Source organism: Nesoenas mayeri (genome assembly GCF_963082525.1).
Source record: "Nesoenas mayeri genome assembly, chromosome: 5".
Classification (NCBI taxonomy): Eukaryota; Metazoa; Chordata; class Aves; order Columbiformes; family Columbidae; genus Nesoenas; species Nesoenas mayeri.
Window position 1 is genome coordinate 64,480,087 of NC_137548.1, and position 144,179 is coordinate 64,624,265.

Genomic DNA, 144,179 nt, shown 5'->3' on the forward strand with positions numbered 1-144,179 from the left:
AAGTCAGACTTAACATTATATATTGTCTTTATAGTAGTTGCTAAATGCAGGGAAGAACATGACAACGCCTATAATTTCATAGGATTCTGTAAAGAATAGAAATAAGAATTTGTGCCCAAACATTCAGTATAAAACTCCTAAATAATTCCTTTATTCATCACAGAGCAGCCTGCAGCATGTAATCACGATAAACATACAATATGCCGTATTTGTTCTTGAGGCTTGACACAGTCACCATTAAAGGGACTGGATCAATCCTTTGCAAAAGCCTGAGACTCGACCTTTCTTCTTTAAGAAAGCTCATGTCTTAGACTAAACACACAATTCCTACATCGCACTGAGTAAACGTGTGTATTTAACACAATCTCTTTCAATACAGTGTAACAAATATATAAGTGCATTTTTAATGATCAAGTAATTTTGGCTTTCTAAAAAGAGCATTAGATGTGCCAACTTGATTGCTTAGTTGTGCTTTAATCCTTAGTTATGAGTTTTAGCTCTTGTATACTGTAAGTATCTAATTGCCTCTATAGTTTTGACCAGTAAACCCTTAAAACTCTAATGTTTATAGAACAAATATAACCTAATGAAAGTGATGACATGTCACAACTCATACAGATTGCACTTTGATGTATTTTTTTTTACAGTAAGACCTTCCTGTTTGATATGTGTTTACGTTTATACCACATCTTATTTCTGTGTGCAAACAATCACAATGAATTTAATCACAAACACTACAAAATATACCCAATATTTAGGTTTGTTATGAATAATCTCCTTCCTTGTAGTTGTATGAGTCTTGTACTTCCTCTTGTACAAATTCCTCTTTTTTCTCCCAACCAGTAGGCCAGCCACCGTTGACCTGGGTTGTAGCACCATAAGACTTGGTGGTACCATAATTTACATAATTCTGAGTAATGTCCCCTGTCTCTTCAGCAAGTTCATCTTCGTGAATAAAGCCACATTTCTCTTCGCTTGTCTGTTCAGGGTCTGCCCAGGGTTGTTTCTCTCCTGAAGCAAATATGCCATAGAAGATAACACCTCCATAGTGAACTAAAGCCGCAATGAGGAAGACGTACTGCCACTCTTCACGTGTCTGTAAAGAAGAGATTTGCTAAATCAGACTAGTGCAGAGACTCATCTAGCTCTTCTAAGCTGAAATATTTAAATTAGGGATTGAGGTTGTGACAGCATGGCTGAAACATTTAAGTGTACAGTTTGCAATTATTTATATTCATCTTTATTTGAAATATCACGCTTTGTTAGCCTACAAAAGCATTGATCTTATGAGCATATAGTGAACCACGTTTCAAATTTGCGAGTTCCTGGATGCTATTCCCTGCAGGTCCCAGTCTCTAATAGGAACATCCTGGCAAATTGTACTATGGAAAGGTCTTTTTCTTGAAACCAATAGTATTAAACTGGAAGATTTTTAAACTCTATTGCTATTTACCTTGTTCTTTGTCATGGCTCCGACAATTATAGGGCAAACCATTCCAGACAAGGTCCCGACTCCATTAGAAATGCCCATTAAGATGCTGGCGTACCTTGGGGCAATGTCTAAATGGTTGACATTGAATCCTGTAATACAAAGGTCAGCAAACATTTATACCAAAAGCAGAGCATTACTTCAGTTCTGAAAAGTAATGCTGTCACCCGACAATTTTACTATGACATTTTGGGGCTGTTTAATTGCATTTCTTTTTCTCTAAAAGGCTTATAATTCCTAGAGAGACTCTGGGATTTCATTTGCTTTTAAAAATATCTTATAAAAGGATATCAAATGTATTATCTTCACAAAATTGCAGTTAAAAGAAGAAAATCCCAGCAGTCACTGTGTGGACTAGAGAACCCAGAAGATATTTAGGCAGGGAGAAAGTTCATATTTCACAGTCTCATTCATGGCCACTTTATGCTGTAAATAACATTTTGTTTCTTCTTCCAACTTGTACCATTTTCCTTCCCTATTGCCTACATTTTTCTTTTTGTCACACAGACCAGCAGAAGGGAGTTTCCTTCTGTTCTTGAGTGGCAAAATAAAAGGAGTAAAAAGATAGTATCTATAAAAGAGCTATGAATTATTTGTATATATATATATTTGTTTGTTCTCTTGCTTTTCCTGCAGCTTAATTCTGTTGAAATCCATGCAGTAACTATTAAATAATCTTAGAAAAAAAACCACATGCTTCACTGAAGTGACAGAACTCGTGCCCAAAATAAGCATTTAAGTGAAAACAGAAACCAAATCTTTGGATACAGAAAGATAATAAAAGGCAAAGATGGACAGTATGATATGGAAAACTGTTAGGGTACAAAATAGGCATGATACCTTGTAGAACATGTGAGATTAAGGACAGATTTGATTAAGGAGAGTTGAGATGTTTGGCACAAAAGACAAGAGAGCCTGTTTTAGACATAAGGAACCAGCATGGGAGAGGATGCGAAAATCACAGCGGGAAACAGGAGAAAGGCACGTGATTTGTGTTTGGGAAAGGCAAAGGGGTGATGTGTCAGCAGGAAAGTGAAGAGCTGAACGTTAATTCAGAAAGAAATTGCTAGTAATTAGGTCCCAAAATAATAATAATAAAAACATACAACACTAACAAAGCATTAATTAGTGTACACTGCGGAATAAAATAGTAAAAAGCTTATGTTTAAACAAAGGTGTGCAAATTTAGGTATCATCGTATAACATCAGGCCACTTGTGTTATATGTTTCATTTCAAGAAAAATCTATGGTGTACCTTAGCACCTCACTGAAAAGAAAGTCTAGTTTGATGCAATGAGTATGGAAAAGATTTAAGTATTTGAACAAAAATAATCTGATATAGAAGTTGTGGTACCAATTGTACTTTGTAATGATCATAAATAATGTAATTTGGAACTCTGGGGTTTGTTTAGATTACTATTAATAAATAAAAACTAGATGAGGTGTCCTATCCTTAAAATAAAATAATTCACTAATAACAATAACATAAACTTACCAGATATGGCAAATCCACTAAAGCCTACAGCAAGCACTAAGAAGGAAATAGCCACTCCTTTACTGTGAGAATACCCCACCACCAGAAGAAGAGTTGCTTCCATCCCAAAACCTGGCGAAATCATAAAGAAAACCAGGCATCAGATTTAATTCCCTCTCAAATACAGCAGGCCTTAGGATATGGCAATATTTCATAGGGAGACAGAGGCAAAACATTATCTCGGAATGGAATATAATCAAGTATTTATTTCATTCCTAAACAACACACGTTCTCACTATTTCAAATAATCCTTATTTTATTATTTGTATGCTAATTTATTGGTACTTCCTGCCAGTTTTAAGAGGAAAATAAATACTTGTGATTGGGTTAGGTCATTTCAACCCTAATGGGAATATACACTGAAACCGCTTATGAATTTTGCAGCCCTTATCACAACCAGGACTCAGCTCGTGTGACTTTAACCTCTCCAAGTCAGATACGTCACCTCAGGTGCTTGTCTGGGCTCTCTCGGTGCAGATGGTGTTTAAATGAGGAGCTGAGATTCAGTAAATAGCTAAGAGAAGGCAAATTTAACATTTCAAGTGCTTTTTCAAATGCCAAACATCTGTATTGAAACTGGGAATAGGAACGACTTTGATTTAGTAACCACATCACTAATATATAAAAAACGCACAAAGGATTGATACATACATGCATAAACCAACACAGTTTGTCTGGTTACTGTGCACAATATATATCAAGTATAAATATATACAGTGTATATATTTGTCCATATAGACTATTTGGATGTTGAATCTGTATAAGAAGCTTTTAAATAAAATTGGAAGACTTACCTCCACAGTTCATGATCTTTCTCACAGTAGTGGTTGAAAGAATCTGCTTGCTTCTTAAAAAGTCTGCAATTTGTCCCCCAATAGGAACAATAATTGTCATCACTAAATGCGGCACAGCAGACAAGATACCCACCTAAAATAATCATTCAAATTAGCAGAGTATAAACCATAAGAAAATATTGATAATTCATTTTCTGACGCATTCAGCAACTAATTAATTGTTTCTCTTCAATTTCAAGCTATGTGCTGAACCTGAAAGTCTTGTCTTGGTTTATTAAAAACTGGTGATCTTAAGTTGACATTGTATTTTACAAAGCACAGCCAGAGTTTTTAAGAATCTCTGATGCCATGACACTTCTTATTTATAGATGGTTTTTACACATCATATTTAAGCTAATGGATATTTTTCCCCTGACTTATAGCCCCTCTACCATTTCTTTTCAGAAAACCTATGATCAAATGTGTTGAGCTGAATTGCTACATGTCTGTTGGTGATGTGTCCGGCATAGCATTGCTCAGCAAACCCAACGTGTCCAGACAGACTCCCTGTTGATCATCCTCATGTACACAATGGCCACTTGCCTTTGATTTCTGACTGTCCCTCAAGCTTCAAATTTCACATGGGCAAAAGAAATGTCTGAGAAACTCTTGTACATAGTGAAAGGTGACACACTATATATCCACTGACAATATTCCAAATGCTATACATACAAGTAAAGACGTAGTAATCTTGTGATGACTGTCCCAATTATAATAATAGATTTGAAAACCATTTCTTCAAAGTGGGAGAGGGTATCTTTGAGCGTGGCATAAACTGCCACCTGCATGCTCCTGTCAACAGAACTGCCTTGCAGATAGCTTGCTTCAGTACATGAAAGACATTCTGTTCTAACAGGGAATTTTGATTATTGTCTATATCTGAAAAAGTGCTGAAGCACAGGGTTTTTTGCATAATTCCTGTCTGAGTAGTGGATCTGATGTCTGACTCGAGTTACATCAGCGTGCGGAGCACAGTCCATGAGAACAAAAAGAAAACAAGTTTTCCCTACTCTTCAATTAATGTCATGAAATTGTTCTTTTTGCTGCAGTTTATACATGTGGCAAGTATGCTGTGACAAATAGTTTTGTGTTAATAGATGTTTCTCCCTATAAGCCAGAAGTTAACTACGAGGAAACCATGGTATTGCAGTTACCACTTTGAGGTGTTCCTGACTAAATAGTAACAATTCATTTATGAGCATCCACATCCATAGCAGGTGAAAACTTTGCTGTCTTTGTTTATGAAGCTCCTCATTTCTTTGAATACACTCTAAGAAAAATCTTCTGGAGCAAAATGACCAGATTAATTCTACAGGATATGACCATTCTTATCGTGTGCATAACAATGATGTTTCAAGCATAGCAAAGCTTCTTGAAATAACTCCAGCTAAAGATGGAAGCCCATCTTTAAATGCAGGATGGCATTACAGAATTTTGACCACACTCCATAATGCAGCAACATTTTGGAAGCCACTCATCTAATTGTCACTTACACCGCAATTTAGGGTGACAATACCTCATAGAACAATCTCAAAAGAACAAAGGTCTCTCAAAAGCACAAGCCCCCATCACATTCACAAGAAGGAAATCTGTATTAGCAGAAAGCTTGCTACACACCATGAAGGTGTATTTGTGTGTATTCATATTTACATTACAGGTCTGATCCAAAATTCCTATGCATTATGTGGAAGTTTAGATCATACTTATGTCTCATATTTTGCTTCTTAAGTGCAGCGGCAGTAGTTCTCACCACATTATAAGAGGAATATATTAATAGAAAGATGATGAAAATGTACTATCCTTCCTAAAACCAGGTGGTCCTGCTTGGCAAAGTGCACCTGGAAAAACAGAACTGTCTGTCGATGATTTCTTCACAACTTTGTTGGGATCCTGTATCCCCTGGGGTGTCAGGGACAGAGGTGTAATGAATTTCTTGATACCTTTAAGATTTAAGACTTGTAAACCCATGATAAACACACAGAACCCTTTTCTTTCCTTCTCTTAATAAATACCACAAATGTAGCTCTGATATGTACTTAGCTAAGAGAAAAGTTTTCCGTTATTTTTACATACCTTGCTTATTTCAAATCCAAACACTTCCTCAAAATAAGCAGGCTGGCTGATAAGCAGCAAGTAAAAAGTCCAGCTTCTGCAGAAGTTTGCAACAATTATTGCATAGACTGGCATAGATGTAAAAAATTTTCTCCATGGAGTTTTGTATTTCTGAAACACAAGTTATCTCCAATTATCATAAAGTACATTAACTTCAATTATAAATTACATGCAGCCACATTTGGATGGACAAGCTAAATTACTGCAAAATTCACAAGTGGAGAAACTCAGTGATACTCAGCTGTATCACAACACTCACGTACAAGTGCCATTATCTCATCATGTAAGCATGAACATACTAAGTCCAAAATAATAGTGTGTCTGTAAAAGACAATGCTGCTGTATCTAAGGCAAGAGTCAGATTTTACACCATAAGTGCACTGTTTCATCCAGATTTGTTTTAAATGTATATTTTAGCATTTCAACCTTAATCCAGGCATTCTGAATATATATATATATATATATATATATATTTTTATCAAGCCTCAGCTGAAACTGCTTGGTCAATATATTTTTTGTTTGGTCTCTTGTATTTTTAAAATCAATTGCATAATGAAAGAAAAAAGAACCCATAACAGATGGAGAGAACTCCAGCCCTGCTGAGTCGCAGCACCTCTCCATGAACCCAGTGCTCTGCCCGTCTGTGTTGATCCAAATGCAGGATCCAGACCCAGATGAGTGTTTAAAAATCAATTCAGCAAGGTTCCAAGATGAATTTGGTCTATTGTGACTTGAATATTGTCTCTTCTTTCAAGAAAACAAGCCAATAGATAGATATATGTAATAACTTGTATACTTATTAAATTACACGTAAGTGACAGCTAAGGATTAAGAGGGTCTTAATTACTGAGAAGCCAGCCAGAAAAGATAACTTGATACTATGGGAAGAAACTAATCACTTCCAAAAAATATTTAGTTAAAAAGCAAGAACAAAAACTACACAGAAAATGTCCAGCCCCAGTTAGAATTATATGGACATTCTTTGAAATATGTCATTTCACATAAGGCTTTCAAAGGTGGTTACAGGTATAAGAAAGCATGAACACTGTTATCGCTATTGAATATCAACACAAACACTACCTCAAGAACACCTAAAAATGTCAGTTGTTGAAGGAATCATTCTGCAGTATTTCCAGTTCCCTATTTAATCTGAATCAAAGTTTTTTACTAAGTGAAAAATAGGGTTTTTTATTGAGCTCAGTCAAGAACCTGAATTAGAAAACACAATGAAGAGTGGTAGTGAGGGTCAATGGAGAAAAGATATTCGTGTTCTTGAGTTAGTAAACATGGTGATAGTCCCTTTAAATTATTTCAGTAGTTAGAGAAATAAAATTATGATTTAGTATGATAAGATTATTAAGTGCCTAGAAAATTCTCTGAAATCAGCTGGTTTTTTTAGTCCTTGAGAACTAACCCAGTACAGAACTAAGTCAGGTTGTGAGAGGTTCATAGCATGTTTCTAGGAAAATTACCACGATAATGAGGAACGTTCTTATGGCTCTCCTAGTATGCTCTATTGCAACCTCCGGTCTTTCTTGCAAATGAAACATAGAATGGAATTTACTTTTCTTAAGACCTCAAGAGACACTGAGTAGTGTTTTAATTCCAGTTTACTTTTAGGAAGAGGAAAACCTTCCGGAAGGGATTATATAGGAAAAAAATAAACCACTTGAACTCAAGGTGGTGTGAAAGTCTCGATCAAATGTGGCTGCAGGTTGGGATTTTGTTATACTTTGGAGTACAAAAAGGAAAAGAAAAAGAGGCATAAATTCCATGAGTGATCTACTAGAACTGGGACCTGTATTCTCCTCTTGTACAAGTGATATTCACCCAGAAACCCATCAGCAGATTTCAGATCTCCCCACCCCAAAAAGATGCAAATGTTTGAAACACACTTTTCTATCTTAAAGAAGGGTGTTTGATTTGTTGTTGTTGTTGCTGCCATTGGTTCTATTTGGGGTTTTTGTTTTTTACTTCTATCTCATAGGAAACAAGGTGTGAGCAATATTCTTACTTCCATTGCACCTAGGAGGTTGGCACTCTCTCCAATGCTTTCTTCTATGTATCTCCTTTCTTCATCTGTGATCGTAGGATGCTTTGCAGGACTCTCATATGAAACCAAAAGCCAAAACATGTACCAGACTATACCAAAGCTCCCTTTAGAATGGAAAGAAAGACTTTAAAAAGATGTACAGTAAAGCAGCAAACAAGGAGAAAGGTCTGTGAATAATGATAACAAATGTAAATGGCAATTGTTGTTACTGATTCCCTATTGAGTCATTCTAACAGGGAGCTGGATCCCGCAAACAGTATCTGTGCAAAATGCACAGAGAGCTGGACCACAGTGAAGTCATCTTTGCTTCATTTACAGAATGATTTCACTGTAAGTGAATATTCACTGGTATTTCAATATCAGTTTGTACAATGCAATGCAACAAAACAGCTTCCATTTCATTCCACCCGACTGTAAATTAAATTCTATTCTGCCTTAAGCCACTGTTGTTTGATTGCTGAACTAACTTTTTTACCAGCAAAATACAAGATTGAGACATTGTTTTAAACATAGCAACGCACTTCCTGAGTAGTTTATTAAATTTCTAGAAGATATTCCCGTGACTGACATCAAGTTTACACCTCAGAATGAACTCCTTTGGGCCCTTCTTTTCCATCAGCGTAAGCTAAGGTAGCAAAACAAGTGTGAATAAAGTCATATAGGTCTTCAGATAAAAGTCAGGACATCTTAGGTACTCTAAATTTATAGTTGTATAAATAAAATGGCAATGTTACATGATCTGAGATTTTGTAGATTTGCATGGCAGTTTGCACTACTTGTATTAGAAGTGATGAAGGTTTCACCATGAACTGGTTTCTCTTCTTTTTTATTAATGTTGCTTTCCTACGCTCTCTCCTTTAAATTCTGTTCTTTCATTGTCCTTTTCTCTGGACTGTATTTTTAGCTTTATAGACCCATGTGTCTCTTTTTTTTGGCCTCTTAGTAGTAGCTTTTACATTTTTAGAAAGGATAGAGCAGGGTCGTACAACATCGGATTGAGACGAGCAGAAACGCGTACCGTACACGTAGAACACAGAAGACCACCCAGTATATTGCACTAGAATCCCAGCTAAAGGCATCGCAATCACAGCTCCTGCATAGGAACCTACAAAACAAGACAAAAGGTGAAAAAAATCAGTCTCGAAATACTTTCACGGTACAAATAAAAGAAAGGCAAAAATAGAAAGTGACTTACCACAAAAGGACGTGGTTGCTAACCTACTTCTTTCTAATGGGGGGGCCCACTTGCTCCAAATACCGTGACAGGCAGGGTAGGTGACCCCCTGGGGAAGGGGTGCCACAAGTTAGCTAATGCCGATCAAGCACTCAGTTCATTGTCTTTGCATGAATTTTTGGTTTGTTTTAATTGCTACAAACAAGAAGTTGAGAATGCTTTGCATTTCTAAAGTCTGAGCACAGCCATAGAAAAACTTCAGTCTCTGTTAAAGTCAAAATAGGTTTTGTATATCACTCCAGATCATTAAAGGCGCCTGATGAAACAGATATAAAACATAATTATTTCCTTTGGTACCCCTTCCCCCTTCCAGGAAAGAATTGTGAAGAATTAAAAAGAAAGAATCTTAATGCACAAGTACCAGAATCAAAGGAAAGTTGAAACCACAGACCTTCTGGAGTCTTTCTAATGCTGGGCTCATTTTTCCAACCCTCAGTTTTGGCGACCATCCACCATTTTTTGATCTAACATTTAAAGCATAATTCAGGAAATAGAGATTACTGTTCCACTGTTCTAAAACTAGAAAACAAGATCAATAAGAGCTTAAAAATACAATAGTAAGAGAGAAGTTTTTCACTATCTTTGTCTTCCATGAACCTTCTTGAGCACTTAAAGTAAATAATTGAAAGATGTTAGTTGGTTTGATTTTAAACCACTTACTTTTTAGGTCTATTTTCAAATCCATCTTCTATCTTTGGTAATAAATAAACTAATAAAAAAATAAAATCCTGCTTAAGAATGATTACGATGTATGTATAGTTATATAGTCACTTTTCTCTCAATCTGATGGTTTGTTTCCTATGCAAAAAGTAGAAAATAATACTAACATTTTGGATTAATCTCAATATGAAAAAAGGTTGTAGAATACTTTCTTCTGTTTTGAAAGAAGATCCTGTAACCAATTTCATCTTCACTTCAGTTTCTCTGACAATTTTTTTAAGCAACATAAAGATGGAACCTTAAGGTTGTCATAATTTACTGTAAAAATTCTTCAACAGTCCCGTTTGAGATGTTTTGCATTCACAATTCCCTTGGACAGCATCACAGAAATGAGCGGGTCTAAAATAACTGCTTTATTTTGTAATTACCCAGTTGCTTCTGTTCGGTTTGCAGCTGAGCACACCTCTGTACACCCAGATCACTCTTCAGGAATGGATCCCTTTTTCTACACATATACTTTAGGAATTGGATTGTCAGTTCCCTAACTTGCAGACACATTCTGCATCCTCTTTTAGAGTCTTTTTACACAATAAAGTACATGAGTTAAAATCAGCTCATGCAACAGAAGCGTGTAGAACCGGTGATCACAGTCCCCAAAATCTGTCTGTCAGTAAAGAAACAAATTTAGAAGGCAGGCTCAAGTTTTTTCTCTTTTAAGTTATGGTAAATCTCCCATTCATTCCAACAAGAGCATGCTCAGGGCCTATGACAGAAGCTTAATTCTTCATTGTAGGTTTAATCTGAGGCTGGAAAGCAAATAACTGTTGAGAATATCAACAGTGTAAACTCTACGCAGTGAAACTCTGTGTTAAATACTTATCTCACTGGCTTCTTAGCAAGAGAAAACTTCACTGTGTAATTGTATAGAGGAAGGAAAAGCAAATATCTGTAATTCATACATTGAAACCCATCACGCTGAAAACCACTAATAACCTAAAAGCAATTTTTCTTTTCCCTCAAAAGTTGCAATTGCTAGCTAAAAGCTTACAAACAGCTATCACATTTACTGCTGAGTTGATGTTTTTTCCGTACCTCTACAAGGCCCTGCAAGATCCTCACGAAGATGACGCACCCGTAGTGCACCCTGGCTGCAGACGGGATTAACATGTTGAGGGAGGATGTCAGCAGGATGGCAGCACCAAATACTCTGCAAAGGGAGAAAATAAATTAAATTTAAAAGAAAAAAAAAAAAGTAAAGGAAGTACCTTCAGTATTGTTCCAATTTACCCCACATATGTTCACATATCAGTATAGATGTATTTAAACATATGTTCTTTATGTAGGGAATATAGTACCTGCTGGACTGCATTAGAATCTACTTCCATCTAGTGTAATAACTTGTCTAATGAGACACAGACCAAACAACTCTTTAGCATAATTTCCTAAGGAAATACGTCTTGTGCACTCACGGGTAGAGATCTTATTCTGCCTATACGTCCCCACTCTTTCCTGTGGTTTATTTCCACATCTATTGCAACTGAATCTGATCGAATTCTCTGCCCTCTACAGAAATCAGAAATTAGGTCTCCAAATGGTTTACTAAATCAGGTGGCCCAGTAAAAGAGAGATTCTTGTTAGTGCTTTAAATGTAAGAAAGTGGCACTGTGGTTTCACTACTTATAAAGCAGAAGAGACTCCACTTTTGTAAATGCCAAAGCAGCAGGAAGGATTTCAAACAGAGCTGGGATTTTCTTCGATGCAAGAATTAACCAATCTGGAAACACATATCCATAGAAACCAGATCATTCTTTCTGCTGTTTTTTCAGAGGCTACTCATTGAATGTTGCTGATTTTGATTCCAACAGCATCCCAGGAATTGCTTCAAATAAAGCACATTACAAGGTCTGAATAAATGTGTGAAGTGATGACTCGTTTTCAAAATTCCATTACTTAGACTGAATTTTTATTTGATTCAGTTAATATCTGACCCTTGTAGGGTTAAGCTTTTTCTCCAGTATTATTATATCATTTTTTTAGTGTTCATTCATTCCTTAATTGTGGAAATAATCCTTTTCCCCTGCATCTTCCTTTCAGTGAAACTATGCAAAGGGATGAAGCCAGTAGCAATGACTGGCCACTTTCTTTATACAAAACTATGTAATACTAAGATAAATCCAGGCGATGTCTTAACATATGACATCACAATATCTGATATGGAACTGATGTGACAGAAACCTTTAATCTCAGCATGTGTTCTTCAGAAACTGGTTCAGTGCCATAAGTTAGTGAGAAACAGACCTTGGGCTGAAGAATCAGCATTAAGTTTCAAGATGAAAATTCTCCTCATAGACATCTACATTTCACAATCTCTATTTAGAATTACAGCCTGATATGAATCTTTAAATAGCAAACTGAGTATACTCCACTTTTATTTGACAAATATTAAAGGGCAGCAGAAGAAAGGTTCTTGGCATGGTAAGGAAGCTTTATTAAATAGCTCTCAATCTGGTCTCCTCATTGTGTTCCCTGTGATCCTCACCTCGTGTTAAACAAGATCTAGCTGGCTGTGCAGCACATTTCTGGCTTTGTTTGGCAGCATATTCAATACATTTACTGGGACTGATGGGTGCATGTGTTTGTGTTGTACCGTGTGAACTATTTTGGCCTGAATTCTGTCTTTACTATTAATTTCTTTATGTGGAAGTTTCTACTCCAAACATACATGTGGTTCATTTCCTTATGATTTAATACCCCCATATGTTCACATAAACTACAATGGTGTCTAGCTTTTCATTTGCCTTTTCTCTTTATTTATTAATGAGAAGAGTTTGGGACTAATAGGAGATTTGCTTGTGGTTTTTACAAAGGCTTTTAAAAAGTTCAGTGTTCCTGTTAACAATTTTTGAAGAGCAATAGACTGTAACTGTTCTAAAGGTTTCTCAGGAAAAATCCTTATTTGCTTGTAAGCAGGAAAAAAGGACTATTTGGTTTGTGGCCTTTCTTGTTTCTTTTCTGAATAGTCATTTAACTAGATGCCTAACGCAGCAATATGGTTTAAATTTGTGATTGTGTACAGATTTGCTGGTGCAGATTTTTAACTAATGTGAATCAGTGCAACTCCTTCTAAATCACGATTCACAGAATCACAGAATCGACTGGGTTGGAAAAGACCTCAGGGATCATCAAGTCCAACCCTTGGTCCAACTCCAGTCCATTGACTAGATCATGGCACTAAGTGCCATGTCCAATCTCAGTTTAAAAACCTCCAGGGCCGGTGAGTCCAGCACCTCCCTGGGCAGCCATTCCAATGCCTGACCACTCTCTCTGCAAATAATTTCTTCCTAATATCCAGCCTAAATCTCCCCTGGCAGAGTTGAAGCCCATGCCCCCTTGTCCTATTGCTGACTGCCTGGGAGAAGAGACCAATCCCCACCTGGCTAGAACTGCCCTTCAGGTAGTTGTAGGGAGTGTTGAAGTCACCTCTAAGCCTCTTCTTCTCCAGACTAAACAAGCCCAACTCCCTCAGCCTCTCCCCATAGGTCTTGTGTTCAAGTCCCTTCACCAGTCTTGTTGCTCTGTTAAAATCATTCCTGTTAAAATCATGCTAAGATAGAACATTAAAAAATGCTGTCCCTTTCTAAGGATGATATTTGCAAAGTTGTTAGAGTATTCAACTATTTTTTCAAGGAAATTTACTCTAGTTTCTCAGTTCTGTGTCTGAAATCAGCTTCTGTTGACCACAACTAAAAGTTGTGTTTCCCAGAATTGCCTTTGTTCTCATGTTCACTGAAGAGAAGTTGTTTCTTTCAATCTGTTCCTTCTAGAAGAGAAAGGCAAATGTAATTTAAGGAATAATCACAGACATGCATCTTCTAAATTAAAATCTTGCCTGCATTTAGCCACAAAACTAACAACGAATATTTAGTTACAGTGAGGAGCAGATAATGAAATAATTGCACAATGTCACTTGTAAGTCAATTGTCTCAGAACTGTGCTCTGTTGGAACAGCCTTCTCAAAAACAAATCAATTTTTCCCCAAAAAAAATCTATGAAATTAAGGGTAGAATACATTAAATTATGAGTCTTGTCAGAAATGGCTTTTTCATCCGTTTCCTTGAATGCATATTAAAAGCAGTACTGTGAATTTAGTACATAACTATTTTAGTGAATTAGTTTCCTCTTTGACTTAGTCAAGAGTAAATTCATCTTCCTACATTTGCTTTGCATGTCTCAGACACATCCATAAATATATTCAGTATTTATCCTTTGCACTCTTTTGTCTTGCTACATTTATTTCACCTCCATAAATACTAAATTCTTCCTAAAAGAGTATTATGATATAGTTCTGATTTTTGTACATACTGTTTTATTGTTTTAAATATCTCAACTAACTATATTTATTATGATTTAGATCAAATAAGAATTATTTTCAGCTACAATAAATTTTAATATATTTTAATGCTTCTCACATTCTAATATATTTAATTGAGAAATGGAGCATTCCAATTGTTCCTAAGGCATTTACATCAAACCTCAAATTTGTGTTCTTTTTTTTTGCTTATCTTTTTGTTATGTTTATCAAGCTAGTGATTTTATGGCCTGTTATAGTCTTTAGTTTCATTTCTGCTTCTCAGACAGTTCTCATTTGCTTGATTTTGCTGCAATGGCTACTCCAAATATGGGTTAGAAACCATGTTTGTCTTCGGGATCCTCATGTTTCCATGACAAATTGAGAGTATGTGCATTTCCATAGTTGTATTTATTGCAGTTGAAATGGATTATATTCGTTCTTAAACAGACATGGCTCTTTGTTTAAAATGAGACTTTTGGCCTATTTAGGAGTGTTCATTCCTATCCCACAGACCACTGCATTTTTTAGACATGTATCTGTTTGTCCTCTTGATATCCTGATATCATTTTGAAGGATACCTTATGGGATATGGAGACTTAAAGCTGAGTGCCCTGTGGGGCATGTCTTCAGCCATCCCTCCCCTGGTGGCATGGGCTGGTGGAGAAGACTTTCTACCTTCCACTCCAACACCACTGGAATTCACGTCTCTCATGGACTGAGCCAGGCCTTGCTGCCCCTTGGGTTGAGCTCAGCCTAAGAATTTCATGTAGCTATGCTGTTGAATTTTGATTCAGATTTGTACCTGAAAATCCATTTCATGCTTTTCATATTTTAATGGAATGGCAGAAATGAAGAGCTTTATGAGATTGAAGGTAAACTCTGGGGAAACTACAATATGCCACAGCAACAGCACAGGAGAGACCAATGGCATTGCCTTCACTCTTGAACCTGACTTTAGGAGGGAATTAAAACACCCTGACATGCCTTCAGCTTGGGGGAAAATTCCTTTCTGACCCTGAATCAGCAACTGTGTAACTATATCTAAGAGAAAATAACTGCATGCAGAAGAAGATAAATGAATAAATACAGTAGTAATATCAAGGAGAGGAGAAAAAAAAGGTACATCCTGGTCCTCATAAGTGGCCAGAAGAAGCCCTGAAACAAACAATTATGCTTTAGTTATCTATTTCTATTTCTAGACTTGGTAGACTCAGTCCCAAAAGTCAGAATCTAACATTGATCTCCAGTGTTTTACTGACATTGGCATTATATGAAGGTCACAAGCTGTGACTTACTCCTCCTGTAATACAAGTAGTAATAATAGCAAAATCGTATTTGACTAAGAGACATTTGGGATGGGAGCAGAGGAAGGAAATGACTCTGACAATTCAGGAAAAATGCTTAGAATGGAACGAGGTTGCGGGGGAATTAATCTTGTTGGATTTCAAGTCAATCGGCTCATTTTTTCTCTTTAGGGACAAACTAAAGAGAAAGCAGTGTATTTCTTTTCATCCCTGGATTTCCAATCTCTGCATTTGTGCAGCCCCACTATTCTCATCTACCTTTTCCAAGCAATTCACATGACATGAGCATTCTGCATGGAAGGGCGTTAGAGGTATCGTCACTGGGCTGGAAGAAGTACCAGCTCAAAAAGTGAGCTGAGCACAGTGGTTGCACAGATGCATCCCAACTGCTGAATGTCTGGGTGACATATAGGGTTATATATATTATACCTGAAAGGAAGGGGTCCCAGTTGGAAGCATCCCTTTACCCCAAGGACTGGGAGTGAAAATTGCAACGATGACTTCAAAAAACTAAAATCCCTTTCATATGTGTGCGGGGAGGAGTCGATTCCTCAGTTATCTGAATCCCGTGTATTTCTATTGATGTCATTTTTAATATAATTTTTAAATTCCACAATTATCTATGTTTCTTTATTTTCTGAATAAAAGATCCAACTTTTTGAAAATTAAACTGTTACAGAAATAAAATAATATATCTGTCCTAAAGCATATGAACTACCTTAACTAAAGTTTCTCCTTTAGAAAGAGACGAAACCGAAGAGTAACTACATATGTTCAAAATAACATTTTTTAAAATACTTCTTTAAAATATAAAATACTGTAGGTTTAAGATGCTCAGATATATGCTGTACTAATCAATTATGAATGTCATTTCATTACACTCCAAAATAATTAAAGAATAATATGTGTTGGTCACTGACAACTACAAAACAAGATTGCAGATATTTTAATGGATTTCTTTCTATGAAGACACAGAAGGTTTCACATCAATCTTCATGACAACCTAAAGAAGTTTTCAGTGGTTTCAATAGAAAATTAATTCAGGACTATAACTGAATAGTTTTCACCTCCAAAAAGCCATCATTTCATGGAAGACATACATGGAATAGGAAAGTTTAATTTTTTTTGTTAGTTTTTGAGGGAATTATGGAGGGGAATGTGGGATGTGAAAGCATGTCACACTGCTACAATAAATGAAAACATTATAAGGTGGTTTATTCTGACTGTAAAAAAAACCTATGGAAAATGTAGCCCATATTCTTTCCTGGGACATACAACCACTGCACTTGACAATTTTACAGTAATACCGATCATATTATAGAGGACATTTTTTTAACTTGGTAAAGTAAATGTATTGAACAAATACTTTATTTGTAAACAAAGATAAAACACTTTTCCTAGTCTTAGATGAGATTCTTCTGTTAGGTAAGGATGGAAACTAAAGAAGAGTGAGAACATGACTTGTCCTTGCAAAGTTTTCCCACCCTAGTCTAAAGATGAGATGAAAATTCCCTCATCAAAAATAAACAAAATTGATTTGTATTCAGGTCAATGAGCTGATTACTGCCATTCTGTTTCCTTTCAGAAAACATATAAAATATGTTGAACCAAGACTTATTTTATCAAACAGATATAAAAGATAAACTGGGTCATGACTATCCTTTGATGTTCTTTCTTGAACAGTGCTTGTTTGGGAGAATCCTAGAGCAGCAGCAGCTCTGGGCAGCTGAACATGTCTCATGCAAAGTGACTTTTTAGACTATTCTGACAGATCAAGATTTCTGAAATGTATTGTTTTTCACTCCAATTTTGCCTTCTATCATTCATCTTTGCCACACCTCCTTCTATAAAAGCTCAACAGTACAACATAGAACCGATTATGTTATTTTTTTACACAATGCAAAGAATTTTTTGTCTAAGAGGAGCTGCAAGGCTGAATGCTGGATTAAATACTTAATTTTTTCAGTAAAACATGATGTGTAGGGAGAAACAGGACAGAAGCTAGCTGGAATGCCTGTAGGCATGCAGCGGTTTTTCAGAATCTTTCCTTCTGCAAACATCGCTAGCACCGACAATTTGTGGTTATCCTTTTTAATTTCTTTTTCTTTGAGCCGTGCAGTGACTGAATAGATGGAAATTTCAGGTGTTTAGCTGCCAGTTAACTCTTACAAAATGCATCTCTGTTCATGTCAGCTGTGATGAGGGCCTGCAAAGACTTTGACACAGAACATGAATGTTTTGAGGACCTGAATATGCTATGGTTTGATCTGTGAGGTTTGAAGATAAATAAATCCCAAAATATTCACAATTCTTTTAGCAAAACAGACCATACAAGGGCTGGATCAAGTGCCAGAGTGAAATACCAGGCAGAGACAAAGTCAATGTCTATCAGCAACCCAAAGTCCCTTTTGCCTTCTGCCATCTCCAAGCCCCACTGACGCCACTGATTCATACAGGTCAAACCAAGACCCTAAATAATTTTCATGCTGCACTTTTCATTACCTGTTCATAGTCTTATTTTTGATGTATTGGTGTTTATTTTATGAAGAACTTGGGCACTGTTGGATGACAGCATCATTGCAATGGATGCTGACTGTAAAAGACTCCTGGGTCATTAAATTCTGATCGTTGCTCTTACCAGCAAGTGCATTGCATCATCCTTTCATAAGCAGATCGAGTTCGGTCTCAGAAGTAATTAGCATTTGCCCTAGTTATTTTGGAGGCCTCTCCAGCTTGTAGGTTACTCCCTACATTCAGTAGATTTCTTGCATCCATGCTCATTTATTTTAGTGGGTTTAATCTCTGCAGTTCACCCCAATAGCAATCCTACCTTCTTTCTTTTTTCATCTCATCTTCTTTGTCCTTCACTCATTTGATCACCCTACCAACCCCCACTCTCTCCCATCAGAATTCAGCTGGGGAATCTCTCAAACCTGCGGTTTCGTTTTACAGCTCATTATATCCATGTACGTCTAGATAAGGCTCTGACTCATCCCTTCTAGCTCATTAGCTTTGGGATCACTTGCTGTTTAAATATGTAACCTGCTAGATCATGTTTCAAACCAAGACCATCTCATTTGAATTACCGTACTGAGTTCCAGGGCTTAGGCTGTGATTCAACTGTCTCTGTTGATTTAGAGATACATAATGCAGTTATAAAAGAAATCATCTGTGTTTTTAACTTTACAATATTTTATGGAGCTGATTGGGAGGATAATTGCTATCTGTTGGACTTCAAAGCTCTCTCTATTCTGCTTTGTTGGGTGTTTTCTGGCATACAGGCCACATGTTACAACTGATTGTATCTAAACTGCTGAGAGTAAAAGTGTGTTCCTTCACAGCAAAGTGATTGGGACATCAGTGGTTTTATGCAACCAACCTAAACATCATTTTGTTTCATGAAATCCAGTGTACATATTTTATTAGGGTGAAGTGTCAAAGCAGGTAGAGAGGATTAAGGAGACCTGTTGGAAAGAGCGCCTGGAAGTAACTGTGCCAGAAGCTACATGGGTTTTATTTCAGAGGATCAGCTTTTTCCACTCTGAAAGAGACCCTGGTCATGAGGTATCACACATGCAGAAGGGATTCATAGAGGCTGATGAACTGGGAGCAAAGTTATTTGATAGTATTGACATATCTACATGATATAATCCCAGTAAATAATATGGAGGGTTTTTTATAAGCCTGGTCTGAAAATGTCTTGTGTAATTTTATGTAAACTCTGTGGTAATTTTTCTACAGATACCAGTTTCAGAGGATTTAGATCAATGGAGGGTGGAATGCAAAAATAAGTCCAAATTTCAGACATTGTCTTACTTTTGTTAGTTATATATGAATAATCAGGATCAAGCTCTGAATTTTTTACATTTAGCCCTGAACAAACTCATCAAGAGTAAATGTAGTTCCCTACTTTCGGTATCTTAAGGCTCACTGCCATTTTAGATCTGAGTAGTTCCAAAAGTCCACATGAACTAGTCAACTGAGAGTAATACAGGTGCTTCTCAGTAATGCAGAAAACAATATTGTAACCAGTACTGTACTTGCTGGAGTTTTGCTTGGAAGCTATAATTTAATACCATTAATAATTCTTTAGTTGCTTTCAATTTATGCAAATGTAGACCCTTACTGACTTCTGAAAATATTCTTTTTCCTTGGCAATATATCGTGACAATTATTTGCATCTTTTTCAGCTGTTCCTCTGTGCATCAGCGGTTACCTCCTTGACCACAAACTGTGAGTAGCCATTCATTTGGAATATTTACATCACCTATTATGTTACCCATTCATCACCTTTGTAACCTAAATAATCCTGATAATACTTCTCTTATCTAGTTATCTGTTTGTATCATGCTGATTACCCTTCTTGGGGCAATTTATATTACTGTTTATATATTTAAAATGGACTAAGTGAAAACAAATCCAGTGTGGAGAGATACTGTTTAGCGATTCTGGGACATATATCATCATTCTGACTTGTTTCTAGTACAGGCTGATTTCCTGATGACTCTGTTGACCCTTTCACTGTAGACACGTGCCTGTGAATTGCCCACTCTGACAGTTTATGGCTTCATAAATGATAGACAGAATGTGGGGCTGTTTTCTGAATCAGGCCTTTAATTTGCATAGAATGGCATAGAGCTACCAAAGTGGGGATTATGCCATGAATATTAGAGTGGTTGACAAACTCAGCTGCCCAGCAAAACTGATGCAATAAGCTACCTTCAATATTAGAGAGGAACACTTATTCCCACCTGCCAGTCCTAGGTTGAGATTCTTCATGAGAGAATCGCTTAAAAATGATCCTCTTTAATAGCAGTCTGTAGCCAGAAGCTGTGGTGTAGCAGCTTTATTTGGCTTTTTGAAAATGTGTTAAAACAGGTTATTTTCATTCATATGTGTACAAGGGAGGAGGGGGATGTGTCTGTGTGCCCTTCATACTAAATCCTATTATAAGCCCTTCATGAAGCATTAATATGTATAAACCGACCTCCCGCCATCTAATCTCGTATAATAAGGGCTCGGATACATTATTAATTTTTGTCACACATCTGAGGCCCCCTTTTATCAACCAAAGCCCCCATCCAAATCCCTTGTTGCATCATTAAATTGTGAAAACAGCTTCATCACTCGTGACAGAAAGATGGAAGGACCCTGAGCCATATGGCAGAGGGAGCAGTGGTACCAGCCACCCGGAGATGTTTCCCCGGTTGCCTTCTTGCGGTGACTGGTGCTTAAGAGACCCTGCAATGCAGTAGGGTGACAAAACCACCTCGGGTTTTTTGTGCAATATTGGCTTCTTTGCCTGGAAACAGATGAACCCAGCACCAGTGCCTGGGATCTGAGCCCAGTTTGATCTGCGGGATTTTGAACTGAAAGGTGGGGTTGCAAATGCAACTTTGGGGGTACTCTCTTGCAGTGCAAGGTCAGTTTATGTCTTCAGAAGTTGGCTCTTGTCTAAGCATCCACAAATCCCCTGGTCATGCTGTGAATTATACATGGTTTGCAAATCAGGAAAACACACAGTATGTCCACCTGCTCAAAGAGAGTGAATAATTTCTCTCTATAAATCATGAAAATGTAAAGATGAAAAATTCTAGAAAACCTTTGGGAATTGTATTTCTAAACCAATACTTTCCCTTACAGTTTTTATGCTTGTTGTCATTAAGGCTGAGTTAGGGAGAAATATTCTGATTTCACTGACATAGCAATGACACGGTTTTGGTGAAAATCTTTGGGGCTCTGAGATGAGATGCACCGACATACTGTTGTCTGAAATTCAGTTTATTCATGCAAATAATCCTATCGGATTACTTGCTGGGAAGAAGGATTTAGCCCTTAATAACAAGATGAATGGCACTTTAAAAATAAAGAAGAATTTGAAGTGAAAGGTTGATTTATATATTTTCATTCGGGTTAGAATGTGACAATGATGATTTAACATAAATGAGAGATAATTGCATTGTAGAGAAATTCAGTATAGTTATGCAATGATGATTCTTCATATGAATAGTGTCCAATTTGCTCTCTAACAGGTAATGAAAAATATGTTGTTATTATAGAATTATAAGGTGACTTTAATTTTTAAACAATTGCCATTTGATTCTGCCCTTTATATTCCTTTGTGTAAGAGATTTCAAAAGTTTGAGTATACACAAATGAAATGGTCACTCAGCTTTGTTTTACCAAAAAAAGTCTGTGATTATTGAAGATCTATTTTTGAAACAGTACTTGGCATGTACAGTCAAAACCTGCATTTCTATTTTATATATATACACCTGTGAATTTGGGAATTAATTCCCTATTCTGTGTAATCTAATAATGATCCATTAATTTCAGAGAATCTTTCCTGATTTACAGTAAGTGCTTAAACTGTTCACTTAGGAAATCAGTGAGAAAATACTGCCACAGCATTTTGGTGATGCTCTTGATAGGGCAAGGGATTTACTATAGAATTCTAGCATGTTTTTTAAAGAATTTTTAAAGAGTATCAGAAATAAAAATATAATGATAATGATATTGAAATGATCCTGTGATGAGGTGGTAAAAACCAGTGCAGTTTCACACCTTTCCAGACACTTGTGACAGCACAGCAGGGCATCTATTCACAGACAGCTGCAGCTTTGCAATAGCATGAATGTGAAATAGGAAATATTCATTTAAATGAAATTATTTTATTTCTAGGTTAAAGACAAACCAAGCGCTTAGTTTTAAGGCCATCTAGTCTGATATTCACTGTGGCATTAACCTTATGTCGCTCTTTATTATCCCTTATATTTTACTTAATTATCCCTGTACAGAAAACATTTGTAGTAGCTAAAACAGAACATCCAACATAGGAATTTAATCCCCAAAGAAGAAGAATCTAGCATATAATTTCTCTGGTTGGACCAGTGGTGACTACTTCTTATTGTTAGTATTTATGGTTTTTAATTTATCTGGCTTTCATTTACTGGCTCATGTTATATCTTCCTTTGGGACTAAACCACACATTTACACCCAGTAATTTTTCCCAGTGGAGTTACATGCATACTTGGCAATCAAATTATGTCCTAGTAATTTTTTTCATATACTGATACACTGAATAGATAGCTCCTGCCACTTCTTCCATTATGTGACATTATATACTATCACCTTTTAAATAAATAAAGATCTCTAAAAAAAACCTTGAATTTTTCAACGCTCATATTAATATGCAAGTTCAGAAATTACCACAACAATTCCAAGTGCCATTGACCTAAATACACTCACTGCACTAAAACCAGAAAAACAAATATCCCAGGCTTACATTGTGTTGGAAGCTCCTGATGGGTTTCTAGCTCAGCATGGTGAGGTTCCACTCAGCACAATTGCTTTCCAGGGTGGTTCCCCACTCCCTGGTCTTACTTTGCACTTGAGTGTTGTATAAATTGAACAGAACCTAGTTTACCAAATGATATTTAATATATCACCTGCTTGCCCTGTCCTTTTTGTACCCACAAGTTTATCAGCATTTATAGATACTCCCAAAATGGCTGATAGAATGTGAAGATTTTATTTAAGGACTATTCAGCTGTATCATATATTTGAAAGGCTCAGAAAGACTAGAAGGTAAATAAATCATCAGTCTCCCAGTGTGATAAACATCACTAGGCCAGTTACAGGCACTCACTTGTGCAAAACAAAAATAAAGGGTTTCACCGCAGCTCGTGATGACCCACAAAAATACCCCAAGTAACCAGTGGTCCTTACACAGCAGGCAGGCAGGAATATGCATGTTCTGGGCTGGACACAACACATCTGAGCTCTGAAGCGTTTGTTAAATCACTCAATTAAACAGTCTAAATCTTCCTGGAGGAGCCCAGAGTCAAGCAAAACTGCACCTGTTTCCAGTTTGCTGTTTTTAAAGCATCAAAACACCAAAATCTGTTTATAGGATAGTTGTTAATATACTACAAAGAATGTAATTATTAAATAACATTTCTGAATTTTGCATCAGAACATTGCATTCCTTGCTTTGGTTTAGAACATTCAAACACCTTGCCCATTGCATTCCATTTAAACCCAATTTTAATTCAGAGTTGGAGAACCACCAAACCACAAATCTCTTTTTCTTTCTTTTAATAAGATTTCAGTCCCTGAGAATAATGACAGTATTTTAATGTTTATCAAGATGAGATGAACTCTGATTAACCCCAGCCAAAATTCTTTTCATGGACTGAGTAGAAATTAAGACTCGGTGGGGTTGGAGCACTGTCAGCTCTTCATACCCTTTCTGCTCACATCTCATCGTAATCATATAATGACAACCCCTCTGGTGGGAGCCTCTGTAATGTTGACATTGAAACCTGCAGTTTAAAAGCATTCAAATGAGATTTATGTCCTTTTAAATAGCATTAACTACCATTATGACTAACAGCTCAGCTGATTAAATAGTGTGGATACATGGCATTAGAGCATCACTCTTGAATTTTCTTGTTTTCTTTTGTTTTTCAAGAAAAAATACTTCTAAATAATGCAAAAACAACTCAGTTCCTTCCTCCTGAAAACCCTGCTCACACTAGTTGAAATCCACTAAGATTTAGTGAAAAACATAGCACTGAATCCCCAACAATCTCAAAAAAAAAGAAGTCTCACTATTCACATTCTGGGGAGAAAGCTTTGTTATTACTAGTCAGAAAGAGTTGTAACCAATAAACATTTGTATTATATTAGATTTCTGTCAAATCTGCTCACCTATTCTTGCCCCTACAGTCTCAAAAGCTCTGAATAATAGCTGCTTTTCTCTCAATAAAGATAGTTAAGGAAACATCTCTGCAGAGACCATGAATTCTGCTCTCAGGGTGTTGCAGCCTGGGGAGAAGGGCACTTTTTTAGGGTAAGGCTGTAAATATACTCAAATAGGAGAAGTAACCCAGGTTAGCTGCAAACCAGGATGTCCATGTGACAAGATTCCTTCTCTAAACTACTAGAGGAGCCTGTTAAATACTCTCTGCTATCACCGTGTTGTGCTCAATCGATGGCAAGGTTAATTGTTCTTTGCTCATTGAGAACTTAACCCTGAGAAATGCTATATCAGTGATAAAGCATACCCATGGGACTCTGCATTGCACTTCCTTTGTGCCTCCAGTCTCCAGTGGCCGGTTGCACAGTGGTTTCATACCAGCATCTCCCAGAGGCAGATCCTCCTCTGGGAGAAGAAGTCTCCAGCTCTGCAGCAAAAGGGAATCCTCTTCTATTTTCACACACTGCTCAAGGGATGCAAGTTTAAAGCTTCACTGATTGCAAATGAGGTGGCACCTGCGGCCCAATCACAGAATCACAAAATGGTTCGGGTTGGAAAGGACCTTTGGAAATAATCTAGTCCAACCTGCTAAGGCAGGTTCACCTACAGCAGATGGCACAGGAATGTGTCCAGGTGGGTTTGAATGTCTCCAGAGAAGGAAACTCCACAACCTCTCTGGGTAGCCTGTTCCAACGCTCTGTCTTATGAAAAACTGTCTTCCAATGTACCAAAGGTTCCCAGTTCCTACAGAAGTCAACAGGGGGTGATAGTATTCAGGATCACTGACCTTTGTTATGTACTAGCCCAACCTCTATTGGCCACCTGAGAGGAAAGCGCTCAGGAGATGTGTTGTTTCTGAATGTTCTCCAGAATTTTCAAACACAGTTTTGTTTGACCTCATTGGTACTACAGCAGCATAAAAGCACCTCTTTTAAATAAAGTCTTTTTCTTAGTATTGGATTGAAAATACTCTATAACAGAAACTTCTCAGTGATGCAATATGAGATAAATTGACACCTAAGCTATCATGGGTAATTTCCTGAGAAACTCCATCTCCTACTTGTAAATCTGTAAATCACTAAATCTGATCTGTCAGAAGTAATGGGCAGCTATGCATAATAAGAGCAGGGGGTCAAGGCAGAACAGAATAACTATGCAGCAGCAGCCTTGAGTTCTACAGTTAACAAAAGATCCCAGTAAAATGTTATCCATTGACAGACTCAGTTGAAGAAAATATATCAGCAAGTTCACAGCTCAGAGTTTCTAATTGTTGACTGGCAGCAAACATTTTAAAACAGGGTCAGAATCAAAATAAAGGGTTTCAGCCCAGCTTGAAATTATTGCATTGCGTGTAGAAAGGTTTTCTTGATACCACAGGAGGGTCATTTCTTTGATGTGTCATACCTTAGAGAAACTTTCTAATTATGTCAACCCAATCTCGATAATTGGTTCCTAGACTGAATCTTAATGTCAAGCAAACTCAGGGCCGTACACTCAGCAACTCCCTGTCAATAACAAATTAAGCTCGCAAAGCACACCTTAACCCTTCTCCCTGCTTCCTTCCTGAACACTCTTAACAATTGGGAGTCAGCTTTTCATTCACATAACTTTTCCATGTAATCATGATCTCATTCCCTTCCAGGGAATGAATCTTTGGAAAATCTCCCTTTTTTCTTCAGCTCAGGACTGAGTTTCTTAAAGATCATCTTCAATCTGGTGATGATATTCTAGAGTTTCTTATTTTTTATATAGAGCACATTTGAACTTCATTTCTCTGTATAAATTCAGACTTGCTCTGAATGCGAAGGAAACCATTGGCACCACAAAGACATTCAGTGAGCTTACTTGGCTGTCATCCACCACAGTGTGACTGGAGCACAAGACGTAAATCAGCAGAGACTTTTATAGTAACTCGTATTCTACTGGTGCTGTAGACCTCTAGGCCTGTGTACTCGTCTGACTTTTTCTCATGCAGTTTCTTGGAAAGGGTATGGACAGCAAAGCTTGCACCTGAATTTGGGTGTCACTTAATCCTACAGTTGTCCTGTTATTTCAAGTTGAAAGCGTAGGTGTCAAAATCTCTCTGAGGCATTCAGGAACCAACTTGTATTTTCACCTCCTCAATACCCTGTTATTCCAACTACTACACTAACCACTTGGCATCCTATTCTCTGTCATTTTTATCTACAAAATATAAATCACAGCCACTATCCATATTTTAACTATTTGTAATTACTGGCATGTATGTCATAGCTAGTTCCTTAATTAAATCTGTGATTTCCATAGTCATTTGCCTTATGTTGGAGTTGTCTCAGAGGCTTTCACAATAGTAACAACTAACCACTAATCTGTGAAAATTGCTGAGTTAAAATACACCCAGGTTAATAACAGGAACTGGTCTTCATTTGCTATTGTAAATGAAAATGTTTGTGAAGGAGAGGAAAATTTGATTCAGATACACCAGGTTGTGTGTTTCTACTCCCGAGTTTTCCTGGGAATGTCCCTGCCGTTGTCTTGCAAATCTTTGTAGTCGCACCACTTTAAATCTGGATGGATTTAAATGACTTTACTGATGTTGCTGGGGTGAATCAAGAGAGATTTTTGGTTCTCTGAGTCAGGTTCTGCAGTCTTTACTCAAGCAAAACTCCAGTTAATCCTGGGGAGTAACAGACTGTGCCAGGATGCAAAACTGCTCAAAGGAGAAGGAGAAAGAAAAGGCAAGGAATCCTTTAATTGACTGTTAATTGTTATTCGAAATAGCCTTCTACATTTCTAAACCATTAACAGAAAGCTGGCACTTGTAAACAGTCAATGGATACCTCAGTTTAATAAATGTTGTATTTTATTTGTTTTAAAACGAGGTATATTAGCGTTATCTCAGTAACAGAGTATCTATCCATTAGTAAATACGCATAATTTTTAATACCGGTCTCTGGCTTAAAGGTATCTGCCTTGGAGAGAGCATTTTTCCCTAATTCCCCCCTCTCCCCGCCCTGTTTCTCAAATAAACTCAAATAAGCTTGCTCGTCTGACAAAGCCTCTCTGCCTATCCAGGCCTACCTTTGATGTTGCACACTCCTGAGAAGAATTAAAGGTATATATTGCTGATTTTAGTATCCATTTGCACTTCGTTTGTTATTGTTTTGAAGCGTGGCACTAGGACCTTGGCTGCTTCTGCAAACGATGAGCCTGTGGCATTAAGCATGGACGTGAAAGCCTCATGTGTCTTGAATACTCAGTGGATCTAATTAACAGGTAGAATCGCACTCTGGGTGCTTGAAAAATTGCCAGACACCATAGAAACGACTCCTTAAGTCCCTGCACCATCTGCACTTTCTTTTCATTGCGGAGGTCTCATTGAAACGTGGGTTTCGACCATTCTAAATTCATTTGTGCCTTAATGGAAAATTCCTGCTGATGGTTTTCCTTTTCATTAAAACAAAAATCATAAAATTCTTTCATTCAATCACGAGGAAAAAAAAAATCTTTCAAGCTTTGATGAAATAATGAATCTTTGAATTTGCCTCTGAATGCAGGTTGTTGGAATATCATCGCCACAACCTCCCTAAATGACTTATTAAAGAAAAAAGAAACCAAAACGAGATAATCCACCTCAAAAGCAGAAGGTAGTTCGAAGGTGGGTGATCAATGCATCACCACAGCCGCGTTTCCAGTTTCTATGCAAGTGTTTTTCCCTTCTATTTCTTAAGACAGCCCTTGGAGCAGGGCCGGGTTGCTGCAGGGCTCCCCCCGCCGCTCCCCCCTTGGCCTGGGATCGGGCCCTGGGACGTTTATGTGTCGTTACCTGTTCGCTGCCAACCGGGACGAGATGTACCCGCCGGGGATTTGGGTGATTATGTACCCCCAGAAAAACGAGCCGTGGATCATGCCGACTGTTTCTGGATCCCAATTAAACTTCGCTTTCTTCCAATGCAAGGCACCGGGAGAGAAGGAGAGAAAGAGAAGAGGAAGGCTGTAATCGTGCCAGATTTGAGCTTTCACCCGCAGTAACTTCACACTGGGCGGGCGAACGGGGGGAATTCCAGCGCCGGCGGAGCACAGGGACAAGGGACAAAACTGCTCCCTTCGCTCCAGACCATCGCAGCAAAGACCCCAGCTGCCCGCCAGATAAATAAACGGCAAAATGCATCAAATAACAGCGATAAAACCAGCATCGTGGGATGCGAGAGGGGCAGGGGCGCTGATGAGTGACCAGAGCCCCGGGTACCCCGAACCGCCGACCGCGGGGCCGGGCAGCTCAGAGCCGGGGAAAAGCGGTGAAACGCGGGGACCTGCGGCTGCGACATCTTGGGACGGTGTCTGCCGGGCTTGCACAGACACCCCTGAGCGGCTGGGGGAGCGGAGGCGTCCCCTGCCCTCCCTGCTTGCACGGCCGTGGCTGTAAGCACCTACTTCTTGCTTGTGCAAAGAGTAAACTATCGAGGTTTGTCTGCAGACTTGTATATTTAACACTCATCTGTATTAAGCATTCACCTCTTTCTCGCAAGGAAAACACCCGCTTTAAAACGGGTCTTCTCATTTAGCGCCTTTTATCAACGCAAATTCTTTCACCCTGGTGTTTACAGACATTCCTGCACAACCTCCCAGTCTTCGTTACAGCGCGGCGAATCCGCCGGCAGTCGCTTATTCGACGCCTTCTTCCCCCATCCCCTACATTTATTTTACAAAGTATCTGCATTTTTCAAGGTTGTGTGCAAAAAAACCAAACAAACAAAAAGTGAAAATGTGCCCCAAATTAATATGGCGAAATAAGGCTGGGAAATGAAAAGGAAAAAATAGGAATAATCGATAGAAATGGTTTCTCCTTCAAGCACGGGATTTCCGTCCTCCGAAGGGCGGCGGCACCGGGGCCGGGGAGCATCGCGGGCTGAATCGGGGGGAAATGCCCAAAAACCTCCGAGCCCGTCTCGCCTGCGTTAAGGTGCTTGACCTGGGAGTTGTACTGGGAGGACACGGTTTACGAGGGAAAAGTTCCCACCTCTTTAATAATCTTTCCTCCTCGGTGGATGGTGCTGTTATTGACCATATCCACGATGGCCACTCCCAAGTTACATCGGATCCCGAAGGAAATGCAGAATCCCAGTCCACTCATGATGGCAATGATGTACCTCCGGGGCAGCCCGAAGCAGGTACAGTCGCACAGCGGCGCTTTCTTCTCGGGCATTTCCACGGGCTTTCCATCTTCTGTCAGCTCGATGGTGTCCCCGGGCTTCTGCCTCTTCTCTAGGACCCTGCCCAGCACAAGAAGGGAAAAATCAAGCCCTGAACACACCTCGAGGAGCTGAAGGTTTAAGTTTACCTCTCCCCCCGCCCCTTTGGCTCGGTTTGGATTGATTTGAGGATATACTCCTTGTTTTCCATTCACCTTCAGCTGTTCTTTAGCAGTGACCTGTGGGAGCCAGGATTAGTCATCCCCAGCTGCCCCCGCCGCAGGAGCCCAGGGAGGAGCTCTAGCTGAGAATTGCTCATCTATCATTAAAGACTTCTGCTTAAATATGTAGGACGCATTAAGAAGACATCAGCTGTAACCACTGCAGAGGCGCCATGTTGGGTAGCCCAAGAGGCAAAGTATGGAAACGGAAACAATCTTTTGGAGAAGGTTTTATTCCCTCCTTGCTCTATTAGAAACACCAAGGGGGATGATCTTGGTGTGCATCTCGCTTCAGTTCTGGGAACAAAAGAAATATCAACAGAAAGCGGGGGAGGGGTGCGATATTGCTACTTATTTTAGATTTGCAAAATGGCTGTCACATGCAGTGGAAGAAAATATGACCGTCTTTAGAGAACTGGTATCTCCGGAGAAGACTTTCCTAAAGATCTCATCTGCTCAGCTACATATCGAGAGAGTGTGATGGCTCAGCAGGTTTAACCTTCCCAGATCAGCTTTAAGCTCGATCTCATTGCCCCCACTCCCTTGTTTTGACATGGGGATCCTATCTCCTAGAAAACAATGTGCAGGAATCTGAAGGGAAATGGTTATTTGCAGCTATTTCGAATCAACAGAAAAATACTGAAAGAAAAAAAACCAACAAAACCAGCCCACACCAACCCTGCCATCCACGAAAGGTGACTTAGAACATTTCGTTTTATTTCTTCTTTGGCGAAAAAGCTTTAAAAAAGCCGTGTCGGTGGTAAGAAAGATCGGTTTTACCGAGAGAGCGTCCCATGCGGAATCTCTTAATCTTCTTTAAGATTCTCTTTTCTTAATCACTGAGATATTTAAAAGACAAACCGCATCCATCGTGGCTCCGTAGTCTTGAGGAGCGAATATGTGACCATTTCCCGACACTGCCAACCCTGCTTTAGGAGTGTTTTCTCATGTCAGAAATTCTCCGCGGAGGAGAATCCCTTTGAGGTTAATTCATCCGGCTAATGGGGCACTAACAATTAGCAGAATCAGGCTCAAAAGGTTCTCCGTGTTTTGGAAAAAATACAGGGATTTTCTCCAATAGTTACTCTGTTGAAATTCTTCCGATTTTTCTTTTCTGGGAGAATTCTTTCCATATTTAAATACCGCAACATTAAGAAATGTCATATAGTTGTGAATAAAATAAACCACCGTGGGTTTATGTTCAGAATTCGTTCTTTCGAATAAATGATGATGTAGAAGTGTTTTCTCCCTGAATGGGTTTCTTGTCTTCGGAAAGACACTAGAAATCAATGTGCAAGGCACGGGAAAACTGTTTTAATTTTAAGAATCGAAAACAAAATACCTCAGTCCCGTGAGTTGAAAAAGATTTGTAAATCGGACTTTAGTTAATCAAGAGGGGTGTTCAAACGGAATTTTGCTGTAAAACACCAACACCGTTTCTTCATTATTCCCTGTATGACTATATAAAAGCAGTAGACATGATCGGTATATTTATATGTTGTAGACTCTTAGGGTGAAAGAGAGTTTAATTTCTTCAATTACATTTTAAGAAGTTATTTTGGATTATCAATATTTATTTTTCTGATCATTGAAAATTACTTAAATATGACTCAAACCAGTAGGATATTCACTGCGTTGTTGATGGTTTTGGTTTTGCTTTTGGCTTTTCAAAATTGTACCCTTCCTACTAAAATGGAAGCGTTAATTTTGTCTTTCTCACTTCACTGATATGTTCCCTTCCCTGAAAATGGCAGCAGAAGTTGTGACTCACGCTGTGGAACAGCCCTGTGCCCAACACTGCCGCATAGGTATGGAAAAAGTCTCCTACGTGCCCTACCCATGGCAGATAAATCCGCAGTTCCCTTTAATCCGTAATTTGGGGGAAAAAGAAAATCTTCAGGGTAATTTCTAGCAAAAGGGACAATGGAAAAATACGTTGGAATTTCACAGACTGTTCTCACGCATCCTAGAGGTCACTAAAGTCGCCAGATTCAATGGAACACGATGTGTCAACTTTGGGGCATCCACTTTTTAGGTATGCGAGAATTTGGGCTTGTTTATCTGTGTGTACAGGTCTGGAAGGCGGTAGAAATGTTCTGTACACACAGAAACACACTGCTGAGCGATGCTTTTGAGTTTAGCAATTGCAGTTGTGTATTACTTATAAGGCCAGTGGATGCTTCTCAAGGCAGACGGATAAATAATTAAACACATCCCTCTATATGTTTCAGCTTCAGGGAAAAAAAAATCGTTCGGATATCAATTATTTATACATCTCCATGTTTATCTTCCTCTGACGACGAATTACACAAGGGAGAAGACTAATCGAAACCAGGAAAGATTATTATTATTATTATTATTATTATTATTATTATTATTATTATTATTATTATTATTATTATTATTATTATTATTATTATTATTATTATTATTATTATTATTTTTCAATGATTGGTAAAGGCAGCGAGAAAGATCCTGTGACTGCATTGCAAAATTAACAGAGAACAAAAATTCAGGGGGCTGCTCTCTCCTCATCGTGATTTCAAGATAGGATCCTGGTTTTGTGCGAAAAAGATGGGGTAATCTTTTGCTACATATTCACTGACACCATCTACGAATCAGATAGAGAAGTTACGAGGGTGCCATATTGAGAAGCTTCAGCACTAGTTTCCAGGCTCCAGATTATATCAGCAGTATCTCAGCAGCTCCCAGCCCCTCCACCACTAACCTCCCCAAAGCATTCGACCTCCTTCAGCAGCTGGTAGTAAAGGAAAGCTTCCATTTTTTTCTAGGAGGTAGAGTCCTAAGAGAGATCTCAGTCTTACCTGTAGAGTTGACCAAGCGATTTTCCAGCAAAATTCTTCAATCCCTCCTTACCAGGGGTCAAAATCCTTTGTTTTACCGACTCCATTCCTGCAGGGATGCTCGCCAGATTCTGCTCTGCTCTGGATAGGGCACTGCTACGAGCAACGATGGTTCATATTGGTTTAATCTCTTAACTTTTCCCCCCTCATTAAATGGCCATCAGTGCACCTCCGGGTAAAGGAAGAGCGAGAGGAAGCGTGCGCGCTGTGTGTGTGTGTGAGAGAGAGAGGGAGAGGGAGAGACGGCGTGCGGAGCTGGGGGGGGAGAGGGCGAGGGCGAGGGAGCGCGCCTGTGTGCGGCAGCGAGCGGGGAGTCTGCGAGCGCTGCAGGCAGCCGCCGGGGTTCCCGGCAGCGCGGAGTTGCCAAGCACGGTCAGAAAGTCTTCTCGGCCTCGCAGGGTGCAGTGGCGGCGGGTGGAGGCAGTGCCATGCTCGGCTGGGAGGGGACGGAGATCCCTTTGCGGGAGCGTTTCAGAGCAATCTCGGTTTGGCGCTGGCTGTAGAGCTGGAGGGGGAGGGGGGCGATTCGCCGCCGTAGGCAGACAGCCACGAAGTCCCCCGCGCCCCGGTGTCGCAGGCTGAATCCCTCGGAGGGCGAGGAGCCCTGGCGTGTCCGCGCTGCCCCTGCGCCGCTCCCACCCGCCCAGCGCGGCCGCGCAGGTCGCGCCCCAAGGCGGCGGCAGAAGCGAGAGGCACCCTGAGGCGCCTCGCCCCGTTCAGCACCGCGGACAGCGCCGCGGCCCCTTCAGCACCGCGGACAGCGCCGCGCCCACTCCGCGCCCCGCGGAGCCGCGTCCCCGCCTCCCGCTCCCGTCCGCGCAAGTGGGGCCTCGTGAGGGGGAACCCATGGCCACCCCCCTCTTTGAGTCCAGCTCGGTGCCACGGGGTTTGCCACACGTCGGGGTGAGCGTCGCTCACACCGTTGGTGTGGAGAAAGGACGTGGCCTTGGTGCAGTCGGTGGCGCTTCTGGGGAAACAGGGAATTAACTGCAAATAATGCTGCTCTTGCTATAAATAGATAAGATCTGTTCTAAAGGTATATTTATCTCTATACTCGTATTTACCCAAACAGATTACTTTGTATCATATGAGGCATCCATTAGTGACTGCTTTCTCATAAGCATTTCATATTTTTGATCTCTTTTGTGTCCTCTTGTTTCACACCTCCAAGTAGGCCAGTGTAACATTTAGACTTCATTTATGGCATTTACAGCACTGAAATGAGCTGGGCACATTCTGAACAGAATTATTTTTCTTTCTAGAATCTAGTAGTAATTTTCTGACTTAAAATACTTCAAAGTAGATTGAAGATGCAAAATGTAGTATTTATTTAGAAGTCATATCCATTGTATTTCTCTTAGGCTTCGTGTTAATCTTAAAATTTCTGTAGATTTATTAATTAAAAAAACCAAAACATAACAAAACAAAACAGGAAAACAACAAAAAAGTATAACTTGTGGTCTAAACAAATCCTTCTAAAATAAAGCAACTTCCTAGTTGGCGATAGGATGTAAACAGCATACTTTAAAAGTAAGATTCCCTGATGAAAATGTGTGTCGTATCTGCAATATCCTAAAAACAACTGCTCTTTGGATTTATATCAATATTTTTTTCTGACGTTGCCCTCTGGTGGAGGGTTAATGAAGTTTTATAGCAGCAAAGCACGTTTATACAAGACCAATTATTTTAATATTGACATTTCCCTAATGACTAATCCGTGTAGAATTTCGATATTTCCTTTCAAATTTGTAAAAGCACTACAAAGTACTACAGTAGAAAATAAACTAAAACTATATTGAAATGTTGCTAATTAGCATCATAACACAGAGCTGATTTCTAAGTCAAGGTAGGTACTGAATGTGTTTTTCAGCACAGGTTTCAGTACAGCATCTTCACTACCCTTATGCTGCCAAAATGATTTTTCCCAGTACACACCAAGCTGCACAGTTATATAAGCAACTCTTCCCAGTGTTCCATGGCTCCCGTGTGTCATTGCAGATGCTCAGAGAAAACCCATGTTGATAGATTTTTCTGAGGGACAGCAGGAACAGGAAATTGTTTTGCAGGGATGAAATGGGGCCAGATTCCATAACCTTTCAGAAAAGTACTGAGCACTTTTCTGAGCTGGAATCTAAGGGTGTAAAGTCTGCAGGGCAAGGGTGCTTTGTTTATTTGCACACTATATACAAGGAGCTCTGGCCCTTCTTTATACAAAGCTCAGCAGTGGCATGTTTTTGATACTATGGCTACTAAGTAGCAGCAATAATTATTAGTAAAATAATAGCATTTAATAAGTAAATGCTGACTGGTTTGGGAAAGATGAATATTTTATCATATGACACAAAAATGAATTTAAGGCCAGATGAGACATTTCTGGGTGTAGACTCTTACTAGAGGAGAATGAGTTAGTCCTTATTTGGATAAAATACACAAAATAGCAAACAACCCTGTTATAGTAAAATGCTGTAGTGAGTGACTAGGCTGCCTCTGCAGCCATCTGAAGTAGAAATTTTATGTCTATCACATGTTATATCCTGATATTCCTGAGTCACATTCTGATCAAGCTCAGCTGTTGTGGTTTCATATAAGGCACTAATAAGAGCAGCAGAATGCTGATGTCATCAATATTATAAAATATATACAGACTTGTCAGCTTTTAAACATTATATATTAGTGATTTAACCTCATTAGTATAAGCAATTTCTAGAAGAAACAAAACATAGCATTAATATATGTTATTAAAATTGTTATCAATAATCATTTCTATAATGAATACCTGTCACAGACAGACTTGTCTCACAAAAGACCTAATTCAAACTCCAGTGGAATCACTGTGAGCTCTTTCCACTGGTGTCAGTGACAGGAGAAACAGGACACTAAGCAGAAAATTCTAGTCCAGATAACACTGCTGAATGTTCACGTCTTGACTAGAAGGAAAGAGATTCAGTCAAAAGTCACCCAGTAAAAAAAAATGCAGCTCTGCAAAAGCTCTAAGAATATCTGTGGGATGATATGGTATGATGCAGGATGCTGCAGATGCCTGCAGTTTTTCACATAGAGCAGGAAGCTTATTGTTTTATCCTGAAATCTTGTAATTAAACACAATTCTCTTTGCCTAATAAGATTTTCTTCTGGTTGTGTGAAGGCTAAAGGATTGAGTCCTTGCCTGCCCTTTTGTTTCTATAAATAGTTCCATTTTACAAGTTTCTGGCTGAGCTATTTCAACAAGTTAGTTGACAAAGATGAATTACAGATGTGGTTCTTAACTTGTTTTTTCTTGTCGCTATATATCTAATATCAAAATTTTCCACTATAACCCTCAGAATAGTGTCTAAATGTAGTATAACCCTTTTAGAGGACTACAAAGTCAACGCAGCATTATACATTTCTCTAAGTTTTTCATTTTGCTGAAGCAAACTATACATTAAGCTAAAATTTTCATCTGTGCTACGTCAGTGATTTAAACCCACAAATTATTTAAATTTCATTTTTTACCTTATCTTTGCTGCTAATACACTGCAATATGGGTTTGCTCTTTCCCAAGTGTCACTAATGCAGAGCTTATAGATGAATATGTATTTTATGATCCATTTTGAAAATGAATCACGTGTTACTTTATATTCATGTGATCATACAGATAAAATCTAAGATATTTTTTTCTCCATCTATTCAAAGGTGACAAAAGATTTCTTTTGATGATACAGTATCATCTTCAGAAACATATTATGTGCTTAAAATCTTAGTTATGTCGCTAAATACATGTCTGTAATACAGAGTTACTTGGGACTGAGGATAGCGTAAACATGCCTCAAAAATTCTGATCTAATTCTCACTCCTCTTTATGGCGCCTTCTTTGGGACTATGAAACTACAAAATCCCAAAGCAATGCCGAAATAATGTTCTTGCTTGTCAGGCCACCAGGAAGAAGCAACAGTTTTGTAAACACTTTTTCAATAAGCTGTTTACTGAAAAGAAATATCCAACATTTCAAACAATCATTGAAATAAAATCTCCACCTTTGACTGCAAAAGCAGAAAAGATGGACAAAGAGATTGTTTTATACCAGGAGCCTCCTCGTTTTCCCCAAATTTTGTGAAGGTCACACCTTAGAACAACATAGGTGGGCTTTTGCTTTATATTCCTGTGTCATGATGATTCACAGCAACAATGGGAAAAAATCACACAATTGAACAATGTGAGGATTTAGATGTAGTGTTCATGTGTTGACACATTAAAGAGGTATCTATGCTGAATCCTGCACTCCAACCTATAAAGATTCCCAAATCCCAGCTAAAACTACATGTAGTTGGCTTGGCAATACTTTATAGATGATTCTGACTTTTGGAGATATGCCCAGCTGTGGCTAAAGATGTATTTTATGAAATTACCTTGGGTTTTTGTACATGTAACTCCAGACCTAGGTTGTGTTATATCCTGTTGAGAAGTGTATTACACAAGGGTGTTGAAAGGAGTCGCTGTCATGTATCATAATGCTGGAAGTTCACACAATTTCTGTTTCCTCCTGATCTGTGTCACATCTTGAGTGATATTTTAAGTTCTTCAGCTGTGGGCTAGATTGGTAATATATTTGCTATAAAACAAATACAGCAGAAGTTGAAGTATTGCATCAGACTTTGGCTTCTTGGAAATAGAAATCTGGGACTTTGGGCCAAAGTCACAGGGACAAATACAAACATCTAGTGGAGGCAAAATAAACTATGTCTGTGGATTTTGTCAAGTGAAGTTGTGTAGCTTTTCCACTACTTCACCTAAGTGTGATATATGACAGCTTAGAGCTTGTAAATTGGGCTACTCTCTTTCAGATGCCCCCATTCAGTTGCTAGAACATTACCATATTGCCTTGCCAAGAGCCTAATAAGCACAAGAAATGATACCTAATAGAGGATAGGAGTTGCCCACTAAATTTTCAGGGCAATTTTTAGTTTTAAGCCAAACTGGAGGTAATTTTTCTAGAAATCTTGGCACTAACATAGATGATTAAATACTCTAATGACTTGCTACAAACCCCAGTATTTGGAAAGTTGCTATTGCTTTCCTAGAAGGTAACAATGGTCATTAAAAAAACAAAACAAAACCAAAAACTGAAACCTGTACTTTTTTTTTTTTAAATTAAATTAAATAATATCTTGGTTTTAAGCTTATAAATTCATAGTGTCAACTCTAATGGCAATGCCTAATTTTCAGATAGTCCAGCACGTTTGGCTTGTGTAGCCGGGCAGGTTCGTTGTCGTGTTGAAGCTGTTGATTCAGCCCTCTAGTGGTAAAAGCCATTAGGGCACTAGAAGTGCAGTCCATTTTTATGTTCTATTAGTATCGCGAATTTCACTGTGAAAAGGAAAAGGCAACAAAAGAAAAGAAAACAAACCCCACTAACTGATTTCCAGTTACCATATATGACTACTCCATGGCTGGAATTTTTCCCATTACGTTACATAAACATGTATTTATTTCCTCTGTCCTCCCTTTCCTGTCTAAAATCTAGTTTGTTTTTAATATTAGTGACCAGATTTAAAAATAATAAATCCACCCAATGGCAAAAGACCTCCAAATCATGAAAGTAATGATATTTTTATTAAAAATCTAAATTTTTTAGTATACCTGAGGAGGCTATATCAAATGTATTTCTCTTAAAAGTAAGGGGGAGTGCTTATCTTCTTCCTGGATATTACAGGAACATCTGTTACTTTGAATTCCTGTACTGCTCCAAGAGGTAAATGCAAAGGATCCCGGAGGACTCCAAACCATCTGTCATGTCACACAGACAGAAACGCACCCACCTCTGGGGCGAGCAGAGTAACAACTCTCTCCGTACTCAAGAAAGCTCTGCAACACTTGGCGAGTGGGATGCAATTACTCACGATGATTTTTAGCCAAGGATTGCAGCATATTATCCTATCTTTTATTAATAGGATGGTTAATGATCTTTTATGTCATTCATATATTGTTATTTTATTGTTCTGCCATGTCCATCACTGGACTGTTTAACAGCTTAGGCAAGGCTTTTACCCAGGAGTCAGTTTGGTCTTAGTGATGGCCAAGTCTCTTTCCATTGCATGAAAAACCTTGAGGGAAATGTAGAAGTTGAAGACTGTATTCTGGTGCCTTTTTATTGCTAGAATTAGAAAATCAGAACCGGCTTTTCTAAGGCTGCAGTAGTCTGTCCTTTCCTGTTGACTTATCTCTTAACATTATTTTAAAATGTATTAAGAGAAGTTTGGGAAGGAATTTCTGTTGATTCAGATCACAGGTCACACTGATTTGAACAGGGATTAAATCTAAATTCATTTGCTAGCAGAACTGTTAAAGAGATACCAAGTCTAACTTGAGATATGTCATTTGATCTAGAAACTATTCCTGGTGGGGAAAAACACACATAGTAGATATTTGGAAAATAGTTGTGCTAAGGACAATGGGGAGCTGACATCTGAGTTTGCAGGCAGAGTCTGGGACTCCAGTGCTGGGTCTGGGATTGGTATCAGAGCCTGAATTTGTCACTCATTCTCTCCATGCCTCAGTCTGTTTTGTTTTGGTTTTTTTTTCTGTTATGAAAGAGAGAGAATAATTTACAAATATTGAACTGTCAATAGACTAAACTAAACCAAAATTCATAAAATGCTGTGTAGGAAGAATGTATGGAGATTCCCTTACACATAAAGCTGTTTCTCTAAGGAGGCACACATAAAGCTGTAATTTTTAATCTGTATCCACAAAGTATAATTTGCTAGTGATACAGACAACCAACACTTTTCACATTCACCACCAGACTCTGCCAGAGCAGGTTGCAGTGACCTAAGAACACTGGTGTACTTTCAATCACTACACCATAGCTTTTCTATGCAGAAGGATATTGAGTCAATGTGTATAACTGTAGCAAAAAATAATGTCTTTAGTTGATGTTTGGGTTTAATGGGGTCTGTAGAAATTGTTTCCCATGCCTTCCCGAGAAAGAACCATGTTCTTCAGTGAGGGAGGCTTCCAGTCATCCATTATTTCCTTCTTTAGTTTTATTTCTTGACAAGTTGACAACCATACCATGAATTCAAGACAGAACATAATAACATTTCATATTTACATTTCCTTTAAAATACCCTAATAGAATTGTCTCCAATTTGGATCCAAAATAGGAATAAAAGGAAATTTTGGGGATGGTTCTTATGTCATACGTTTGCATCTGCATCAGATAACACCAGTCAAAGCTAGCAATGCCAGCAGACCTTCAATGACTAGTGTTTCAATCAAAAGGTTCTCATAATTTTCTTTATAACATAATATCAGTTATTACTTGTTCTCTGAGCATCAGACTGGAGGCGTTTGGCTCCCTGAGGCTTCCTGTCTTCAGTAACCCTGGTTTTCTACTGTCCTCTCCTCATACCAGCCCCTGGTTCGGACCTATGAGAACTCCCTGATGTTCCCTAATGCTTTCCTGTCAACATGCATGTTTTCCATCACCATGCCTTCATCAGCATGCCTTTTCCCTCTCCCTCATCATGTTTCTTTTCTTTTTCTTTACGTGTCTGCTTTTGGTAAATTGTTTTTCTGAAAATTGTAGGGAACAATTAACTATTGGCACTTTCCTGTTTCTGGCAAATTTGACTAAAATAGGTTCAAAAGTGATTATGAAGAGGAATACACACACACACACAAACTGTAAGTCTCATTTCATTAGAACACTGGACTGAAATAATCAGCGTTAGATGCTGTTTCTGTTGATCTCATGTTTCATTAACAGCGGAAGTTATCTTTGATATTACTTTATCTTTTGAGAAACAATTCCTCTGCTTTCTATAAACCACAAAGATCTCACTTCTTTTATCCAATAAATATTGAAGAAGTGCTAGAGAACATGTCCATGGGTTTAAAGGCAGAAAAGTCCAAATGTTCTTTTTCTTACCACAAGATATAAAGGAAAATCAAAGACTGTAAAAGGTTTTGAGGGAATCTGAGCACAGAACTGCTGTTCCTGTTGGTTTGTTGAATACATAAGATGTTCCTTCAACCCCAGAAACATTAGAGCAGTACGTAATTCAAGACAACAGGAAAATATCTGCTTTGTTTTAGGGCACTGCTGATGAGCTCAAAGGTGATTACCTTGTGTTTCACAGGCAGGGGGCTGACTGGGGTATCACACAGTTAGATTTAGGCCAAAGCACTCGACCCATCCATTTCAAAATATCTGTGATCTCCAAATGTAACTAAAAACACCAGGTTCTCTGTTCCCTTTTCTAAAAGTCACAGGGAGCACCCTCAAGCTTGGGCTTCACAGGCATTTCATTTTATAATCTAATGTTTAAGTGTAAATATTTTATATCTATTTTTTCTTATTGTTTGCTATAAATAAATCATCACAGATCTGGTGAATTAACTACTTGATTCTACTAGAGGAAGCTGTGGCTCCAAATGTGTTGTGTCGGGCCACGGGGTGATATTAGCTTGGCCAACAGCATTATGATGGCACCGCTGGGGCATGATTAGGCTCCACAGGCACAAACTAAAATGTGTGGAGTGCTTCTGGACCCTTAATTACCACCTTAATTTTATATGTAGATATACCAGATTAAGGACAGGCACATCCACATATTTAAGAGCATGATGCTGACTCACTTTCCAGTCTGTCCTTCCCCTTCCCTCCCAGGTTCCTCTGGATGTAGTGAGCCATAACTTCAAGTGTTCCAAGGAATGCCTCTGGCTCGTTCTGTTCCATCTGAGTCAAACTGAGCCCACTGATTCTTGTGTGACTCAGTCTCTGTGTGACTAGTTCTGATGTCTTCAGCTATTCCGGGGTTTCTCCTACAGAGGAGGTGAATTTTAATTGCATATTTAGTGGTCTGCTTCCAAGACTTGGAAGTTTAAACAGTTCAAAAGACTTATGCTGAACCTTCAGCCCTTACCAAGCTCAGGGTTCTTGTTTGTCTCTGAAGTTGGCATTTTATCGTGAAAGCAAGGACAAGCTTTTCTGTCTTTTGGCTTTCAGCCCAACAGCCCTCAGCTTAACAGCTCATGTCTACCAGGCCTACACCATGGACTTTTACTGTGTTATCACAGAATCACAGAATGTTAGGGATTGGAAGTGACCTTGAAAGATCATCCAGTCCAATCCTCTGCCGGAGCAGGAACACGTTATGTCTGATTATTACAATTCATTCTGTAGTTGAGGCACTTTCTCGCTTCCCTTTTGGCAAAGATTTTTGGGCTGTTTCACTTTTGTACCCAAAGGATTTTATGAGTAGTTCTTAACTGGCTTTTTTTCACAGCTGGAGAAGTGATCAGTGTTACCATTAGTGCCATTTCTGTTTGCTGCGGTGTATGATCTATGAATCCCACTCTGTTTGCCAAAGCCAAATACTGAAGTGTAGATAGAAAGCTCTTATAAGGCGATGCTACTTATTCTCTGTCTTACTGCTACAGAAACTTCTCAATGCATTACAAAAATAACAACTTACAGCAGGAATAAGACAAATGTCAGAGTCTCCGCTTGGACTGTATTCCTACCTAACTCAGCAGGAGGCAGGTCTCTGCAGAATATCAACAAAGGAATTCAGGATTTGGCCTTCTGTATGGATCTAACTTTAATGTGCGCTCTGCATTTTGCCAGCGCTCTATCTTTAGCCGAGAACCCTTCCATACACCATTTCACATCCTTTGCGCCCTTCTTTCAGAAGTGATGCCAGCTCCTCAAAAAATCGTCTTACCATTTGCTTGCTCTAAAGCCCTGTTGAGGAACAAGTATTTCTTAGATACTAAGCCTGTTTTATCCATGAAAAATTTGCATTACACTACAGTCAAGCAAAGATCAAGACTGAGATGTGTATAAATATGTAAGGAAAGGCAGGCAATGAGCACAGTTCTGTTGCTGTTTGCCAGATGTCCTGAGATCACACCCTGGGGGCTGCAGCAAGGTAATTAATTTCTGCAACACATAACTTGTTAAATTTAGCTGTTTGTTTTCTTGTTCTCTCTCACTTAATATTCTCCTACAGTTCCAAACTGTAGGTTTTACTTCGTATGTAATTCCAATAAAATCACTGGGGCTATTTCCAGAACAAAGGATCTAAATTTTCTTACAGTGATCATGCCATGTTTTTTTTTGTGCAGATCATTTTTTCCCCTTATCATGATAGACTGACTTTTAACTCAATGAGAAAGGTACCAGTTGTACCTTTTGTGTGTGTGTGTGTTTTTAATTTTGTTTTGGATTGATGCATGTGTCCAGTAATTGGTCTGAGACTGCCAATTCATTCGCATCTAGCATGCTGTTATATATTTCCTTTTTTCTGGATGTTCTCTGCTTTCTGAAGGGCTGAACACATCAGAAGCATCACAAAGGCTGGCTTTTGTGGCCTTTGGAACAACAGGGTTCATGCTTTTTTGACTTTCTGTTAGGAATAATCGCATAATACTCAAAACTCTGAAATAACTACATATCCCCAAGCTGAATGGCTGGAAAGCAGGTAGTCCCTAAAAATCTGTTCTGTCAGTCACGTCTTCTTCACTTCCAAATTCTCCTTTACTGTGAGGTCTCCATGGCTTATGGAAACACCTTTCCTTGGAGGTAGCTTATCTTTAATAAAAATCTCCACTGAATCCATGAGTTCAATCAGTCTCAAGTTACTGAGTGGCTCTTGGTGAACTGAGTTGGTCTTCTGCTTTCCCAGACAGATTTCCTTGGCAGGCTGCCCATTTCTTTCTGTTTATGACAAGAATATTAATCACTCTCTGAATGGTGCGTGCTCCGTCATCAGTGCACATCATAAATCATGGAGAGGTACTTTCGCATCTGGTTAACATTACATCTAAGGGCTTCATGCAGCCTACACTTTCTTGGTCTACATGGGCATCTTTCCTTCGTTCCTGTCTTGTACCTTGACCAGTCTTCTCCAAAAGGCTTCATAAATCGATTGCTTGTCTTTCAAAAGCTGCCCTGTACCCTCCAGCACTTTTAATAGACTTCAAAATGATCCTCATTAATCCTTCTTCTCTACAAGGATGGGTGACCAACCATACAGCCTGAAGGAGATGGGAAAATACGACCAGTGAGGGAAACAGAGAACAGGATCCTCTTGTAAGACCATGTGGGGCACAGGGGAGGTCAGATAGCATGAAAAACAGTCCAAGTTTCTCTACTTGAACTCAATCTCAAGGAATATGACCTTAAATACAATTGGACATTTTCACAAGTTCTAGCATTTTTGCAGGAAATCTCACCACAGTTCACTTTCTGGAATTGCTTTCCCATACTACAGCCTGAAAGCAGACCAGAACTAGGCTTTTTGTGGGGAGTGAAGGCGGTTTCTATTCCACATATATATTCCAAAATACTCTATGCCTCATCATCCCATGCCTCATCTACCTCACTTCCCTGTAACAAGCCAACAAGCAGTTTACAGATCCAGTGGTTCCCAGCGTTTGAATGAATGTCCCTTCAGCAGCAGAAGTGAGATGGCAAATGTACAGGAGAACTGAATCACCATCCTCTCCAAGCTTCTTAATTTAATCCTTGTTATTTCACAAAAAGCTAGAAGGACATCAATAGGAAAAGATCATCACCAAAATGAAAATAAATCTAAGCAGTTGATCATGTTGCTAAACATTTGGGCCCAAATCTGATACCCTTAACAAATACTTGACCGAAGTGTAACTTAAATGTTTTTTCTGCTAGTAGCTACTCCAAGAGCAATCAGGCTCAGAAGTTCTTTGTGTATCAGGAGGGGAGACTGATTAAAATGAACATGTGCAAGAACTTTTTTCTTCTTGTTTACATTCAAATAACTGATACTTCTTAGAATTTTTATTTATGAATTGACCTGAGATTAGTTCTCCAGCTGATATGAATAGGCTACTAATTGTACATAATCTGTCTGATCTCATGGCCACATGACAACCTGCACATATAAGTAGCTGAAATGCAACCTGAATATGGCAATTGGTAACTCAGTCTTGCAGAACAAGACAGAAGATCAAGAATCACAAGAAGTAGAAAACTTTTTGCCTTTGATGCTAACAAAAAAATAATGAAAATGTCTGTTCTTAATTTTTTAAAATATTCCTGAAAACATATTTAACAACTATTTAGAAAATTTTATATGATTTAAAGCTTTTTCGGTTCAAAAACTGTCCACATAAAGTATGTTTTCATGAAAAAAATTTAGTTTAGATAAAATGGTTTAAAACTCAGGAAATAAAACTAAGGGAACATGTGGGAAACTGCAGTGAGTCTGTGGAATCCTTGACAGAAAATATGAGAGTAGAGATCAGCCTTGAGATATTAAGATTTACCCTTGTGAAGGATGGGAGTAAAGGAGTATCCGGAGAGAGGAGAGATATATCCATGAGAGAGAAGGGGATAGAAGAATAACATGGATGATAGCAAGTTCAACCAATGAGATGTTAGTGCTGTAACTTGTAACCAATAGTGAAAAGACACATAAACTGGCAGAATTGTATAAAAATGCACTTGTAGCAATAAATGGTATCTATTACTTTCATCTTGAAAGAATTTGGTCCATGTCGCTTGTCCGTCTCAACCGCGACAGGAACAATTTCATTTACCAAAAATGGTGGGTCAAAATCTGCTAACTCCTTTCACTGGCATTTTCAGTAGTACATGGGATGTATTAAAACAATATAAGAAGCAAATGAACAAATCTTGTTTAAGAGATCAGTTGTGAGTCTTCAAAAGGAAAATTTGAAAGTGTAATTTTTGTCAGAGTATTTGGGGTTTCAGGTTGACAATTGAGGTGCCTGATGTCGTTCTGCATGATCCCTGAAGCTGTCCAAAATCTCAGAATATAAGAGCAAGAATATAATATAAAAATATACAAATGTCAGTATGTTTCCTACGTATATAATGTAATCCCACCTTGGGAAGATGATGGTTTCATTATTCATATTGTTTTCAATGGCAGAAATATTTTAATTTCTTCAGCTAATACTGTGGGTGACTTGAGTTATACTGGTGATACAGATGCTCTCTGCTGCTGACTTTTCCGAGTTGTGCTGTTACAAAGCGAGGAGGTTAGGCTGATAGCAACCTGTTCCCAAAAATCCACCCCAGCTAAGAAGCAGAAGAAAGGAATGATGCGAGTATTTAGGCTGCATGTTGCAGCCTTCAGAAAATATCTACCAACCCAATGGATTTCCCAACATTTGGCCGCCACGCTCTTGAAAAGACACGAGTTTCTCTTCGCAAGGGTTTAGGAAAACAAAGGAAGGCAAAAATTATCAAGGTAGAATACCTAACTTTGGTGAGTTTATTCCTGTTAAGAAAAGGAAAGGAGGGTTCCATTTGTCAGCATCCTCATGCTGCTGCAGTTCACAGCAGTGAATCCCAATGGAGGGCAAGAAGCAACCAGAAACTGCACAGCTCAGAAAACGGGGGAGAACTGGAGAGGTGAAGCTGGAAACCACATAGATGCAATAAATAGTGTTGGTGTTTGGACATGTCTGAGCACTGACAATAAAAAATGAATGGCACACTGGTCAGGGAATTCATTCCCATACAGGGAGGCAGTTCAGAACCCACCACTGTTTTACACCCTCAGTGATTTCAGTGGGTACATCAGGGCCAACTAGTGATACACGCTCCAACTCCTGACAAAATAGATATTCCCATGGTAGCAAATATGGTGAACTGTCCCGGTTATCTTGCAAAAAACCTCTCAAAAGATCCAGAGCAGGCGGCTCAAATGGCGATCAGAGGGGAGGGTTAGGAGCCACCTGGTTTCAGCTAAGACCAGACTGCAAGAGAAATCCATGCTGAGTCCAGCATTTCCCCTGGAAGACGAAGAAGCAGATAACAGAGATGTTCAATCAGCCCCACAGATGGGAAGGAGAGTCCTATGAACAGTGTCCAGGATGGTAGCTGCATTTCCACAAAAATCTGCCTCAGTTTTCTATCAAAAGCAGAGACATAAAGTGCGATGTTTCCACTTTACGTGACAGACGTCTCCTCTCTGCGTTACAGTTAACATGAACATCTTGCAATTGCCTGTGTCATTATTGCCAATTCTGAGAAGAGATTTACAGTGGGACTGTCTTCATTTTTTAGGTGTTTGACATATTACTGGCAAATCACTCTGGACTGATCAAAGGCATTAAAATCAACAGAGAAATTCCTATCTACTGCTTTGGACTGGTGCTATCAGAACACCTCCAGGCCAGTTCCAGCACACTTTAAGAAGCGACAAGGACCATGTTCTTTGAAGACAACAAACTCATATCGCTTCCTTTTCTTACGCTAAATAATATCAACCCTTTTGTGGGATAGAGGTTTAATTATAAAGTTTCAGAATGGCTGAGAATTTTGTGCATCTGTGTTCCAAATACAGGCCAAATAATTGGCATTTATTGCAGAATGAAGCAACTCGCCAAGGTAGCCTGATAGGAAGTCATAGCTGTTCTCTCCACAAACTGAAATTTGTCACGTCCTCATCAGACCCCTTGAGTTCTTTGGAGAAACACTTGCTATGTCACTGTCTCTGTGGCCACAATGAGTAGGGTCCCCACAAGGACAGATGGGTGAAGAAATCCCTGATGAGCGATGTGGGCTCAGGAGAAGGGGAGACTGCTCCGTGCACAGGGAAGCATCTGGAAATGCTGGAATCAGAGTTTATTCTCACACTGAAAATGAAGCAAGTGCTCCAAATGATTGGGGGTTTTTTTGCATTTAATTTCTTCCAGGTGCAAAAGCAAAGGAAAACCTGCTTTTCCCTTCCCCTCAGAATCAACCTCTTGGATGCCCCATTTCAATTTCTGCATTAACTGCTAATAAAATTGGCTCCTCTCTCCTCGGCAGGGGAGGTTGCTGACAGACTAACATTTACATTTAAAGGCTTCCTCTACACATCTGAATATTAACAAATCTCCATAGCAGTTTCTTTACAGGCTTTGCCTTCAAGCCTGTCTGGTGCCTCAGTTTTTCTATCTTCTCCAGTTCAAGAGCCCTTTTACACTTCCATTTATCCACCCTCCCCCTTTTGAAGATAAAGTCACTGGTAAGGTCTTCACAGCTCCTTGCTCAAGTCGGTTCCCTCAACATGTTCAGCAGGTAGCTCCAGCACTTACAGTAGAAATAGAAAGTATTTCTGAATGTAAATAAAGTAAAAATAGAGTAAATTAAAGTAAATTAAAAAATTACAAAGTAAATAAAGAAAATAAAGTAAAAATAAAGTAAATAAATTAATAAATAGATAATAAAGTAAATAAAAATAAAGCAAATAAAGTAAATAAAGTAAGTTAAAATGCTTTTTGCATTGATTTCCTCTACTTGTGTCACCTCCTTCAGGTCTAATCACAGTAGTGACCCCATTAACTAGATCATCATCTTTTTACCAATCCCTGAGAGAGTACTTGCATTCAGTGTAAAAGTGGAATGTTGTTCATTGGTACGTGGTGACTCGGCATATTGTGGCATTTCTAATTAAAACACGAGTCATCATGACGGGCTGGTTGTAGCCACAGAATCATTTGCTATTTTCACATGAGTGCACAGCAGCAAAAATATAGTGAAAAAATATGCCACTTATTGCTTACCATAAAACACACAGGGTCTTGTTTCCTCACTCAAAGCATGAGACTTCTACTTAGAAACCTTTGAGAGAAAAGAAATCCCCTTACAGTGATACATCAGGATGTCCCATTTGTTTTTTTAAAAGAAAGAAGTAGAGGGGTGGGATATTTGTCTTTTCCCAAGGAAACAGCCCTGACACACTCCACAGGATCATCTCTCAGCATTTCTCTGGACTGAACCTACTTGCTCGAGCTTCAGTAGCATTGAAGTGCCAGGAACCATCACTGACACAGAGTGCCTGGAGTTCTTGGCTGAGATACAAGGAGTTTTTCTGGAAACGTTCATGCGATGTGGCACCAGCACGAATATCCTTCTCCCCAGCACAATCCTCGACTGCCTGATGAGCCCATTCGCACTCCACAGCATCTTGGGAGGATGCTCTGGAGGAACCCAGACAAGGAAGCCTCTGTTAGCAGACGCGTGGAAGTGTGACCTGGCACCTTGGATCCCATGTTGGGTGCTGCTCCCACCTCATCTCCTGTACTGCTTCTGGAGAAGCCAAAAAAGCTGTCGTGACACAGGCGATCCTATATGAAAGGGAAAGCAGCACATCCTTCCTGATTGCAATGCCCTGGCAGCTTGCTTAGAGCAGCACCAAGTCCAGACATCTCAAAATGAATGGATTGCCATTATATGGTGAGCTGTATGGAAATCTCTCGGCCCACCTATCTCGGGTGTTTTCTTTTTTTTTGCCTGGGTCTTTGTTAGAAAAATGTTGAAATCTTGGCTATATCTGAAAATAATAGTACAATTTTCATGGGTAGAGAAGGAGCCAGGATTTTATCTGAAGAATTATGTAGATCCCACAACCAGAAAACAGGATTAACTGTGGTGTTACTGTTTGCTGACACTCTACTAATGGGATAATGTCAACAGGAATATTTATTCAAGAGAATCCAATAGCAAAACTGTTGTGATCAGGTTGTAACACAGAAGAGAATCCAGCCTTTCTACCAGATTTCCCTGCAAAAATCTTCAGTTTGGAGCATTTTTATTCCTTTTTGAAAACTTATTAAGAGCCAGCGAGCACACAGCATGTGCTTCTTGAACATCAGCTTGCAGTATCATTGCACTAAGCACTGGCTGAGAAGAGTTAGTAAAAGCCATCAGCTTGGGAGATGTGTGGAAACAGGAGACATTGGAGACAGAACATTCCCACCACGGCTTTCCATTGCTGGTTCAGTTCAGATACACCAGCAATGCCAAGCATTGCAAACCCACTGTGGTATGGAACGGCCATAACAAAAAGGCTTATTTATTTCATGCCACTTGACTACAGGAGTAGTTATGATGTCTCCTACATCTTTCAGTACCAAAACTGAAATGCTAAATAGTGTTGGATGTGTGGAACACCCAAGGGCAAAGCTGGGTCAGTCAGTAATTTAAAGCCAGACGTGTTTTTGACTAGCTAACAGCACTGGTTTGTTGGTGAGCTGAATAAAACAAGAATGAGAAAGAATCATACCCTTACTAAATGTTTCAGACTGACTCATTTCTGACTGAGAAAGCATAGTCACTCATTATTGCAGTGGAATGTGCATATGCACCTTCCAAAAATTGATATGGCTGCTGAATTTCACATCCTACTCATCTCCCAGCAGATTTCTCGGTACACATGCTTACATAAAAAAACCAGCTTCCTGAGCTGCATCTGAATGATGTAAGTGTTGGGTAGAGACAACTGATTATTTAAAACCAGAACAAGATTGAATTTAGTTATTCCTTTTTAAGGAAGCCAAGACTATGCCACAGAGTTGTTGTGACCACACTGAGCATGCAGAAAGCCAGACAAGAAATAGTAGCTGTGGCTTAATGAGGTTACCAAGTAATTCAAATATTCTGGAAATTATTTTGTTATAATCCATCTGGTGAGGATCAGTGGGTTTTTTTCCCTTTACCACTTTCCATCTGTTTAGTGAAGGAAGGATTTTTCATGTCTAAGTGAGTCCTTTGGGAGGGCTGCCTTGGTACAAACTCTGCCACACCAGACGTGAGGAACCTCAAACTAAATCTCCTTCCAGTTACCTTCTGGGCTCTCAGATCGCAGGAGCTGTGCTGATCTTGATGTATTTCCAGTGCCATGTTTAAGGCGCTAGTTTCAGAAAAACTGTTTTTCTCTTAATTTTGAGCATTTTGAGGAACATTATGCAAGATTTTATTTGTTGCAGAGCCCACACATCTGAAAGAGACATGAAACATGCAGACTTCAGCTGTCAGGATAACGTTTCTTTCACATCTTGCTGTTCTTTTTTGCTGATCTACAGGTGGATGGGTTACATGTTTTTCTACTCCTGTAAGACAATGTATTTTACACCAGTTTGATTGAGATGCACATTCCTTCTACTTCAGTGCTCCCTATCATTTTTTCAATAGAATAAACATGGATTTATTTTTAAAAAGACCCTTTAATCTGGGTAGGTGAAGACACTGAGCAAACTAGAGGCCTTACATATTTTTCTGAGGCAAAAAGTACAACTGCCAAAATCTTGGTGCATTTCTTCAGTTACTGCAGATAAATGAAGGAATTAAAATTTTTGAAGGATAGCTACAATTTCTGATCGTAGGGAGAGACAGGTATTTGTGAATGTCTCACAACTTTCCATGCTACTCTTATAAAATATAATTGACTCTGGATGAAATCGGACCCCAATTAAACTTCATTACCCATTTACCTCAGGCCTCAATGGAGACGAGGCTTAAACTCCAAGAGCAAAGCCTGAATGCATCTGGAAACTTTCAACACTTCCATAATACCTTAATATCCCCTATATCCTGCATAGCAACAGGGGCTTCATGGAACGGTGGTGTTTGTTTGGTTGGTTTTGCCCTCCTTTCTCACTTTCCTTTTCCTACCACTTTCTTCTCCATCTTTCTTAATGCTTTATTTTTCCTTTTAATACCTAAGTACCCATCCTGTATTAGTAACCAGCACAGTGGTAGGAACAAAACACATAATTACACCTTGCTTGCTTCGGTTTTGTTGTTACTATTGTTGTTTTAATACAGACAAGATTGTTTTATTCATCTCATACATTTCTTTCATTTGATTACTGCTATTGCGTCTCTCTCAATTCATAATTTCAAAGTGACAAAGGAAATGTTATCCCAAGTCTGGCAGGCAACCCTGTTCCCAGAGCAGTTTGATAACGCGGTGTAACAGGAGAGATAATGTGCTGATGCTGCCGCTGTGAGCAAGTCCTAAACTTGAATCCAGATTCTCTGTGATTTAATCCAAAGCCACACACTGGTGCCAGGAGCGAGTTTTAAGATAAAAATATGTAGAGATATCCATGAACAGTAAGACTTTACCAGGCCCTCAGAACAGCTTTAGCTCTGCCATACTTTCCAATATATGTGCTCCAAGCTATTTAAGTGCACGTATGCGAAGCACTCGCGCTGTGTGTGAAACTGGGTGTGTGACTGACGGAGAACTTGCCAAGTCACCTCAGGTCCTGGCATCACAAGAATAAAAACCGTATTGAAGGAATGAAGGGAAAAGCAGCCTGGCTGAAAATCAATGTGTGTTAAGATATTGTTTGTACCGTACCTAAAAGATTAAAGTGCTAATGCAAGGAATTTGCAAAGCTGAATTCCCTCCTGGGCTATCACACACTCATGGCACCTTGGCCCATGTGCTTTGCCTACAATATATGCAGAACTTAGTATGTGTTTTAATTGGTAATTAATTCTTAAGAAAACACAGAAAGAAGAGGCAGTTAATATGATTATCAAGTGGAAGATGGCAGTCAGATGGAGGCTTCCTTCAATAATCTGAGTAAGAAACTTGTGAAGCTACAATTGCAGGAAATCTCTATACAGCACCCAAATACCCTGCAATGAGTTGCAGAAATCTGCATGAACGCTTTTCTCCATGAGGCTCTCTGGGCATTTAACTTCTGAGATTTCAGGTTCTCTCTAAATTCTTGGAATCCTCAAAAATAAGTTGACAACATAATAAAAATAAACACTGCTTTATTTGCCAGATTTAGACCTTATTAAATGTACATATATAAGTTAGCTGAATGCAATGTTTAAAAAAAATTATTTCAACATTAGCGTATCATATGCATACCAGCAACATACTTAGCAAACAAAATTGCCACTCGGGTTACATGACAGTACAAGTTAAAACAAGCAGGACACATAGAACAGTAGGAAAGTCCATCTATTTTCACTCCATTCTGTTGTCTCGAACTGATAGTATCACATAAAAAAAGTAAAAGCATAATAACAAAGTCTTCTAGAAAAAACAGTATAGTGTCTTATAGTAGCAATCTTGTTTTGCAGTCACTTGCTTAGAACATACCACCCTAAATCCTTCCAAGGTAGAAATACTACATTTTAATTGAAAAAAAATATAAATCCCTGATTGTATTACACTTGAAAGGCCAATTTTCTCTTTCTAGCTGATTTTAATGAAGCAATCTACTGTTGCTTAAATCACAATAGTTCCAACACAGAACTATCTTCACTTTGATTAAAGGACACTTTTAGATTAAACACATCAAAATCAAATACTCCAACAGAAAAATAAGCGCATTCCCAAACTAACCAGGCCATTTTCCTTATTTTTGCCGCTTTTCAAGAACACTTCAGGAAATGTATATGTATGTGGACCATTATAATCCTAATCATATTAATAATGCTTTGTTTGTCAAAATACTGCTTAATGACAAGTAAAGGCAAACTAGTATGTGAAGAGGTATTAGACTTATTTCATCATGTGAAATTAGCTCTTAATATGACAACACATTCTCTTTTTAACAGTGTCTACATACAAAGAAGTAGTGCTATGAAGTGTAATGATAGATTTTTAAGACATATATATTTCTTTTAAAATAAGATGATCCCAGATTTTTCCCACTTTTTACTGTACGATACAACATATGCAAAACATCTGTTTGTACAGCATTAAATAGGAAGAGGTCTCAAAAAATAAGTTTGAAAGAAGCAAGAAGTAGGGGTCAAAACATCAATTCAAATTCAGGGTCTGCATGTGCGTCTTCTGCACATCAATGCTCTATCCCATACTAAGGTATTTCCTTGCTTTCCTGCATCTTGCCTTTAAATAGCATTATTCATTCACAATACATCTATTTTGCTTTCATCTTTTCAAGTGTAGCATATTAGGACACTTTATTACAGGACACTAATGTTTCGTGAGCATAGTGCATCTAATGCTGAATTTCCAAACCTGTTTTCAGCTTCGATCAGATTGTACATTTTGCATAGACATATCGTTTTGCATCTCATCACCTTACCGTTTGATGCAATTGTTTGCATTGCTGACACTAACAAAACCGTGAAATCTAAATAAAGCAGTTTAGTTAACAGTATATGTGCAAGAGGCAGCAAAGTGCTTGCGCTGTGTAAATTCTGGTGTCACATACATAATAGTGGTGACTGATACTTTTCTTTGGCTTATACATTAAACAGCAGAGCTCATTTATTTATACGTGCATTCTTCCAACAAACCCATTACTTCAAATATATCTGAATATTCAAGAATATGGTCAGTTCATCATGAACACGAATTGCCAATATGCTTGATTTATCAAGCAAACCCACCGAACAAAGCTGAATAATTTACAGTAATGAGAAATGTACATCTGCTTCAACTCCTTGCCTGGCAGCCAAACCATGGGATGTTTGCTCGAGGTAGGCACTTCAATGTTAAAACTTTTGCTAACAATGACTGTTCTGCCCAAGACACTGATTTAAAACTCTGTTACAACATTAAGGTTACCAGCCAAGTATTACAAGACACAGGTCTGCTAAAACAAAACACAGAAACCTTACGCTGTGGATCTAGTAAACAGTACATCATTTGGCTGATATGGAATACAAATCTCATTTTTTTGTGTGTATACTTGCAAGGAAGTATAACTTTCAAAGTGCAAATATAGTAAATATTTCTAATCTCTCTAGCTAGTGTTCTTCAGCATGAGAGAGCTCAACAGTCTGGTGCTATTGAAGCAGTTTGGGTAGGAACTGCTCTGGGAACAGTCTGCACAGCACTAACACACACGGGTGGTTTGGCCAACGCTGCAGCTCCCTGCGCAGGGTCACAGTATCACGATGCCTGCGAGCACACCCGGGAAACACGCGTTTCCCCCTAGTGCTCATTTTCACATCTTTTGCCAAACGCAAATAAACAAGGCACTAAGCATGGAAGTGTTGATATGTTTTAAATATACAGCTAAATCAGAAAAATGCCTCACTGCTTCAAATTATAAAATGAGGGCACATTCCTAACAGCTGGGAGCTACTTTGCACAAGTAGATACTAGATATTTATAAACTCAATAACTTTGTAGAAAAGCCCCGTGACAACACAGAAAGAAAAACCCACAACAACAAACCAAAGCAAAAAAAGACCCATGGAGGCTCCTATATATAAGGATGATAGCAACGTAAACATAGATTAATTGGCATGCTTAAAATCTCTTGAATGCAAAATCCATGTACAAACTACCCAGCTAGATCAATTAGCAGCCAGATCAATTAGCGCGGCGGTCGTGCTCCCAGCCCGCTGCACCAATACATGTCGTGTACAGACATGCAGCTTTAGCCCTTTGTCGGCATTCGCTGAGAAGCCAAGCAAAGAGCAGCTTTGGCCAAAACTCACATCGAGTGTGATTTTCCAACGGCGGTTTTTGAGATGGAGAAATCAACCAGCTGTACTTCTCCAACACCTTTTCAACAAACACTATCAATAGGTGATTCCACAAGATTGGCTTTTCAAGAGCAAACTCTTTGGCAGACGATATCTTTCTGAAAATAAATCATGTGGGTTTTTTTTTCCTTCATTAGTATGTATTAACTCAATTCTGCATCTCTAAATAATTCCAAGTGGAATTAAGCCAATATATCTTTAAAAAAACATTCCTTCTAAAAAGTGTATAGAAGTTCAAAGCTGCAACAAAGGTTTCATGAGACATAGTGGACACAAATAAAAGCCCCTAACCCTAACCCTTGTATCAGGAGTGTTCTCCTATTTAAATGCTCATGTCACAAAAAGAATAGTTCTCAGCATTATCCCCAGCAGGAGTCCTCTCTGGGATCCTTTTCATCCCACTGGGATACAGCCTGGAACTTTGCGTTTAGTAACAGGGGGAGGGTTGGGTGGTAATGACCTTGTCATGGCCCTTTGAGGGTCATGTTCTCTGTACTGGGAATCCCAATTGGAGGATTACGAGATTACACTTATGATTCAAAGTGATGGGTAAATAGAAAACAGTGCTGCAGTCATACAGTTAAATAGATTTACTAAACCGAGAATGCTCAGTAAGACTTTTAAAGAAAAGTCTAAAATCTTCGGACTGAAAGCGAAGGGTTGAAACTGTCCTACAGCTTTCAGGATGATGCAATACTGAGCAAATCACAGATAAAAAAACCTAAAATGAGCTAAATCCCAAACAGTTGTTTTTCCAGCTACATTGCTCTGGATAACTCATTTCTCCCTTCTGTGGCGATGAACTCCTTTTCCGTGGCTCGTTTATCGCCTTGACACAGTCTCTCCTTCAGTTTTTCAAGTTCATACTCATGTAGGATTTTCTGTGTTAAATATTTTTCACGTTTTATTTTGGCTTTCACGTCTGCAGGGACATCAGGAATCATCCACGCTACAAAGAATTTGACGATGAATACAACATGCTGCCAAAAAAAAAAAAAGCCAGGAGAAATGTTACAACTCATTGCCAAATAAGACACCCATTGTTTTATCTAACATCCAATAGATCACTTTTTGTTCACAAACAGAATACATTTCTTTTGTCTGTTCTGGAACAATACGTAACAAACTGATGTGTATCTGAGATATGCACGAAGATTAAACTACTTCCTTTTATGCAGAAACTTTAACTCCAAATCATTTATGAATTAGCAAACTCAAGAGTAAAGCATCAGGCTCTGCCTCCCCAATATCGCTTTTATCAATATCTTTGTGTGGTTTCTTAGAACATTCATTTGGCCGTGCTGGCAACAGATATCGAGAACCGATAAGATACAGTAGGAAAAGTGATGAGAAGAGCACTTCAACAACTCCCTCTTCCCTTCAGAAACTGCAAGACAGTGGCTTAATATTGAAGTGCCAGTTATCCAAAGTATGGATTTAGCTATTTTAAGCCTATATACATCACTGCATTTTTGCTTTCTGGATTCTGAATACAGTCATCTCACACACAGCTCTTTAATGAACCCAGTAGGAAAGCGCTAGTCCTGGTGGTTCGTGGCTCTTCCATCTGCATAAAGACCTTTTTTTATTCTGCTGTTTTATTTGGATCAACTTTAGCAGTCCCCTCGGTTGTTTCACTGTTCTTACTCTGAGGTTTACTATAACTAGGTCTTCAGGGAGTGGTTATTTAAGACATGATTATTTGGTGTTACTTAGAGAAGAAGCTATTTTATACTCTCAGCAATTCTATTTTCTGTAACATTAGTAACCACTTAGAGAATGTAATGGTACCAATTGCAGAAGGACATTTTGCAGGGAACATACCTCCATAATAATGATAAAAGCCAGTTTTGCAGCAAGAATGTGCCAGAACTGCATAGTGTGTAAGTATTTCCTCTCATGGTCTGGAGGATATCGATAATCTCTGTACCTGTTGGATAGAAAGACATGCAGAGGTGAAATGTCACATTCAGTCTCAGACAGACGACAAGCTCAGTGACACTTACAGGCAAGTACAGCTGTCACTTAAGGAACCTTTTCATCTCGTTTTAAATGGTCTGTTTCCTGTGGCAGGAAAAGGTCGCCTCTCTATTTGTTTCCATCTTATGTTTGCTTAAAAACCCTCACATTCCCAGCAACAAAGATGAGGATGTGCGAGAAGTGAAATTTTGTACACAGGTTACTTTTTTTTCAGGTAATGATCAAATAATACAGGACAGTGATGGAATGTATCACACAGTAACGGTCAAGTATTGAATAAATGTGACAGATGTCAACGGATTACGGATGGAACAGTTGCAGGGTTTAATGGAAGGACAGTCTTGAGCACATGTTCTACATTCCCATGTACAAATAGGATAAAGACTCCTGGGGCTTTACAGTTAAAACATGATACAAATGTAGCCGCCTCTAAGTGTTGAGGGTTTTGTTTGGTTCATTTGTTTGAGGATTTTTTTTTCATCAAATCAATACTTTTCTTTTACTGTGGACTTCTCTAAAGTTCTTTCTCAATTACTCTAGAGCCTCCAATGCTTCTTCTAGCAAGAAAGGACTGTTTTTAAATGAGAGCAGGATGGCCCAGATCCTTGATGATATCTAGCACAATAACGATTGTCTTTAAACACCATATCTCATTTTCAGCTTTGGAATCTAAACATCCCTTTAATAGTCCCTTGTCCACTTAGGCATTGCAGTGTAAAAACCTTCAAAAATATAAGCTGAAGTTTGCAACCTTAGGGACGTAAAGCTTCTCCATCACTCAAAAATCAATAGTTCAATTCAGTAAAAAACAACCAACCATTAACAATGAGACACTTGAACAACAAAAAGGTGATGTTTTTCGTTACTGTCATGATCTCTTACCATCTCAAGCACTGCTTTGCTCACAGCTTAAATACTACCTCTCGCACTTTAGAATGATGAGAATGATATAATTTAATTTCTAGTGGACTACTTAGGTCTGCACTGACCTTTTATGCTGTATTCTAACCAAAGTGATGTTTATTATTACACAAACCTGCATATGACAAAGTCTTCTCGATTCACTTTAGGTTTGTTTCTGTCAGGAAAATCTGAGATTTGAAACACTGACAAACTATTGTTTATGTATCCAGACATAGGAGAGTCTTCATTTTCAGAATAAGCATAGTAGTAAACTAAACGAGGGATCATATCTGATGTGAATGCAACGATAAAAGCCTGAAAAAGAAATTGGAAAAAGAAATTAAGGAAGTGGCACACAAAACTTGTGAGAAGATTCATAAAGGAGTTTTGTGCCGTGACTCCAGACTTTTCAGCAGGGCCTGTTACAACAGGACAAGGGGTGATGGTTTTAAACTAAAGGAGAGGAGATTCCGGCCAGACATGAGAAATATTTTACAATGAGGGCGGTAAAACACTGGCCCAGGTTGGCCAGAGAGGTGGTGGATGCCCCATCCCTGGAGACATCCCAGGCCAGGCTGGACGGGGCTCTGAGCAACCTGAGCTGGTGAAGATGTCCCTGCTCATGGCAGGGGTGAGACAATGGGCTTTGAAGGTCCCTTCAACCTAAACCATTCTATGATTCCAAGATCTTTTAAGCAAGGGTGAGCATGATCAGGGGACTTCGCCTTGGTAAAGATGCTGATCGCGGCCTCTGATGCAAGGACCAGCACTCAGTGAACAAAACATGAGAACAGTGCTTATAAGAGGCACCAAATCCCAAATATCTCCTCACACCAAACTGTCTTCTATTAGTGATAACAGCACTCGTTAATAAAAGGGGAGATGTGGTTTTGAATTCTTGTGAGAAAGGATGAACCCAAATCCAGTGTGTGATGACTTGATCCAAGAAGGGGCCACTCTCTCCAGCTGTATTTAAAAAGGAAACAATGGCCACCAGCACAATTTGCCTGGAATCCTGAAGTACTTGAGATGCTCAGGTACTTTGCTAATTAGGCAATACCTGCAAGTGGGTTTATTGCCTAAGGCACTTGCAGATCTGATACTGTTTAATATTCTGCATTAAAAAGAGGCAACTCTCTTGCTCAGCAGTCTGCTTTACATGCTACTTAAGGTGAAATACTAGCACAGCATTTAGTTTCCAGCTTATAAAAAGTGCTCTGAGCCACTGGCCCCATAAGGGCATCCAGAAACAGTCAAATGAGCAGAATTCCCACAGAATACTGTTGATGAAGGAGAAAAAGCATTAGCTGATTTTTAAGTCTGTAAATTCTGAGTACATGGAAGAATCGAAGTGGATGTAGCTTAGTTGATGTACTTACATTAGTGACAACAGACAAGATGGCCATTCCGTTCAGGATTTCTTGCCAAACTCCGATGCTGTGTGCTTTGGCAGCCACGGGTCTCCTGTACTGTGTGGTTAATTTCCAGGAGTCCACTCGAATCTCCAGGATGTTATTCATCAGAGCAAGAAGGGGAGCCAGAGGAAAGGACGCCACAAAGAGAGTGATGAATCCAAACTGAATGACTGCAAGGGAGAAAAGAGAAGTGCCAAAATCTGCCCCTATTCATCAGCTACACTCCTAAATGAAGAAGAGGAAACACGTTTAATTGTATGACAACCTCATTTCCACCTATTGTTAGTGGTTCAGTCAAAATATTAATACCAATTCTGTATCTAACAGTTCCATTGGGGAGTCTTAACATTAGTTTAAGAATTGCAAATAAAATACACAAATGATCCCTTTAGTCATTACCAAAATGAAATGTCTCCTGGTGTGGAATGTGACAGTTCTCAATGCAGAGCCAGTACTGCCACTATATTTTAAAGATAGGAAACAGAATATCTTGTCTGGTTTAGGCATAATAAATTCCCACACAGCAGTCATCAGCTCTTCCATGATTTCAGTGATGATGAGTTCTTCATCCTAGACAAGCAACAACATTCCTACTAGCTCAGCAGCCTCAGGACAACGCCGGAGCATTCGGGTTCAGTTCTGATTCAGGAAGAGGGAGGACATCTATTAATGGGCATGGCTCACAACACTGTTCTGAGTGTATTAATTTCACAAGATCGCAGCCCTGTATGGAATACCATGAAGTGACAATAATAAAGCCACACATCTCTAGGCAATCTAGAACACTTAAAAATTATTTCTGTAGCAATAAAACACTACAAAGGTCCACTTTTCCACAAATTTTGTCCTTATAAAAGTCAAATATATATATATATATATTAGTGTCCTTTAGATTTAGTTTGGCTTCAGCTTCTAGTTTTAGTTTCTCAGGTTTTGTAAACTAATTTTCAGATGCTGACCTGTTCACGTTACCTTTGAAAACCCTTTTCAGTTCCCCGTGCTCCCTCTGCTGGTCTATATCGAAGCACTAATCAGTGCAAACCCAAAACTAGACGGATTCTCCCGGCTGCAGTTCCCAGATCTCATATCTGCAGTTCCCATCCTTACAGCATATTTGGCACTCTCCCCATACATACAATTTCCACTGACATCAGCTGAGAACACGCTTGGGAACAAGAACAGAACAGACACCGAGACAGCTGGCTGCACCGAGAATAATGTTCCCCATTCAAATGAGGGAAACAAAGAGTCTTTGCAGTGTTTCTGTGAAATTCCCTGCAGTCTACGATGCAAAGGCAGCTCTTTTTTTTTAATTGGGCTGACCTATTTAATGATTGCCAGCAGTTAATGGTCTACTGTTTACCAGATGAAAGTGGTGGCAGCAACCCATAACAACTAATTGAGAAGCCATTTTTCGGAAAGTGTCTGTACAAGGTGTCTTGCCCTCAATTCCAAATGTGTATTTTTAAACTCACCCATTTCTAGATATTCATAGAACAGGCCTAAGGCTCCAAACGACTGCAGATCATGGTCTTGCTCCCAGCGACTGTATAAATTCTCTGGGTTACTTCTGGCTTTCCGGCGACCCCACCAGTTACAAATCCAGCTGTAGATGCAGAAAAAGAGTTAAAAATGAGGAAAGCAGATCAACATCCCTTCCCCTAAGCAAGCCTCTTGTTGCAACATGCTTTTCCAAGCAAGGCTTTCACAAAAAGAAGCCAAGAGCTGCTATGAAATGAGTCTACTTGTCAGAATTTGTGCTTAATTTACAGCAGTTTTCTTAGCTTCTTCATATGGCAATACTTGTTATCATTCCACCCAATAATTTCCTCTGCCTGTAACATGGGCATCTCGGTGTAAGGAAGAACTTACGGGACTATGGCCTCTTGGATATTTCCCCAGATCTGTTTGCCAGCCATGACGATGGTGAGTTGTGTCGTCAGTTCTATCAAACAGCCCGCAGGATCGCACTGGCCGAGACAAATTGGGGGTTAACAGACATTACCCAAATAAAATATATTCTACTACTGTATCAATTAAAGAAGAAGAAGGGTTCTTAAAACTTGTTAGGATAATTAATTTTCACCTGGGCTGCCAGCTAGAACACCCTCTCAGGAAAGAGGTTTTCAACACTCCCTCTGCTTGATAAAACACACACCAAAACATAACAAACTAAAGACAGAGTAATTCAGAGATGCTCCAGGCAACCACTGTGCAGATACACAAAGATGGGGCAGTTGGATCCACGTCCAGCAGCCCCAGCAAAGATGAATCTGTAGCGCTTGGTCACCTCTCAACACCAGACCAACCCTGACCTATATTTTCAATTCATATCCCTACACCAGAGTATCTGGTTTTTGCTGTTGCTGAGAACACAGGTTTTAAAGTTTCAACTCTTTATTTAGGCCTTCTTAAGAATTGATAACAGCAGCCAGACCCGTATTAGGAGACACTCCATCAGCAAGTGCACTGCATTACTTCAGCGTGTTTTGAGTGAAGTTTTTCCTCCACTATTGACTCCCAATCAATGCTTCACATTAGATATTGTATTTCATCTCTGTACGAACACCATAATTAGCAATGAAATGAGGGCAAAAAAGCAAAAGCTTACAGGTGTCTCTCTTATCAAATGGTTCCTCTGAAAATGTAGTGCCTCAATAATGAAGACACCCAAAAGGCAGAGAGCATTTCTGTTTATACCAGCTTGCTTCAACCTAGAGGATCACTTTTAAGACCTACGGTGAGACCTACGGTATTTCAGGAGAACTGGGGCCAAAAAAAGAGTTTTTATTTTTCACTCTTTTGACCGAAAGACGTAGATTTTCATTACTGGTGCTTCCCTCACTGGCAACAGCAGGAAAAGTCCTTGGAAGCTCCTCCATCAGTCTCAGGATGCCCAGCTGAGGTCCAGCTCATTTCAGACCAAACCCACAGCTGGTAATTCATGGGGATAAAAGCTAGTTTATTATTATCATTCAATCCTCCTCAACCAGAAAAGTCCTACCTCTTCATTTCGCCAGCGATTAAACATGTATGTGTAGGCACCTGGGTAACCAACAAACTTCCCTTTGAAGAAGGCCACATAGAAGCAGGATGAATAGTAGTTGACAAATTGGAACAGGAACATTTTCATAGTGAGCCTGTTCTCATACTCCATATGAGTTCTGGGAATCTCTGCAAAACCAGAAAACAGTAATTTTATTTTCCTTTAGTCCCTTTAAAAGGATACAGATTCATTAATAGTCATCACCCACACTGCCTTTACATCCCAAAAGAAATAAAAGGAAAGAGAAAGGAGAGCCACCTGAAAATGGAATTCCAGCTCTCAGACATCCTGCCCTGAATTTACAATGCAATGCTCTGAGTAGACAAGCAAGTGAAATTCATTCTTGAAACATTTATAGGCTTCAATTTCCCCTTCTTTGTACTGTCCAATAGCACTTGTTCATCCCAAAATCTTACACGATTTTTAGGAGATCCAGGATGAATCTCGAACATTAACTGGCTGGGTCTTCTTGACTGAAAATTTCACTCACCCCCTGTGGTGAAGTTATTGTATAGATCTGAGGAAATGAGCATTTCCAAGCTTGGCAAAACATTTCATCCCCCGGACCTAAGCCTGACCCTAAGCCTGGACTAAGCGCAGCTGCCGCAGCCGCCAGAGGAGGGCAGCACTCCCACAACAAAACGGATTTCTTGTCCCTCTAACTGATAACCACAGGTTATCAGGTTATCCAAAAATTAAGAAATTAATTCTCCATGCTTGCAAACACCAAAACAACATGGCTGAGCCTTCATGCTTATAATTCCTGCCCTTCAAGAAAGAATGATTTAAAAAATAGCGTTTGTGGTTTTTTTTTTCCCGCTAGGGGGAATTTTACCTATTACTTGTTCTGTTTTTCTTTCGTCTAATTTGGCCAAGTGAGATAAGCAACACACATCTCCGAGACAAGAGACAGTTCCTGATAAATCCAAACAAACCCAATGCAACATCTCATTAAGCTTCTGCAAGAAACACCTTTTGATTCTTAATTCCACTTGCAAGACCTCATTAAAAAAACCCGACCCCCCCAGCTATTTTTATGACAGCTGTACAAACTACAAGTATCTAATACTTTCAGCTCTAACCCCCCCGGCTTAATATTCTGCAGTTATTTCTCTCTATAAGGCACCTGCAGGGACTTGTGCATCTAAATCATTAAGGGCAAACAAAAAAAAATATGCAAGAAGGGCTCTAGGGAAGGACATTTCCAAACATAAAATCCGCTACAAAAGTATTAAGTCTTTCTAAGATCTAAGATCTTGTGGTTCCTCCACAATGATACATCTTGGGCCCAGCTTCTCAACCTGCTCAGCCCGTGGTGACTCCAAATCTGCAAATTCACAGCTAAGGGGAATAATGCCAAGAGAAAACCCTGGACAATATACTGTCCTATCCATCCCCCAGCCTCCTACCTTTTCCTACAAAGTAAAGGATGGGATTACTCAGTCTTTTTTCTTGTAAAGATGGCTGTGAAATTTATGTTCTATTTTTAAATATTATCTTCAGGGTTTCTAATTGAAACACTGATAAATCAAGACAGTTTGCTCTTGCTTTGGCAGCTCTAATTTAACACATGATAATGTTCAGTTATGTTCAGAACTAGGGTTGTCTCTGTAGACTAGTTTTAATATAAGCAAACATGATACTAGGAGAAACCGGCTTATGATAAATATTCAAATGCAGGGAAAATGTTCAGTATGGCCATGGATATACCCTAGTTGGTGCTACAAGCTGCAGACTCACATCCTCGTGCTCCCACTGTGCCCAAATTGGAAACAACTACACAGAGCATCTAATTCTACCTTCAGCGATTCCTTGAAAGTTTCATTTTCAACTACACTGCTTACCCATGTCGGTGATCCAGATGGCTATTCTCTCATAGAGGAAATTCAGTATCATGATGATGACAAAGTTGAGGCACGAGGCTGTGACCGAAGTTGCCAGCTGGGGGGTCAGCAGCCCCCTGACAGGCTGTAACGTCTCCGTGTTCTCCATCAGGCTGGCAAAGGCCGCGTACACCGCCAGGCGGTACACGATCACGGCGATCATGCTGGCAATAATCAGAGACACCTACGGGAAAGGGAGGTTTGAAATGCACCTATAGCTCAGTACAGCTATATGCATGCGACTTTGGAAATAACATGTACATTGTCATGCTTTATGGTTGTTATATTTATTCTTCATGGGTATGAGTTGAGCAGCACTGAAATGCAAAGTCCACAGGCAAAATACTTTGTTATATTAGATACACTAAACCCCAAAAAATTCTTTTGATAACACAAGACAAGCAGACTATCCAATACCAATATTAATAAAAAAATAGTGCAGAAGGATACAGACTCATAGAAATGGAGATGGACGGGACAAGTTAGATTAAATTGTCCATGCTGAAATTCACTCTGCAGGTGTTTCTACACAGGAATACGTGGATATTTCATTGTGATGGATAACACTTTTCTTTTTGGCCTTTACTATTAATTTTTCCAGTATGGTCTGTTAACAGTACATAAGCCAGAGGAAACATTATCCTTATGCTAAAATGTTCAATCAAATTACTAATTAATAACAGATTTCCAAGATTTTTTTTTTTTTAATCTGAATTGAAGTCCATTTTGCATGACAGCAGGAAATCCGCAGGACAATAATAAAAGCACATGTTAATATAATAATTAAAGCCAGTTTGTGTTAATGTAATGATTAGTGATGATCAGTAACCCTGATGTATGTTAAAACAACCGTTTGGAAAGATGCTCACCCAGAACAAGACTGTAGTTCCCGAGATGCAGAACCGCACAGCCTGGCTGGTTATAGGCAAATAAGGCTCCATCTCCTGAAACAGTCAAGCAAGCAGAGCACAGATCACAAATCCATCATCTGACATCAAGCAGCACACAGAGCTCTCATCAGCTGTGTGAAAACCATCTCTAAAAGGGCAGATTTCGAATGTGCTGGGGGAAAAAATAAAGACCAGGACAGAAGTGGCCAAAACAATGCTAAAAATTGAGACGGTACTTGGAAAGACTGGTTAAACCTTTGTAAAAATCAATCGATAGCTCAATGAAAAAGACCACCCCCCTCATTAGATGAGAGGGACAGAAGTGTGACAGGAACGCTCGGTCAGCTGCCATACTGCTCCGAGTCCAAAACTAGACTGAATTTTAAGAAATTCTTCATGTTGAGGTTTCTTAAAATGGCACCACGTTTTCCACACAGCCAGAGAGTGTCTTCCTCCACTCCTTCAATTCATTTTTTTAATTGAAGAAGTGGCCACATTCATTAGCTGCCAATCTCTGCCGCAGCATCAGGCAGGGAGGTCTTACCCAAGTGAGTATCCCCACATAGCACATGAACAATACTCCATGTTCGTGTAAAGATCTCTTTCTCATAACCAATTCTAATTCCTAAAATATCAGATTACACGTGTTAAGAAAGGATCATTTGAGTACTAATGACCGTGGAAGAAGATTCAGTAAAAAAAAAGTGAATTTAATAAATCTTTAGGACAAGACATTGTAGTATCCTTACGCTCCTCTTGGACAAATGGGCACCGATTACTATAGACGAGTGCAGTATTATCTTATCAATAAGTATTCTGAATCAGGAAATGCTTCTTTTGACAACAGAAGATATTGAGCCTGTGAAACATTGTGAAGGGACTTTATTTTCTGTCGCACAGAAGGCCAGAATGTGCCGAACACGCTGGCATAATGCGGTGTAATGCCGGTGAATACAACAGCTCCACATTTCTCCCTGACACCACCAAGCAATAGATGTTTTGCAAACGCTTCTTGATAGTGATATTCTTCAGTCAACTGGGATGCTCATACCAGTGTGACTTTGTTAGAAATACAACGTGCTGTTCTCTCAGGAGAGATAAATTGCCTGTATCTGCCTGAGTATACTCACTAAACACAATTATCAATACTGCAGGCTCGAGTCACAACAAGTTGTTTGATGATGAAAACAGTTAAAGGCTCTGTTGACAGAACTATAAAAACCCAGCTGAAGATAAGATAACAAGCATAGGTAGCAGGCGGCTTTACATAGGCTTCTAACATTTTATACCTATTATGTATAAATAGATAAGACATATACTCTATAAGAACGTTTCACACATTCTAGGCTATTCAACAACTTTTTTACTTTATAACAAAGGTGGGCAATAATGTGCAATGACAGAGCCTAAGTTTGAATGGAATGCTTCATCATTTACGTAAATTAAGATTCTATTGTAATGAGTAAAACCAGATTTTAGCTATGACATAGCTAAATAGTTGGCATCGTGATCAGCTGAGGTGTTAATTAAAGCCTCGAGATGGGCAATTTCTGTTTCAGTGCAACTAGAACTTGGAATCATGGCCAGGAATGAGAAAATCATTTTCTGAGGAAGGCAAAGCCTACCTTGGGACACAACAAACCCGGTGACCTGTCTCTATATTATTTTATCAGTCTGTAGAATTAAGTTGTTTCAAATCACTGCTCTTTCACATATTCAGTATTGCACATTATCTAATGAAAGGAAATTACACTACAGCCTGCCTAACCCATACGGTTTGCTATAACTGGGTATTGATAAGGATCACTGCTATATCTTGCCGCACAAAAGGTTCTGAAACTCCACCAAGGTAATAAATGGATGTGACATAAAATAAAGGATTGTGCAGTCATAGAATTTTTTTATGCATAGTTAGAAAGCACAGAACAGTGCAGTATCTCACTCTGAGATGAGAAAAGTATATCATGATCCAACTTCTGTTTCCAAAATAAAATCACAGAATCACAGAATGGTTGGGGTTGGAAGGGACCTCTGGAGATCATCCAGTCCAACCCACCTGCTAAAGCAGCTTCACCAGAGCAGATCACACAGAAATGTGTCCAGGTGGGTTTGAGTGTCTCAGAGAAGGAGACTCCACAACCTCTCTGGGCAGCCTGTTCCAGGGCTCTGTTTTTCCTCATATTCAGATGGAACCTCCTGTGCTTCAGTCTGTGCCTGTTTGCCCCTCATCCTGTCATTGGGCACCACTGAAAAGAATCTGGTCCATCCTCTTGACACCCACCCTTCCCATATTTATGAGATCTCCTCTCAGCTTCTCTTCTCCAGGCTGAACAGCCCCAACTCCCTCAGTCTTTCCTCATGAGAAAGATGCTCCAGACCCCTCATCATCATCATAGCCCACTGCTGGACTCCCTCCAGTAATTCCTTGTCCTTCTTAAACTGGAGAGCCCAGAACTGGACACAGCCACATAAGAGAGTGGACGTTTGGAGTCTGAGCACACACAGGGATACAAACCAGCAAATAACACGCAACAGGCAGGCATCTGTTTTCAATTAGCTCATCGAAAATTGATTTACCTGAAATTGTCTTCCTGAGCAGGGAGAAATCAATACCTCAGCAGAGCTACACTCAAAATCACTGTGTATGGTTATCAAAAGTCTGAGTAACTTGTGCAGTGCGCAAGCTACAGGCGCAAGAATAACAGCGTTAATGCTGCATGTGCAGAAGGGGAAGGAGAGACAGGAAAATTGTCCCTCATGAGAAATAAGATTAGTGTATATATTTCCTGATAATTCAGGATACAAACCCTGAAAGACAGGGCTACTGTTTATATGACAACGATTCTTCCCATGTTCTGGCTAAGTTTCTATTTCTTTTCTGAAGACTGTGCTACTAAAGTATACTTAGGACTACCAAAAATAAGTTATTGATATGCAGTTCTAGGAAGAGAAAGTATGATTTAAAAATACATCAAATTGAGGTGGTAGATGTATTGGAATGCAACCATTGCATCCCTAAATTTGTCAAATAACTCCTACCTAAATTAAATTTGAATGAAGACATTAACATCTAGTAAATAATTATATACAGCATTTAACAGAGTTAAATAGCATGGTTAATTGTATCTAAATTAGATTTCAGACAAAGGGCTTCAGTAACCTCCATCTCTCTAGCGTTCCCCCAAGCAAAGTGGTTTTATATCAGAAGCAATACCACAGCCAGTCCCACTTCTGTATCTTTAGATCGAGACAACTGCTCCTCCATATGCTGTGCAGGGATGAGAAAGAGTGTTTTTGAAGGTGTGAAGATTTCAGATTGCTACCTTGAAACGTGAAGGACACAGTAAAGATGGTGCTAGCTAATTGAAAACTACTAACTTTGCCTTTGTATCCCTGATTTAATATAGTTTTCAATTAGCCAACTGTGACCATCACCACTGCTCTGTGCAGACGCAATAGCTGAGGGCATGCCCTGCTCCAATATAAAAGCAGCATCGCTTTTGTGTGTCACACAGATCTGTACCTGAACCTTTGCCAGCCCTCCAGCACACCACTGAATCTCCACATGTGTCAACCCAGCACCCTCGTTACCTGAGTCACAGGATTCTTCTTCTTTTGGGTACATTTTGCCTCATACTCGGGCCTCAGCTGGAGCTGTTGCTGTTCCTCTTCAAAATCAACCAAATCCCACTCGTATTTCAGCCTAGCTTGCCGTCTCTTCCAGAACTCCAAGAAAAGCGTAACTGCAATTTGGAAATTTTAAAATATATTTATGGGAGAAGTGAACAAGTTTATGAACAAAGATAAACTTGTTTCTGTGCTGGCTCCTATTCTGTGGTCTGTTATTCCCCCTCGCAACGTGATCCATCTATTTCTATTAAAGTTCACAGCTAAGACCATAACATGGATAAGGTAATATATTAGCTAACTGAATTTCAGAAGTGGATGACAAGGAAGATGCCAAGACAGGATATGAATGTCTCCATGGTTATGACAACCATGTTCAATCACAATTTAACTGCCTTTCAGAGGCAAATAGTAATACAGAATTAACAAAGGAACATTATCATTCAATTAATTGCTTGCGTATAAACCTGTAACACATGAACAAGTATTACGAATAAGCAGAACTGTTTTCAAGTAGTGTGTTCAAAGGCTTCTGTTGCTTTTTGATGGTTATTTGATATCACGGTCATTTTAAAGACAGTGAATGTCTGATGCTTTTCATACAATCAAGAGTGAGACTGTTGAAGAAATTTAAGACTCTAAAAGGAACTGATTTAATATATAAAATAAACAACTATAAAAGTTATTATATCACATTTTAAAAGTCTTTTACAAACTACTTTAAAACATAAGCCTTTGGTAATCTAATTGTTCTTATTGGACGTGGGGAGACTGTACAGTTCACACAAACATAGGGAAGTTTATCTTCTGCACTTCTAAAATCTTTTGCTGGTCCTTCCTGAATGACTAATCCATGTCACTCAGAGACTAGTGCTTAAAACCAAGAAAAGTTTAGGAAAGCAGCCATACAACATCATCTTACTCAAAATTTTCTTTAGAATTCTCTATGAACAAGTTAGTGGCTAGATATCGGTCCTTTGATAATGAATACACAAACAAGTTTTGTATTAGTATACAGAGATCTCTGCACATTAATGAAATATCTGTATTTGAACTGAAGATTTAATTATGGTATTTCATACAAACAGTATGAAACAGGAGACAAGGTATTTAGGTAATAAGAAATAATAACTACACTGTTCTGCATCTATAAACCTGCCCAAAGAAAAGAACATGTATTCAAGACAATAAAATCTTGAAGTGTGAACAAGTATCTCTTGGTGTGAAACCACGCTTCTTATAGCAAGAGTCAGGAAATCCACCTCTTTCTGCATCATCAAAACATAGCAGAATGTATGACCCTTCACTGGAGTAGAAACTGATTCTCATCCTAAAATTAGAATTAATTAAGCGGTAGTGCTGGACCACCCTCCAGTGACAGGACACAATCTCTGCTCCCTCAAGGGGACACTGTGGCGCTAAGTAGAGACTATTCTCACGAGGGCTGCGTAAGGCTGGACCACTTGACCTTAGGTTACTAAGGAAAGAAATAAGTGTTACCAGTACACAATGGTTATGATGTCTCAGATACCTGCTGGATGTTGTTCAGTTTTGATCAAGTCAAATCCCTCTGTACCTTAAAATTATTTTTATTCTTTCATCACTTTTGCCTCTGAGGAAGGATTTTAAAGCCAAGCCATTATTCTCCTCCTTCCCACCTCCAGTGTCGCTCAGCAGTTTGGCCAAGATCTCCTTATTGCTTGACATCAAACTTATCAAACGTACTTACCCCATATCCCCATGAAAATGGCGAAAAAGAGAGTTGCCACGTTGTCAAACAAATGGGAATACTGCAACAGAATACACAAGAACAAGTCAGCACCAGAACAGTTTTCAGTATGACCAGAAATGAGAAGCAGTTGGAGAAGCAGCTACAGACCTCTGAGGACTGGCAGGTGGTGTTCAGCCTCCAGTACTCGCAGTCTCGGTCACAAAGAGGGCACATGATGATCTCTCCTCCAATTGTAGGGTCACAGATTTCTTTGCTGAGGAGAAAACCATTGTACAGTACCTGTTTTGATACCATCTTAACAGGTGCCATATGAAATTCGTTTAAAAAAAACAATCAGCATTTGAAAAAAGATAAATTAAGAGCTTTGTTTGTTCAAAGCTCAATTGTTGCAGCTTCACAGAAAAGACGCCAAGTCTTGTTACATTCACTGGCGTTCACCTGTAGTTGGTGAGGGCAAGCCAGGTTGTGTAGCAGCTGCTACAAGGAGAAAGAACAATTCACATAGTCTGGGCTTTCTGATTCTATCCCTAATGAATCAGAAGCCTGTGAGGAGCTGTACTGCACCTGCACTGCGTTCAGGTGAGATACTACCCATGTTATTTCTCAGCGGGTTAGTAATGTGCTCATAACACCCTTTCTAAAAGCAGAGGTATTAATTCAGCTTTGCTACCTACAATAAAATTTGCTACTTCAATTTAAGTACCACAGCGGGCAAAGTTTATAATCCCATGATAGTCCTTCAGTATCCAGAGAAATCTGAACACGTACAGCAGTATTCCCAGGCGAATTCTGAACTGAGCTAAAACGTAAATCTCGAACTGACCTAATTCAATACAATGGAGGATGATTTTAACCTGTTATTCATCTTTTATGGTTAAAGCTCAAAATTTTCTGGAAGCTTTCTTATAAAAAACAGTGAGCAATGGAATGTCAACTCTCTTTTCCTCTCCCTGACCCCACATCCCCAAATATTGGGATCCTTGAAGAAACAAATATAATGCTTATTTAAAAAGAAGCTTCCAAGTGGCTTCCAAGATACAGGACCCTTCTGTGACAGGAGAACCTGCTGATCTGTCCTGTGCTCCTGCTTTGGGCAGCCAGCACAAATGATGACCTACACAACATGGTCAACGGAGCATCCTGCAAGGCCATTTAAATAAAAAAGCTTAAGGCAACAATAAACACTTGAAACAAGTAGCATTGAGATGTGCCAGTTGTACTCTTAGGACATTATGTATTGCAGATACTCCAGTCTAAAAAGCTGTTGCCAAATGACAATAAAATATTGCTTTTCACCTACAAATCAAGTCTTACTAATTAATAGTCACAAGTTCTGCATTAGCTGTCCACCACCATTTCAGTCAATAAAGGCGGCTGAAGAACAAATTTGTCTGCTCTGACAAGCTTTAAAAGCTTCTTACCTGCTTTATTGCAAGAACAAACTTTTCACATCGCTTAGCACTTCCCATTATAAGCTCAGGAGACTTTCAACATTACTCACCTGCTCATATTTTCATCCATTGTAAACAAGCCATAAAGAAAACAGATTAAGCCAACAACTGCTGCAAGGAATAACATCTCCGTGTAAAATCCCAGCCAGGCAAAATAGATTCCAATCTTCTCCCCATAGTACTTTCTGAATTGGAAAAAATTGCAATTATTAGGAATACAAAGCAAAGTTTAAAACTACAATAGGGCAAACTGGCCAGAGTCAAAATGAAACACCTGGCAAAATTCTCATTTAACAGAAGAGTAAATACATTGATGTACATTGCAAAAGTGAGATTTGAAGCTAGATGTGAGAAGTTATGAAGCTGAATGAACAAATTATGTGGCCTCTTTCAACCCTTTTTTAAAACTCCAGCTTTAAAAATCACTTTCTCCTTCCCACAGGATAATGTAAATGAAGATTTACTTTTTTGATTTTCTAAGGGGTTATACAAATGAAACTGGGCCCAACAGTTCTGATCATGTGGTTAGAATGAATGTCTAATTCACAGAAATACAACTCCTTGTGCTACGAAAGGGGCAGCTGTAACCTGTGAATAATGTAATGTTTTTGTTATATGAGCTGAATCAAAGGGATCTTGGGTGAGGTTAGTTTAAATTTGGGTTTAGTACTGAATTAAGAGCCAAGCTTCAAAACTGGTTTTATCAGTGTTTTTTCAAGTCTGTGGCAAAATTTCAAATCAATCCTTAAAAACTGTGGCAGATATTGATTATAAAATGCAAGGTATTCTTCATATGTGCTTCTCTACAGCCCAATTATCTGTAATACACCTGACACCAGCAGCACTGGCTACATTGAAAGAGGCTTGATTTGAGATCAATAACTTTTCCTGTTGCCAGTAAAAACCTGCCATGCCCTCCAAGGACCTGGGGCCTGATTAAGTATCTGATTCTTAAAAGCTATAAAAAAATCCCAGCAGGATCAAGCTACAGATGAATCCACACTTGTATTACAGTGAGAACCAAGTCAATCTAACAAAGCACAGGCGGTATTTTATTCTACCTGATGAGGTCCAAAGGCTGTTCCTTGTAGAAGCGCAAGAAACGGGCCCACTCCATGTACAGCGTGTACCTCTCGTTGTCACAGTTTGGATCATTTGCCTTTTTCCAGTACTGGCACTGTGAGCAAAGTAGAGGAAAAGCAAAACACCTCAGACTCAAATACTGCATTAAAATAAATGAACATCAATGACGATGATGCATCCCTCTCAAGATTGTGCCAATTAAACCGATTTGAAAGTCAAACTTATCACCCTACTTCACCACTTCATTTAAGTAAAACCCTTTTTATATATGTTTTAAGATAATACATGTTTTCAGAAAACATTTATCAATCTGAGACATTAAGTCAACCTGCACTGTAACCACATCATGTTACTTTACACCGGTGTTGTGCTGGTACAACATACTCATTTGCACTGGTAGATTAAAAGATGTATGTCTTTTAATGTTTAAAAGACGTATAGATGAGGTTCTTAGGAACATGGTTTTGTGCCAGAGTTAGGTGATGGTTGGACTCGATCTTAATGGTTTCTACCAATCAAAATGATTGTATGATCATTGCAGTGAGGGGTTTGTTCCTTTGCACTGGTAGCAAGTGCAACTGCAGAAGTTCGAGCTTCCCTAAAGCAGAAAATCCCCATTTTACTCCTATTTCATTTCAAACAATGCAAATTGAAATCCCATTCTCTGTACTTCTCAATCAGGCTCTCACTGTTAATTGCCCAGCCAAAAGCTCTTCACCAAGAGATGGAAATGAGGGGATAGAAATTCAAGTTGTTTCCTTTCTCCAGCCAGAGCACCAGAAAGTGCCCCACGCTGCGGCTGCTCAAGCTGTCACGCAAAGACATGCAAACTGACACTAATTAATGTCAGTGGTGTTCATCACTATCATCCATCCACTTGTCAAACACTAAGAAAAATTAAACAGCACAAAATAACGACAGTTTCTGACAGCTCTTGGAACTGTGTGTTGTACAACTCCAGAAATATTTGGCTATGTCAAATATTCTCTTTGTCATCTTCATGTTCCTTTTTTTCTGAATGTCTCTCAATGACAAAGAAAAGCATGAAAATTGGTTTCTCAATAGAAATCAGGAAGTCTACGCAACCTAAACTTTGCATTTTTAAAATATTTTAAGAGGTTAAATAGTTTTTTTAGACAATGATTTGTGAGTCTGTCTCATGACATTTGGAGTTTCTTCAGATGTTTCCTGTGTAACCTCATCTGGGTGTTCCTGCTCCATAGGGGAAATGCACTGGATGAGCTTTCGAGGTCCCTTCCAAACCCTGACATTCTGTGATTCTGTGATTCTTAGCCTTTAAGGCTGATTGTATTTGTATAGAACAGAGTCTTGTACAACTGGTTTTCATTATCTGTGTTTTCAGTCATACCAATAGTATAAAGTACTTGCCAGCCTGGACTAGTCTTCTACAGCCAAGACTCTAACCAGCTAAACTTTCACCCTGAAAACCTAAAGATTGTGCATTAATCCATTTCTTTTCATTTTCTAAGGGAGGAAAAAAATATTAAAAGCATAAATCTATATAAAGTATTTAAAATTTTCTTGTAGAATGCACAGATATAAATAAGCAATTTAAGCTCCTAAAGCATTGTGACTAATCTGAAATAACTCTTAGAAATAAGGAGAGAATTTAAGATGTAATTAAACACAACATTCAGAAGGAAAAAAAATACATTAAAAAGAAATCTGTAAAATATACAACAGGTAGTATGTGCTACTGTGTAACTATAGTCTGTACACATCCTATACACACACAGCTCAATGTATGTGTGTACAGAAGGTATTCATTCCTTGTTATAATCTTGCTAATGTACTATTGCATAATCCATATCTTAGACATTATAGGAATATACTACGGAATAAGTCTTACAAATTATGTGTCTGACACATAAGTATATCCCAGAAACTCATCCATAGGAAGAAACACTTCAGCAAATAAGACCCAAACAGTAGGACTGGCAGCTTGGTCTTGTGTCTTATAAACCAGAATCAATTACTGGCACAAATGGGAGGGTTCATTGCATTTCCCTTTCTGCTGGAAACAGCAAATGTCACGGTAGGTAAAAGAGTAAAAACACTGGGAAATGCTCAGGGGAGCAGAAAGCTCCAGTACTTACATCATGAAGAGGATACGCAGCTGAGTAGGTGCCATTATTTAGCAGCCTCTTAATCCCGAATTTTTTCTTCCCTTCTTCTGTTCCATACGGGCAACGTGTAAGAATATAATTAACCTACGATTCAAACATAAGAATTTCAGACCTTTCCTGCTTTATGGCCATTTAGTAGAAACCTATAATGGTTGTGTGTTGTGTATAACCTGCAGGAACAATACGCAAAAGCAAAAAGCGTTTCTTCAGAAGGCCCTACCCCATGTGAGATCACTGAGGACACACTTGCCTTGTAGACAGAAGATCCATCCAACAAACACCACTCCAGGTTTCTAAGAAAGATGCCCAGGCATTCAGGCTTCCTCATATTTACCCACAGACAGCACAGTTTATACCCTCCTTCCTTGCATGAATATTCCAGTGGGACCACGTAAATCTACCTGTAAATATCAGTAGGCAAATTCACATACGTACTATTCTGTTTCTCATGGACGGTGAGAAGAAGGTGCTCTCGTCATCGATGAGATACAGCTCCTGCTTGTCCTTGCTGAACGGAGCTGTGAAATAATCGGGCTCAGGGTGCATCACCTTCTCGGGCAGCCTGAGCGGCGCCAACATACAGTCCAGGGGGTTCTCCACCGTGGAGGGAATGTCGTTTTCCTTGATGGGAACTTTGATGTTCAGCACTTCTGCATACGTGATCAGAACCTCCCACGGGGCGTGGATCTTCACAAAATAGATCTTGCCATCTTCCGATTCCTGCCCCAGAGAAGTTAAATCAGATGTCAGACTAAACTCTGTTTCATTGCAAAATGTATGAGAAAAGCTGTTGTACCAAATTTATTGCCTTGTACATATTTTTTAAAGTGTTTTTTTTTTTTTTATTTTAAAGGAGGGGGGATAGGGAAACCTTTTGTATACACATTTTTAATAACTGAAAAGCTTATCTGAGTGGTCATTTGTTCATAAAGACAATCTTTGCACTACTAAAACGTTAATCTTGTGCACCAAGGCCTGAAAACTCTCCTTAGGCTCCGAGCGCATTGGAAAGGCAAAGGCTGGTCATGCAGGGCTGCAAAGCTGCTCTCTGACCTGCAGAGGGCACTTTTCATACAGCAAGTACAGCACACAGGAGTCCTTGCGAAAAGGAGTTACCAAGCAGAGTTAAGATCTGCCACCGCCTCGCAGCTGTCATAAGGAATAATCTTACCACAAGCCTCACCCCCCAGGATACATTCTTGTAGTCTTCCTCAGCACACACAGGAGAAAATGGCAATCAGAAGGTATTTTAAATGTGTTACTCAATGAATCCCTATCTAGGGGATGTTAGACAGCCTGAACTTCATCAAAAGTTATTCTGCTCCCCCAATTTCTGGTAGAAAAACAAAAAAAGAGCCTGCTGACTGAAGAAGTCAGCAAAGTCAGCATCCTTGTTCTCTAGTTATTAAACAAAACAGTAACACTAATCCAACATCCTCAAGTTGTTACATCAGGGTCCTTCCTCATCGTAACTACAACATCCAGTGGCCACGCGCTAATCCATTCACTGACTTCCAAATATGTTACTAGTTGTTCAGTGGGATTAAATCTGGCTGTGAGCATACTTCCCATTTACATGGGTTTAAATGAAGTCACAGCTATTTCGGAACTGCTTTCCTTTTGTTACGAAATCCAAAGCCATCACTTCCTCCTGAATCAAAATTACTTTGCTTCTATAGTTCTTATAAAGGTATCTGAAAAAATGAACCAAACAGACACATTAAGCTTGTTTCACTTAGTCATTGCCCACTGAAATCTGGTAGAATAATTTGTAATTAGCAACTTGCAGGTCTATTTCTTTGGTCCTAATTTTTCTCCCTTTTTTTTTACCTTCTTGTCTTCTGTTTCTAGTTCCAAGCCAGCCTTTTGCAGATTGCTCTCAAATTCTTTTCTTCTTTCCTAAAGAGAAAAAAGCCACACTTTATTAACTGGTGAACTTAGCAATTAACTGATCACTTCCTAATGATTTCACTGAGTTTCACTCCTCCTAACAACCCTGATGACAACCCTTTCATGCTCTGTGACCTTTGAAAAAGAGAGCAGACAAAACCCAGCTGACGCAGACCAGGCCACTTCTGACTAGGATCAGGAAACCTATTTATTAGTCAGGAATAGGCTCATAAACTGTGCCATCTCGTTAACCAGAAAATAAATGAAGTCTTAGGGACTTGGCTTAGTGACAGTGTTGGGTCAAAGGTTGGACTGGATGATCTTGAGTGTCTCTTCCAATCAAATGGTTCTATGATTCTGTATCATGCGTCTTGAGCACTTCCAACCCTTTCAAGGGTAGTGTGTGTTATTGTTTAAATTTAGCTATATTTCTAAGAGAATATTAAAACTAGATGAAAAGAAAAATTCTGGAAGCACGTGGAAGACGTATCGCTTCTAGCGATAGCTACTTACCAATTAACCAACCATACCTGATACAGACGCTCGAGTACTGATAACACACAATTCCAACAGGACGCCTCCCAAACAACAGAACTGTAAAACTAGATAAGACTAACAAATCATCCTGTGGAAGCTCAGATATGCTGAGCTTGCATAAAGCCAGCCTGGACTTCACGCAGATATAAACCAAGGCCTTGCTGAGCCTGCGACCTTCGTGAACACTGTCTTTTGCCAAGTAATTCCAAGGTGGTAATTTTCTTCCCCTTATTCTCTCTAGAATGTTTGCTCCTATTAATTTCCTTTTAATTATATACAATTCATTGAAGAACTGCAGGAATAACCAAATGTTAAGCTCAATATTTGAGCTCTAGCCTCATTAGAAAGCACTAGGGAGACTAACACTTTATGGGTTAAAATGTGCATGCTGGGTGATGGATTCTCTATTGAAAGGTCTTACATGATATTTTTCAAGCACACTTTGAAAAAGAAAAACAACAAACAAAGCAAAACACCATCGCTTTCAGCCAGTTTCCTTTTCCTGGGTGCCTGTGAGGGTCAGGAAGCTCTATTTGCATTTCAGTTTGCATTAACTACTCAGATAAATGAATACAGACAAGAATGGCTTTAATGGCTCTGAAATCTACTCTAAGAGGTGTCCATGTTAGTGGCCTTGTATTTTGATATGTCACATCTGATTCTATTATTAGATATTAAATTAGACACTGGCCTAGGTAAACTTGCAAATATGATCATTCCTGAGTCATAGCACATGCTGGAGAAAATGCAATTCCATGTATTATTTTTTAATTCATTTATCCCACAAACCTGCCTGCGTGCGCCTGGATAAACATACCCCAGAACTCTTCTGTGCTGACCTGCTGATCTAATAGAGAACAATACAATTAAAGGTGATTTATCATTACAGTCAAAGTGGTGTGTAAGAGCTGAAATTCAGGCCTGGTATCCAGAGCTACGTGCTGTTCTGGGTTACATTTTGTCCAAAAAACACTGGGGGAGAGCCAAGTGAGTAGCTCAGTGGTTCTGTGGCATCAGATCCCAGCTCCTCCTCCTGCTGTGCAGAGCCCAAGGGTCTGGCCCCATCTTACGGATTTTTCCCTACTATACACTTACTGTGATAAATTGCTTTGCTCCGATAGAAGTTATACCCTTTTCACCTCTTTGCTCTCTTCCCATAAGCCACCTTCTCTGAAACTCGTGAGAATGTGCTGTACTTCGCAGTCACTTGAAACCACCGTCTTTAGGAGGAAATCAATGTCCTGAAAAAAATATTTGCTAACCCGTTTCTTGCCAAATACTGGATTTCTTCATGTTGCTGCTAAAGGCTTAAAATGGACCAAAGGTACCCTTGGATTAGTGCTGGTTTGTTTTAATATATACTTAATAGAGTTTACTATCCCAAACCTAAAAAGCTGGACCTGGTGAGTGTATTTGTGACTCCACAACAGATGCCGCCCTGCAGTCACATAGGGAAGCAACAAAACTAATAACAGCAGTGAAGACCAGGACTTGTGGGCTAATGCCCTTCCTCACATTTACTCTTTGTTTAAGTACAGTTCTTAAGACCCCCCAAAGCATCTGTAAAGGACTGAAAACACATTTTCTGAGACCACTGTGGCCAATATGGGTGAGTTGCCAGTAGAGCATCCACGTCTCCCAACACCGCTGGGGATATCCCGCCTGCTTTACGGGGTCACGTCACCATCTAACTTATCCTGGGCTGTAATGATCCATCCTGATAAGATTAACAAAGCAAGATCCAAAGTCCAGCGGCACTAACACACCCAATGCAGACGCAACACTGCAGGATTAGATACCCAAGGAAGATAGACAAGTGTAATCAACCTGTTTTCTTGATAAGGATGCTGTTACTGCTAGTAACAACAATCAATAAGCAGGAAAATAAAATAATTTTAAGTTTACAACATACTATTCCTTCATCAAACTCCTCCTTCTCACTTTTCCCCTTCCTTTAGGCAGGGAGCGCCAAGCTGACAAAAGCTTTTTACATATCAGGATGCTCAGGCTTATCCTAACTGCAGTCCTAGGTAGGATATTGGGAAATAAATATGGACTTTAGGAACAACCACACAGTGGGGACTTTGCTTCCAGTAAACATAGGAACAAGTTACTTTCCACAGAGATCCCAGAGTCTTAATGCTCTGGAGTTTCTTGCGGAGAAATACACTTATGGAGAATAAAGATCAAGTCCTGCTCATACATGAATGCTTTGTTAGATATTTTTTAAAACTCTGTTTATTTTTCCACGTTCACATGCACTTTGTATGTGGGTAAAATATTTCCACTTATCTGCTAAAGGCTTTAAGGAAGCAAAAACATAATCCTAATTTTTGTTTAGAGAGACTCAGTGGTTTGGATTTATTCATGTAGCTCATAGAAGGCAAGTTCAAAACAGTGTTTAAGATGGAAAGTTTCTGGGGAACATCAAAGTAGTTAATGCATTTGTTCTACATGAAGCTAAGGGAGAAGATGAACAGACCGTCTCTTCCGTCTGTATCAGGGCTGTGTTGAAACACACAAAGAAGTTATTCATCCTTTTCTTAGCAATGCAGAATAAAGCTGTTTCCTCGAGACAAGGAAACAAACCCCTTTGTCACAACTGTTATTCTCTTCCTATGAAGATTTCTATTCTTAGCTGTTCCAAATTGCTGTGTCATTGTACTCAGTAAAAGAAATTCACATTTCTGTCCTGCGATGACTGTACAATGGCAAGTACCACATGTCAGATGGATTCCAAAGGCTGCAGTGCATCAATATTTAAATCTTGTTCTCACAAAGACAACAGCACGGTACTTCTATGCCAAGAAATTTGCATTAATTTATGGGCATTTGATTGTACAAATATAAAACATAAATATAGGGCAAATTTCCTTTTCTTAGCAGATAACCCAGGAACTGTGTAAAAACAGATATGCTGTAACACAGATATATTTGTGCCTTGTGAGTTACCTATAGGGCCATAGACCAAACACCTTCCATGGGGCCATAAACTCTTTTACAAGTAGCATACACATACAGAATTAAATCTCACGCAACTTCATGTGGATGTTCCCGCCTTTTGCAAGACATTTCTTCCTAACCAAGCACATCTTTACCTCAAACAAGAGCTACAATATTAGCTCTAACTCTTGGGTTCTTCCCCATGTGAATCCTTCAGCCCATAATGATGCCCACGTACGTGGCCTCTGGTCTGGCAAAGATTCCCGCTACCCCCTAACAACCCATCAAGCAATGAAGTGGAAATTGCTGCACAAAACACAAATAAGCAACCAGACTGAACATCTGGCTTGTTTTCCTTCCCACTTGAAGCTTTACCTAAATAGTCTCCATTTCTTTCCTCATGTTATTTGAGTATGACTAATGGAAAAGTTTATTTTAAGAGTTGCTTTCACATAGTTTACATGGGTATCTTTCTTCTCTCTACAGACTGGCCTCCTCTCCCTTCTTTTCTAAATGCATTTTGCTTTATGGGAGAAGTAATTTAGCTGGATTACAGCCTGACGAAGTCAGTGTGGGTTTGAGAAATGTACTTTTTCTTTTTAAAACCTATGGTTTCATAGCTATAATGCAACCCTGGTCTGTCAAACTAATCTCCTCAACGTGGTCAGTTGAGAAACGCTGCCTGTGAGATGCTTAAGCTGGGAAAAACACCAGAGACAATGATGGAGATTCTTGCTTTTCTTAAGGTAACAAGAGTAAGATGTAGGGGCTGAGCTCTACACTGGGTCAGATTTGGGTGCAAGTGTACCCAGCATAAGTCCTTAATGAAAACACTCTTTCCTTCATAAAGGACTGAAAGCAGTCAGCAATTCTTTTGAACAGCCCAATGTTGCAGTTTTTGTTCAAAGGAAATGATAATTTTTAATTATGAAATGCTCTAATATGACAAGATATAGGTAGGAAATGTCCTTTACTTCACAGACCTTTAGTTTTGATTATGATTTTGTCATAAGCCTCAGCATAGTTTTCTTCCAATATCCTTAATTTTCTGAATAATACGATTACATGAGAATGAAGTTTCTTTAGTTTCCCTCTCTTTTTTAATTTTGAGATATATATTGGAGAGACTAGTTTGTAAATGTCACCTCTCCTGGCAGAGAGAAGGCAATGAATAAGGAGAAAACGAAAGAATTAAAATCCCTGCAATTAGTATTCTTTTAAATATTGTCCTTTATAAAGTATTTGTTTGTCTTGACTGCATCTCACAGTTCTAGATTTTTTTATGTAGCTTGAATTTACATGTTAGTCCAGTTAGACCTCAAGTGTCAGTGTTAGCAAGAACAAATACATATAATTTACTGATTCCATCTGACCTGCTGCCACCATTCAGTCAACTGGGTCGTGCTGGGAAGCTCAGGGATGATCACTAACCAGCATTTTAGAGAAAGCTCAAACTTCGTACTCTGTTGTTATACACAGGAGGTCTCTTATCAAAGTCACTTTAAATATTCTTCTAGAAGAATAAATACACATACGCAGAGTGCAAGTCAAGCACAGGGAAAAGCTCAAATAGCAGACGTGCTGTTTGTTTTACTCTGAGTATTTATTTTAAAAAAGTCTTAAAAGGAAAATTGCCTGGATCCTTGGACCCGAGAATCTATTTCTGCTCTAACTCAAGTCAAAGGATGGGGGAAAAAAATTACTGTTACATTTCATTTGGATAATGTTTTGCTTATTTAAAAGAAACCTCCTTCATTTAACTATTTACATGTACAGTTTCACCACAGCCACAGGTAACTGCAAGACTGTTAAATGAAGAAAACAAAGCCATTTGGATTACTTGGCACTGATTGTGTAATAAATTGACCAACCTAAGTAACAGAGAGCGATCAATTCAGTAAATAAAGCCCCAAATATCTAATAACATTGGGTCCTAACGCACAACAGTAAATTACACAGAAATTTCAGTACACAGAACAGCTTTTTACACACCTACCAATTTTTTAAGTCCAATTCCAGCTGAGTGCAGTGATTTGAAAGGCTTAGCAACTGATATTTGGGTTATGATAAGAATTAAGAGGACCTCAAAAAGTCAAACTTACCCACTTTTTTTCCCATTCCTTATTGAGATCATCCACATAGGAGAGAACAAAATCAATTCTCCTGACACCATCCCTGAAGAAAATAGAATCTTTGCTTTGATGTCTTTTATCAATCTGTGGAAGACACAGGCATGTGATTAAAAAGAGCAAGTATTGCTGTCGCTCTAAAATGTAACAGAAGACAAAGAAGTTCCCCAAATTGTCTCAATTCTTCAATTTCTTCATAGCTGAAGACACACTTGTGCAAGTTTTAACAAGGGATATATCCAGTTAAAATAATTTCAAAATTAGCTGCTTATGTCCACAAACTCTACATGTAAATAATTAATATATGAAGAATAAATACACGTTAGTGTAGCAATACCTGTGAGCAATGCCACCATCACAATCTTCACTAGTGTGTCATAAATGATCGAGACAAGTGTTATCTGATAGCATGGGGTTTTTTCCTGCAGTTAGTCACAATGTCACCACACAAAACCCAGCCAGGGCACGGTTCATTGACCCGAAGCATGTAGCAAAATGTGAATTCCATGCGTTTTCTTCTATGTAACAAGAGTCACTAAACCAACCACCACAGAGAAACATGTTCCAGCAATGATGACATGTGAAAATGCACACAAACAACATAGGGGTTACATTTCAAAATAGAGTACTTACTTTCTTGGAGGGGAAAAAAAATATCTAATGAAAGGTTATCAATGTAACTGGGTAATTAGTATTCTAATTGGTCTATTAAAGGTCATACTTTCATTTCTCAGCATGCCAGAATGTCATAGTAACAACATTAATCTTTTTCACTCATTAGACAACAGCAATTAATGTTAAGGAAATAAAGGCTTTTACTTCACTCTCCTAGGGATCTCAACATAATATTAGGTAGTATTATTTATTATCATATCAATATTCAGCACTATCAAATTGTTTACAGGACTGGAGGTTCATCCAGCAAAGTGCTCTCCATAGAAATTAATTCTCTGGTCTCAATTTAACTCCATGCTAAGGAAGGTTGGTGTTGGTTTTCTTAACCACAGCTATCACAGAAATTGTATTTATAAAGGACTGGGTTTTCATTTTATTAGAGTAGGAACAAGAAAATAATAATTGAGAGGGATACATCTCCATCTTCTCCCTCTTAAGCCATGCAAGGATGCACGGGAAAAATATCCTGTTCTTTCTTAGGGAACTTTGTAATGTGAATCTTGCTCCCAGTTAACAAAAGGCACCACACAGTGAAGCATGTTATTACTGCAGCCATCCGAGCCACTTGCAATATCATTCATCACTGGTTTTTACCCTGAGACGTCGCTTCAGGAACAGATTATATCTCCTTCCACTCTGCCGGAATAACCAACAAGTAGTTAGTAAGCCCACGGTTCTTCCCCAAAACCCAAACCAGCTGCCAGCACACCCCAAAACTAAAGTTAGTAACAAATCCGTGTCCTTAAAAAAGCCAAGAAAAGCCTCCAACTATTAAAAAATACAAGTACCCACAAACATTATGACTATAATGTCTTTTTTACTAAAGGCAAAGCTGTGCTGGCAACCACCTTGATAATAAACTCAGGTGGTTTAAAATAATGACTCCTATAATGCTAATTGCCATGGTTTGGATACTTAAGCAGATTTTTTAAAAAAGAACAATTGGAAGTTTATTAGAATGGAACGCAAAGGTATCAAAATAAGTGCTGGGTAATGAACAGTGTGAGCCTGTTTCTGTTACACTCAAGTTGGACCCACGGGGACATAAAAAGACAAATGGCAACCAGGTAATTCCAGGGCGGACAATATTACAAGCAATACAATCCACATACTCCAGGACATGTGTTTGTCTTCAGACAGGCTCAAATTTAATAATAATAATTAAAAACATCCTTATTGTGTCATAGTGTTGAACAACTTCATGTGTTTCCACCATACACGCCGGTAACTGCTGAACGCAGGCAGCAGCCGGCTCAGACCATCCAGGCATGCTGGAGAATTCCTGTATTTCTGAAACTATCTGAGCCTTTGGGAGCTGTAAATCAAGCAAAAACACTTCTGAAAATGCTGCAATGTCTTTTTGCCTTCCCTCTTTGGCAATTCTGTTGAGTTTTTCATCATTTTTCTACTTGAGAAATATTTACGGCAGATCAGTTAGAGCAGATTACTTTGTAAGACTGAAAGCAGGACGACTACCTCAGAAAATGCTTTTGTTTCCAAACGCAGTACATAATAATGCAAGACTAGGGGGGGGGTCACAAAAACAACGGAATCCAACAGAACAAAAGAAAAGAAACAGCCTTTTCTTATTCTATTTTGTGCTTATGGCGTTTTTGTAAATACAATTGTGACAAGCAAATCGCAACTGTTTAGATGTTAACTTAACATAGAACCACACCCATATCTACGTAGCATCAACAGTACTGGAACTATTCAACATTACAGCAAGTGAAGCCCAAAGCGCATTCTAACAACTTACAATCTTGGGAATCCGCCTAAAACTGAACTGGTAGTTTAAAAAGACAGAGATTGTGTGAGTGTAGACACTGTCCTAATAAACTACCAAAATCCATATACACAAAGAAAAAGAAGTATAAAGTTCAATCAATAATATTTATTTCACAAAGGGCTCCTGCCAAAGGAGTGTCCCTAATTCCTTGGGCAGCATAGTTATAAATTAGATTATTCCATACAATTGAAGTAATAATTTGTCTGTAGTGTCAAAGTTTGGCAATTTTCTAGAATGTATCAGAATCCTGCTCAGTCATTACAGGCCTGGCTATCAATTTAAGAAGATGCAGTAGTCATCCTTGGATCTGCTTTGAGAAGGGAAATACTTATCATTTCCCTTTCCTGTACATAGGATTATTCATCATGGATAGTGACAGACCTACTTATTAAACCCATAAATTATTCCTTTCCATTTTGCTGCAGTTGGATTTCACAAGAAGAACAAGATCAGTCTTGCATATTCATGCCGTTCTGTGCATAAATGTGCACTCACAGGTTTAAAATATATAAAATGTTACTAATTTGCACTGGTCGCATCAGTGAATCATAAAACATTATGGATCAGTACATCTCATTCTTTAACAGCTCCTTCCAGAACTGTATTCAAATTAATTGATCTTAGACAACCTGCAGTTATTAAATGAAGTTACACCTCATTGGAGCAGATATTGTGTGATGTGCACCTTCTGGAATACACGTAACCAAATTCGAACTTCCCCACGCAGCTTTGGAATAATTGAATAACAGCCAATAAGGAATTACAAAAGAGATGGAGCCCCGAGGCGTATGGTGAAAACTCAAGAGGCAAGAGCCACAAGTTGTAACAGGGAAATTCCTCCTGGATTGAGGGTGGGGTTGAGCAGGAACAGGTACAACAGGTTGCCCAGATTGACTGTGTCATCTCCATCCTCAGAGATCACACAGCTTGACCAAGCAAGGCCCTCACTGAGCAACCTGATCTAAGTTTGAAATCAGCTTTGCCTTGAGGAGGAGATTGGTCAAGGAGACCACCAGAGGTCCCTTCCAGTCCAAGCCAGTGTATGATTCTACGAAATGGTGCTACTTCCAAAACGTTCAATAAATCCATCAGCTACAAAGCAAGTTTACAAAAGCTACTTGTTCAAAAACAAATACTGCTCTCCCGTTCTCCAGTAGTAACTTCCCAGTTTTAATAGTCTTAATTACCTCTATAGGAACTATAAGACTTTGTAGCCTGTAGACAGATGTGCTAATTGAACCCTGTATGGTCTATCATAAAGAGGGAAATTTTCTTTTGATGTGGCTACATAAGTGCAAACTGACTGGATTCATACAGAATTAATATTTGTAGTTACGCCATAAGCGATAACTTCTGGCTAGACATCCAGTGGAGGTCAGGGTATGGACCCACCTTCAACCAACCTTCCAAGTACCTGGATTCGCAATCCTCGCATCAGGGACTCAAGCAGGGCAGGTTATAAGAAAGACCAAGATGTCAGTACAAAAATAAACAAAGCCCAGCTCAAGATGAAGTAAGGCCACAACATCCCATCACGGTCAGTTCTGCCCAAACTGCTTTGGTGTAAAGGGTGTAAATGCTGGTTGATGGTCACACGCTACATCCAAATCCATCAAAACCCTCCTGCTCAAGCCTTGGCCACCTCGCTCGCACCAGTGGCCCAGACAGGCCTCTCCAGGGCCAAAGCAAACAGCGAGAGGGGAAAGGGAACTGCTGGCTGTGGCAGCAACCGCTAAACACAGAAAGTGCTTCAGAAAAGCAGCTTTGGAGTGAAGCTGAAGAGACCGTGGTCAACATTTCCCTGGCCCCATACCAAAGCACACAGGCAGCGGACCTTGGTCAGCACAATCTGCCAGGCCTCGGTGGTCTAACGATAGCACAGCACCTGAAAAGCAAATACGTCTTACAGATTATACCTGGATGATCTAATCCTGTATATTTTCACAGGACTCGGGGATTTCTATTTCTGGCTATCTACCTAACAGGAAATTTATGTCCCCACAGGCCACTCAGCGCAGGTCTCTCCTTGCAGGCAACGGAGCTTCCTCCAAATACCCCTTGCTACTCAATATCCCAGCTCTCTCCATGTTTGTACTTCAAAGACCAAAGAACTTGGCTTAGAGCAGTACTTTTCAGATTAATATTCAATCAGAAAACTGCAGGTTTCTCAGGGGCCTACATTTAAAACCACACTTCCCAAACTCAGCTCCCCAGAGTCCGAGGTTTCACAAGTGTCCGACCTCGCAGAGCTGGGACTGCGGGTTCAGACCTCAGCGTCCCTCATCTTCTGCTTTTTGTACCTCAGAGTGGGAAGATGGTTTAAAACAGTGATTTCCGTACCAAAGCAGTAAGTAACCAACACCAATTTGAGACAGAGGAAGCCAAGATATGAGCTTCATTAGAGTTACAGGAAGAATCTGTGTCTATTAGTAACGGGTATGCTGAAAAGTTATGTCAATAACATGATGCCCACCAGCACAGCTCTATTATCAAAGTCCTACATTACCAGACAAGAAAACTACCTGAAATTACAAAAATAAAATTGATTTGCAACATTTTGCTTACAAGATACAGTCTACAAACCAAGTATTTATTTACTGCACACCTTTGATAATCATTCAGGCAAATTATTTTATCACAGACAATGTAACAAACCAAAATAACTGTATCACAAAGGAATTCATTAACTTAGGAATTAAAAATCCACTGCAGAAAAAAAAAATCAGAAAATGGACAAAAATACAAGGGCTTGAAAGATGAATGAAAATACAAGAAAAGCCTCCACAATTGGAGGGGTAGGAAACATTCAATGGCTTAAAAACAAATTTATCACCCTTGACCCCCAGTGCACAGAGAACATTTATACATCTCCCTCTTCACAGAATTAAACATGCTTACAGCTATATGAGAAACATGGTGATTAAAGTGCTGCTGTGCTAAATACAACCGCTTGATAAAATGTATTTCCAAAAGCAAAATGCTCCTGGAAATGCATTTCCACAACATATGAAAATATACAGGCACCCTGCTGAAAATCAAAAAGGCAGATTCCTGGTTTCTGCACAGTAAACTCAGGTCCCATTAGAGCAGAGAGCCCCTTTGCATGAAGTTCTCTTCAATATTCTTCCTTGGAGGAATCCAGGTAACCAAAGTGCTTCCCCACTTCAAAGAGGTGAATTAACAACACAAGATCTTAATGCCATGTCCAAGTTATGCTTCATGCAGGCTCCAAAGTTGCATACAAAACTATAACCTTTCCCATTCAACAAAAAAACCACAAAAGCTCAAGTATTTCTTGCAGCTCAAACTTGCAAGCTGCTTTTTGCACCTTTACCACGCTCGTGTTGCAATTTTGAATCACGGGGAAATCAGAAAGCTTGAAAACATGCATTTCAAAACCGTTTAGGACACCAAGATGTTTGCACTAAAATCTAAATGCACAGAAAAAGCCTCTCTGGAGAAAAGACAATGAACAAGAACAGAACAAAGAAACATAACAAATATGCTAAGGGAGCGTACATGTTAATGTAAGACACCAGAGCCCAATGTAAGCAAGCAGACAGTTCGAATACACCTCAGCATGTACTTCTTCAGTTATCTTAAATGAGTTTTATAATTTTTCTCTCCATAAAAGCATAATGGTTATTTTAAGTTTTCTGGTATATTTACCAATTAATACAATTATCTTGGCTATGAATTTCAACAAGAGGATATTTTGAGCCTTTCCTTATTACTTGCTACAATAAGAACAAACCAAAAGGCAACACATTTCAAATGGTGTCAGGATTTCTTGCTCTTTACAACATTTTAAAGTATCATGCTGACTCAGAGAGCCCTCCAGATAAAAAGGAATCCCACATTTGTTAATAACACCACAGTCAGAATGTACCCTATAACCCATCAAACCAAAACAATGCTAAAAAAAGCAAACTTTCCAGTTTACTCCACCACTACTTAACTTTCCAATTTTATTTATTATCCTTTTGATTCGCTGGAATTTATCATTTAAGCCATCACTGGGAAAACCACAAAAACCACATTCGTTTTTATATGCTAGAAAAAGAATTTCTAGAAGGATGGCTTCCTTGAAACTGGAAAATTTTCAGGTGAGGGACTTTTTGGCAAACGGTAAGAGAAGACGCCACACAGATTCATGCAGGGAAGCATGAATATCGCTTACTGCTTACCACTTGATGTTCAGGGATGAGTAAAGTAGTCTCAGTGCTGTTTAGGCCCTGCCAGTGGCATCACGGGAAAAACATAATGTTGTTAGCGACGATGCAAAGGACGCTTTCAAATAAAAGGCTATTTCAGAAGAAATAGTGCAGCTTCTGGTTTAAGTTGCTGAAGAGCTGTTCTGAGCGATAGATGGGTTTTCAGTCTAGATCAAGTTTACACAAAGCTCTACTCTCTCAGGTGAGCTGGGTCTCCAGCCTACGGCCCCTATTGATTTTTAAATATTAGTAAGAATAACTTTCAATAAAAGCGATACAGTAACCCTCAGCATTTCCATTATAAAACATGAAGTCTAGACAACTTGGCACAGATTCCCATTTGCAAGCTGATAAGGAACAAATTTTAACAGTATTGTTGTTATTTTCACATCAAAGAGAGAAAATGTACATAGCACAGACGGCTGCACTTGCATTCAGAACAAACGTGACACCCTTCTTAGCTATTTTTTTCAATACAAACTGAAATTACATCCTGTGAACTGAAGAAAAACAAATGTGAGGAGACAAATCATTAATCTCATAGTGCAGACAAGGCAAATTGGTATCGGTAATTGCAGTTGTTCCACCTAATGAGACTGGTGAGGGTTTCCCAGCTTCCAGTTCTGATCCACGCCTGCTGAGGCCCTACCCTGATTTTAGTTGTATTGGTTTTATTAATACAAGGTCTGGGTGCTCATTATTTTTCTGTATGGAGCCCCAGAGGGTGCTGCAATGTCCTCTGAATATTTTGCAGGCAGGAATGGCAGGAATAAGTGGCTTGGAGGCTTTGCTGTTGGGATGAATGATGGTTTACAGTCCCTAATCAATTTGGCAACACCTAATTCTGTTAGTCAATAATTTCTCACACTGTTCTCCTGCTTCTGAAAACAAATTATAGACAGGTTTAAATGGTGCAACCAAACAGTGCAAGCGGATTAGGAAAATATGACAGTTCCCTATGGAATTGAATTAGCTTTCAACAGAAGCAGAATATTCACTTCATTTCATTATCATATCATCATTTATTGGTTTGAGGTTGTATTATTTCAAAAACACGCATTTCCCAAAATCCAGTTTTCATAAAGTACTGTCTATGATTTTTGAAATTAGAAGTGAATATTTTTCACTTTTATTACAATTTTACTTGAGAGAAACCACACAGGCCCGCTCCTATAGTTTTGTGAGACATGTTATTTTTGTTCCTATTTCCATTGCAAGTAATACACACACACACATCTCTACATTCTTTCTTTGTGATGCCATCTGAGTATTTGCTTATCTAAATAAGATAAAAACGTCCTTTTCAGAATTCAGTCAAACCCAGAGAGATTGATCTGGTTTTGGCCAGGAATCCACATGAGAAACAATGCAAATATAAATAGCTGCACTGTGCCCTTACCTTAAGACAGTCTGAACTGGCTTTAAAGTCTAATCCTCTCATCACTGATGCTACTGGAAAAACCTGCACTATTTGTAGAGAAATAAGGGCTGAGACACTTAAATGGAAAGTTTTTCTCCAATTATACACTGAAAATACCTGTCATGTAAAGTACTGTACAAATTTGACATTGATAACAGTGCAGCCTTGCTCTTGTTGTCCCCATCTTTTCTTCCACCTCTCCATCCTGTGCTGCTCCCACCTCCTCCATAATTCAATGTAACTATGGATTTTAGCCACCCGTGCTTCACTCCGAAATACAATTGTAATATCTTTAGTGAAACATTCAACTGTGGGATGAAAACAGCGGCCAGCTGCCAAAACCCCTTTGTACATTCCCATTTGCTTTGTGAAACGCTTTCCTGCTAAACCAGGGAACTCCCCCTGCTCTCTGTACAACTGCCTGAAATTATTTGGCTCAAGTCCTGCTGGTTATGTATTAAAAATAATGATAGTCAACATACTTTTACCTTGTACATTTAAAGTGCAAGAACTCTTCTAGAGAGACATCATTTTCTCATCTCATGCTAAATTCTATGTACAATACAATGGGGCTTCAGTCTTTATAACACATGAACCCCGAAACAAGAACCAACCTGTGCTTTCAGAAATGCTCAAATAGTCCAACTTGGTTGAGATGAAAACCAAGAACAAGGGCTGGCAGCACTGCTGGGCTGGTCCTTCGTACTTTGGAATCCACTCTTGTATTAATAATGGTATTTTATGTTTCTACTTGAAAAGCCACTGGTCTGAATTGCAAATGAACAAGCATGAAAGTAATGTACGTTATCATGGTGTTTTTTTCAGAGAAAATAAATCAGTTCATTTGGAACACCTGCAGCAACTGCTGCTCTCAAAATAAATAACTTGTCTCACATCCCTAATTTTGGTAAAACCCTTTGCTTTACCACATTGGATGGAGCTCTGCCCATTTACTTCTGCTAACCTGGCTTAAATAAAATGACTTGTTCTCAGATTATCTCACAATCAAGTTACAATATGGAAAATCCTGTTGAACAGAAATGTTTAGTAAGCATTTCATTGGTGGGAAATGAACAGCAAAGGTGAACATTTCATCCTTAACTGTGCTAAATGAACTCCCAGCTTGTCGCAGCCAGAGTAGGGCACTATCCTGCACCTTTCCTCAGAGTAGCACAGCCCCGTATGGGCTGAGAAACTCAGCGTCCACATGCACACAACGCAAACACTTTAAATTACTTTGTACTTCTTAATTGGAATAGCAGACAAATAGTCCTCAGCACACACCTCTTATAGATGTCGATAAAACACAAACTAGTTAGTAAGTCTTCTACAAAATCTGTACTAACTTTACGATTATAGCCTAGAATTTTACTATCAGGAAATTTAATACAAATTCAACTTTTTAACCTTCCTTCCGATCTTAAATTATATAACTGACCTTCTTCCCTCCTATGAATAATATATTTTGTCAGTGGGCCTCATCCTCGTTTGCTTTTTAATTTGAATGACTAATTATAATCACAGAACAGAGATGCACTGTGCTATCAAAACAGAATTATGCCATTATATCTATTTTTCTGATGCTGTCTTTGCATACATATAATGCACAGAGAAAAAACAGATTCTCAGCTTTTCTTTCATTGATTTTCCAATTTTCTTGAAAGGACTTCCAGAGGAATTTATGGATTTTTTGGAACACAAACACCATAAAGCCTGATCCAGGTAGATTCTACGTGGAGACTCGATTAGGACAGTTGCTGGTCCCTAATAGAAGTCACTATCTGTGAATTATTGATCTAAAAAGGAGGTAATTTGAAGCAGTCCCCATCTTAGTGCCTATTTGAAATTATCCTTAGCATACCCAGTTTTATTCCCCTCCAGTCTGTGCTGAAAACATCTCCTTGCTTCCCAGCATCTAGAAATGCCGCATGCTATAAGGCTTGGCATAGGAAAAGCTGTTGAACTCTAAGCAATCCTGTTCCTTTTGTCCTTGTGGGAGATTAAAAGAAGGAAAATAAAGACACTCAACAAAAATTATATAAAAAGGGCAAAAAAAAGGGTAATTTAGGGAAGCAGCAGTGGATTAGAGCACAAATGCAAAATCATGAGGAAGGACCAAAGCGCCACTGACAGGAGACTCAATTACTTTTTGAGTCCTGGATTTCATCTGACTTTTGTGTATGTGTTGGCAGCTTTCACTACAGACTGTTTTTCACCTTCTCTTTTGTTTTACTCGCATCATTCCTTGTGTACATATCACATGCTCCTTCACAGATTACAAAAGAAAACTAAAAGCCACTGAATTATGGATAGGTAATGTTTTCTGTTTTACATATTTGAATCCTGATTTCTTTTTCCCCTGCTGTTGCTAATTCAACAATAAGGATGTAGCTTTTCCTCCCTACTGCTGAGCAGAAACATATAGTTATTGTACGTTATGTTTCTTCTTCTCCAAAAGAAACGACAGTAAGCATAATGAAGTTGTGACTTGAATGTAATTCATTTAACTCTTTCCCAACGGTCTTTTTATGAATGAATTCCATTATCATTTTAAAATTACCTGACCTTATTGTTTTAAGACTTCTAAGCTTTTGTATTTTCCAACTGCAGGAACAAAGTTCATGGTTTAAGTAACAAGAACGTTTCCCATCTGTCGCTAAAGTAAAATTATAAAGTAGAGAAATGTGCTGTCTTTCAAAACAAGAACAAAGCACGTTGACCTGAGCTAAAAAGGGTCCTGGTGGAAAGGGGAGAAATCATGGCTTGTTTTTTATGGCAGGGCAGATGACCTGGCTCAGTTCCTATGGGAACACATTGAGGATGACAGAAGGCAGCCCAGTGGAGAACTGCAGGAAAATGAATTCTAACAGTTTATAGAGAAGAATACTGAAGTTGTGACAACACATGAAGATAAAGGATTAGCATTGTATGGAAAAAGAAACCAGGGCTACCTTACTTCTGGAATGAATTCATGGAAAAGATTTAAGGATAGACTTAACCTGAATATCTAGGACATTGATCATCAAGCACTAAGCCTGTCGTGGCTGATAAGAGTGTGAAACGGGGCAAGAAGATTAACTCCGTAGCTTTATGTCTGCCTAACGCATAGAAAGCAAAAATCAGGTAAATGAGACCGCATTCCTAAAACTCAAACCTCTATTTGCTTTTTCATAAGTCTTGCTGCACTGTCACAAAGTTCCTAGAGTAGAGGAACCTGAGTGCTTTGATTTCCCTACCGAGCCAGCAACATAGTTTGCAGCATGAAACAAAGTGCTGGGTTTGTGCAGAAGCATTATGTTTTTCCAATTGCCAAAACATCAAATGATTGTTTCTCATTTCAAGACTAATGCTGGAAACACCGTTTCCTACCACCACTGCGTTGCAGCGCTAACATTTGTAAGTCTGTTGCAAGACTCAATGAGTGTGAGTGGCACTTTCATGGTTTTGCTCCTTCAGAACACTAGAGGAGGAAATGTTTACATGCATAATAAAGGCAGTATAAGACAATCTGAAAGAAATACTGTTTTTAAAACTAAATCTCTCTTACACAGCAACTGTTCCTCTTTCTTCCTACCAGTAATGAATTAGCACCGTCTGTACTGGACCTTACCTCGGAGCTGCTGGGGATTTCTGATTCTGCAGATGAAACAGTTTCACATAAGGGTCCATTGCATTCTTCCCCTAAGGAACATGGAGAGAAAGATTCACATAAATACATTCCTTATTTTAAAACATGATTGTAGCTGAAAACGAAGTGAACCTCGAGGGCATGGAACTACAAACAAGCAAAAGCTGGAAAATAGTACTCAGCCACATAAAATCTGCACGAACAGTTCTTCGAAGGGAAAAAAAACTCTGGGAGACACAAGATACTCAGTCTGTCCTACCTGGTTGTGACCTTGCAGACACAGGAACACAGTTTAAGATGTAACAAGCAAAAATCTATCAGCATCATGTATTTTATGAGATATTCATTGTCTCAAATGCCTGATAGGTGATGTCTACAAGAGTCTAACACTTGTAGCTTTGCTGCCTCAGTTATCAAGTTCAGTTATCTCTGGAGTTTTGCTAGAAATTGCATTATTTTTTTGTTGCTAAGGAATGAATGGTGCATATCTCAAGATTATAGATGCCCACATAATGGAGATATGCTGACAGGATCAATATCAACTTTAACCACCAAGCTTCTTGTTACTTAAAATAAATAAAATCCTCACCTTGATCTTAACAACAGTATTGAAATCTGACCTGACTTTCCTGCAAATATAGCCAGTCCACCAAGGACACTTATCTAAATGTTAACATACAGGGAAATGTTAACATTATAGGGAAAAATCACAGCAGGAAGTATTGGTGGGTACAGCTTAGACTGGACAGACTGACTAGCACAGCTTAGTCTAAGCTGTGGGACATCTATGGCTAGATTAGTCCTACCAATAAAATACAACCTACTCTCCTTTTATTTTTTCAGAACCTTCAAATATTTGGTGTCAAAATTGCAGCCAGGCAGGATATAAACTGTTTTGTCTACAAATCTATAATAAGATACTTAGGCAAAAGAAAACAAAATAGAGGAAACAAAGTGCTCTCAAGCTGTCTAAGTTCACTTACAGAAAATGGTCTCTGTAATTTGTAACTGTACATACGATGTGATAAGAAATTGGGCAATAGTGTGCAATGGTATATAACATATAACAAAATGTCTGAATGCGGAGACATTCACAGTTGTTGCACGCTGTTCTGCTAAAGCAAAGTATGCCTGCAAAATCTGTATTAGTTGATATAATTTGAAAATTTAAGTTTTATTCGTGCACCTATAGAAAGATGTTGCATATGGTGATGCAAGTTGGGAGAATAGCATTAAGTCACCTCTAGAACGTTAGTGTGGAAGCTGATAATTTGGGGTCATTCTGCCTGCCCAAAAGTATCATAAATAGTGATTCCACGGCCTCCAACAGCAGCCTTGGATTATCCTGTCTGTAGTTGTGAAAGTTTAACCTCAGGAACAAGCACGATTTTGAGTTGTACATTTTAAATGCTCTCCCAGCACCACAGCTGATTACTTATGCAACTTGTGAAACGAAATTCTCTCAGTATCTCTGATCCTGAGGAATAAAACTGAGTAACCCCAGTGCAGCACCCAAGGTGGCAAAGAGAGAATGTAAAACATATGTTAACTGAGAAGTACAACACACTTTACGTTCACTCCTTACAAAACACATAACAGCGTTCCTAAGCAGGAAAGAAATGCATGTTGAAGTCATATAGGAAGGTATAGAGGAGCCGCACATCACAACTGCAACAAAAACAGGGAACAGAGATGTTCAATTAATTCCTAACCAAAAGGGCTGCCTAGAGATAGCTAGAAATTTACTTGTAAACCACATTGCAAAAAGCTTGGCTCGTATATGATAGCGATGACTCATAGGAACTTAAATCAGATTTCCAAGAGGCTCTCACAGGAAAAAAATACAAGAGGACAGAGCAGACATACAACAGGGAGGAAGGCGCAATGCTGGTTAGTACGATACCTTCTGACCACGATGGCTTGAACTTGGTGAGAACCACAATGTCATCTTTAAAAGGAAAAGACACTTCAGTAAGAACCAGAAGGAAAATTCACTCTGAACATGAACCCGTTTAATAATTCTCCTCTATCCTTTACAGTATGGCCACTATATCCAAACAACAAACAAGCCCTGGAAACAAGAGACCGTGACCTAGACCTTTTTCTCCAGGCACATCATTCAGCAACACAAAGATGCCACTTTCACATATGAGCAGCAGGGAGGAATGTAATAGTTTCTGCTAGCCAAGAAAACACCTTTAAAATTCTTCAAGAAATTATAACTTCATATCTAAAGAGAGAGTAAAACAATAATATCCCGATAAATCCATTATATTTAAGGGAACGGCCTTGTTTTTCAACACTACATGCTCTACTGTATGTGAAGAGATCTAAAAAGTCCTGCACACCAAGAAGAATGAATGAGGACATCTGCTAAGAATAAATAGCCCTTCAGTATAAAATGCACTTTTACAAATTACAGTCACTCCTTCCAAATTTTTTGTACAAAACTAACCCCAGAATCACACTAAGACTATCAGAACCCATTAAAATCGCTTCAGACATACAAAATTTCAATATTTATTCAAACCATTGGCCCTTCCCGGGCATGCACGTACCCCAGCTGAAAGAAATGTCTTTTTCCAAATGTAACCGCCGTCTCCAACAGCCTTACAGTTCTGCACACAATTATTTGTAACTCCTTAAACACGTGCCTTGGGATTTTGCACATTATTAGAAATAAGTGAGCTTTGAATGGTCTATAATTTTGCAGTATTAACATATGCTGTCCCAGACTCCACCTCACCACAGGGCAACCTACTTATAAACCTTTGGTGTGCCAGCCCGAAGAATTACAGGCCGTTTCTGTTTCAATGTCAGACCCAAACGATCAGATCAGCAGGACTCCAAAACAGTTCAGAACTCAAGACTGGAGAATGTAATCCAGACTAATTTCGCCCCTTAAAATATATGTGGTTTACCCCACAAAAAGAAGGTATTTTAATGCGTGCCATCTTATGATTTCCCTAACAAACACAAAAAATGGCTTCTTGTGTATTGAAATGATTAGTCGTTCTACAATAGCTCAACTTTGTTCACAGTATCTGAATCACTTTATTTTTCTACATTGAAAACAGACATTTTTGGGAAAAAAAGGAATTTAATTCCATGTCTTGACCTCCTGGTTAAAAGAAGTGGTTTAATATGATTAATATTTCGGGAATCATGAAGTTGTCCTTCAAAGCCTTTTTATTCATTCCATGATGAAAGACAAAACTGCTCAGTGGTCTGGACGCCAACATGCTCATGGGTTTTCAAAGACATTACTGTATCTGCAATTTACAGAACTGGCAGACAAGCTATTCAAGTACAAATGAATGTCTTTAAAACTCAGATAAATGGATGGGAGACCAGATGCATGACCTACCCACCCTTTATTTGACAGAAAGCAGGAAATTCTCTTTGACGACAATGGCAATACTGGCTTTGTAAACTTAAAGTCACCTGCAAGAAAACAAGCAGCTTGAAAGAAATTCTGTTTATTTCAACAAGTGCTGTTGAAGTTCATCTATGAACACTTATGAAACAAAAGCAAATGGATTCATGTTGCCATAAAAAAGTCACAATGCCATTGTAAATCAAAGCGTCCAATAGCCCTTCAAGTTGTGCCAGGGAAGGTTCAGATTGGACATTAGGAAAAATTTCTTCATGGAAAGGATTGTGAAGCACTGGAACAGGCTGCCCAGGGCAGTGGTGGAGTCACCCCTGGACGGGTTTAAAAGATGTGGAGATGACGTTCTTAGGGACACGGTTTAGTGCCAGGGTGAGGTTATGGTTGGACTTGATGATCTTAAGGGCTTCTTCCAATCAAAATGAACCTATGATTCAATGTTTTTGTGATAGCTGAGGTGAGGAAAGCATCACCATTTAAAGATGCCACAGGACTGGCCATGTATCCCTCTGCACCAAAAATGAGCTGCACATTCTCTAGGAGAAGTACAACCTGTCACAGAGCATGTCCTGGTCACAACACCCATACCTCAACTAGGGAAATAAAAGGTCCAGGACATGGGCCCAACCACAGACCTGCTCACTTAACTTAATTATTAGTGCACTCTGTCCAGCCAGAGCAGAAACACACTTTGGAGGACATCACAGGCCAGGTTCTGCTCTTCAAAACAGCATGAAGAAGTCAGCCCAGCTTGGGGAAGGAGGCAGTTTGGTGCTATGGACGTGGCTGGACTGTGCTACTTGTTCTAAAAGGCCAATGAAAAAATCCTTGGCTTTTCTCATTACTAGCAGAGGCCAAGCCAGGGATGCTCCAGCATCTTTAACTGTACCTAACCAGTGATGTCCCTGAAACATGATGATCTATGTCACTTCAGCATCCTTAGTCTGCTGGTAGATGGGAAGAAAAAAGGTGGGTCAGTGCTGCAGCACTTCAGCTACCGCTGGACACGGAGCAGCTGCTCCAGGGATGCTGCAGCCTGGCAGGTCACAGCAGCTCTGCCTCAGAAAAACCAAGAGAAAGAATCTAAATTTTCCTTTCTTTCAACTTCTATCAACCTCATTCATCTGCTCCAAGTAGAGCTCTTGGTAGATGTCTATCAGTAAAAACATCAACAGGTTAGGTACTTCTAAAGCCAAGTGGCAGCCAAATAGACTATTTATGAATCAAAATTTTCATTTTGCTACTTAAACTAAAAAATCATCTGCATGTGCACACCTAAGACCTCTGACAGAGCTGTTGTATTGCAAAGGGAAAGCCAGAGCCAGGATTCTCAGGCAGGTGCTGACAAGCCGTTTAATGGGCAGCAGCAGTAAGACAGTTTTCCTACTGCTACTGCTGCTACTTTCAGCGTTGGTTCCAAAATAACTGCTTCCATTTATTTCCACTATGTCCTTAGACACAGTAACAGCATCCCATTCAGTCAACAAAAGCAAGCAGGTAAAACCAAACAGCTTTCAGACCTGTCAAACTCTCCTGCGTGTGTCTGATGCCTTTGACATATTGGTTTACACACACATATATATCCCTAGACCAAGTTTTTGATGGTCGAGGTACAATAAATAAACGAAACTCTAAACAAATAAACAAAAAACCCCATAACCAAACAGAAACAACCATCAATAACATAAAACAAAAACCCACCCAACAATAATAAAAACATTGAAATATACATGGCAGTTGTTACAAGGTAGCTACTTTGTACTATGAAGAATATTCCTAATATTCATCCTTACCAAACAATGAAAGATTTTATTCCCAGATGTCTTGAGGTTACCATCTTAATAGAGCCCTGCCATTATTCAGTAACCTGGCCTGCCTGACAGAAAAGATAATTCAATTTAAAACATGATTATTTATCACTAAATCAATGTGCTCTTTACAGCACCGTGTCCTTTGCTCCCCAAAGATCGCGGTGGGATTCCCGCTGCAGCGGGATCTACTCTCACCAACTTCCATCCTTGACAAGGATTCAGCACTGAGTCACTGCCAAAAATGTGTAATGAACACAGATCTCTGCAGAACAAGGTCACTCATTCCAAGTGAGCTTCGTCATGACTAAAGTGCTTCCATATCTAAGAAAAATACAGCTTTAAATGACTTATTAACTACATTTATGTGTATATTGACCATCTCCTCCCAGAGCTGGATGACTGAGTTGCCCAGGGGGACCAAGGACCCACCTGCACCACTGAATCAGAGAGTCCATCTCAAAATTACACTTGAATTGGTGCTTTGTGCACACTCAGAGCTGCTCCTAAAAATTTAAAACTATTCTTTAACACGAAAACATAAAATTCTCCATAAATCCAAGAAAATTTATTCAGAATATTTTAAAAGAACTTGATGATTCCCTTAAAAAAGATTGCTTTCAAGTATGGTTTGCTTCACAGGCATATTAGTTTTCAGCACGTGTTTTATCATTAAACAAGTGGTTCCAGAGAACAGATATTTGTCAACACATAGAAAGTAAAAGGAAACAAACAACAGCATTTCATATAGGCAAAAATATACAGAAGAGAAATCTGCTCCTAACAATAAGAAAGTCTCATTTAGCATTTGGAAAAGTCATGAAGTCCTCAGTTCTAATCTCTGGTATAGTAAATGAGGATTTTATATCAGAACTTGAGGTTTACCCTCAGCCGCCTTCCTTTTAAAGAGCTATAAAATCTCCTCTTTTAATTAAATCAATTAAAAGCACTTGGCTAAAGAAAATAATAATAATAATAATAATAATAATAATAATAATAATAATAAAAGAGCAGTGCAAATCTGTTTTTAGAAAAAAAAACGCAAGCATAGTGTTGTAACACAGAACTTGAACCTGAATAGCATTTCAGTGCGGTCAAGGCAATAACCATAACCATATTGGACGTACCAGCACAGACCAAAGCTCAAGCATCCTGTGATCACCGAATTTAGCACTTGCAGTTTTCAGGCATCAGCATTTTGCAGAAGGACACAAGTAAACTGATTAATAGGTTCAAATGCAATTAAAAAAAAGAAAGCCCAGATCAGTGACAGCTGTAGAAAGTCTGGTGTTTGTTAATTGTCTAGCATTTCGATGCATGTAATTAAAGGGGATGGCAAATTAAACCTCCTAAGAGCAGGGTGGTAAAATACCAGATTGCAGATGACCTGACAGCTCCTGAAGCAAATGGCTGTGCTTGTTGGTACTTAAACTATTCGGATGTGTGGGGCCAGATTTCATCAGCACCATCTGACTGCAGAGGCAGAAAAACAGCTCAGGCAGTTGCCTTGCACATATATGAATATAAAAGCACCAGGTGCTTGCGATTTCCTTCAAAAAAGCTGAAGAAAAGGGAACCACAGTATTGCTTTTCATCGCAGCCCAAGGGAACGATGAGCACCTCAAAAAGTGTTAAGTACAGGGCTGCTTTCCTGCTGTTCCCAGAGATACACTTAAAATCTTACAGCATCATTAATGCATGCTCATTAATTACATGCTCATTAATGCATTTCTCCCACTGAAATCACTGAAGCAACACAATCTTTATCTTGTTTCAGCATTTGCAACACACACGTTTTCAAAAGTAGTGGAGGGCCCAATGTATTTTTCACTACATGCCCATCCTTGTATGTCAGATCTTCTATAGAGAAGAGAACAGCGGTACATGAACAGGGAACTAACAACAAGGAAATAGTGAAAAAATGCTGAGAAGGGGGTTGGCATAAACTAGGAACGCATATAACTTGTACTTTCATTAAGAAAGTTAAAAGCAATATATATTAAAAAGACACGTGATGAATTTCCCGTCCTCTGGCAGTACTCCTCAGTTTCATGCTACCCAGACATTTAATTTCAGATGGCCAATTTCATCTGCTCTACCTAGTTCAATACTATTTTAGTTATGCTTCCAATGAAATGCATCATTGGGAATTTCACTGGTATATTCACCAAGTATTTAATTTTCTCATATTAACATAAAAATATACCAATATAGAAAGACTTTTTACAAACAAATCCCATCAACTTTTTTTTTTATTTCCTGACGTATGAGTTTGCAAAACTCACCATTTTCTGTCTGAATTACTTCAAAGACGATGGAATAACTCTGGAAGTCATATACTGACCTCAGAGAGAAACAGTTCCCATCAATCAAGAAAACGAGCAGGGCAATGGACCACAGCTCCCATCACTTAGGGTTTTTTAAGTAAACACCCATCGATTAACGGGACTGAAGTACACGCTGGCATCCTGCTTGCCAACAGCATCAAAACCACGTCTGCAAGTCATTCATTCACTAGCATGGTATACTTGTGGCACGCTATAAATTGTACAAATATAGGCTCTCCCATTTCCTACCTGATAGTTAAGAAAACCCCTTGGAATAACAAGCCACAGGGCCCTTTCTAATTTCGGGCTAGCACAGAAAATTAAACGCCAGTTATCTCTATCACGAGCCCTACCCAGATGCCTTACTGGCCTTCTGCTCTCTTGCCAAAGGCCTCAGATTTCACTTTTACCCTTTGGAGCCTGTGAAGGAAGACAAAGGATCACCCGGGATTTCCAGTTAGAAGACTGGAATTCACCCAAAGAGATTCTCACTTCCTAAAAACCAGCATTTGGAGCTTCACTACCTCAATGGGTCCTCATTGAGATCCAGTGGAGAATGGCTCCAATAGCACCAAAAGACCCAGACAAAGCAACATGTGAAATACTGAAGTGCTTTTATTGTGCTGTTTTGTGTAAATGGGTGATCCACATGCACTGGAAAAAAAGTCTGATTTGAAACAGCAGCTTAGAATTAAGTCTTTTAACAAAAATAACACCAAATGTTGGTCTATTCTTAATTTATTCTTAATGGTCACAGACTACTATACTGCAAATGCAAAGAAAAAAGTAGTAAATCTCATAACCCTTTAATCCACAGGTGTCAAACTCATTTTCATCAGGGGCCACATCAGCCTCACGGTTGCCTTCAAAACACCAAATGTAATTTTAGGACTGAACTAATGTAGGAGTCATTACATTTACACAGTCCTAAAATTACACTCAGCTCTTTGAAGGCAACTGCGAGGCTGATGTGGCCCCCAGTGAAAATGAGTTTGACACTCCTGCTTTAATCTATGGTATCTATTGAAAATTCCAGATTACAACAGTGTAAACAGGACACAACATCATTTCTCTCCTTGTTTCTTGGGCATCAGTTATAACTAAAGCCGAAACCCCACATTAGTGAAACTAAAGATGAAAATAGGGGCTAAAGAGAGAGACTGCAGGCAGGTCTGCGGTGTGTGAGGATACATGCTAGTTCTGCCTTGATGTGGTGTGGAAAGAGCAATCCGAATTCCTACGTGGATATATTCTGAATACACAGAAAGATTCAGAAGCCTTTACTGCATTACTGAAACACGAGTATTGCAGATATGGAATTATTTTCTCAGCCATTCTGGGGAACCACCCTCATACACAGATTTTCCTGTTGCATTCCTTTGCCCACATAGAGAGGTGAGTTAAGAATAGTATTATTTTACATTAAGACAGGTAGTTAGTGCTGACAACGCACATCAACACAATTGCACAAGGGTGTCCTGCCTTATTTTACTCCTTTTTTATCAGCAGCAGCCAACCAGCGCGCTAACACCCCATTTCTTGGCACACACAGACCACAGCATGAACACCATGGGTTTAGCCGCTTTCGGTTCTTCCAGGAGGCCCTTGAAAGAAACACACACATCTCCATAGTACAATGCAAGTAACCAAGTCCTGACCTAGAACCAGCTCCTCCCCCACACAATGTTTTATCTATAAATAATTCCTGACATATTATTCAGCTTTCTGCAGGAAGCCGACACCTCGAAACCCTTCCATAACTATGCTATAATTACAAGAACTATCCCTATCAACAGGACACAAGGATGTTCCTTCCCTTTTGTGCATTTATACACATGCACAGGTGAAAAGCTACTGCCAAATACAATGAAATTACTGCTAAATAATGAAGTACAACCTGGCAACGCTCTTCAGTTCAGCCTCAGATAACAATAAAAAACTAGTGGAAAAGTTCACTGCATTGTTACCTTGCCACTGAATATCTGAACCAGCAGCTCTAGCCACATTGTTACACTACCTTTACTTTCTTAATTACATGTTTCTATTAGGTGACTGTACTCCATGAGTATGTCCAACTCATTAGTTTACAGCTACTAAATATGAAGACAATGGTGTTTGGTTTTCTCATTTTGCTTGGGTTTTTTTTGGGGGGGCGAGGGGTTGGTTTGTTGTTCCCCACAAAACACCAGCCAACAGCTCTCAGCATAATTTTCAAAGGACATTTTTAGTAGCGCCCTTGTATCTTATCTTAGTTTTTCCTTGAATCATAGTACTTATTAATCATTTGTACATAGATGTCAAAAGTGTGCTTCCGTTTTAAGATACACTTATTTCTGGAGAAACTTTCCTAGAGTGCAACAACTAGCATTTCAACATACGCTTTAGTTCCCCAAACGCGCTGCTAATGCACCTGCTAAATAAACTTGAAAAGCAAAGTAACTTTGAGTTTTGTTTGCAAACTGAGAATTACCTACGGGATGTGACATCGTACTTAGGGCATCATTTCACTGACCAGCAGCAAAGGCTGGAAACCTTCCAGCTGTAGTTATACTTTGAAAATGTTGAGTTTTGCTTACATCCAAAGCCAGATTTTTACTATTAAAATAAAAAAAGAAAATCAAACCCCTACGCACTGGACATCCGCCTTTCCACTAGTGCTGCAGTGAGGTTTCAGGTGCTTCCTTCCTATTTATTTGGCATTCCCAGCACAAAACCTCTGCCCACAGCTGGAACGAAGCCCATCCCTCCAGTAACCACTGCAAGGGACAAACAGCCATGGAGCACTTTCTTTCCTTTTCTGAGCTAAAAGGTGAAGCTGCAGAGCCGCTTTTAAACGGGGGGTAAAGAGCATTCACCACTCAGTTCTTCACCAGAGGGAATTGAGCTGGATTGCCCAGCTCTCCCAAGCCTGGCCTAAGCTTCCCACATAATTGCTACTGGGTTAAGAAGGAATGCGAAAGACTTAATCCCTCCTGGGGAGCTGCTCTGCTTTGCCATTCACTGGGCTACAGAGTAGAGGGTATAAACGTGACTTTAACCTCACATGCAGGGTCCTTATCTAAAAGAAAAGTGTTATAAGTCTCAGTCACCAATCCAAAGCCAATTTTTTTAAAAAATTATTTGTTAATTTATTTTTCTTTTTTAGCTGCAACAATCTCTGGATAAAATCCATACATAACAGCTGTGGTGGAATGAGCTTAACTTTTATTTTCTCATTAAAAGCACCACTGCATGTATACAAAGAAATAGATATAAGGCGATATTATGCAAGTTGTTGGGATCAGTTCCCAAAAGCAGGCTGTCCTACTACAAATGGGATTTTTCCATTAAAAAGGAGGTTCTACCTTCCCATAACCGACCTGTATTTACACTGTGCCCCCGCAGTGACGCATCGCAGCCAGTAAAGAAATTCCACTCAGGAACTACACAGGGGTTGGTCTAAGGGAGTATTTTCTCCCCTGCTTTTTACATTCTGAACTATGCGTAAATTTCTCCGAGTTTTTATTTTATTACCTAGGAATAACCCTTAAAAAAAGCTTTCATGTTAACAAACCCTCCGCTTTAGCCCTGTTGGGAACATGATCTCTCATTCAAGGCTTCCACAAATAGATCAGAAATTACTACATACATTGCTCCAGTAATTAGAGACAGATGTAGTTTTGAACAGAGGCCTGTGTTTTATGTTACTGGTATGAATCATAATGATTCTGATTAAATAAGTGAAGTATCATTCTATTAAACAACGGCAGTATTTGAACCTGAATGCTGAGGCTCTATGAGAAGCACGAGCACCATTTGCAAGTCATGCCCTCGGCTTTTCCCGATATTTTGCTGCCTTTCTCAGAGGGAAGATGACAATCAATCTAAATAAACGTTTGAATTCAGCTCAGCCTTAGAGCATTTTGAGTTCAAACCAGACTCCTGGAAGTTTTGAAAGAGGAACTGTGCACATAAAGGCAGAGTATTCCCAATCACGGCACGGAGCCAAGTACGAGTTTCCAGAAGATCCACAGTCTTGGGGACACATCCCACAACACGGCTACTGTAGCATGAACATTGCATGCTGAAAAAAAAAATGCTAAAAGATAGCACAGACATAAAGAAATATTCCTAATAACATATTGTTGTCTTCTTCCTTGGATATTTACATTCCAATTTTGCAAGTTCACTTTTCTTAGTTTTTAATATTTGAAGTAAATGCCACTCATCTTCCAAAAGAAAGCAAAATCACGCACACGAAAATGGAAGTTATTACCTCATGTGGGTGTAATTCAACAGGAAGCCAGAAAGTTTCCTCCAAGGTAGAAGTTTTGGCACACGGTCTCTAAGCACAGACCCTGCAAACTAAGCTTTCTGCTGCTGGTGAGTAGTTTTTCACCCACACGACCTGTTCCTCAGCATTCAAGTTCAATGAAATGCAGTAGTAAACCAGAACTAAATGCACACGCACTATCCAAATATGAACACATATTTAAGGAAAATAAGTAGCAGATGTTTTTGCTTCTCCCTTGTTGCTATTGACTCACACAGACCCTGCTTGTGCACGTCAGACATCTGTAGCCTGGAGCCTCCTTAAAAGCATAAAAGCAGATGTTCAGATCTACGAGAAGGCCCAGTGGCAAGTTATGCGTGCTGTTAACTTTTCTAAAGCATAATTTAAGAAAGATTTTATGTTTGTTTGTTTGTTTTTTATCTTTGAGAGATTTTTGAACAATGAATCAACATAAAAAGTCAAAGCACTTCACCCCATATTCCAGTTTATTACTGTTTTAGAAAGTGTTTGATGAAAAAAATTCATTGACCTGGTGCAAGATTTTGTACGGACAGTTATGTGCTACTGTATGGTAAATCCTACTGAATCATCCTCATCCACCAAAACCCCTCAAATCTCCTTATATTTGATGTGTATGAGTAGAAAAAAATCCACAACATGACCAGGGGAAAACTGAACGCTGCAGAATTAACTTTGCAACATCATTCCTTAAATGGTTACTGTGTATTTTGCAAATATTTTTTAGTCTCAAGCTATTTGAGAAGAACAACCCCCGGCTAGAAGAGCAGCTCAGCCCTGAGCCCTTTTCCCCGCTCCGAGGCAGCGGGACGGGGGATGACTCAGGCCTCCCCACGCGATTTGGGAAATGCATTTTTGGCCAAGAGCCTGCACCACCCATCTGCTCGGGTTCCTGGCCAGCCTGCCAGCTCCACCGGGCCTTCCCAGGGAGGGGACTGTCCGTCTGTCTGACACTTGCTGGTTCGCCGCAGCAGGACACCGCTCCTTGCCGGCACAGTAAACAACGTCCTCTGGATCATTTCCACAGTCACTAGCTGCTGTCATACTTCTCTGAAACAAGACTCAAATGCTTTGAAAAAAGACCATGATTTTACACTAGCGCTGGAGGTATTTGAAATGACACCGTATGTTTTTTCTAAAAGAGACCATGTAGTCAAACTGTGAGGGAAAACACACAACCCAGGCAGCCAACCTAGAAACTCTTAGTGCTTCTTTTTTGCTTTACAATCTTCCTTTCTAGGACTGATGGCAAAGCGTGATTCCCATAAGGAAATTTCTCTAAGTCAGACTTTTCCTTTCTTTTTTTTTTAATATATTTGAATCTTTCTGAAAATACCAACATACTATCTTACATCTAAGTGTTGATTCCTGTTGCCAGGTGACATACTGATAAATACGCACTCAGCATTTGCGTCATGTTATTTTATGAAATAATATCATTACCGCATTTATTACAAGTAATTACATTACATACTGACATGAAGTGGAAAATGTAACCTGGTTATTGCAAAAAAATAAGCAATGCCACAACACAAACCCTACTCTGGAGCATCTGGGATGGGGTGGGGATAGAGAGGGGCTGCCCCCACCTTCCAAATGAACCTGAACCTTCTTGGAACCTGAACCTTCTTGAATCCAGCTGCTGCTTTGTGAAAAGCTAAAAGTTTGCTGTTAGGCAAAAGCAACGTTTGTATTGGAAGTGTGTTTAAAAATAGAAATTAAGCGCTATGTCTAGTTTTGGTTCTGAGCAGTGTGCTGATGCAGGAACCTTCCCCCCCCACCCCGGTTTATTTAGGGTTAATAAAACCCTAATAGAGTTAAACCCCCCCCTAATTAAACTACACTCAGGCAAATGTGGAGGATTAAAGACACACTCAGGAGGCATCAGGGACCACCTGGGATCAATCCCATCTCCCAGGTGCCTTCCTGATAAGCCCCGGGGCGGAACCGAACCTCCCAAAAAGCGGACCTCCCAAACCCCCTGCCCCCCTCCCCGGGCAGGAAGCTCCGGCCGCATGCGGCCCCTCCCCAGCGTGCACGGAAGCCAGAACAAAGCAACGATCCCCCCCGCCGTCTCCTACCATCCGTAGACATCGCCATCTCGATAAGGGTCTCGTTGTCTTTCTTCCCCAAGCGATTCATGGTGGCCGCCCTTTTTCTCTCCCTCCTCGCCGGCGGCGGGGGAGCCCTCCCGGGAGCGGATGGGATAAGAAGGGGTGAGTCAGGGGCTGAGCTGCCGCCCCATACATGCGCACTGCCCGCAGAGGCGGAGCACGGAGAAGGGGGAACCGGAGAAGGGAGGGGGAACCGGGGGCCGCCCTCGATCGGGCGCGGTGCCCGCCCGGGGCGGCCGACGGGCGGGGAACCCGTCGGCCGCCCCGGGCGGGCACCGCGCCCGATCGAGGGCGCTTTGTCTCCATTAAACCCCTCGGTTTTCCGCTACGTACAGAGAAACGCCGGAATGCGAATCGGGAAAGCATCCAAAATGTGAATATTGATTAAATTTCGAGCGTTGGCACGCTCCTTTAGTAGCGCTTTGGAAAAGCAACTCCCTTGTACAGTTGGATTTCTTTGTTTGGATATAGCAGAGTTTGCCTTTTTTTTTTCTGTTTGTATCTCTTTTAAGTAGTGCTTGAGATAAGAGACGAAAGAACATGGATTAAAGTAATACTCTTTGTGGGTCGGTGTCACAGAATCACAGAATGTCAGGGATGGGAAGGGACCTGGAAAGCTCATCCAGTGCAATCCCCCCATGGAGCAGGAACACCCAGATGAGGTTACACAGGAAGGTGTCCAGGTGGGTTTGAATGTCTGCAGAGATGGAGACTCCACAACCTCCCTGGGCAGCCTGTTCCAGTGTCTGTTACCCTCACTGGGAAGAAGTTTATTCTCATATTTAAGTGTTCCAGTTTGAACCCATTACCCCTTGTCCTTTCATTGGTTGTCACCGAGAAGAGCCTGGCTCCATCCTCCTGACACTCACCCTTTATATATCTGTAAACATTAATAAGGTCACCCCTCAGTCTCCTCTTCTCCGAGCTAAAGAGCCCCAGCTCCCTCAGCCTTTCCTCACACAGGAGATGCTCCGCTCATGTTGTGGTTTAACTCAGGCTGGTGACTAAATCCTGCGCAGCCCCCGGCTCACCCACCCCAAGTGAGTTGGTGGGGAAGATTCTGAATAGTAAAACTAAGGAAACTAGTGTATTAATTATACTGTGTTTGTATTAAAACAAACAGAGAACAAACATGAAAACAAACAAGCAAAACAAGTGATGCAAAAGAATTGCTCCTCACCAACTGGCTGATGCCCAGCAATGGCAGCCCCTGCCAACCTCCACCCCCTACCAGTTTTATTTCTGAGCATGGTGTCTTATGATATGGAATGTCCCTTTGGTCAGTTGGGGTCAGATGTGTCCCTTCCCATCTTCTTGTGCACACCTAGACAATTCGCTGCTGGGTGGTGTGAGGAGCACAAAAGGCCTGGATGCTGCATTAGCTCAAGCATCCCTGTGTTATCAGCACTGTTTTCTGTCACGTAGCCCCATACCAGCTACAATGAAGAAATTTAACTCTATCCCGGCTAAAATCAGTACAGTGGCTGATTACTGAGGATAAATTTGCTCTTTTTATCTTGCAGGGATGTTAAGAACAACAAGCAGTTGTCTTGCCTACAGGGCAAACGTAAGCTGCTGTCAGACAATAAAGGATCATGCTGTTTGCTTGTTCTGATTACAGAGTCAGAGCTAGCAAATGCATTGCTTTGGCTAGCAAGCCTGGGTTCTTTGTATGTAGTAGTCAGGAGAGAGACAGAAATAAGGATAGAGCCTGAGGAAAGAGAAATGAGGCCTGAAAAGGTGGCAGAAGAAACATAAGTCTTTCATTCCAGGGCTGGAAAAGAAACTCCATCTTGATTCCTCGGTCGGGTCTCGTCTCCCTCAGGGTCTCTGAAGCTGAGGGGACCCGGGACCAGAGCCCGGCGGTGTTAGGGAGGACAGGAGGCTCCAGCCATGGCTGCTGTTCCTTCTTCTGGAGCTGGCGCCATTTTCGTGTCTCAAACAGCCTCCTCTCCTCATCGCTTCCTTCAATAATCTGAAGTAGTTTCCAACAGGCTGTTTAGTGCTTTTTTTTTTCACACGGCTTTTTGTTCATTAATATCATCTCAGGCCTTCTTTCAGGTTAACTTTTTGTATATTCAGCTTTTACTCCCTCAGTAGCCATTTTGTGTACCAGACTGACAGGGAGTTTGTTGTGTGGGCAGCTGTAACGCAACAGTGGTTTCATGACAGGATTACTTAATCATAAGACTGATCAAGTGAGTCAGATAAGGTGCTGGGTTTGTGTCCAGGTCTATGTACAGCATTAGGCCTTTAGTTGTATTGTGCCACATTACTGCTTTGAGAAGTATATTTTTAGTCAGTAGCAAGACCTAAAAATGTGTCTGGTTGCTTTCCAAAGTCTGAAATGTTGAGTTTAGCTTTTAATCTCACAATACAGGGTGTCAGGAACAACGAGGATGGGCATCAGCACACCAAAAGATGCCTTTAAACAGCTTGTAACCGCACACAACGCACCAGGTCACTAGGTTCAGTTTAAAAGCTATGTTTTCTAGGCCTTTAATTTCCTCACAGTATTATATATCTCACACAGATGCTTTTATGCCCATAGGAGATGCAATTTGAGCCAGTATTCAACAGGAGCCAGGAACAGCAAGAATTGCAAGGGCCATCGCTGGGTTTTGCCTTCTAATTACACGCTCACCCTTCCCATCTCCACCCAGCACATGTGGCGGTGAAGCCAACTGTCCCTGGAGCTGTGTAGGGTGCCCAAGATGATTTTGCAGATCTCTGTAATTGTACAGGCTCGTGGTTTGTTGAGGCACTGGATTTGTATAAATTACACTGTGTCCTGTATTAGGGATGGGGCAGAATTTTGCTCTCCTAGGAGGAGCTGTCTATGGAAGGCCTTGTGCCCATGGCAGGCACAGGGAGGTCCATGCAATACCCAGCCTTGAGTTTTGTACATCCAGAGTTTAAGCAGCCATTTTCTGACTCGGTGGTTTCACAGTGTGCCTAAGCGATCCAGGACCACGCTTCCTTCTAAAGGCATAGACTTTTTCCCCTCCCAGCTTATATTTTCACTGCTGATTGAGCATAAGGTGATACAGTGAATCACATCAACCTGTTAAACTGACTGATCTTTTATTCCCCAGGTTTTCAGTTCCATGACTCACTGCAACCAAGTGGTACCACCAAAACAAAGGAGGAAATGGGGAACCACACAACAGCAGGACCATATTACTCCTGTAATATCAAGAACCAGGTACGTCGTAGCATTTCTGCTTTTGGTGGTCTGGAGTTCAAACACTCTTTCCAATAAAAAAAAAAAAATACATAGAAGGCTGTATGTGTAGGTAACAAACATAACCAGAAATTACTATCAGTGATCAGTTCAGCACCAATGCATAATCTTTAACTGTGTTTCTTAGAGGAGAGCAGGTAGTTTGTAGCCCTTATAAAGTCTCGTTTTCCATTTTTCAAAAGCATGGATCTGATTTCTTTAAAAAAAATATATATTATTTAAACACAGAAAATTGGTGGGGTTGGAGGGCCAGGGTTCAAAGATATCTCTGTGCCCATCATTGTCTCAGGTAGGTACCCCAAGGCCTGTTCAAAACCATTCTCAAGTTACAGCCTGAGATCCCAACTTTCTGTTAGAGGATCATCTAAACCTTGTGTCACCAAAGCGTCTCTGAAAATATGATCCTGAGTTCTAAATCATATGGAAAATGGAGATTTTGTGTCTATCATTTAGATGCTTTGAAAAATTTCATTCTCTGTTATCTATCCTCTGAGAAGGAATCTAGTGAATACAGCTTTTGCATTTACCACTTGGGCACCTACCTACAAGTTGTTCAGATGATGCTTTCAGGATTCCCTATGCTGTGCATGTCATACATCCATATGGCACAGTCTTAGAAGGTGCAGCAACTTTCTGCTATTGAAGATAATGAGTACTGAGTACATTCCTCTTGTTTAAAGAAGTTGTGTATATATACATATATATGTAGAGTTTTAGTAAGTTTTCAAATCAGACTGTGAGCACAAGTTAGAAACAGACACAATAACAAAACCTGAATTTGAAACCGATACAGGGTATATTTCCTTCCCAGCCTCTTCAGCCTCCTTTTTCTCCTCTGATGGCTGAACAACCACACGGTTGGTCACTTTGGTGTGAGATTTCAGCAGACAAGGGCTACATCCCAGAAACTAACGTTGCTGCCTCTCACATCTTCACTAATGTGCTTTTTCCAACCAGTTAGAGGCCACTGAGGATTTCTGGTTGAAGAGCTAACCACTTTCTTTCCCTGTCTTTGAATTAGCCCTTTAAAATATAAGCAATAGTGTCATTCAGAAAGAAATTAATCTTTTAGAGACCAGTAAGGGCAGATTCCAGACAGACTTAGAAAGGTAAAGCGGCATTCAGATGGAATTTAGGTGCCCAAATCTGGCATGATGGTACCCAAAACTGCCATTCAGTTGTCACATAACCTTGGAACTTCCACACAGTTTCTGTATCCCAGGCAATAACTTAAGGTTTCAACACACACCTGTAGTGTGGGGGATCACAGGGCAATTCAGTCTGGGCTCCCTGAACTCCTGCATGTTACTCAGAGGCTGTTTGACATCTGACTCTTCCCCTCTTGCTATACGCAGTTCCTAGGGCTAAACCCAGCTGCTGGAACACCACTGCAGGGTCAGGCACTCAGAAATACAGCAACGCTTGCTGATGGGACGGGCATTTGGGTTTATATATCGAGATGGGTGATTCTGGGGTGTGCTGCTGCACAGCCCTGAAGCTGCCAGGAAATAAAAAGCGAGTGCCATGAAGAGCTGCGGTGCAAGGCAGCAGAATGCAAACGCTTCTCAAAGGAAGTAAGAAGTTTTACGTAGCATGTGGAAGTTCATTATTAGTCACTGCGTTTTTTTCATACTCCATCACTTTTCAGTTAGTCAGCTGTTCGCAGTAAGCGGTGCAGGAATAACACCCATGATGTCTAAACAAACAGATGACTTTACGAGCTATAATCTACCTCTTTCTTGGCTGGGCTTACTGCACATTTGCAACAGTGGAACTAAAATCAACTATTGTGTTTGCACTCTCTCTAGGGCAAGGAAACTGTGTGGGTGCGGTCGCAGCTCAACCCAACCATGTCCCGCGGTGCTGGCTGCTGGGGGAGGAAAACCTGACATGTGGACACCGGTTCTGGGGGCTCCACGTGAGCAACCGAGATTTTCAGAGAGCTCCTAGAGATCAAGGTAATTTCAACAGAAGTCTGTATCCTGTTTCTAGCGCAAGCAGACATTTTAGTTCTGTAATCTTGTGGTTACACTCCCGTAACTGGATTGCTCAGTTTACATCTGCCATCAAAGCCTCCTTAAAAAATAATCTGAGGAAGCCACAAAAAAAGACAGCAAGACAGAATTCCTTTGGTGTGTTTTGTGGAGTAGAGAGAATTCATCTCTTTCTTGCTGGTAAAGATATTCTTAAGAATACTTGAATATGTACAAAATCTATTCACTAATAATGTCTGAGGCATGATTTTTCACTTTCATCGTGTCTCTGTGGGTAGAGTTACACTGATTTTGCTAAACTCCCCCTGAACAGCACGAGTGAAGATCAGTATTTAACTCTGACGGGTTATGTACTGATAGATATGCTCACATAAAGGCTTATTGAATGCGATTGGGTTGGGATAAAGCCACATCGCCAGTTCTGGCACTTAAATGACAATGTAAAAATAAGAAGTTGCGTCATCTGAGTAAATTCCTGTGTGCTTCTAATGAAATCATCTGTTTTCTCTCTTGCCCTTTTATAGACAATTTAGTTTCTCAGGGTTTAGTGCCCTCTGGTGGTAATAGTATTTTTTTTCTGTGAAACTAGATAGGCTGCCACCTCATGCTGCTTTTTTTTCACCTAGATCTGTTGATTATCCCAGGGTGAAAAATGAATAAATAAAATCAAATTATATTATAGAGGATTGTGGAGTGGGTAAATGAGGCTGTTGCGTGAAAGCCAGAGCACTGAAATGATGCAGGGAGCTTCGTAGCTCTAGCAAAAATATTAAAATATTAAAAAATTCGGTTCAGTGTGCATTAATCAGCTTAGACAGTAAAGCAGAACTGAGTGATAAAGGTACCACAAAAGTACAAGAGAACAAAAAATGCAGTTACATGTAAGATACACACAAATAACAGTGTGTATCTTCACCAACACATTTGTGATAACCACAGATTTTTGTATACACCTTTTAATTATTTGTGCCTTTCTCATCTATGCATGTGTTCAACTGTCCTTGATTACATATTTTATTAAAAAGTGTATAAAAACTATATCAAGAGATTAGCAACCTTGTCAAAAATTCTAGAAAAATGTAAGCCCTTGAAGGTATTAAAGCACAAGTTACTCTGTGTGAGATATTCAAGCACAACTTATTTAGCTGGCAGGTTGGTGAGAATAATAGAAATAATAATACAAGTGATTGTCTCATCCTATGGGCAGTATTGAGTGACTGGCTTTTTCTCTGCTGTTTATAACATTCTCTGTGAAGAATGGTAGTAGTTATAATGTGAACTTTAGGAAAATGTTTCAGATTTGCTGTTATAAATTATTGCTTATTGGGTAGATCTACCCTTAGTTTTTAAAGCTTCCATTCATTGCAGCGCACATATAGAGCATCCTTATAAACAACTTCAAGGAAGCATCTTTCCATGTGGGCTTCTCTAATATCAAACGCAGAAGCTCCACCGTCTCTTTTCAGCCCTTAGAATCACAGAATCGTTTTGGTTGGAATAGACCCTCAGGATCATCAAGTCCAACCATAACCCAACTCTGGTGCTAAACCATGTCCCTGAGAACCTCATCTAAACACCTTTTAAACCACTCCAGGGATGGTGACTCCACCACTGCCCTGGGCAGCCTATTCCAATGCCCCACAACCCGTTCTGTGAAGAAATTTTCACTAATATCCAATCGAAACCTCCCCTGGCATAACTTGAGGCCATTTGCTCTTGTTCTATTACTTGCTACTTGGGAGAAGAGACCAACACCCTCCATGCTCCAACCTCCTTTCAGGTAGTTGTAGACAGCAATAAGCCTTGGGCAGGCTCTGCAGGCTTGCTCCAATGCCTTGGCTGAGGGTTTCCATCCTTCACAAGCTCATGCATCTTCCTATTTTCTCCTTTTTTTTATCAGCATTCCTGTTCTCCTCCTTCCCTGCAAAAGCAGAGAGATGCTGCAAAGGCCTCACGTCTTACAGACTGGTCCTAGGTGAAGGGCTGCAGGGAGCAATTCTAATAATAAGAAATATTCTTGGGCCAGGAAAGAAAACAATATGCAGTTTTCTATGGAGAGAGAAAAGACCAGACAGAAGGAGAAAAAATCAGAAACTAGAATTTATAGGAGCAAGCAGGACGAGAGGGTACGTGTGGGGCTGTCTGCCCTTCAGGGGCATCACACAGAAAGGTTGTGTGATGGTCACAGGCAGAAAGGAAACTGGTTGAGGTGTTTCTGCGGTAACCAACCCTACCCAAGGACACACGGGTTTTCCTGGGTTTTTGGGGCTGTGCACGATCACAAAAGCCAGCTGCCTGCTTCAGGGTGCTGTTTTCTGGAGAAGTGGGTGTCTGTGCTGGCCTATACCCTGATGGATGTAGCAACACTGATATGTGCTGGAAAGGAGCCTTCCTCATAAGAGGTAAATTAAATAGTGGGTGACATCAGCCTTGGTCCAGTACTACTTGATATAATTTTGCTTTCAGTTCTAATAAAACTGAGGTCTTGGTTGTCACAGCCCTTAAGTTTCCTTCTTGCTTTCACAGCTTTTCCACCCAAGCACAGGAAATACAGTGTCCATGTGGTTTCCAGCCTATCCCCAGTCTCTAGTTGATCCCTATCCGAGGTCCTGTCTGAATAATACAGCGTTTATCACCCCACCCAAGGGAACCCTCGTGCAGAGTTGTTGGGGCTGCCCCAGCTCACCCGTCTGTCCCAGCACAGCCCAGGCTGGGCATACGGATGAGTTGTGAGAGCTTGGTGGACACGATGAGCATCCTGGAGCAGCAGGAGCCGGGAAATGCATGGGCCCCCTCAGCCATATCAATCAGAATTGGAAGGACTGGGCAAAAAGCTAAGTGACAAATTTAAGCGGAAAAGATGCATCTAAAAATCAGTGCTTTAAGATAAGAAGTACGAACAGTAAGATGAAATAAATATAATCTAATAATTCATATACACATTCTAAACAGGAGAAAGCGAAGCCTGTGAGGAACAGAGTGAAAAAGAATAGAAGTAACAAATAAGAAAAATACAATATCAAATTAAAACATTTATTAGTTTCAAGTATATTTAAAATTTTAGGGGAATAGATAAAAGCCCTCAAAATGTAGGATGCTACTTTGTTTCAACTGGTTTCAAAGAGTCCTACCAGTGCCAACAATGTAATTTCATTTTTTGCTGTTTACCTCTGGCTTGTGGTAGGAAAGCTGAAGTGTAACACAAATAAGCCAACACATAATTCTGTTGTTTCTGTAGAGCAAATCTGCCATTTGAACACTTTTTTGGTGGCCATCTCTCAGAATGTTAATTCTCCTTTGCTGTCAAACCACTGAATTCGTAAGAGGAGCTATGCCATCTCTAATAAAAGTCAAATCTCTTTTCTTGAGATTGTTGCTATTGTCTATAATCTTCTTCTTCTTATGAATTGTAAATTGTTTATCAGAAGACAAACCAGTTGTGCCTCCTAACTATGCCCCTGTGGATATCCATTCAAGTGCATAATACATGAGGAGAAGGCTTATTTGTCATTTCTTGTTTCCCTCATTTTAAAAGTTCTACTGTTTCACATTTCAGTTGTGAAAAAAGAGAAGAAGATACCATGGTAATTACCTATCTGGTAATTACATATTGGATCATTTCTGAAATCCACTGGTCTTACTGTATTAATTGTGAAGATTTTTCCTGGCTGTTGAATTCTTTACTTCTCCTGCTAATGAACATACAATATATAGTTCTGGGTGATTCCCTTTAAGTTAAATCTTCAGGTAAGCCAGTCTGCTAAGACAGCCGGTATTAACATACCTGTCTAATGCTTGAAATTACTGAGCTTATCCTTATCATCAAACATCAAATATGAACACGCAGACAGTTGTTGATAGCCCTCTGTATTGTAGAGGACAGAAACCTATATTTGAGTGATCTGATACGTAAACTCTGGTACTGTAGATACATTCATGGGTCTGTTTTTCAAGAACTCCCATTGTTTTCTTTTAACCTTGACTGTTAAGTCTAGAAAAACCTTTCTTTTTCTTGGATTAAACTTGATCCTCAGTTTTGTCACAGTTTTCCAGCACAATCATGGTCAGCTTGTCAGAGGCATAATCTGTGCTTCACACTTATAAATGGTGCATGAATCAAGAAAGGAGCTAGTACCAAACACAAAAGCACTTTTTTGGCCTGGCTTTTAAAACCGATCAATTGCACAAGGACTCGGTGGCCATAATATTTCCCTTCATGGCCTTTCATGGGCTCCTGAAGAAGCTGCAGCATCAGGATTTGAATGTATGGTGCTCTGACTCCGAATTGCCTCACACCTCCACATCAGTTCTAACGGGAGCATTAGAGGACTGAACGTAACTTTACGTAGGACGGGTAACACCAGCTTTCCCTATCCTTACATTAATTAAGACAAGTGATGCTACTTCGTTTTTCAGTTCAAAGCACATTCAAAGCAAGTCTTGAATGATATTACTACTATGAATACCAAGATGATTTACTCTTTGATTTCCAAACGATCTTTGGAGACAGAAGCAAAGTCTCGTGCGGTATCTGTAAGTACCAGCCTTCTTGGTCCATTTTTGCCCAATGTTCTCCTAAAACTTGTCTGACTCAAGTTAATAGAGCAGGCTTTAGTTAATCTCTCTGTTAAAATTACTGAGGAAAAGTTTCATAAAAATTGGCCTTTCAGTAATAGGTCTGTGGCTTCTGATGTGATTTAATTTTCCTGGGTCTGACATATTGAGAATTAAAATAGAATGACATTTTTTAAAACTGTCAGTTATCGCTGCTCTTATCAATCATTAGCACAAGGCACCATCTGTATCAGCTCACTTTCCCTTGGCCTGCTGCAGCTTTTTTCTTCATTTCCTTTGTACTTTCACAAAGTAATGAAGTTATTAAGCTTCATCCCTCTGATTCTGTTGGTAGAATTGATATCCTCCCCACACATTTCCTGTCATGCTCAAATGAAAGCTGAAACAAGCAGAGCATTTCTTTTTACCTTGCACTTTGAAGCATCCACGCTGTTTTTAAATAATATTTCTGACTGTCTGCTTATGGTTTAGTGTCTCCATACCACAGCTCTTAAGAAATGTTAATGGTCTATCATTGGTTTTCTATCTGCATGCCCCAGAACTCATGTTTAAAATCTCTTCTGCTGTTACAATGCTTTTTAACCAGAATGAATTGTTCAATTAACCAAAATGAATTTGTTCCAAATTCATTTTCAAGATCATGCTTTGCTGCTAGGTTGGGGCTTCTTTTCTCTAATTCAGCGCAATTGCATGTGTTGTCAGGGTCAACAGCAATTGCAGCACTTGCTTTAATCAACCTTTATTAGCACTAATCTTTTTAGCGCAGTTATCAGACAGCGCATAATTGATTATTAGTATTCTTCTATGGTACATCTTCCTAACCATGCAAGAGAGCTTCTTCCTTCAAAGACCAGCAACTTTGATGCAATCCTGTCCTGAAATAAAGTCAGCATCCCATGCTGCTGCATGAGCTCTTATTTTATGTTTTGAGAAACCTGTTTTCTTTGTCTCCCTTAAGTCTTCACTATTTCTTTCTTGTTGGTGTCACTTGTTGGTTTTAGTGCTGGGACATGGAATGATGTGACTCTTTCTATTGCTTTTCTCTCACAAGAAACTCTGCACCACAGTATGTTCCCCACCGTGATTTTGTGGTACATCGAGTGCATTCACCGTGCCTGCATATGATAGAAGAAGCTCGATTTGAAACTTTCCCTGTGTGGATTCCTAACACTAACCCTTTCACTGCTGATTTTAATTCAGATAAAAACCAGAACCAGACAGTGATGGGATAAGCATTGCCATCAACTGCTTATCCAGAACAGTTCCCCTTGTCACTGCTCATCACTATTTGTGATCAAAACAGTCAGGTTTCAATGATAAAATTATTAACAACAGGAACATTGCTTAGTGATTCTACACTATACACCTCAGAAGTTGCTTAACCAGCAGATAAGAGGGACGTCAGGAAACAGAGTCCTGTGTGAGTTGTAGAAATATGTGCCAGAGACTTTCCTTAGTTTTATTACACCTGTTGTGAACTTGGCCAAGTGAGCTTTGGCTTTGTGTAACAAATAGTTTTCAGTCATAGATTTCAAGCTACTATCAGTTTGCCAGTGAAATCAGTTGGTTCAGCAGGACGTAGACATATCTGAGCCAAATCCAAGCAAATGGCTTGGCTGGAACCCTGTTTTGCTGTTTCAAAATGCAAAGTGAGCAGCAGGAGTCGCGAGGAGGTGGGGGATTCACAATTGCCTCAGTGTTACGGTCCATAATTGTGTTGTATTAGATTTCTGCCAGGGCAACTTGACCTTAGTTTAGTTTTTCTCTCCTACCTGAGTTTGTACCTTGACCTCTCCCACCATGTGGTGATTCTTATATGTCACAGGTTTACTCAGTAGCTAAGGAACGTTGAACATATACGTCTAAAATACAGATTTAGATGTTGAAAGTGTAGTTAGATGAAGGAAAAGTAACAGGTAAGACAAACCACAGAACAAATATTAATCCAGAAGGTACTCTCTTTTAATGGAGACTTTCTATTTTTAATTGTTTTTCTTAATATTTCAGAATGAAAACGTTTTCCTGTCTGTATGTAAAAAACATGACCTGAGGAAAACAAGTTCTCCCCTCTCTACTTTCTTTCACACTTCACAGCTCCTATTTTGTTCTTTTCCTATTATAGTCTCACGCTTCTACAGAGAGTGAAAATTATGTGTAATCTGAATAATTCATGTAGGTTTACTGCTGCTTTGTGTTTTATGTTAGTGATTCCCAAACATTTTTTTACCAAGGGTTCCTCTGGCATGTAAGTAAACTTGCCAGAGCATTTGCTTTCTCCACCTCTGTTCTCTCTTCTCGCCCTGCTGGTGCTGCCCAGCTCTTCCTACCCACCTGCACATCTCTTTCCTTTCCACTCGATTCTGATATCCCCCTTTCTTCCATTCCCCCATTAATCAACCTTCCCTCCTACACTCAAGTTCATTAATTATTCTCGTCCTAGCCCGTTCAGAAAGTCTTTTGCTCTTCTCGGAGTTTTGATGCTTTTCCCTTAAGAAGGAAATGAGGGTATGGCAAGAATACGGGATTATGCTGCTTCCACAGCTGGCTTTCTACTTTTTCTACACAGCCACATATTCTCCCTCTTCCTTCCTAGCAAAACTAGATTTCCTGCTGTCTGAAACAGAGATTGCTGGTTCAGGGGACAGGTGCTGTCACAGTGGTCTCCTGGTGACCAGCAGTTTACCCTTGGGGAGCAGCAAGTATTTTATGTCACCTTTGAATGCATCCCTGTCTCTTTGTCTGCAAGTATTTGACGTTTAACATTGGAATATATAAAATGTTTTGGCATCAGACTGTGGGCTGTTGCTGATACTGTCATCCTTTGTTGCCAGCGCAGTCCCTTTGGAAGCATTATGATATCCTTCACTGTGAATAAATATTTATCTATTTGAATCTAATGGTGGTGTAATTCTATGGACCTAATCCCGAAATGTTTAGTTTGTCCATTTTCCGACAAAATTTGCACTAAAGTTAATGACTCGAGATTTTTTTGTTACTGCTATAATGTCATTCATTGAGAAAGAGAAAAAAAACTTGTCAGAGGCATTCATTTTTAGACGGCAATGTATCTCTTTCTTAGATGAGGAGAATCGACCGGAAAACAAATATAATTCAGCAAATGTTTTGGCATTACAGGCATTACACAGCAAATGGAATTGCTTTTATATAAGAGTTTGATATGACAAGTTAGAAATCATTTTCATTTCTTTTAAATTAGCATCTTGCATTCCCAGAGGCTTTGTCTCAGGTTTAAAGAGCACAAAGAAGAATACTGTCCCCAGAAAAAGCTATTTTATGTAATTTCTTTCTTCTTTGCTTGCAATCAATCATTCTTTCAGTGAGGCTGATCTTATGTGCTGCTTCGTGGTTGCAGGATACTTCTTGCCGCACGATACCCATGGCTTTGGCTCACCATAATACGATCATCCAGTTTGCTGTGGCTAGGTTCTCGAACACAGCATTCTGACATGGTTTAATGTGAAGAAGTGTGCTCTTCCTTTCCTTCATTTTTAAATGCTTTTCAGGAAGAATTCGTGCCTTGTCTCTGGCTTTCACAGCGTGCAGCAGCGTGTAAGAAATGGAATTGTACTTAGTACTCCCTTGAATTGTTCCTCCTATAAGCAGAGTAGTTAGGAAGATGTACAAAGCTCTTACTTGGGGAACATCCAGCAATAATTTTTCTGTCTATTTTAGCCATCATTTGGAGATTCATAGTCAGTGATGTTTTTGGTCTCCAACCTGGAACAACAGACATATCATTCAAACTGGGAGTCCCATGTTGATTTTCAAGAGCTAATGTTAATCACTTGAAACTGATGCTTTTAGTAAGAAGTTTACTAGTCTTGAGTCTCTTTTTGTTCTATAAAAAAGATTTCTCTCATTCTGGCCTAAACAAGAGGAAATTAGTACAAGGTAATTGTGTAGCTTAATTACAGGGATATTAACCTGGCAATGGAGAAATGCCAGATCACCAGAAATGGTGAGTTCGAGCTATTGCTTGTAAATATTTCGTACCCCATGGAATCGCTTGCTATTCCAACTGTTTTGTTCTGTAGGCTTGTTGACAACAAAGTCAAGGTTAAGGACACCAACTGTAATCCACCAGTCTGGGCATTCAACTGGCGCATTGTAAAACCAACTGTGTGTTCCAGCCCCACAGGCGTAAAGCTCTCTGTTAGAAAGGCAGGAGTGAATTATGGATGACTCAAACACTACAGAAAATTACATTAGCATATGTAACACAGAGAGGGTTAAGTATAATTACAGTAGCTGTATGCAGCAAAGTATAGATGGATAGAAAACCAGCGGCACAAATGCTGTTCCCGCTGAGTAACCTTGGTGTGCTTGGAGAAACAGATTCCAGGCTTCCTTTGGTTTGTATAATCTGAATATTTGCCTGGCAGACTTTTTTTTGCCAAAGCCCAGTGTGTGTAGCACAGATGTGGGGTTAACAGTCGATTCATATTAAGGCTCAGATTAACTCCAGGATTAGACAATTCAGATCTGATATGCCCACAAATGCTCACAGACTGAATAAAAACTCTTTGCTTCCTTCACAAGGTAATTTTTCAGGCTCTCAGTGGCTACAGGTTGGAATTGTAGGGGTGGTCAACCAGGCTGCCACAACTGTGTATTTGCTGGGAGATTAGGGAAAATAAATCTGGGAGGCAAGGGGATTTTTGGAACCATGGTAGAAAGGTATCTTAGTGCAGTTCTCAGTCTAGAATATGTACAGCTGCTGCCCATCCAGCAGAGGCTTCATCTGAAATTGAAACACCTCAGACTTCTGGAGGCATTTTTTAAGGACATATTTTAAATCTTAAGAAAAAAAATCTTCAGCTCTTAGTTTAAGCTCCAGATAAGTTGATTTCAACCATCTCTGGGTACATTAAATCCCTCCACTACCTACTGTTTCTTGATGGAACAGGAATATTCACCAACCCTTTCTTTAGGAAGTGAAAGCCATTTACACTACAACTTTAGCCTACTGACCACACCTAAAAGGAGGGACTTCATGGCTTATGATCATTAATAAACAGTGCTGCTGATGTAACAGTGTAAAATTACTTCTGCTTTTCTGGAAGTTTTTGTCAACATATTAGAGGAAACTGGTGTCTTTGTGCATAGTTCTATAAATGTTCTATTGTCTGGATAAATTCATTAAACTTACAGTCTTTCCTGTCTCCAGTTTCTTGGACTCTCTCTGTTTTTCTCATAATCCCTCAGAAAAAATAGTTCCAGTCTTATCAGTGCTTAACCTTGTGGTTTGTTACTTATTAGACAGCCCTGTGGTTTATATTTTAATACCAAAGATACCTCTTCATGACCCTAATTCACCCTGTGTTTGTATTTGCCAGAGCACTTCTATTGTGTCAACATCCTGCTTAAATTATACAAGAATGTTTCACAGTTTCTTTATGCTGAAAGAAAGAGATTAATGAGCTTTAAGATAACAGAAATCTTCTTCTCCTATCTTTTCTTCTCTCCCCACTTCTCAGCCTCTGTAGTACATTGAGTGATTCTGTGAATATCAAGTGTAGAATCTGTAGGGTTCAGCCCTAGTGCTCCCTCCCTACAGAAATCCAGCTCTACATAGTAAGTAATCGTGCTGAAATTTATTACTTATGCTGTAGGACTCCAGGTTCTATCACGTCCGTGGTCAGACTCCTTTGTGTATACAGTTCATATAGCTACTATTCATTCTATAAATTAATCTGCTATATTCTTTTAACAATGGAAACTAAATGCATCCTGCTAAAACCAAATCAATGTCATCCATATCAGTCACCAGGGGTCCCTTGATCTCTTCCTAGCAAGGATTTTGTTATTCAGACATTCCCCACAAGCTGTCAAGTGGTCCAACTCAATAACAACTAATAAAGCAAGCACCCCTTAAAAATTTCCCCGGGGAATCTGTTTAAATTGAACAGGGAGTAATAAATCTTGTAGTGTCAATAGTGGTGAAAATGTTAATCTGGGAAGATGGCTGCTGCTTGAATTCACCCTGTTGCTCACAGACTGCAGCACCAGTTTCAAATCTGTGGCAAATCTGAGATGGGCTGTGTAACAAAAAGACGGTTCTGGTGATCTAGTTGCTTCTTCAACCTTTTAAATCTCAGCTGCTGATTTTAGTGATGCCTTCAAAGGAAAATTAGATGACAGGGATGAATGTGCTGACAAGACTTTTTCGGATGGTTGACCGATATGGTCCTGAGCACATAACAGAGATGTGTCCATCTGCCAAGCATAGCGTGAGTCTGATATTCTATACCACACAAAGCTGGTTTAACACTAGGATCAACAACATCATTTTCTTAACTATACAGACTGGGTAGAAAACGGGTTTTATGGTGTAAATTTAGTCTATTAAGGGCATTTCTGTGAATAAATTGTACTAGATGTTCTTTTCATCCTTTTTAGCACAGATTTCTTTCACAGATGTCATTTTTGGGCATTAGACAATTTTTTCTTTCTCCTGCTGTTGTGCAAGGAGAACTGCAAGTACTGACATTAAACATTTTAGGAAATTTGTTCTGTTCTTTTTATAATAAGTGGAAGCAATCCTGCCAGAACGCAAACCTTCCAGTGACTTTAATGTCTATTTTATTGTGTTATTTCTTAGGTACTTGGTATCATCCTAAGGAAACTAATAATTCAGGGACTATTTCCAAAGTTCCAATCACATACTCCATATAATCATGCTTTTATTTTTTTAAATATTTATATTTGCAGTGGAAACAAAATGTCAGCTTTAAGCATGACTACTAAAATATGTTTTTTCAATGTAACTTGCTGACATGAGATAACAAGTGCTAAGAATTTCTGATTGAGTTGTTCATTTCTGTGCTTTGATTTGGCACCAGAGCTAGTACACTTCAGGACCTACACGGCTGCTTTGAGATTCTCCTTCATGTTTTTAAAAACTATTTTATTCATTCCATCATTCTACGTTTAGGATATTTTCATTTTCTTAGCTGCTTAATCCGTGGCAGGGTTTGTTTGAACTCTTTGTGGGTGGTATAGGAAAGTATTTAATTTGCATAGTAGGCAGGCAAGGAGACCTGATCATCTTTATCCATCAGCTTTAACAATCAAGAACCAGCTCTGCACCCAGAGCAACACAGACCTGCCCTTTGTTTTGTACAGGAGTTGGACTCCCCTGCCATGTCCAGGTCCAGTTATAAATGCAGAAAATAAGAGAAATGTTGAAGCAGGAGCACCCAGAAGACACAAGGCAAACTTGCTGGGACCCTGAGGGCATCACCAGCCCTGCCTGACCCTGCCCAGCTTGGCCATGGGCCTCACCGAGATTGGCCTGGCTGATGTCCCAGACTGGGTGATGGAGATGATAGAAGGAAAATGAAGGTGGTGAGGGGTCTGGAGCACAAGTCTGATGAGGGAACTGGGGCTGTTCAGCCTGGAGAACAGGAGCTGAGGGGAGACCTCCTCACTCTCTGCAACTGCCTGAAAGGAGGTTGTAGTGAGCTTGGGGTCAGTCTCTTCTCCTAAGTAACACGTGATAGGACAGGAGGAGACGGCTTCAAGTTTCACCAGGAGAGGCTAAGATTGGATATTAGGAAAAATTTCTTCACAGAAAGGGTTGTGAAGCACTGGAACAGGCTGCCCAGGGCAGTGGTGGAGTCACCATCCCTGGAGGGGTTTAAAAGATGTGTAGATGAGGCTCCTAGGGACATGGTTTAGTGCCAGAGTTGGGTTATGGTTGGACCCCATGATCCTGAGGGTCTCTTCCAGCCAAAATGATTCTATGTTTCTATGTCCCAGCCCGGGGCATAGATAATCCTCACAGATTATCAGTCCTGGTCAGCGTGAGCACCTGCTGTCATGCACACGGTACCGGGCAAGCAATTTCCGTGGGTTGCTCTGGAAATTGGAGCGAACACGCAGATATAGGAAATGGTGCATCTAAAATGTGAAAATATGTGTATTTCAAAATACACATAGATAAATTTCAAGATTCACACAGATAAAGTTAAAACTAGTTGTACCCTAGTTAAAAGCTAAAACTAACCGCGGCAGTTTAAAGTTAAAACTCTTTTTCCCGCTCGTCCCCGTGCATCCCCGCGGGCGCTGACCGCAGGTGCGGCGCGGAGCCGGCAGGGGGCGCTGTGAGCCCGCACCAGGAGGGCCAGGGCGGGCGGGGGGGGTTGAACATCAACCCCACTTTGGGAAAGGGTGAAGGGAAAGCCGGTTTTAATATTATTTGTTAATATACTGCACATAAGGCTGACGCTTTTCAGGGTAAAACTAAGCAGTCCCTTTGGTATTTAAATTATTTTAAAGACCTGAGGTGGCTCAAGAATGCTGAACGATTCTGATTCTAATTCTAATCTTCACACATTTCTCAGACTGAGAAGAGAAATGGTTAGAAAGAGTGAACACTGGCCGTCATACACAGAGAGGGTTCTATTGCCAGAAGAGGCCACGGAAAGTGTCGGAGCCGTGTGCAGCTGCTTGGTGGGCTTGTTTAGTTATATTTGCACCGGAGAATCCCAGAGCCTCAGTAGTGCCGCGAGGCCGCCTTCTGATCGGTCTTGTGTAATAAAAATACGCAGAAGAACAAGGAGGTCTCTGCTGCAGAGAGCTCACAAGTGCCTATGATTGTGTCTGCGTGCCAGGCGGGCTGCGTCCCTGAGTAGTGACCATTGTTTTGAGAGAAGGACATTGCAGTTACTGTCCTGGCTGCTCTGTAATTCCATTTGTCTATAGGTGGCATTGACAGCATGTTTACTTGGCACAAGGCTGCTCCGAAGTGTTAAGTTGTGATTTGCCTACTAGTGATGTAGGTCAGTTGAGATGTACAGATTCTTTTCTGGTTTATTGAAGTTTTTCTTGATGGGAGTCACAGGGCTTGAAACTTTAAACTTCTTCTGTTTAACTAAATGTGAAAATAAGTAAAACACACTAAGGCCTCCTTTTCAAATACTTTATGATCATCTGCAGTAGTGCAGTGCTGGAAGAAGGTCTCCACATCATTGGTTCCAGATTTCTGCTATCACGAGCAGGTTTATTTTAGCATCTGTTTTACAAAGTGGTACTGATTGTTGCATGCTGGCTGTCATCTTCTTTTTCACGTGTAGCAAAAGCAGAAAGAGGGATAAAAGATTTATAGAGCACTATTCTTGGCAAGGAAATTCTATATATAGCAAAGGAGAATGTCGGGTTTCTGCTCAATTTTTTCCCATGTTGTGACTTTTAAATGAAATCAACGTTGGTTGGGATTGCTATTCATGACAGGCTTTGTAGTGCAATGCACACAGGATGCTCACGGAAATGTCACCAATAATAAAGTATCAGCAAAACCTTGTGAGAAAGAATATCCTGATTTTCTGGTAGCATGATGCCACAGAAGACTTCCTATCTGTCCCTTACTATGAAATGATCAGTTTGAGATCATCATCAATTCCTGTTGCCCCAACCTCCCGCCTTTCATCTGATCAGAAAAAAATTGCTATATGCTTACACCAAGTGATTTTCTACAACTGAAATAATTTAAAGTGACCCCTTGATCTCCTAATATAGACCATGGCAAAGAATTGGGCTTAGTTGTCCTTCTGCCATTGTACATTGAGGTGGGAAAAACAATAAAAGACAAATATTTACTTTTAGTTGGGGGAATCTTACATGTGTGCACAGACGGTTGACCATACTTGATCATTTTTTAGACAATTATTTTCCCTCTCTTTTAATCCTACCTGAGCATTTCCCACAGAGCAAAATATTTTAATGCTAGCGATGCACATAGTTTTCTCTCATAGTCTCTGCAGCAGAGTTTTCTCCAAGTTTTGTTGGTTCATTTTTGAGAAATCCTGCTGTGCATTTCAAAGAGGTGTTTCCAGTCTTCCTCAGGCTGTTTCATCAGCAGCTTGAAATACAGCAACAGAAAAATTACAGGCTCTGATCAGGCAAAGCAAGCACGGAGAGCACTGTAATGTCAGAAAGGGCACAAGCATCGCTAAATTCCAATAGCAGAGCAGCTCATTGATTTAAAATATACTATTGACAACCATTTTTTTCACACTTGCTCTCAGGAGTATTCTTCAATAACATTTATGTACAAGTTTAAGATCCCTTACTGTGTATTTTTGAGCCTGTAGTGCTTGGAGTGATCCTGTTGAGTTTGCAAACGTTGTGTCCTAAGTTTCTATTTTCCAAATTCAGGTATGAATACTGGTGTTACCTAATCACGGTGTGTGTGCTATATGAAATGGGAAAAGGTTTTTGTCAACAGGTCAGGTGAGTGCAGTTCTTTTAGACAAGTTATCATACTGCCTAGAAACAAAATGTGAATTCATAGGACCAGATGGGTTTCTGTGAGATGCTATATCATTGTCTAGAGTAGATCCTTAGCGATCTGCTGGATCCTTAAATGTTGTTGTGCTTTAGGGGATTTCTTTTCAGAATAACAGCTTGTTAGAGGCTTGGTGCAGATGGAAATGCCCAAGTCTCTGAAATGACCCTTTCAAGTTACAAGCTTTAGAGGGAAAGGTCGTTAATATAATTGGGCCCCTGTTGTGCGAAGCACTGTACAAAAATGAATAGAAAGGCAAGTCTGTGCTCAAGTAAGTAGTCATCTCCAAAACTCAGCAGATTGCTGTATGTTAGAAAATATCTGGAGAGTTTTTTTATATATATTTAGCTGATGGAAAATCCTCTCAAGAAATTAAGGCAAAAATCTGGTTGCAAGGAAAAAGCAAAATTGAAAGGCAAGTCCCCAAAATGTGTCTCCATGTTCGGGCTGAGGAAGCAACGAGCTGGACCATTTAACCCACAGCATGGCAAGGAAGGAAACAGAGGCTTGGGTGCATGGGTGCCCTTGCAGCCCCTTCTCCGGCAGAAGGGACAGTGGCTTCTGCGCTAAGATTTTGTCAGACGACCTAGAATAGCTCTGTAGAAAGAAACTTAAAATTACCTTTCTCTTTCCCAGCTAGCAGGAGGTGCAAACATGTTTTACCACCATCTTCCTTTTCCAGCAATCCCTTCCCGTGGAAATAACTGCTTCAAATACTTGCCCCCGTTCTAAATATAAACATTTTCATAATAAGCGTTTGTGTTTTCTCGTTTGAATTTGATGCTTTTTGGGAAATCTGCTACAAACTGCCCACAGCTATGGAAGTGATCTTGCTCTAATTGCAAGATGGATAACTTACCTTTGACCAACTCCAAGATGAAATAATTTCAGATTTGCATGAAAAATTAGAGTCTGTAGAAAGTATACATAGTCTCTTTATTTGCTTGATTATCAGTAGAAAAACAGTTGCCATTTGCAATAGTTCTCTTCCTTAAAAGATAAAAAGCTTAATTCACATTGGTTGTGTGCATGAGAATTGGGGAATTATGGTGTTGAGTCACTTATATTTTTAGAAGATTTAAATTTGTCAGTGCCTACCTCACTTTAAAAAGGGAATTTAGGTTCCTAAGTCATCAATGTGCTTATTAAAATTTTACTATAAATGGCTTTTCCAAGTGCTCAGTGGCTTTTGAGTGCGAGCGTCTCTACCTTATAACCATCTTTCTGAAAAACATAGAAAAAAGTAAAGTGGACCACCTGCCTATCCTTTCCTCCAGGAAGTTCAGCTGAATTGGTTTTGATTAGATTTGATTTGATTTTAGCCTTTAAAAAATTTGCAGCCTAGTGGGCTAAGCATCACTCAGAAGCATTTTGTACAATCAAATCTTTGCGGTTTGTCAAGGTATTTTCTAATGTAGATTTATGGCTGTCCTGAAAAGCAGTCTAGAAATATTCTGGACAAATACGTCTTTTTACTTCTAAAAAAGTATGCCCTATTAATAAGACAGAGGCTTTTCAGTCTATTTAAAGTCAGAAAAAGGAGACAGTAAGTCATGTTTTCAGATGTGGCATCAGTTTGTCACCACTGTTCCCCATTATATTGAACTGGGAAAAATGCTTGGTTCTGACAACCTGCAATTAGAGATCGCTGTTTGCTTCTTGTCGCAGGCGGTGGTGATTTACATGGCTAACAAAATAATGTCTTTATTATGTTTTGTTCTGTAGAATAACCTGACCTCTGCCCTTCTTCAGGCAACACAGCACTGAGACACACAGGGCCAATGCTCAAGGGGATTTCTGTTGCTGCAGTACTAACCCGCATCATTCTGAACTTTTCATACCCAGAGGCCTAGATGAGTTCACAGGCCAGAGATAAGTTTATAAATTCCATCATCTAATACTTGGATCTAATATTTGCTTAAAAAAACCCAGAGTTATAAAAGTCGGTGGGCAAAAATGGCAAAGCATGTCAGTGCCTTCAGGGAGATCCTTGTTTCTCAGGTCCCTCCTCAGCTTCCCTCTGCTTTTAAGAAACAAATATTCATTTCCTCAAGGACTTTAATTTATTTTGCTTTTATCCCGTATGAATTCTGAGAATCTATCTCCAACTAATGACAAATATTTAATTTTTTTCTGTGCAAAGAAGAAAAGCTTCACAAAGACATATTGAGACCCATTTGTCTTGTGTTTTCCAGTGGGATGCTGGCTTGCTGGAAGGGTTGATAGGTCCAAGTGATGAAGCTTTTAAATCTGGATTGTCCAGTACCTGAATAAATATTCTAATGACTTTATGGAGAGCTCCTCTCCTCTCTTTCATTGGGTTGAGCACGCTCAGAACATATTGTTTTGGTCCTATTGGTGAGAAAAGAAGACAAATGTCTGTGTTTTCACGCCACAGACTTGTGCTGGAATAGGGAGACAGGAAACTATGAAAGAATTCTAACCTCAGGGTGGTCGGACGAGCCCTTATCTACCGTTTATTTACGAAGTCTAAATGAAGCCCAACCTTTAGACATCACAAATTTTCTGGTTGGGTATTGCAGTGATGGAAGACAAAAAAAAACACCAAGACAAAAAGTCTTCAATTACTTCAGACACCAGGAGAATAACAGATCTGTTTTTTTTCAGAAGCATCTTTCTATCTGCTACTGGAAACCTTGCTAGTGCTAAAATTACTGAAGCCTGTTATTTTATTTAGTAAGCGAAAGGACATAGTCAAGTAATTTGTTTTTTCTTACTGTGATTGTTTTTACTCACTGGTAGTTCATATCGTTAGTTTGGTGTTATGTAAGTCTGAACTACATCTGAGTTACACCAGCTAAAGATTTGGCTCAGGAACGTCAATTAGATTTGCACATCTTAATCTACTAAGCATAACTTAAGTTCCATAACATTAACATAACCACACTCTGCGCCTGACAAATTTTCTTCCTTATATTCTGAGAACCAGATTTCAGTGTTGGTGACTTCTCATTTCTTTGTAGATAAAGTGGAAAATCTGGATCAGATTGGTACCCTATCTTCATTTTTTGGGGGATCTGAGATCCAGAATCAAATTCAAGTGCTGAAATTTTAAAATAATGGCCTTAATTTTGCATTAAATTCATTGAAAAGAAAGGACTATCCATGAGATATTGCTGTATCTTGCTACAGTGGATATGTTTTCTGTGCTGTCTCCGGTGATTCCTGTGAAATGCTATTAACAGCAAGAGATTACTCTGTGAAGTTTATGATGGTAGTATTGCTGATACAAGCAGATACTTTCTATTACATTAATGTTCCATTTAAATAACAGATTGCCAGCCACAAACTTTATACATCTTATTCCCCATAAGGGCAATATATGGGTCTCTGAGTATGGTTTGGTAGATTCGTTTAGCCCCTAATGCACTTTTAATGGAAGATTTTTTTCAGCATCTCTTTGTAAGGCTTGTGGTGCAACGACTTTTCACAGTGCTTCATAGAAGAGGTATTTATAATTTTCAAAATAGTTATGAAAGTCAGATATTAGGTTTACTGAAGCATAATGCACTACAGGGAAAAAAAAGAAGGAAAAATTAAAGTGAATTAGGTCAGGAAACCTTGCATATAATCCAATACAGCCTCATGACATTTCATCCTGCTCTTTTTGCTGAAATATATGAGCTAAGTTGATGAGCTGTTTCTGCTGGAGAGCACAGATGCAGAACTAGTCAAATATCCTTCCAGCCACACATCTCATCAAAACCCATTTGACAAAATACCTAATCAGGGCCACTGATTTTTCACAGTTCCTAAAGAATGGAAGTAAATGTGGAGAGAAATCAGTTCTCTCGTACACTAATATTGGATAGGGTGCAGAAAACATTTGTATGCCCGCTTGTGTTGGGCTAACCAGTGTGAAGACCTACTACTTGTGTTATAAATCCATGGTTCTTTTCTGGCTTAGGAAACATGAGGGAGGGGATGGTCACGGGGAAATTTATCTGAGCAGAGCAGTCAAGGAGAAGGGAGGCAACGTGAGGGATTTGCATTAGACTTTGGGAATCTAAACCAAACCAGACAGCTGTTAAGCTGAGCGCTAAGGGCTTGATCTTTAATGCAGACTGTAGGTAGAGTGGCCTGGAATATTAGACCAGACCGTGAGCCACGACAAGTTTAACTGGAAAAAAATGGTGGTAATGGTTCTCTAGGACTTTATTAGAAAACCTCTTCAAATATAGCATTGTAATATAATTAATGTATTAGATCCCATTTGTTGGTAGCAGATGGAAGCTGCCTGTTTCTTGTCAGTTTAACCTGTGCTGGTGAACTAGGAAAATGCAGTATAGGAGTGAAATATTGTTTAGGAATATATGAGTTGAAACAGTCTCTGTATTATCAAGCCACCAGAACAGAAATTGGAAAGAAACAACAAATATTAAAAGGACACAATATTTAAATGATTATAAATCATCATGTTGCAGGGCATAGTCACCCTGAGCTTAAGCCAGAATTTTCTTATTGAGCCTGCTGTTCAGAATTTTTAGTAAGAATTTCTTGTACCTCTTCCATTCTGTTCAGTGTGAGGTAACTCACATTGACCACTGCATACACAGGGCATAAAACTACATGAACTATTGGTTTAGTTCAGTAAATAATATATTTTCCTTTCTGTCAGCAAATGCTTCCAGAGCATATGGACCAAAATAGCAAAAAAAGACAAGTGGAAAAAAAATTCAGCCAAAAATCTGTAGCAAGTATCAGTTCTTCCCTTTCTATGAGATAAATTTATCATGGAAAATTCTCATGTCTCTTTTTGTAGACCATGAGACAGCAGGTAGGTATTATTAAGATGAAATGTTTAATAGCTTCTTCCTCTATTAAGATCCTTCATAACCATCTACAGTAGGTGACAGTGCCTAATGACTATTGTTCCCACTGGAGTTTTGAACCAAGAATTTACTTAATATATTAACCAGTGAACCCACACTTCAGGTCATACTTGCTTTGCTGAACCACACTTAGTTAGTAAGAAACCTAAAAGATTGTACTGCTCCTGACATTTTTATTATGTATTTTCCCTTTTTCAGTTCTCTCTTTTTTCTTGTGAGCTTAAATATGCCATGAAGTCACACTTTTTGGATGCTGGTCCTTTCACTGCTCTTGGATTTCAGAGTGTAGCTGCAACTGTTTATACTTCAGTATGTTTCTTTTCCCTCTTCTGCCAGAGTTCAGATTTGCTCGGCCTTGTCCAGATACCGAGCTAAAGTGACAATGAATTCACAACTTGGGTTTGACGGGCTTCACATTCAAGATCCAGTAATTAGATAATCCTGTGATTAAACCTCCAAAGGGATTCCACCTAGTTGAGTGCCTTATGAACTGGAAAGATTGGACAAACTGCAGTAGGAGATGTCATTTTCCTTCAGAAGGAAGACGGTCTCACCCTACCCTTCCCTTTATACATAGCACCCTTTAATTGCAAAATAATGATGTTCACCTTTCTTTCCTGTATAACAGAGTTGAGACCCACATGCCCTGTTTTCTTGCCCAGTTTAGGGGTCTGTGGTTAATGGGGTATATACATGGGCAGTGCTCTTCAGCCATCCTCTTGAATCTGCATTATTGTGCACAAATGAACTCAAGATTCACTGGGCCAGTAAGGTAATGTCAGTACAAACGTATGTTCATGGGGAGGGCACTACAGGATAGATGGATATCTTGAATTCTGCTCCAAGGATTCATATTTTATTCAATGCTGTTTCATCATCTCCCCTTTCAACTATGTTTTAAAAGGAAAAGAATAGTCCCTGCTTAGCTATATCAAAGACAGGTCACAGACCCCTCCTTTCAGGAAAGGGCTGAAAGCTGTGGATCTGCAGTACATAAAAGCATTTTCCTGCAAAATGTGAAGCACACAGTAGGTCAGGGTCACATTTCAAACCCATCTTTGTGCTTAGTGTTTCCTAAAACAGCTGCTTTCAAAAAGTGCCTCCTCCCCATCTTCCCACACAGCACAGAGTAAATTCTTGAAATACATTTCTCAGGAGCGTGAGGAGGCCCAAGGAAAGATCTTTGACTCTTTTTCCTCTGCCTTTCTCCCAGGTAACCGTGTGAAAAATGTACACTAGTTACTGTGGGCTAATCGTCTGGAGGATGAAGGCGTGTGAAGGACCCAAAGCTCCAGAGCACCCCATCCTTGTGGCAGCAGTTGGCTGAGGATGGTCGGTCTGTCCTGCCCTTCTCCAGCCTGCCTGGCCCTGCACTGGCTGCACCACCACTGGCAGATCTCTACTGTAAGGTAAGGCAGCAATGAAGCCAGGCTGTGAGAAACCAGTTTATACAAGAAACAGACAATTTTCCAAGAAATCTCTGCATGAATAGGGACAAAAAGCCTGAGGTTAGTGATGGAAAGCCATGTGAGTCCTCAAGTTTGGCAGGAGCTTAGGTCTCTGGGTTGCCAGGTAGGCAACAAGAGCTGGAGACAAGCAGAAAGGCTGAGTTACCTTGAGAACAACCATAATACTAGTGTCTAGCCATAGTACCACGTGTGAGTTTTAAGAGTCTTTGGATGCCCATTTTGAGGTACTTCACCTGTGAAACAGTGGCATCTCAGGCAGGTATCTGGAGACCTTTGGGAGAGCTGGACACTTGCAAGCACAAGTTTGACCCTGGAGTGCCTGACTTGCAGGTGTTTGCACTCCTTGTTAGACCTGACTTTGATACCATGGAAGGAGAAAAAGAGCTAAAGGTAAACCAGAAGAAACCAGCGCTACTTTAGCAGCACACGTTTTCATTGTCTGTGTGCCATCTAGTGCTGGTGGCTCTTCAACTTCTGGTGGCTCTTCAACTTTTGGTTGCTTGCTTCAGGTTTTTGTTTTCCCTGAAACTCTTCAGGTGCTGCCCAGGGGTCGTCCTCCTAAAAAACAAAACAATCACGATATGCTGTACTTGTGGTTTGTGATGGAGAGCAATCTTTTTTTAGATTTTTTCCAAACCAGCCCTCCCAAAATTAGATTTTCTGCCAGCTCGCAGAGAGGATAAGGCTAACACGTCATCTTCAACCTGAGAGCTGACCTACATCTTTTAAGTAAGTGAAGAATATCCATTTAATTGACTTTGTTGCTGTGTTGGCTCTGGGGGCACTGCGAAGCAATATGGGCAGTGGGAGAAAATGAGTTGTAATAGTTCAACTGACATTCACGTGTGACTGTGTAGGTCATCAGGATATTTAAATGAAAACGGAGTGACTTGAAGTGTGATAAATGAGAAAAGGTTATTTCATTGAGCAAATTCTAACTTCACTGTGCTTTGACTTTAAGTAGTTACGGTAGGAGTGTAAGGTAACAGACAGTGAAGGGCAAAACTGCAGATTCCTTCTAATTTACTTTGTATCCCAAAATACTTGCCTTATCACATGAAACAATACAAGAGGACGTGAAGGCCTTGCAGCATTTTTATGATACTACCGAAGATATTTTCTCATGTATTTTCTTCGTATACATGAAGGTCCTCTGACAGAAATGCAAATATATAAATTCAAATATTGATATAGATACAAGCGTAGTGATAATGAAAGCAGCTGTCAGGACTACACTGCTTTTGAAAGCTGGTAGAACTGTGGAAAGACATTTTGGTGATGACAATCAAATCCCATCTGTCTTTTTGCATAGGACTGGAGAACAGTCTGAAGTGCTGTAATTTATCTGGTTGTATCACTGGAGGAGAGTGTTGGAACATGCTGCTTCTGTTTGTGTGAGCTGAGCTTGTTCTTCAGCTTTGCTCCCTTGTCGGCTTTTCCTTTTATACTGGAGGTCAGGAAAGAGGAAGGACAGTGGGAAAAGAAAATAGACATTTCTAACCTCTTAGTGCCTGGTAAAAGGAACATACAATATTTACAATCTTTTTTGTCTGAATATATGTATTTGTAAAGATTGAAAGAACATTTGAGTTTCTTGTATCCCAGTTTCTATACAGGCATAATGTCTTTCAAACTTGATGAAAACAGCTTCGTGGTGTAAATAAAAATATGTGAAATACATGATCCTATCACTTATAGTGTGTGGATAATGACCTGAATGAGAGAACATCAGCTCTGAAATCTGCTGTGCTTCATTCATTACCTTTTTTGTGTCAGACTTTTTACTTTTTGGGCCAGCTTTTCCTTTTAAAGTGCTGTATTTCAAGTATTCCATCAAGTATCATGAAGTGAATGCCTTTCAGTTTTAGTTTTGCATTTTTATTCACTTGCTTTCTTTCTGTCTATTTATAATTTCTCTTTTATCGGAAAAGCAAATGCTTGACCTCTTTTCTTACCCTAATTACTAACCTTTTTAGAAACTGAAATTGTAAAAGGGCAGCCAGATTTTATGATCCTTCATGAATATTTGGTGTGAAACTCAGATAACAATGGCAAGATCAAAATGCAGATTTAACATATTTCCAAAGTATTTTCAGCATATCCTTGATCCTCTCATCTGATACTGCAGTTGTCTCCAATGAGCAGAAGCATGTCATGTCATGCTTTAAATAATATATTGCCTGTTCCTCTGCTTCGTTTCTTTCCTGTACACGGACATGGCCTCTGAAACACTCAATTCTAGTTCAGATTTACTTACAAAGGCCTTGTAGGACTTGTAGTACTGCTGTACCTCAGGTAACATAATCTTATCTGACTCCTGGAACTGAGAGAGAAAAATATCCCTCAGGTCATTCATCTGGGTTTTCTCACAGTGACTATAGTATTGTCTTCTTATTTTGAAGGAGTTTTTTCTTTCAGGTCTTACATTTGCCAAACAAAAGTGCCTCTAAGCCTTCCTTTCTGAGCTTATTCTGTAAATTCACGCAATGTACAATTACGATTTTTTTCTCATATCCGGCCTAAATTTTTTTCCCATTTCAACTACAAACCTTTATTATGCCAAGTTTTCATTTTTCTTTTCAGTAACTATAAATCCACCATATTTTAACAGTAGTTTCTCTGATGACCCCTCCTTTACTCTTTCCCGAATGTGATGAACTGGCGGCATTTTGGGGCATCATTTCCTGCATTTTGGGCAGCCCCAGGGCAGATTTCATCCTGATGGCTCCCTTGGCCCCTCTCACATGATTGACTTGATTCAACCCAGACAGACGCTTGTTTTACACAGTCGTATTTTATATTTTTGAACCTGACTCCAGCCCAGGTCTTAATTCGCAATGGCATATTCCCTGAACTCTTGATCGGTGAGCAGAAGATAAACAACTCTTGGTTGGTGAGCCAAAGATAAACAGCAGTTGCAGCGTTCTTGGCCGGCAATCATGCCCTCAATGCCTCTGCTCAATGCGCAGCCCTCGCCTCTAAGCTGCTTACGCTCATGTCCATCTGCTGAGATGGCAAAGTGCCTCCTCACAAGTTGTTTGGACTCTCGCCTTGAGGGCAGAGGTGCCAGGCGACAATCAGCAGCCCACACGACAACATGAGCGCCATTTCTTCTGAAAGAGCAGCTCCTTGAAGCAATTACTGTCTTACAGGCTGCTGCTGCCGGCCTCTTGGAGCATGATGACACCTGTTGAAAATGACATGCCAAGAAAAGAACAGATGAACCATGCTGGAGAGATGGCCAAGCGGCACAGCGTCATTTTTAGCTGCCAAGGAGACAGGTTGCGTTGCCGCGGGGGTATGAAAGCTCATCAGTAGTTCTCAGGGTGTCAAAAAAAGATCTCAGCAGGCCAAAATGGCCTGGAGGCACATCCAAAACAGACAATGCCGTGGCCTCAAGTAGCAACCGAAGCAAAATAACAGGAATAGAACCTGTGTGAGAGTTTTCCTCACAGAATCGCTGATTTAATAAAGAAGAAACAGGGTGGCTTGGTGTTACCCTCTTCAAAGAAAAAGAGAAGATCCTGACTTTATTCTTCGCGCTGAATAAACACCTGTGGTATGGGCTATAAAGGCAAAGATATAGTAGGAAAAGAAGGTAACATTCATTTTATGTAGGTGTAATTAGAGTGATGGGACTCAGTATAGCACTACTGAACTACTTTGCTAACAGAAAAATCAAATGACAAGGAGGAAATTCTGAACATTGCTCTATGCAAATGCAATAGAGAGATGGCGCTGGACAAGCCCCATGGAAGGCAAATCCATTTTCAATCCCAGGAATCCTGAACCTCCTCTCAGTTTAGGGCATGGGAGCAAATCTGCCAGCTGGGGTTACTAAACCCACTTCACTTTTGTCTTGAGATGTTTTCAGATCACCACAAGCCACTGGTTTTGGGAAGTAGTCCAGAAGCAGCTTGTGACCCATTCTGCCCGCCTCCTGCTATCCAAAGCTCACATCTTTACAAAATGAGCTATGATTTTTTGTGACCAAAACTAATTTTGGGGCAATGAAGTTTCAACAGCTTTTATAAGCATTGTTATTAAATGAAAAGCTGTTATTAAAAATATTTTAGGAGATTTTAAACTCAAAATTACTCTTTGTTTTTCTTTAACTGAATTATCAGACCATTTTTCTTTATTTTTTAAACTGCATTGCAAAACATTTTAAATTGAATCAATTTTGCCCTGGCTAGTAATTTGTAGAATTTTAATTATCTAAAAAGTTCATGAAATATTCATCCGAGAGAGTCTCGAAACAACATTTCATTTTTGTTTTTCTTATGCAGCAGAGAACTAAAAATCAGTTGTAACTGTGCTGCTCAGCATTAGCCTCGAGGTAATTTGAAATCTCCGTTGAGTTGCTGGAGTGGACAAAAGGAGTTGTGAAAACCTCTGTGTGTTTCCAAGGAAGTACAATGAGCTGAAAGGCTGTTACCAGCCTGCCCTGGTTTATATGCAGCTGTCACATTCTGTCTCGGGTCCCTTTGCAGTCAGTGGGAATTCTGCCATTAACTTCATTAGGACCAAGATTTGCCCTAAGCCCCAGCTGATATTTTGTGTACACCACTGCAGTGATTCTATTTTCTGCCAGCTGATCATTTTGAGTGCCAGATTAAGAGATTTTGGCAAAGACTGGTGAACAAAGGCTGCTTATTCCTTATTATGGGCAAGTCTTATTTTTGAAACAGGTAATAGTTTGCCTTTGGATTTGTACTGCAGGGCTGAGTTCAGAAACTAGTCTCTTGTGTCTGATTCATGATGAATGCCAGAGCCTTGGATCCTTGACACCTGCAGTTAAAATCATAAATGGCAAGAAAACTGGGAGTATGTAGATAATATAATTTGAACACAGATTGGACTTCAGGTGAACCTTTCCCTCTAATTGGAAAGAAATACAAAATGACTTCCATAACAAAAGAATATTGAACACCAAGTAAATAACCCATTGCATTTCTTCTGCGTGCTGTCCAAAAGACTCTGGATTGATATTTCAACGTCATGTCACAATTTCATTGACTGCAGAACTAGCTCATGCATTCATCGGGAAGCATCTTAGTCTGGAATTGTTTCAGCTGGAAAGCAGAATTTCCCCTACTCACTACACAGTTTTACAGTACATTAGCCTGAAATTGTTTTGAGAAAAACAATGTGAATAATTACTTTTCTACAGTGAAATGCTAGCTAGCGTCTTTATTCTGCCCTTAGATCCACATGTATAAGTCTCAGTGATAGCAATGTAACTTCTCTATGCAGAAATAAGGATAAGGTTTAGTTAATGATGCTTTCTTCTTCCACAAGGTATATATTCCTGCAGGTATTTTGGCTGCCCATGTCTTATGGTAGTACAGTTGACACACGTGTTGGTACACAAGGAGTCATTGCTCTTATGACTATCAACCAGTATTCTTCTGTCTTTCTTGAATAGTTGAAAACAGAAGATTATTGTACTCTGAATAAAGTGAATCTAATCCAAAAGATAGACTTGGAGAAGGAGAAAACACTTTAGGTTCTTCATTCTACAATTTTCTGTATTAAAACCTAATGCAGCTTTCATTGAAGGCAAGAAGACCAATTGCGTTGCTTATGGTGGGAAGAATATCAGGCTTTAGCCTTTCTACCGAGACCAACCAAAGGTATAATTTGAGAGTCACCGTGATAATGTCAGGTAGTTATGATCTCCGAAAACTTCAGAAAAGCATAAAAAATGTAACAGCAGCCATGGTCAGATCCATCCAATGCAGCATCTTGTCTCTGACAGCAGCCAACAGTGGGTGGCCAGGGCAGCTGGTGATACTTCACAGGATTTTCTCCAATATTAAAGGAGAAACTCAAACTCCGGAACACAGAGAGTCAAAAGAGTAACTATTTTCAGTCTCTTATTTCCTAGTTTGAGTTTGAAATATCAGAAGACATGACAGCTCCATATTCCATTGCCACTAGCAACGAGTCCAAACCCCGAGCCAGGGTAAAATGATGTGCAAGGCATGTACCACACTCTCCATTGCGCGAGAAGACTGTGCTGAAATGCTTCAAGGTTTAGCAGGAAATTAGATTTGGATTAAAAGGCCTTTTAAACCAACAAACAGAAGCGTTCCCCAGGTGCCTGCAATCCTTTTCAAACATGCCTGACAATGAATTCCTCCTAAGTTCATATTTGTGTTTGTTTTACTGTATGAAATCCTGATTTCATATGTTAATGAAATGCCACAGCCCAGCATTTTACCCTGAGGAAAAATATTTGCCATTAAAAAGAATATGCATAAAAATTTTACTTCCTCATGTTTTGAAGGATCCTTGCTAATTAATCAGCTCCATTACTGGAAGAGTTAGTTCTTTTTAACATTCAAGCTGATATCAAGACCTGATATCTCTCAAATAAGAGATATTTGCTAGCTTCTCCACAATGTACTCGTCACCATTAGGGCTGAGAATGAGACAGACACTACAAGGTTTCTCTTGAGTCACAGGGCCGTTTAGCTGTAAAAAAAGCTGAAAGCAAAGAATGTGAGAAACCGATGGCTTCTCAGTGGAAGAAAAACAGGGAGGATGAAGAATGGAAAGGATGTTTCAGCAGTGATGATACTAATCACTCAGTCCCTCCTTCCCTATGGAGCTGAGCAAATTGCTGAAGTAAGCAAGTGTACATCACCCCCAATTTTTTTGTTTGTTTTGGTGTCTTTAGGATGGAATTTAGATGTCCAGGCCTAAGAAGTAGTCTGTGTAACTCATTTTCCAATACCCTTAAAACCCTGGAAATACTTACTTTCTGAACTGTAGCAGTCTTGAGATTTTTAACATAAATACTCCCATGTTTGACAAAATCAGAGAGAGGTGGATGCCTGGAACGCCTGCCTTGCTCTGCTGTGGCCCAAAACCAAAGTGCAAAGGTTCCCAATTCTGTTTTCAGACTCTGAGTGGGATGCAGAAGTGTCCTTCAGGTACAAGGTTTGCTTCAATGTTGACTTATTGTTTGCTGCTTTCTGTCAGAGTGGGAGCCGTATACTTTACCTGAATTAGAAGCTCACTCACAGTGCGGTTTCTCTTTTCTTTAGATGGTGACTGGGCAATTTAAACACACAAACTATTGTGGGAACAAAATGCAAGCCTTTTGATTTTCTTCCTACTGCTGACCGACCTGTCTTCTAATCTGTGGTTGCTTTGGTCCTTTGAAGCTTGATTTTGTGGCCTCACAGTAGTTCATCTTCTGTGGAAGGGATCAAGTAGGGTTTTTTCCTTCTCATGCATTAGCCAGTGATTGTGAGCTCGGTGTGGCAGCAGATAGTGACTGAAGTCCCTCCTGTCGAAGTTGTAAGTGTACTCAGGTTTCTTGTCGCCTGGATAAATGCTTTATGCTGTTATTGTGATTTTTGATGAAGTTGACTGTATGAAAATCGTAACTCTAGGATTTGAATTACTTTAGATTCAGTGACTTGAAGTATTTCTACATGAATGACTTAGCTCAGGAGTCTGTTTTTAAAGCAAATCCCCCAATAATCTCTCATTTTACTATGTTGTGTTTTGTATTATTCTGTAATTTCTGAACAAACAGACCAGTTTCCTTTCTGATGATATTAAAGAGGTAAATGTATTAATATTCATTAATTACACCTAATGTACTCTAGTTGTTAATGGGTATTCAGGTTAGAGTTCCTTTGAAGTAAAACTCTTGAAACTTGTATAGTGTGGATGTCAGTTCCTGTTGTGTTGCACAGCTTGTAAATCCAGAAATAGCCTTATGCTGAGCCTTGACCCTCTTCTCCCTTGTTTCTGTTGAAGAAACCTGAGGAGGGGACACGAAAGAAAATAAAAGAAAGCAGCAAAATATAGAAATAGGAAAAAGCACTTAAGTGGACTAAAAGGTGCTACTGACTAAAGACATGAGCACCTCACACAACATGCAGGAGAGAGAGAAATAGAGAAATAGGAAAATTATTTCTTCTTTCCATTAAATGGATTTTAAGTCCTATAAAAAAATACATCGTTAAATATGATGGTTTTGGTCCAGTTCAAAAGGAGAATTGGTTAAAGCTGGGAAAACATGTTTTGCAATGCAGCATTCACAGATGTGATTAGGGAACAGGAGCATTCAGCTCTGAAGGACTTTGATTAATGAGAAAGCCTGATTGGATTCTGGGGTAGGAAGTGTCTGCCTGGTGAACAAGCAATAGCTTGGAATCAGCTGCAATTACTGCAAAACTAGGCTAGAGAATTAGTACTGAGCTTAAGTAAGTAAATAAATAAATAAAGTTAGAAAAACAAAAACAGGCTAAATGAGCCGTGTTTGTAAGTAATCAAGGTTTTATGTCTCTTTTAGCTTTATTAAGGTAAATATGTAAAGGCAGAATAATTTTTCAAACATACCCCTCTTAAACATCATTAGAGATTTTTTTCTGCTATTCAGAAAGAATGAGAAAAGCAGTGGGACTCCTGGGAAGGAAATCTGTGAGAGGTTTGTGCTGTTAGTGCAACGAGGCTTCCAGAAAGGAGCTTTACTGGGCAATTACTGAGGAGTCCGGGGAGGCAGGTAAACAACTCGGGCTACTTATGGAAACAGCATTATAGAACATTTTTCTAGTAGATATCCTTACTCTACTGGCTATGCACAAGTTACATGGAAATATTCAATAATGCTCTTAGTTGTAGATGCTGATAAAGCCAACACATAGATGGCTGGTGCTACTATCTGATGTGTGTGTTTTGGCTGAAGCTTGAGGATCAATTCTCTGTCCCATTTGAAGGGCTGTGTGATTTACATGAGATACTACACGTGTGGCCAGAATGTTTGATTGCTCTGGCAGGAAGGAGGAACAATAGATAGTTACACTGTCTTCCTTTTCTTAAAGCAACCTCAAAATGTATTTTTCCTTAAGAAAATAAACTTAGGGTTCTGGTAAAAATATTAGAGTAGGGTATCTGGCCACATGTCTCTTCATCTTTGCCGCCTTGTTGTACTTGGCTTTATCATGTTTCTCTTATCCTGTGTGTCTTCCTACCCAAACTTAGAGACATATTTTATGAGATACGACGGAATGTGATGCTTGTGCTGTCAGAAAAGGCAATTATTCCTATTCCTATCCTAGTGTAAAGGAAAAAGAGGTGAAGATAATTGATTTGTCCAAAGGAAGTACATTATGTTATCAAAGTGTATCCAGCAGTAAAAACCTACTGGGTGACACCATTTCATCTGCAGAATGACACTGTTCTTACTGCCTTGTTAGCTCCCTAAAAAATAAACACAAGTAATATACTGGATACACATAGGGTGGCTGTGCTTGTAAAAATGAAAAACATATCAGCAACAATGAAGTTGGAATAGCAGCCATCAACACAGCATCTTCATAACAAAAGCTAATGAAATAGTTAAATTCTAATAAAGATTGCATAACAGCCCACAAAATATAATCCCAATTCTCTACGCTCTGAAAAGACCGAGAATGATGATATTATTAAAGAACATCTGTCAGAGGCTTAACAAGTCTGGATCCTTTTTAGTTACTCATTAAAGCCCTGTAAAATCTTAGTTTAGGAAGAAAAAACAAACTAATCCTGTGCAAATTAAAGCAGTGAGTGC

At 39.6% G+C, this 144,179-nt stretch overlaps 2 protein-coding genes across 2 annotated transcripts; both read right to left on the reverse strand.

Moving 5' to 3' along the window:
• Positions 1 to 763: 763 nt before the first annotated feature.
• SLC17A6 (solute carrier family 17 member 6) lies at positions 764 to 32,634 on the reverse strand (the record flags this gene model as incomplete). Its single annotated transcript, XM_080345225.1, has 12 exons — positions 764 to 1,096; positions 1,454 to 1,581; positions 2,985 to 3,095; positions 3,818 to 3,950; positions 5,930 to 6,079; positions 7,983 to 8,125; positions 9,040 to 9,126; positions 9,217 to 9,304; positions 11,008 to 11,122; positions 28,137 to 28,255; positions 29,331 to 29,583; positions 32,549 to 32,634. The coding sequence occupies 12 exons, from the start codon at positions 32,632 to 32,634 to the stop codon at positions 764 to 766; spliced, it is 1,746 nt and encodes a 581-aa protein (XP_080201351.1).
• Positions 32,635 to 52,128: 19,494 nt separating this feature from the next.
• On the reverse strand, positions 52,129 to 108,296 carry ANO5 (anoctamin 5; the record flags this gene model as incomplete). The annotated part of the gene is given in 21 exon segments (XM_080344627.1): positions 52,129 to 55,828; positions 56,673 to 56,778; positions 57,865 to 58,046; positions 59,111 to 59,316; positions 60,622 to 60,752; positions 61,019 to 61,116; positions 62,151 to 62,320; positions 64,037 to 64,259; positions 64,945 to 65,019; positions 68,557 to 68,708; positions 70,322 to 70,382; positions 70,472 to 70,577; positions 71,826 to 71,960; positions 72,837 to 72,952; positions 74,976 to 75,089; positions 75,441 to 75,725; positions 76,836 to 76,904; positions 82,478 to 82,591; positions 94,213 to 94,283; positions 108,129 to 108,198; positions 108,201 to 108,296. Coding segments are annotated over 21 exon segments (2,802 nt in total). The 3' UTR covers positions 52,129 to 55,606.
• Between the last annotated feature and the right edge of the window lie 35,883 nt (positions 108,297 to 144,179).